Source organism: Platalea leucorodia (genome assembly GCF_965183815.1).
Source record: "Platalea leucorodia genome assembly, contig: HAP1_HAP1_SCAFFOLD_267, whole genome shotgun sequence".
In the NCBI taxonomy this organism is placed as follows: Eukaryota; Metazoa; Chordata; class Aves; order Pelecaniformes; family Threskiornithidae; genus Platalea; species Platalea leucorodia.
In genome coordinates, this window is record NW_028121305.1 from 1 (window position 1) to 109,748 (window position 109,748).

Sequence of the window (109,748 nt, forward strand, 5' to 3'; positions counted from 1 at the left end):
GAAAAGAAAAGAAAAGAAAAGAAAAGAAAAGAAAAGAAAAGAAAAGAAAAGAAAAGAAAAGAAAAGAAAAGAAAGGAAAAGAAGAAAAAGAAAGGAATAGCTCAGTAAAAAATAATAGATGCCGTACAAGTTTCCTCCACCAAAGTCCACTTCCCACTGTCGGTAACCTTAGTGGAACACTTTCAGTGAGATACATGGGAAAACAGGTAGAAACACAAGCGAGGAGATGGCTCAAGAGGCCATCAGGCAGCCTGCTGAAAGACAAGGCAAGCTTCAGACTGCCTGAAGCTCAGGGCAGCACCTGGGGAGCTGAGAGGTGTGGGAATGGGTAGAGACCAATGGGAGGAGGAAAGCTGGATGGACACTGGGAAATGCGTACGCCCAGGCAGCCTGCTCAAAAGATGCCTTTAGAAGTGGTCAGTTCAAGCAGGACGTGCGGAAAGATGTGAAAGAATGCTGAGAGGCAATACACAGTACGCTGGGCAGAGCAGGCTCAGGGGTGTAACAGGGGAGATGAGTATTTCTTCTCCCGAGTGTAGTACATGGGCTGGAAAAGTCCATGTTGGCATCACGAGAATGCATTGTCTATGGATGAAAACTGTTCAGTGCCTTTCAGCTGCTGGAAACTGTGCTCATATTTTCTTCAAATGTTGATGATCATTCCTCACCTGTCCAGGCAGCGGTGCTCAGAAGGTGCTCTGCAATAGAAATATGGGCACCAAATAATATCCACCCCGAGCCTTGCACAAGCCCCTGGACCTCAAGGACAGATGTGCCTCAGGGAGGTCTTCCTCTCAACAAAATGCGCTTTCTCAAGTTGTAGGCAGAGGTCCATGAATGTTGGAGAGTCATGGTCATTTCTGGAAGTGGAAATGGAAAGCCCTGCTGAGAAACCTGGCTGCTGCGTGGTGCAGGTCCAGAGAATCAGCCGCCAGGGAAGCTGTCCGAACTCCATACATTACCCCCAGAGCATGGGGTTGCTTTCACCCAGACCCAGCCTTTTGGCTCTTTCCAGCAAGCTCTTGATTCAGAACATTGGCTTACCTCACTGCTCTCCAATAGCATTTAATTTTCTTCATTGACAGCAACAGCCAGCCTGCCAGATGCCTCATTTAGGTGGCCTCACTCATCCTGTGTCATGTGGATCTATGCCATCCATACCAGCATGTATGTGCCTCCCAACTTCTTGCCCAACCCCAGCCCACTCATTGGAAGGGCAGCGTGAGAAACAGCATGAAAAGGCCTTCCTGTTGTTTAAGCACTGTTCAGCAATAGCTAAAAGAGTTTTCATCAGAAATCCAAAACTTGGATCCCTATGGATTGCTATGAAGACAATGAACTCCATCCCAGCCAGACAATTATTTCCACAGTCAGAGGGAACCTGAGGGCTTTCCCTCATGTTGAGGACACGGAGAGGTGAGGAATGAGAGTGTCATTCAGGCTGGAAGGGACCTGGCTAGATATCTGTAGAAAACATCCTCCTCAAAGCAGGGTCACACCAGGTTGCTCATGGTTTTATCCAGATGAGTCTGAGAAACTTCCAGGGATGGAGAGTGCACACGCTCTGGGAAATGGCTTCCATGTCTGGCTGTCCTCATGTTGCAAAACTTTCTCCCTATATTGAGACTGACCCCCTCGTGTTTCAGCTCATTGCCTCCTGTGCTCCTGCCTTGCACCACGGTGTCTTCTTGGGAGCCTCACCGTAGGCAATGCAAGTCTCTTCCATCCTCCCCACAAAGCCCTCCATTCTCCAGGGTGAACAAGCCCAGCTCCCTCAGCCTCTCCTAACAGGACCAGTGCTCCAACCTTGACCATCTCTGTGGCCCTCCACTGAAATTTGCAGGTCCTCCAGCTTGCCAATGTCTCTCTGGCATTGCGGGCAACCAAAACCTGGGCAAGTATTCTGGATGTGGTGTTACAAGTTCTGAGCAGAGGGAGAGAATCACTTGCCCTGGCTGTGCTCCTGCTCACACAGCCCAGGGTGGTGTTGGCCATCTTTGCCGATGGCTCATCTTTTGCCTAATGGAACCCAAAGACCAGCAGACCCTTTCCTGTGGAGCTGCTACCCGCCTAGACACTCCCTGTCCTATGCCATTTCAGGGCCTACATCCACATCAGGAGCAGGACTTTGGTGGAATCTTTACTGGATATCATGAGGTTTCTATGTCCTTTGGGTTGGCAGCCCTGCCCTCCAGCCCTGCCCTGCTCTCCTCACTGGGATGTCTTCCACAAATGTTATCAAAAAGTACTCCCTCCTATCCTCCAGGTCATTTAAAAGATGTGAAACAGGGCAGGTTGCAAGCTAGACCCCTGCAGGACCCTACTAGCTAGATGCCTCCAGGCAGAGCACCACGCATGTACCACACTCCTCCAAGCCCAACTGCTCTCCAGCAGGGTTTTTACTCAATGACATATCCACCCATGCAGCCCATACTGTCCTAACTTGGACACCAGAAATTTCTGGAGGGATGATGCTGAAACCTTGATGACTTCCAGGTAAAAGACCATCTCTGCTCTCCCCGCATCCAGCAATCCTGTCCTTTCATCACAGAAAGCAAAGAGGATGGTGAGATACAAGCTCCCCTGGGTAAACCCAGTCCCCTTCTCTTTCAGACACCCAGAAATGGGATTCGAGTGGACATGCGCTGGGGCACAGCCTTTCATTTCCCTGCTCATCATTTGGGCATTCTGCAAAGGTGTATGCATTGTAGAGGTGCTGCCAGTGATCAGGGAGTTCCCAGAGTCTTCGTGACCTATCAAAGATGCTGGAGAGTGGCCTGGCTGTGCCATTGGCCTGCTCACTCAGCTCCCTGGGATCCCACTGCTCCAGTCCCATGCACTGGTAAAAGATTGTTTGCTCAAGTGATCCCCGACTTGATCCCCATCCACTGCTAGTTGACCTCCTCCAGAGTCCTGCCCTGAGTCACAGAGGCCTGGGAGACCTTGCTGGGGAAGACTGAGGCAAAGAGGACACACAGAATCTCACATCTATCTACACCTGCTCTTCCTGAATTCAGCAGTGGCCACACAGGATCTTTGTTTTTCCTTCAACTGTTCCTGAAGCAGAAAACACTCCTTATGGTGCCCTTCAACTGACTTTCAAGTTTAGACTGAGTTTTAATTTGGACTATCGCTAGTCTTTTAGGATGCTGTCCTTGAAGAGCAGCTGTCCTGAGCTCTTCCACCATGCCTTGGCTGTTTATTCCATCAGCATAACACCTCCGTCTCCAACGTTAACATTCCGCTTATCCCGTCTGGGCCCCTGGCTGAAAGCACTGCTGCACATTTGGGCTGAAGCAACACAGCTGTGGAACCAGTGGAGCTCACATTTGCCATAAGGAACCCTGGTACCAAGCGTCCAAGACCCCGTGGGTGCAAAGGCTTTGCTTCAGAGCAGAGACAAGGCATTGACAAGAGAGCTGCATGTCTTTCTAGCCCCAGGTCTAAGGACCCAGGATGAAATGCCTCAATTCACTCAACGGAACATATCCTCCCAGCTTGGAGAAATTAGATCCTTCCCTGTGACCTTCCTGGGTGTCCTAAGGATGGGACAAAAAAGTGATTCTCATGCCCAACTATTTTTCTGATAGGAGTAATGACCCTGATGGAAGTAAGTATCTCTCCCCGCAGCTGAGGGAGGGAACATGAGTGATGCCTTCAGCCTGTTTCCCAGCAGGTTCCCCTGGAGCCCCAGGGACCCCTGGAGGGAGCCCAGAGGGGCAGAGAAAGTGGTGCCTTGGGCTGGGCCTCTGCTGCTGAGCTGGGCTGGGCTCCCGGGATGGAGGGAGCTGCTGGCAAGTGGGCAGCACTGCAGAGAGACAGCTCTGCCCAGGAGCAGCTCCTCTGCAAAGGGCAGCAGGGCTGAGGGCACTGCCTGCAGGCACCAAGGGGAGATCTGCAAGGCTCAGAGAGCTTAAAGGCTTCTCCAAAGGATTGCTGCAAGGGTGTGCATCCAAGGGTGGCCAGGGCTGTCCTTCAGAGCAGGGTCCCTGCACCACAGGGGGCTGAGTGCTGACCCTGGCAGGCGGCAGACTCCCTGCCCCAGCACTCAGCCATCTCAGGGAGACCCGCACAGCTCTACGAGAAGAAGCTGTGGGTGGAAGGAGGGACTGCTGACAGGGCAGTGCAGGGTCCTTATGATCCTGAGAGGCTGCTGCATGGGACAATGTGGCTCACAGATTGAGCTTGTGCCCAAGTCATTTCCGAGGGCACTTTTCATGAGTCTGTTCAGGGCAGGGCTTTCCTGCTTCTGTCTGTGCTTTCCTCAATTTGTGCTTCCACTTCTCCCTGGCTCGGCTTGGTGGGAACCTAAGCCATCACACTGAGGTTTACTGGGAACTTCAGCAAGTGCCTTCACCCCCACCAGCCCACAGATAACACCAGCATCACCCTTCCAGGTTCATCAGGGTTTGCGTGACCTGTTCTTTAACACGTGTGCACACAGAGCAGGGCAGTGCAGCGCTGTGCACAGGGGCTGGGCTGGGGTCTGTGAGCACTGGCAGGGAAGAGACGCGGGGCCAGAGAAACAGCTCCCGGCTGGGACAGCTCCAGGCAGTAGAGACAAGGGCAGGGAGGGAGGGAAATGCTAAGGGAAACCCTGTTGCAGGGGAGATATGGGCACCTCCCGGCCACCCCTGCAGTGCCAATGCCTTCCCTGAGCAACACCCCTCTTGTCTCCTCTCCCGCCTAGCAAAGCCCCCAGCCAGCACGTGGGGTCTAGGGTGTTGGTCACTTCCTCGTCCGTCTGCCAGCAGGAGAGACAAAGTGCATCTCTCCTGCCATGTGCCCCTTTCCCGCTGAGCAGGGGCTGAGGGTGGCTGCCCTGCACTGTCACCGTCCGGGAGGTGGTGCGCAGTGCTGGGTAAGCGAAAGGCTTTCCTGAGTGCCCCCTGTCTCTCTCCTTGCCTCCCTCAGCTGCTTTTGGTCTTGATGTCAGGCGCTCTGGGAATGGGAGTTTCAGCTGCAGAGTCAGGCACTGATCTTGTGGGTCCTCCCATTCAGGTGTGTTTATGGCAATGAGGTGTCCCAGCTTTCCTCTAACCTGTGACGTTCTGGGCAATGCAGTCTGTGAGGCTCGGGAATGAGCTGACCCTCCCTTAACCAGATGCCATCATTAGCACAGCTGGCTACCTCCTTGGGGTGTCCTTCCAAGCTGTGAGCTGCCTTCCAGGATGCAAACCTGCCCTATAGCACCTTTATGTTATCTGAAGGCCCTATGGAGAAGTGCAGAGATGCTACAACAGAGAAAATGCTGTTGGGTTTGTGAAATGAGCCATGTGTGTCCTAGGCTAAATGTGGGGTGCTGAGAACTTGAGAAAGGGTGAGACATTTAGTGGTCTGCAGTGGACCCTTCAGCTCTCAGCAGTGTCTGGTGGCTTTTCAGGGTAAAGTGGGAGTGTGATCACCCTCCATCTCAGAAAGCTGCAAGCCCAGGGCAGCTGGGAACAAGATGGATAAAAAGACTGGCTCTCCTCACTCTACACTAAGCCACAGGTAACCCTCTTGCCTTGTAGGACTCCCTCTGTTCTCCCTGAGGGCAGCAGAAATGCTGAGGGTTTCTGACATCCAAACACACTCCCCAGGGGAGATGGAGGGAAGCTGTAAAACTAACCTCTCCAACTGCCTTCTGCCATCCCCGTTGCTTATCACTGGGAGTGCAGATGCTGACAGGCCCTTCTGTGCTGGGAGCAGTTTCATTTGACAAAGTCAAACACCAGCACTGGACCCTGCACCCACCGTTCTCATGAACTGTTTCCTGCAGAGCAGGGCTGACTCCTCGGCAGCCAGCGGGCAGAGCCCCTGCTCCTCATGGCACACTCAGCCAGCACCAACCAGAGCTCCACGAACAGAGCTGAAGGAAGTTCTCTTAGAAAAGGAAGAGGGTGGGTGCATGTGTCAGGGAGAGGGTCCAGGGAAAATGGTTTGATTTTGCTCAGAGAAGTTCATCCTAACTTGTTGCTGCCTTTTCCCCCTTGGACAGTGTCCCATGCCCAGAGGAAAGACATGTCCAACAGCAGCTCCATCACCCAGTTCCTCCTCCTGGCATTCACAGACACACGGGAGCTGCAGCTCTTCCACTTCTGGCTCTTCCTGGCCATCTACCTGGCTGCCCTCCTGGGCAATGGCCTCATCATCACTGCTGTAACCTGCGACCACTGCCTCCACACCCCCATGTACTTCTTCCTCCTCAACCTTTCTGTTCTTGACCTGGGCTCCATCTCCACCACTCTCCCCAAATCCATGGCCAATTCCCTCTGGGACACCAGGGACATCTCCTACGCAGGATGTGCTGTCCAGATCTTGGTGTTTGTATTTTTTTATTTCAGCAGAACTGTGTCTCCTCACCATCATGGCCTATGACCGCTACATTGCCATCTGCAAACCCCTGCACTACGGGACCCTCCTGGGCAGCAGAGCTTGTGTCCACATGGCAGCAGCTGCCTGGGGCGGTTGCTTCTTCTATGCTGTGCTGCACACTGCCAATACATTTTCACTCCCCCTCTGCCAAGGCAATGCTGTGGACCAGTTCTTTTGTGAAATCCCCCACATCCTCAAGCTCTCCTGCTCCGATGACTACCTCAGGGAGGTTGCGCTTATTGTGGTTAGTCTTTTAGTAGTATTCAGCTGTTTTGTTTTCATTGTGCTGTCTTATGTGCAGATCTTCAGGGCCGTGCTGAGGATTCCCTCACAGCAGGGACGCCACAAAGCCTTTTCCACGTGCCTCCCTCACCTGGCCGTGGTCTCCCTGTTAGTCAGCACTGGAATGTTTACCTACCTGAAGCCCCCCTCCATCTCCTCCCCATCCCTGGATCTGGTGGTTTCAGTTCTGTATTCGGTGGTGCCTCCTGCAGTGAACCCCTTCATCTACAGCATGAGGAACCAGGAGCTCAAAGATGCAGTGTGGAAAATGACGACTGGATGTTTTTCTGAAGCAATTAACTGTCCATTTTCTTATGCATATCACTTATAATATATCTCATTACAGGCTCAACCTGTCTTTTGGAGGTTTGGTGGTTGTGAAAGTTGTCTTTTTGCTCAGTTTTGCTTGTGATAATGTTGTGCACAAAGAACTGTCATTATTCATACCATTTCTAATTCACTATCTACCTTTCTAGTGTTACCCAGAGCCTTGAAAGGAGAGACATGTTCTCTGTGCATTTAAAAAAATAAAGGACCCTGCAGTGACTTTTTTGTCTGAGACTTTTGTTTTTCTGAGACTTTCTCTGGAGCTGCACAGCACTGTCTGTGTGGTGACGTGGAGGGGGAAAGAGTCTCAGCACAGCAGCACGGCCAGGCAGCACCAGCGCTTGGTCTTTCCCAAGCTGCATTCTTTTAAATTCTGCACTCTCTTTCTGAGCCCCTCTCTTGGTGTAAGGAAGGATTGCTCTGGCAGCTTGGTCACAGGCCTTTTGTGTGGCAGTCCTGTGACTGCAGGCAGGGACAGGCAATGGGCACTTCTGTGACAGAGCTGACCTCCAGAACAGAGTTTCCATCATACAAGGGGATCTCCTGATGGCAGTGCCTGAAATCTTAGGTCTTCTACTTTTTCGCTCAAGAACAAACCCAAGAAAGGGCCCTCAAGAGGAAAACACAGCCAAACTGTTTGAGTATTCAGTGTGGGAGCACGTGGCAGTGTCCTCGCACAGCCAGGCCTCCTGGGGGAGATAGGAAGGACCAGCAGAGCAGGCTCTGGGCTGAGCCCGTGGTCGCTGGGCACCCCAGGGAAGCTGCCCCAAGGCAACCGTCACAGAGCAGCCCATAACAATCACCCTTTCCAGCACTGGACTGTCACCTCACCTCGTACAGGTTGTTTATCCCTCCACACTGGCTCACCAAATGACTAGGTCAGAAGTCCATGTTTGTGTTGTACAGAGGTGAGATCACGGAGGAGATATTCCTGGAAGACATGTCAAAGAGTATTGAAGAGAGGGAGGTGATTAGAGAAAGCCAACATGGCTTCACAAAGGCCAACTTGTGCCTGACTCCTCTAGTGGCCTTACATGGAGTAACTGCATTAATGGACAACGGAAGAGCTACAGACGTCACCTGTCTAGCCTTCTCTAAGTCCTCTGATATGGTTCCCCACAACATTCTTGCTGCTGCTAAGTTGGAGAGATACAGATGTGACAAATGATCTCTTAGATGGATGAGGAACTGGCTGGATGGGTGCATCCAAAGAGTTATAGGCAATGGCTCTATGTCTGAGTACTAGTACCGAGTGGTGTCTCTCAAGGGTGCATACTGGGACCAGTACTGTTCAATATCTTCATCAGTGACATAGTCAGTGGGATTGAGTGCACCCTCAGAAAGTTTGCAGATGACACCAAGCTGAGTGGGATGGTTGATTCGCTTGAGGGGAGGGACGACATCCCGAGGGACCTTGACAGGCTGAGTTGTAGGTCTGTGCAAACCTCATGAAGTTCAACAAGGCCAAGTGCAAGGTCCTGCACCTGGGTCGGGGCAATCCCCACTGTCAGTAAAGACTGGGAGATGAATGGATTGAGAGCAGCCCTGCAGAGAAATGTTTAGGGATATTGGTGGGTAAAAACTTGGACATGAGCCGGCAATGTGTGCTTGCAGCCCAGAAAGCCAACCATATCCTGGGCTGCCAAAAAAATCATATCCAGCAGGTGGAGGGAGGTGATTCTCCCCTCTAACAAGTAACAAGGGGAGACAATCACTTCAGCTCACTCTTTTGGCAAGGCTCCTCTTTATATGTTCTAGGACACTGCTGGCCACCTTTGCTACCAGGTCTCACTGCTGGGTCCTCTTTTGCCTTCTGTCCCCCACCCCCACCAGGGCCTTTTCCGCAGAGCTGCTCCCCAGCCAGGCAGTCCCCAGCCCCTGCAACTGCAGGCTGTTAGGCTGTCCCAGGTGCAAGACCTGGTGTCCTGGTTTAACCCCAGCTGGCAACTAATCACTACGCAGCCACTCACTCACTCCCTGCCTCCAGTGGGATGGGGGAGGAACTGGAAGGGTAAAAGTGAGAAAGAAACTCATGGGTTGAGATTTAAGCAGTTTAATAACTAAAAAGAAATAATAATAACAACAACAACAACAACAACAACAACAACAAAGAAATGTAAGGAAAACAGGAAAAAAAAAAGGAAAGTGAGAGGAAAATAAAATCCAAGAAAAACAAGTGATTCAAATGAAAACAGTTGGTCAAATACAACTGACTGATGTGTAGCCAGTCCTCAGTCAGAGCACCCCCCCGCCAACCTCCCCTCCCCGCCCTGTTTTATTGTTGAGCATGACATCATACGGTCTGGAAGATCCCTTTGGTCAGTTGGGGTCAGCTGTCCCAACTGTGTCCCCTCCCAACTTCTTGTGCACCTCCACCCTACTCACTGATGGGGTGGAGTGAGAAGCAGAGAAGGCCTTGATGCTGTGTAACCACTGCTCAGCAGTAACCAAAACATGTTTGTTTTCAACACTATTTTCATCACAAATCCAAAACATAGCCGCATACAAGCTACTATGAAGAAGTTAAACTCTATCCCAGCCAAAACCAGTACATCTGGACTTTGTCCTTGTCCTATCTCGTGAAGTTCCTGACAGGACAGTCCTTCTGCCTGCACGTTTGCCCTGAATGGCATCCCTAGGGCACAGCAATGGTCCTCCCAATTTAGTGCCATCCACAGACGTGGTGACAGTTGCCTCCTCTGCATCATGGATACAGGTGTTAAACTGCACAGGGCTCAGGAGAGGCCCCTGTGCTGCCCCACAATGCCCCAGTATGGCCCACTGGCCTCCAGGTAGGCTATGACCTCTTCTCCACTGCTCTCTCAGCCTCATCCTCCAACTGGTGTTTCACCCATCTGTTTGTTGACCCATCCAGACTGTAATGGCCCAGCGTGGGTACCAGGATATAGAGGGAGATGATGCCAAAAGCCTTGCTGAAGTGGAGGTAAAGGACACCCACTGTTCTCCCCTCGTGCATAAAAGCAGTTCCTTCATCAGGAAGGCCATCAGGTTGGTGAGGCAGGATTTACCCTTGGCTAATCCATGCTGACTGCATTTGGACACCTTCTGCTCTTTGAGGTGCCCAGCAATGTCCCCCAAGAGCACTCATGGGAAGGCTCACTCCTCCCCCAAGTGAGCTTGTACAGCCTGGCGTTCCCGGGGCTGCACTTTTGGCCTCTTTCAACAATGACTGAACATTGGCTTGTCCTCACTCCCAAGAGACCTCTACCAATCCCGTGACCTTTCAAAAGGGATATTCCAAAGAAATATCGATCTTCCAGTGTCACTTCATCACCACTATTCTGCTCGTTATATGGTTTATTTAATTTAAACTAAATTTAAATTGAATTTATTAAAAGAAATTAAAATTATTTATATTAATTTAATTTTTATCTTTCATATCTTTTTACCTCTCTTGATAGAAGAACCGTTTCTAATGTCATCTTTTCAGACGCAAACTGCCTAGACAAAAGCCCTTTCCCTTATCCTTCAGTTTTCTCCTCCCCTTACTCTTGGTTCATTCAGATTCCTCTCACCCATCCAGCTGCTGCTTTGACATCAGGGACTTAAAAGTTGCCTGTCTTTCAGCAGTCTAATTGTCTCCTTAGCCAACTCTTTAATTATGTTTTTATATCTCTCTTCTTTGGATCTGCCTACCTGAAATAGTTCTCCTAATATTATCCCCTGTAGAAAGGCAACCTCATTAGAGGCAGCTTGCACTTAGCAGATGCTTGCAGAGTGCGTTTTCTTTATGGAACTTGACCATGCTTGACTTTTCCTTTGCTTGCAAATAGGAAAAACCCTCCTGTGCCTGTGTGCAGCCAGGTCTCTAAGGAGAGCAGGGGGGAGATGGTGCAAAGGAGCTGTACCATCCAGCTGCAGAGTTCAGTGGAGAAGTCTGCTGTAAGGAAAGGTCCCAGGTGGGCACGGAGAGAAATGGTGGGGTTGGGGAGGTGAGGTGGGAGGTTGTCAGAGCTCAAGGGACAGCTTCTCCTACCAGTCCAGACGTCCTGAGGAGACACCCTGCATCGATATCTATTGGAGAATGCTGCCGTCACCTCTTCTCTAAACTGAAAAATAATAAACTACACCCTTGGAAATAAAACCTCATGTTTATTAGAAGCTCTGACAAAGTCTCCCCAGGGACTCATTAGAGCAGAGAATTGGAGGCCATGATTACAGGGAGGCAAAGGGAATGTGCAGGCAGCTCAGATGCTGAGGAAACTTTTTTTGTTTGTTTGTTTTAAATGAAGCAGCAAGGCCAAACCCTCACCTCCAGGCAATGGGAGGGCAGATCCTGTCCCTCATGTGTGGGTCAGGACTCTTCCTGGGGGCAGTGGGATGTGAAGGTGAGCAATGCCAAGTCAGGACATCCCCAAGAAGGGGTGAGGGGCAAACCAAGTCCAGAGCCTCAAAATCAAGTTTTGTCTAGTCCAGATATGGCCGCACCAGTGCAGAGTCGAGGGGGATGATAGCCCCCTTGCCTGGGTGGCCACAGTCCTCCTACTGCAGCCCTGTATGCAGTTGGCCTTACTCACTCTTTCTGGGTAGTGTTTGCTCTGGGAAATGGCATTTGAAATGATACTTCACAGGGCCTGCGTGCCTTTCTTCGCGGGACATAACAAACCAGAACCTCCAGGTACAACAGAACACCCAAGTCAGGTGCCTGCTGCTGGCTATCAGGTTCTCAGGCAGAAGTGATGTCATAGTCAACATCCGAGCCATGTGTCTGCTTGATGGGCAATCACCCAAAGAGACTGGAGACTACAGTGACCTCACACTCACCTTTGTTCTATGTGCTTCCTCATGGTCTATGAGCTTCTCAGACACAATTGATGTCATAATGCCATCCCAACCCATCAGCCCTCTTGTGGCCTATCAACTGACCAGACAAAAGGAACCTCACCATCATCTTCCAAGCCATGTGCCTGCTACTGGCCTTTCAGCTTCTCTGGTAGACACAACCAAGCCATGTAGCTGCTGCTGTCCCATCAGGTCCTCAGGTGGAAGGGTTGCGACAACCCACACCCAAGGCCTCTTCCTGGAGGCGCCTACCAGGTCCTTAGGGAAAGGGATTTCCACAATCAGCGTGCCAACCAGGCGCCTTCTGCTGGCCCATCAGGGTTGCTGGCAGATGTGAACCAAAAAGCACATAACCCAGCCACCAGTCAAGGGCTGACCTACCAGCTACTTCCGAAAGAAGTGACCTCACAGTCCCTTTTCCCAGACACGTTCCTGCTGCTGGCCTATCACCTCCAAAGACAGAAGTGACCTCACAGCCCCCTTCACAGCCTTGTGCCTCCTGCTGGCCCATGAGATCCTGAGGCACAGCTGACCACACCATAACATTCCCACCCATCTCCTCCCTGTGGCCCGTGGGCTGACCAGATCCAGGTCACCTCACATTCCTTCTCAAACACCTTGAGACTGCTTCAGGGCCTCATGATCCCTGGCCTGCCTTCAAGAGGCCAAACAGCTTAAGTTCGGGTTAGGAAGGGGTTGAAGGTGAGGGAGTTAGAGCACAGGAATGAGGGCTTTGGGAGTTAGGTGTTCAGGGTAGGGCTTAGGGCTCAGAGCTCGCCTTTCAGTGCTGGGGATTAGGCAGTCTTAGGGGGAGGGTTTGGTGTCCTTCTGAGGGTGCCTGGTTAGTGTTAAGGCTGTGGGCTAGCTTTGTGGCTGAGGGCGTTGTTTAGGGCTGGGGATAGGGCAAGGATTTAGGCTAGCATTTTAATGCTAAGGATAAAGGCTAGGGGCTGGCGTAAGCAATAGGGTAAGAGTAAGGGTAAGGAGTTAAGGGTCTGGGATTTGTCTTAGATGGAAGGTTTGAGGTGAGGGATAGGCTAAGCTCAATTAGGTCAGTAAGAGTGGATTACTGCCAGGGTGGGGAGTGGCATTTAGGGGTAGGGTTAGGGCTTAAGGTTACTGGTTAGAGATAGTGTAAGGGATAAGCATGAATGTTTTCACAGTCTATGTTTTCACAGCAACGTCATCATAACCCCTTTTACTTCTTCTTTAGTGTTTGTTGGCGAAGCCTCTCTTCCTTCCCCCAAATCTCCCATCTCTCTTGCCCAGGCTCCTCCTGACCTCCCCAAATGTGTCATCTTGTTGGGGGCAGCTTTCTGATGACCTTCGTGGCCTCCGAGTAGCTCTCTCCCTGCAGCTGATCAGTCAGAAGTGACCTCAGAGCCAGGATGCCACGGGACACATTGTGCTGCTGTGCTTGAGAGGCCTCTTCACAGCCTACCCAGCAGCACTGGAGAAAGGTGATGCCCTGCACCATCCCAGAGGCAGCCTGCTTGCAAACCAGCTCAGGCACCAGAAGGGTTGCTGGATTACCTTTCCCACATGGGTGCCTCAGTTACCCCAGAGCACCCTGGATGCAGTGGCAACCTCTGTGCGGACAACTGAATCAAGCCCAGAATGTAAATTTTAGAAAAATTTGAAACCTATGCAGAAAATCTCTCTGTAATAGCTGAAAAAAGTCTTCCTTTCCAGCATTGCTAGACTTTTAATGACTTTTTATGAAATTTTGCTGATCACTGAGGGATGCTGCTAGTATCTGGCTCCTCGGAGGACTTGGTACCAGTGATGGCATTTGGTCCTGAGTCTCCAGCCAACTTCCCGCCCCACCGCATCATCCACTTCTTCAGTCCAGATCAGGACACCCAGGTCAAATGCATAAAATCGACTTTCTCACTATGGTAGGTTGAGAAAGCTGGATTTGTTGACTCTGCAAAAAAAGAAGGCTTTGGGGACACCATTGGAACAACCTTCCCACACCTACCAGGAGGTGATCCGGAAGAGTCAGGCTCTTCACTGTTGTGCATGATGGGATGATGAGGGCCAATGATCAAGGAGGTTTCCCAGAGAGGAGGTGCCATCTCCATCTTTGGTGGGTTTGAAGCCCAACGTGAATAAAGTCCTGTGCAACCTGGTGTGACCCCGTGGGTGACCCTGCTGTCAGCAGGAGGTTGGACTGGAAACCTCCGGAGGTCACTTGCATCCTGAACGATTGTGTGTTTCCAGCCACCACGGCTTTTCTCTTGAGGATTTGAGGGAAAGCACTCAGGTTCCCCATGACCATGGAAGTCAGTCAGGCATAACTATGGTCAGAGCAAGTGCAGCTTTCTTGTCCCACTCCAGCCTGTTGCAGGTGAAGGGCTGCTTGGCAGGTACCCCTGAACAGCCCTGGCCATGTCCTTGCCTTCACCTTGTATTTTCTTTTTCCCTCTTTTGCCCCTCCCAAGTTCTTCCCTTTGATCATGCTCATGTCCTCCCATACAAATAGTCCACCTCTCGCTACCCTTCCCTCATCAGCTATGGTTTGTCTTGTTTTGTGCCCTCATGTGGTGTTTCTGGGATGCTCACTGCAGTAATACCTATTTCGGCCAGCAATTTCATTCAATTAGTATGTTGTCATCAAGGCAGGCTCAGACTGGGCTGGATGAGGAGCAACCTCAAAGAAAAGGGCCTGGGCATTACAAGGGATGCCATAGCAGCCAGTGGTGGTGCTAAACAGTGCAGGCCCTGAGCCCAGCAGGAGGAGGCAAAAATGGCCGTGCAGCAAAACTCACCCATAAACCTGTGGTGAGTGGAGAGTGCTGCAAGTGGCCAAATAGGGAGGCTCACTCCAGTGACTGAAAGCTCCCTCCAGTCCCATTCCCAAACACATCGCCCTGAGCCCTACTGCCCTCAGCCCATGGAGAACAGCACAGCAGCACAGACTCACGGGGGCAATGGTTTATCCTGTTCCTGACCTCAGCTTTGGAAGAAGAGCCCAACCTCCAGACACCAGCACTGAGGAAATCCCCTTTTATTACAGAGATGTGACATGGGAGGCCAGCTGTGCCGTCGGGCCAGACACATGTGCTTTGGGTCAGACAGACTGGGTTCATGCCTCTGGAGAAGCGGACTGCATGCAGATATTCCTGGAGAAACACGGTTATCACAAATAAAATGCCCAAAGCACAGGAGGTTCCCCAGATACATTGGAAATAACTTGGAAAGAGACACGGGCAGCTTATTGCTGCTGAAAGACTACGGATTGAATGAGCTTCTTCAGTGCGTCTTTGAGCTCCTGGTTCCTCATGCTGTAGATGAGGGGGTTCACTGCAGGAGGCACCACCGAATACAGAACTGAAACCACCAGATCCAGGGATGGGGAGGAGATGGAGGGGGGCTTCAGGTAGGTAAACATAGCAGTGCTGACTAACAGGGAGACCACGGCCAGGTGAGGGAGGCACATGGAAAAGGCTTTGTGGCGTCCCTGCTCAGAGGGGATCCTCAGCACGGCCCTGAAGATCTGCACGTAAGACAGCACAATGAAAACAAAACAGCTGAATACTACTAAAAGACTAACCACAATAAGCGCAACCTCCCTAAGGTAGTCATCGGAGCAGGAGAGCTTGAAGATGTGGGGGATTTCACAGAAGAACTGGTCCACAGCATTGCCATGGCAGATGGGTATGGAAAAGGTATTGGCCGTGTGCAGGAGAGCATTGAGAAAAGCACTGCCCCAGGCAGCTGCTGCCATGTGGACACAAGCTCTGCTGCTCAAAAGGGTTCCGTAGTGCAGGGGTTTGCAGATGGCAACATAGGTCATAGGCCATGCTGGTGAGAAGGTAACACTCTGCTACTACCAACAAGGCAAACAGAAAGATCTGGGCAGCACATCCTGTGTAGGAGATGGCCCTGGTGTTCCAGAGGGAATTGGCCATGGCTTTGGGGACAGTGGTGGAGATGGAGCCCAGGTCGACAACAGAAAGGTTGAGGAGGAAGAAGTACATGGGGGTGTGGAGGTGGTGGTCACAGGCTACAGCAGTGATGATGAGGCCATTGCCCAGGAGGGCAGCCAGGTAGATGGCCAGGAAGAGCCAGAAGTGGAAGAGCTGCAGCTCCCGTGTGTCTGTGAATTGCAGGAGGAAGAACTGGGTGATGGAGATGCTGTTGGATGGTTGCTGCCTCTGGGCATGTGGTCCTGTTCGTACAGGAAGAGTCAATGAAGGGGACATTTCTCTGAGCAAAATCAAAGCTTTCTTTTAGACCCTCACTCAGACACACTCTGCCCCATCCCTCACCCACCCCATTCCTTTTCCAGGAGACCTTCCTTCAGCTCTGTGGCTGCAACTCTGGCTGAGTGTGCTGTGAGGAGCAGGGCCTCTGCCCGCTGCCTGCTGAGGAGTCAGCCCTGCTCTGCAGCAGTGAGATCGTGGGAACGGTGGGGCAGGGGGCAGTCCTGGTGTTCAACTTTGTCAGATGAAACTGCTCCTAATGCAGAAGGGCCTGTCAGCATCTGCACTCCCATGCTAAGGAACGGGGATGGCAGGAGGCACTTTGGGAGGTTTGGGGATTTTAATGCTCCACCCCCATCTCACCTGGGCAGTTTTCTTGGATTTCAGAAAACTTCAGCATTTCTGCTGCACTCAGGGAGAGCAGAGCAAGTCCTGGGAAGCAAAAGGACAAGGACAGCCAAGTGTCCTAACGATACCATCTGATTAAGGGAAAAACAGCTTGTTCTCCAGCTCCATAGACCGTATTGCCCACAGCCCCACAGTTGAGATGAAAGCTGGGACACTTGTTCCCATGGACACAGCTGCATGAAAGGACCCACAAGATCAGTGTGTGACTCTGCAGCTGAAACTCCACCTCCCCAGAGAGCCTGGCAGCAAGAACAAGATAACAATAGCAATAACACAGACCAGTGGAGGAACAAGGGAAAACACAGTGAGGGTGTGGCTGAGAGAGGCCAGGGCAGAGGCATTGGGGCACTCAGACAGCGTTCCCCTTCCCCAGCTGTGCACGCCACCTCCCAGACACCACCATTGCCGGGCAGCTGCTCTCAGCCCCTGCGCTCTGCAGAGGGAACTGGGCCCGTGGCTGCAGAGCTGCACCACGGCTCTGCTGGAGCTCTGGCTGCAGAGGAGGTGGTTCACGCCTTGGAGCCCCCAGCCCTGAGGGCAGAGGCTTTGGTGGGTGGGAGAGGAGGCAAGGGGGCTTGCTCAGAGGAAGGCGTCTGCACTGGAGGGGATCATACGGAGGTTTCTGAATTCTCCCTCCCACAGCATTTCTGGTTTTAGTTTTGTCTCATTCCCAGATCATCTCCCTGCTGCCTGGAGATCCTCACCCTGGGAGGTGTTTCCCTGTCCCATGGCTTTTCCCTGCAAGTGGTGACAAACCCCATCCCAACCTCTGTGCACTCACCCTGGCCCCACAGAAACCTGCCTGTTTGCAGGGCACTGGCTGGTTGCATGTTCCTGTTTGCAGGTGGAGAAGGGCAGGTCAGAAGAACCCTGATGGTCCAGCAGAGGTGATGCTGGTGCTGTCCATAGGCAGAGCAGTGGCTGAGGGCACCTTAGGAGGCTCTTATCAAGCTTACTGATAACTCGGTCAGCAGTCTCAGCGGCTTCTTCAAAGTTGACTGCTCCTTTTCCATTTATTCTTTTCCACTACACCACCACCCAAAATAGGAAACTGAAAACAGAAATTCAGGAAATCTTCATTTTCTTTATGGCAATCCCTGCCAGGACCTCCTTCTTGAAACATCCCTTAGGAAATATTCTCCGGCTGAACTGGAGCTGTGAGCAGCCCTGACCCATGCAGCCCTCTCTCAACAGCAGCAGGGCCCTGCCCTCCCAGGGGTCCCTTCTTCCACCCACAGATTCTCCCCACAGCACCGTTGGGAGCTCCCCGGGCAGGCTGAGCACTGACCCTCGCACACAGACCGCTGGGGCACAGGCACCCTGCTCTGAAGGACAGCCCTGGGCATCCCTGGCTGTGCACCCGGCTTAACAGCCTTGCAGTCACCCCCGGAGGAAGGCAGCCATCATGCCCTGTTCCCCTGATGGTGCAGCAGGGAAAACCTGCTCTGGAATGTGCCTTCCTCCTCTGCACTAGAGAAGCTGTGAGAATCCTCCTTAAAGATCCCACAGACTGTGGGATGTAGCAGCTTTTGGAGATCCCTCCAGCAACTGCAGCTTCACTGCCCTGCTTCTAGAGACTTACTGTGTCAAGGGCTGTGAAGATTTCTCCCACAGTGAGCTCTCAGCATCCTCCCACTCCAGGCTGCCTTTAACCTCTCTCTTCCTGGCTTCTCTCCCCTCGGTGCCTGCAGGCAGTGCCCTCAGCCCTGCTGCCCTTTGCAGAGGAGCTGCTCCTGGGCAGAGCTGTCTCTCTGCAGCCCTGCCCACTTGCCAGCAGCTCCCTCCATCCCAGGAGCCCAGCCCAGCTCAGCAGCAGAGGCCCAGCCCAAGGCACCACTTTCTCTGCCCCTCTGGGCTCCCTCCAGGTGTCCCTGGGGCTCCAGGGGAACCTGCTGGGAAACAGGCTGAAGGCATCACTCATGTTCCCTCCCTCAGCTGAGGGGAGACAATTACTCCTAGCACTGTCATTTCTCCTATCAGGAAAAGATTTGGGCATGGGAATCACCTTTCCTTGTCCCATCATTAGACAAGACACACAGACAGTGACATCAAAATTTACACTTTCTGATAGAAGGGATTCACAGAGTCAATCGAGGCATCTCAATCAGGGTCTGTAGTCCTGGTGGTGGAATGGGACTCAGCTCCCACCCATGACTGCCACAAACCCAGAGGAGGTGGGATTCCTCTTGCCTCATTTCAGCTATGCAGAACATAGGCACCTGCATGCGAGTGGCCTGTCTCAGCTCCCATGCTCATCATTGGAGAGGGATGCGAGGAGTGAGATGCAAATGTCTGGTGACATTTGAGGTGCCAGGGGTGGTCCAAGACATGGGCAGGGAACTGTAAACTGAAATGGAGCAGCTCATACAGACAGGGCAGGATCTGGGGGCATCCTCTTGGAGGCTGTTGAGAATTTCCTTTGCCCTTCTGAAATGAGAGCTGACGCCCAAAAGAAGGGCAGTTCAACTTATTATGTTCAGGGCAGCTTACAGAGTTATTCATCTGAACAATTGGAGTGATGTGCCATAGGGAGAGCTCAGTCTCCCTCTTCTCCTTCCGCTGTAGTTACTAGATCTCCACTAACTACATTGCCAGTTGTCTCAGGTTCAGCCCCACCTTGCCTAACAGAATTTAGGGCAGCAACGCAATTTAATGTTCAAATCCAGGCCCACAGAGCTACAGGAGATGCCAGGGCTTGCAGGAAGAGCAGAGGACCTCCAGGAAAGCAATTCCCATTCAGGGCGTGTGTGTGACAGACAGCCCAGATGGCATCACAGGGAGTGTGATTTGCTGCCTGTGTGCCATTGACTGATGCCATCCGTCAGAGGTATCAGCCATCAGATGCCATCAGAGAGGCAAGGTCTGCTCCTCCTCTACCCAGCAGCTGAAGGCATTGTGTGAACACAAAGCACATCGCACCCATGATGATGACAGAGTCAAAGAACAGACTGCTCATTTGCACAGTGTGCCTGGATACAACTTGTCTTCAAGGACAGCATCCTTCAAGCACAGCAATGATCCTTACAAAAACTCAGTTGAACCTGGAAAGGGAATGCAACGGGAAGCAAGATGAGCTGTTGCTACATCAGCAATGCTTAAAGAAGAAACAGAGAGAATGGGGGACCACTGCTGAATTTAGTAAGAGTAGGTGTAGATAGATCTATGTCCTCCTTGCCTCAGTTTCCACCAGCAAGGTCTCCCAGGCCTTTGAGCTTTGAGGCAGGACTCTGGAAAGGAACAGCCAGTGGTAGGTGGGGATCAAGCCAGGGGTTCCTCTGGCAAACCACACCCTTACCAGTCCATGGGACTGGAGAGGTTGGACCCAAGGGTGCTGGTCAGCAAGGTCAGCTCATGTGGATGACTGAGCACAGCCACCCCCAGCAGTGGGCATTCCCCATCTGCCAGCCTGAGGCATGCACACAAGATTGAAGTGTCTGTATCATCCCTGACTGGCACAGGAGGGACCTTCCTTCCTGCTGTATTCCCAGGACAATCCTCTTCTTCCTCCCCCTCTTTCACCTGCAGACATCTGCTGCTTTCCATTTCTGGTTTCAGATACGGTTGTGAGGATTTGCTAACACCATCAGCCATCAGCTTGTTTCTCACAGGCATTCCCTTGACCCCCTGTCCCAGACCTACACATGGCCAATCACTGCTGCTCAGGGCCACTCACTCTTCAGAAGAGGCCTTGAGCTTCCTGGATCTTCCTGGTGAATATTACAATCCTCCTAGCTTGCAAATACTGATCCCATTGGCATTGCCCAGAGGCGCTACCACAGATGCACATTGCTCCCCTGCAGATATTGATATTTAGGTGGATCAATGCTTTTGTCATTGTTGTTGTTGTTGTAGATGCTGATCCTCTCAGGGAAATCACACAAACACTTGAAGGAGAATTGGGGGATTACCACCTCAGTGGTCCTCCAGTGAACTGGTTCCTGTTTGCCATTGTCTCACTACCATTGTGCAGGGTGTGGGGTAAAAGGTGCTGGGCAGAGGGGGAGAATCACTTCTTCTGGCTCTGCTCCTGCTCATACAGCCCAGGACGCTGCTGGCTCCTGTCTTGCCTGATGAAACTCAGGGAGCAGCAGAGCCATTTCCACAGAGCTGCTGCCCAGCCACGCAGCTCCTGGCCTCCGTCACTGCAGCCTATACTTCCCTGCTCAGCCCTTGGGTCTTTTGAGAAGATATATGCAACATTTGCTTTTGGCTTTCTCCAGTCCTGACAACCTTCCAAAATGTATCAGAGTAGCCCTGCTATGACATTGGCCTGGTTTCTCAACAGGCTTGGATTCATCCTGTCTGGTCCAATGGACTACTAAGGGTTGAGGTTACCCAAATAAATCCTGCCTCGGTCTCCATCCACTGCTGGGTTTCTGGGGTTCTGCCTCTTAGGCACACGGAACTGGGAGACCTTGCTGATGAAGACAAAGGCCAAGAGTACCTCACACCTATCCCTTCGGCTGGGGCTGCACGGCTAGAAGGCGCGTCCCCTGGGTGGTGGATAGGGGATCCCTCTCTGGAGGGTGCACCGCATAAAACTGAAGAAGGTGCCGCGAACTAACGCAGCCTAAGGGAAGGCCACCCTGACAGAAAAACCACTGGCCCTCCAAGTCATGGGGGTTGGGCAGGAGGCCAACTACCTCCTCCCGGAAAAAAAATAAAAAGTTGCAGAAACGACGAGCATCCAGAGGGAAGAAGGAAGCGGGGTCGCCTAAAAACGACCTGGCGTCGGATGGTGGAGGTTGAGAGGAATGGTGCAAGCTGGAACTCTTGGGAAGCGGCACGGCACGCAGCCGCAGACCAATCGAAGTGGAAGAACGATGTTCGCGCCTTGTGTGCCTCCTGGCACTGAGAGAATTCAGATTCAGATTCAGACCTCACACCTATCTACACCTACTCTTAGCAAATTCAGCAGTGGCCACACATGAGCTTCATTTCTTCTTTCACTGTTCCTGAAGTAGTAACAGCTCATCGTTGTGCACTTGAACTCCCTTGCAAGTGTCAGCGCTATGAGAGCTCTGGCTTTTCTCAAACCAACCATATTTCTGAATTCCTCCTTTGTTTTCATCCTAGCATCCACCTCTTGTACGCTTCCTTTTTTCTGCGGGGCTTCCCCATGAGTTTCCTGTTTCCCCAAGCTTCTCTCCTGACAGCTCTGCTTGTTTTCCTGACTATTGGTATGCACAGTCTGGTACTTGAAAGGCACTGTCCTTGAAGACCAGCTGTACTGAGCTCTGCTGCCCTTCTGACCAACCTGGCAGCTGTGCTATAAAGCCCTGTGTCGCAAGCTGTGTCCCAAGACCCTCCAGAAACCTCCAGGACTGTTTGTATGCTGGTGTGGTCTCACTCCAGTGAATGCCAGGGTAATTAAAGTCCACAAGGGGACTTTCATGGGTTCTTTGTCTCCCACAACAATGTCACCCTTACCAGCCTCTCCTCTGACCCTCACCCACAAGGGCTCACCCACCTTGTTCATCCCATAGAGGAGCTCCACACATCTAAGCAGCTCCTTCACAACTGAGGGCAACCCCCTCCTGACCTTCCTGGCCTCCTGATCATCCTGTACCCACCCATTACAGCACCCCAGTGGTGTGAGCTGTCCCAACAGGCCTCAGTTGTTAACCCCTTCACGTGGAATGAAGAGATTGCACACACAGCTCCAGCTCCTCCTGTCTGTGCCCCAGACGGAGGGCATTGGTGCATGTCTGGGCTGCAGCAGCTCAGCTTTGGCACATTTAGCTTGAGAGCAGACTTGCAACAGGAAGATCTGCTGCCAAGCACCCAAGACCTTGTATGTGCAACGGGTTTGCTTCAGAGCAGAGACATGCAGGAGGGGATGGGAGATGGCAATGTAAAGAAGATAGGAGGTGCCCACAAAGAAGGCAATCCCTGCTCTCCCCACGGCCAGAGAGAAACAGAGCTGGGCTGTGCAGTGTGAGCAGGAGAGGGGTTTGCTATCTGTTGTGTCTGTGCAGCCCTGAGGGCCTGTGGTGGAGCTGAAGCTGATCTCAGGAAGGAAGAGGTGATGTTGAGAGTGTCCTTGGCTGTAGACATCCTGTGATACCGGCACAATGAAAATCATTGGCCTGATCCATGACTGTGACATCGAGGGGATGGTTAAAGGATGGGGGAGAGAAGAAGCAGCAGAGTTTGGGAGGGAATGCCGATGAGTGGAGCCCCTGGTGTGATGTGCTTGGTATTCATGCACTGCCAGGCATCTCCTGGAAAGAGAAGGGAACAACCTTGCGTCAGAGCAGCAGTGTGATTCAGTCATTGACCCAAAGGCACTGAATCTGCCTGAGATGCCCTGGGGGATGCCTGTCCCACAACTAGTCTGAATGGGGGTGGGGTTCCTGTATAGGACCTGTGCTGTCCATCACAGCTGCAGAGCCCTGGTATCTCCCGTAGCACTACAGGCACGTATTTGTAAATTAAATTAAGATTCAGCTGCCCTGAATTAGCTTAGACAATTGGAGTGCAAGGGAGGCATTTGACAAAACTGACATTGTATTCGAAGGATGTGTAGAAAATGCAGTTGATGGTGAAGAGAAAGAGAAACAGAGCTCTCGCTATGCTCAAATGCATGACTCCATTTGGTCAGCTGAACACCTCTAGAGGCTGCCCTGTATGTAAGAAATATCTACAGGTTGAGTTGTCCTAAATATGGGCACCTGCTGTCATTCCACCTGGCCAAATTAATTTCCCATTGGCCTCCAAGAAGATGCCCCCAGATGCTGCCCTGTCTCTGTGAACTGCTCCCTTGGAGCTTGCAGTCTCCCGCACACATCTTGGACCACCTCCTGAACCCCAGATGTCGCCAGGTGTTTGTGTCTGAACAGCTCACTCCTGGTCTCCATCTCCATTAGCACCATGGGAGCTGAGACAAGGAGCTCACATGCAGGTGCCCATTTTGTGCCCACCGGAACTGAGGCAAGAGGAATCCCAGCTTCTGTGGGTCTGTGATCTGCATGGGAGTGAGCTGCGAGCCTTTCCAGCCCCAGGACTACAGACCCAGGATGAGATGCCTCAGCTGACCCTGCTGAATCCCTTCCCTCAGCAGGGGTAAAGGAAATCCCTCCCTGTGACTGTCTGGGTGTCCTGTCTAATGCTGAGACAAGGCAAAGTGATTATAGGACCTAAACCTGACTCTGGAAAGAGTAGAAAGAAGTTTCTCTCCCCAGCTGAGGGAGGGAACATGAGTGATGCCTTCAGCCTGTTTCACAGCAGGTTCCCCTGGAGCCCCAGGGACACCTGGAGGGAGCCCAGAGGGGCAGAGAAAGTGGTGCCTTGGGCTGGGCCTCTGCTGCTGAGCTGGGCTGGGCTCCTGGGATGGAGGCAGCTCATGCCAAGTGGGCAGCACTGCAGAGAGACAGCTCTGCCCAGGAGCAGCTCCTCTGCAAAGGGCAGCAGGGCTGAGGGAACTCCGTGCAGGCACCAAGGGGAGAGGAGCGAGGCAGAGAGACGTTAAAAACAGCCTGGAGTGGGAGGATGCTGAGAGCTCACTGGGCGAGAGGTCTTCACAGCCCTCTACATGGTAAGTCTCTGGCTACAAGACAATGCAGCTGCTTTTGCTGAGTGCTTTCCTAAAGCTGGCAAAACCCCACAGCTTATGGTATCTGTAAATACAACTCTCAGGGTTTCCCTAGTGCAGAGGAGGAGGACATACTCCAGAGCAGGGACTCCCTGCTGCACCATCAGAGGGACAGAGCAGGACAGCTGCCTTCTCCCAGGGATGGCTGCAGGGGTGTGAAGGTGGGTGTGCAGCCAGGGGTGCCCAGGGCTGTCCTTCCGAGCAGGGTCCCTGCACCCCAGGGGGCTGTGTGCTGGGGCAGGGACTCTGCCGCCTGCCAGGGTCAGCACTCAGCCTGCCCGAGGAATTCACCATGGTGCTGCGGGGAGAAGCTGTGGGTGGAAGCAGCAGCCCCCAGCAAGGCAGGGTCCTGCTGTTGAGAGGGTGCTGTGTGGGTCAGGGCTGCTCAGAGCTTCAGCTCACTTCCAGAATATTTCCAAGAGGAGGCTTCAAGGAGAAGCTCAAGACAAGAATTCCAAAGATAAGGAACTTTCCTGAGTCTGCGTTTTAATTTCCTGCTCTTGGGGAATGGCAGGGGAGAAATGATAAAGGAGTTCTTAATTTTGACAAGTCACTGAGACTGCTGAACTGTAACTTTGAGTGATCAGCAGGTCTTCCAGGTGTCTCCTGATGTGTTTTCAGGCACTCCTCTGCCTATGGACAGCACCAGAATCGCCTCTGCTGGACACATTGGTGTTAGGGACCTGTCCTTTTTTCCACCTGCAAACAGGAACATGCACCCAGCCAGTGCCCTGCAAACAGGCAGGTTTCTGGAGGGCCAAGGTGAGTGCACAGAGGTTGGGATGGGGTCTGTTAGAACTGACAGGGAAACACCTCTCAGGACAAAAAGCTGCACGCAGCAGGGATATGATCAGGAAATGAGAGGAAACTAAAAGCATAAGTGCTATGGAAGAGAGAACGCAGAAAACGCTGTATGATCCCCCCCAATGCAGACCCCTTCCTCTGAGCAAGCCCCCTTGCCTCCTTTCCCACCCACCACAGCCTCTGCCCTCAGGGCTGGGGGCTCCAAGGCGTGAACCACCTCCTCTGCAGCCAGAGCTCCAGCAGAGCCGTGGTGCAGCTCTGCAGCCACGGGCCCAGTTCCCTCTGCAGAGCGCAGGGGCTGAGAGCAGCTGCCCGGCCATGGTGGTGTCTGGGAGGTGGCGTGCACAGCTGGGGAAGGGGAACGCTGTCTGAGTGCCCCAATGCCTCTGCCCTGGCCTCTCTCAGCCACACCCTCACTGTATATTTGCTTGTTTCTCCACTGGTCTGTGTTATTGCTGTGGTTATTCCATTCTTGCTGCCAGGCTCTCTGGGGATGGGAGTTTCAGCTGCAGAGTCACACACTGATCTTGTGGGTGCTTTCATGCAGTTCTGTCCATGGGAACAGATGTCCCAGCTTTGATGCTATGGACATTGAAGCCTGTGGGGCTGGGGAACGAGCTGAACCTCCCTTACTCAAATGCCATCGTCAGCAAATTTGGCTATCTCCTTGAAGATTCCTTCCAAGTTGTGAGCGTCCCTGCAAGATGCAAACCTGCCCTTAACAACTTTCTGTTATCTGAAATCCCCATGGAGAAGTGCACACATGCTATGACAGGGAAAATGGTGATGGGGTTGTGAAATGAGCCATGTGTGTCCTGGGCTAAATGTTGAGCGTTGAGACCTTGAGAAAGGGTGAAACATTTAGTGGTCAAAGATGGATCCCTCTGCTCAGAGCAGTGATTGGTGGCTTTTCAGGGTTATATGACAATGTGATCACCCTCCACCTCAGAAAGCTGCAAGCCCAGAGAAACTGGGAACTTCATGGAGGGACAGACCATCATCCCTCACTTCACTAAGCCACAGGCACTCCGCTTGCCTCGCAGAACTCCCTCTGTTCTCCCTGAGTGCAGCAGAAATGCTGAGGCTTTCTGACATCCAAGAACACTCCCCAGGGTGGGAGGGGAGGAGGAGATGTAAAAAACCCCAACCTCTCAACCTGCCTTCTGCCACCTCAGTTCCTTATCACTGGGAGTGCAGATGCTGACAGGACCTTCTGTGTTAGGAGCAGTTTCATGAGACAAGGTCGAACACCAGGACTGACCCTGCCCCCACTCTTCCCATGAACCCACTGCTGCAGAGCAGGGCTGACCTCTCGGCAGCCAGCGGGCACAGACCCTGATCCTCATGGCACGTTCAGCCAGCACCAACCAGGGCTGCAGCCACAGAGCTGAAAGAAGCTCTCCTAGAAAAGGAAAAAGGTGTCTGTGTGTATGAGAAATGGCTTTGATTTTGCTCAGAGAAATCTCCCTAACTTGTCACTCTTTTTTCCTTCTTGAACAGATCCCCATGCCCAGAGGCAGCAAATGTCCAACAGCAGCTCCATCACCCAGTTCCTCCTCCTGGCATTCACAGACACACGGGAGCTGCAGCTCTTGCACTTCTGGCTCTTCCTGGCCATCTACCTGGCTGCCCTCCTGGGCAATGGCCTCATCATCACAGTCATAGTCTGTGACCACCGCCTCCAAACCCCCATGTACTTCTTCCTCCTCAACCTCTCCGTCCTCGACCTGGGATCCATCTCCACCACTCTCCCCAAATCCATGGCCAATTCCCTCTGGGACACCAGGACCATATCATACACAGCATGCATTGCACAGATGTTTCTCTTTCTGTTCTTGATGTCAGCAGAATATTCTCTCCTCACTATCATGGCCTACGACCGCTACGTTGCCATCTGCAAACCCCTGCACTACAGGACCCTCGTGGGCAGCAGAGCTTGTGTCCACATGGCAGCAGCTGCCTGGGGCACTGGGTTTCTCAATGGTCTCTTTGCACACTGCCAATACATTTTCACTCCCCCTCTGCCAAGGCAATGCTGTGGACCAGTTCTTTTGTGAAATCCCCCACATCCTCAAGCTCTCCTGCTCACACTCCTACCACAGCGAGGCTAGGCTTATTGTGGTTAGTCTTGCTTTAGCTTTTGGGTGTTCTGTTTTCATTGTGCTGTCCTATGTGCAGATCTTCAGGGCCGTGCTGAGGATCCCCTCTGAGCAGGGACGCCACAAAGCCTTTTCCACGTGCCTCTCTCACCTGGCCGTGGTCTCCCTGTTTGTCAGCACTGCCATGTTTGCCTACCTGAAGCCCCCCTCCATCTCCTCCCCATCGCTGGACCTGGTGGTGGCAGTGCTGTACTCAGTGGTTCCTTCAGCATTGAACCCCCTCATCTACAGCATGGGGAACCAGCAGCTCAAGGATGCAGTTTGGAAGCTGATAACTGGCTGTGTTTCTGAAGCAATAAAGTGCCCATCATCTTCTTCATAGCAGGTATAACGTAACTCATTACAGGCCCCGCCTGTCTTCTGTATTTTGTTGTTGGTGGTGGTTTTTTGCTTGTGATAATGTTGTCATCCCCCTCCTAATTTACTGTCTGCCTTTATTTTCTGACTGAGTGGCTGTGTCAATGAGGACCTGTGCGCCCTGTGCGTTTAAACAAAATAAAGGCCTTTCCTTGACTACTTCTTTCCCAATATCCTTCCTCCAAGGGCTTTTGGAGCTGCAGGGACAGTTCCTGTGTGCATGGGTGGAGCAGAAAAGAGTCCCAGCATGGCAGCACTGCCAGGGAGCACCAGCACTTGGTCTTCCAGGGCTGTTCTCTTGCCACTTCCACACTCTCTTCCTGATCCCTTGCCTTGGTGTCAGCCCTTTAAGCTCTGGCAGCTTGGTCACAGTCGTGCTGTGTGGTTGTCCTGTGACCACAGGCAGGGACAGGCAATGGGCACTTCTGTGACAGAGCTGGCCTCCATAACAGCATTTCCATAAAGAAGGGTGATTTCCTCAGACAGTGCCTGAAGGCTTAGGTCTTCTTCCAATTTTTTCTCAAGACCATGCCCAGGAATATGGCCTGTACATGGAAACACCAATATACAGCTAAACAATGTGAGTGTGCAGGGTTGGGGCCCGCAGCAGCGTCCTCGCACAGCTGGGCCCCCTGAGTGAGACCTGAAGGACCAGCAGAGCTGGGTCTGGTCTGTGCCTGTGTTCGCTGTGCACCCTGGGGAAGCTGCCCCAGGGCAATCATCCTGCACTAGCCCCTCACAACCACCATTGCCAGCACTGGCCTCTCACCCCAGCCTGAACAGGTTCTTTGTCCCTCCGTGGAAGGTCACCAAAGGAGTAGGTCAGCAGTCCATGTTTGCTTTGTACAGAGGAAATGTAAGCATGCACATCACATACATGACGTGAAATGAACCTGAGTGAGCAGAAATGCGATCTGCTATTCCTTGGGGTTCCATGAAGGCCTGTGGGACAGACAGCGCCTCCAGGTCACTTCTCATTGGGAGCAACATCCCCTGGGAAACCACCTGAAGGCAGCACTGGGATGTGCTTCCTTGAACTGAGGTCCCTGTGTCCATTCCTCATGACAAGGGGCATCTCAGGTGAGTGCAGAGCAGGGTGATACACCACAGGGCTATGGTGCCTCCCAGTCTCTGGCAGTGGCAGCAGGAGGCCAGAGAGTCCCTATGACTCCTGCCGTGCCCTGCCTCTGTGTGTAAGAGGGAAAGACTGTGTCTCTGAACACCCCTGGGTGCATAAGGAGTCCACGAGGCCAGCTCAGATGTGGATGCCTGACAGAACCCTGCCCTTTCTGTGTGTGACTCCAGGAACAAACCCCACTGGCCCAGGGAGATTCATCTCAGCTGCCTCGGACAGGCTCCTTGCAAGGGCTCCTGTCTGCTAAGTCACCCTTGCCCATGATCCTGGATTGTGCTCTCAAAAGTGCCAGAGCAATCAGAGAGGTTCTGGGGTCCTTGGAAAAGGCAGACATCAAACCTTTCTGCCAGAAGTGCAAGAAGGAGGACTGGGAGAGTTACAGGCTGGTCAACGTCACCTCAGTCCCTGGGAAGGGGATGGGCCAAATACTGCTGCAGCCATTTCCAGGTACTTGAAGGACAAGAAAGGCATTGGTGAACCTGTGTGGGTAGGGGAAAGAAGGGGATGTTTTGATCCTGGGCCTTAGCAAGGGTTTTGACATGGTTTCCCATAGTGTCTTTATAGCCAGATTGGTTCCCAGTCCAGGTATCTGGACTGAAGAAGTGGGTGATGTAGTAGGTGGGAAGGTGGCTGGTGGATCCAGCCCAAATGTCAGCAGTGGTAGAGTCCTGCTGGTGGCCAGTTCCCAGTGGCATCCCTCAGTGCAAGCACTGGGGCCAACGTTGTTGACTGTCTCCATTAACTGCCTGGATAATGTGCCAGAGTGCCTTTTCTCCTCCTTTGTGGATGATGCCAAACTGGGCAGACCCGTTCCACAACCTCATCTGGTTCACCGTGCCTTGAGCAGGATAGCTGGACAAGGTGATGTTCAGGGGTCTCTTCCAAGCTGAGTTATTCTAGGATTCAATGACTCTTTTCCTTGGAGAGCTTTTTGAAGACAGAAGAGAGAGAAGAAGAAGGAAAAACAGAGAGGCAGAAGTAGAGGCATAAAATGAACCAATATAAATATAGCAGTTCCTCTGAGGAACATTTCTCTACTCAAACCATTGGTAGGAACTCTATTAGATAAACATGATGAAACAAGCTTACTTTTATCTGCTCACGTACTGGGCCACAAAGAGAGTGATGGCTGGGTACAGTATCCTGTGGTCACTTGTGTCTCGGGAACTCATAATCCAGTAGGAAGCCAATGGCTGTGAAGGGGGCTGTGAGGTCACTTCTGCCTCTGGAGGTGAGAGGCCAACCGCAGGAATGTGTCTGGGAAAGGCACTGTGAGGTCACTTCTTCCTGAAACAGCCGATAGGTCAGCCCTTGACTCATGGCTGGGATATGTGCTTCTAAACTCACCTCTGCCAGTGTCTCTGACAGGCCAGCAGAAGGCACCTGGTTGGCACATTGGCTGGGAGACCCCCTCTGCCGAAGGACCTAGGCTCAGTGCAGGAAGGGGGCTTGTATTTTGGCTGTCCTGTCTCTTCTGCCTGAGTACATGATGGGACAGCAGCAGGCACACAGCTCTGTCTTGTCTATCCGAGAAGCAGAAAGGCTTGCAGCCTCACAAGGGGTGAGGTTACTTCTGTCTGTTCAGATGAAGGGATCCAAGAAAGCTGATGGGTTGGGGTGCCTGCTTGAAAAGTTGTTTCCCAGATGGTTGTTGGAAAGAGCACGAGAGAGAAACAGTTACACACAGTACAGCTTGGATGGTGGGGATTGGACATGAGGAGGAAGAAATGTCACTCAGAGGGTGGTGCTGTGGTACATGAAGTCCTCCAGAAGGAGTATGAGGTCAGTCCATCTCCTTGTGTTTCAAGGAACAGAGTGTGAAGGGTGGACAGCCGTCGGTGAATGTACGGAAACAGCAGGGTGAGAGCAAGGTGAGGAAGCGAGATGGGTGTCTGCAGCCTGCAGGGCAAAAGAGGCAGCTGTGGGACAGCGTAGGACAAGCTGTGGTGGAGATGGCAAAGAGCACTGGCAAGGCTGGAAGTGGCCAGGAGAACCCAAGGCTTTGTCCCCCTGGCTATAGCAATCGTCCCTGCCACCAAGGCCTATGAGGAGACATGGTGTCCTAAGGCACTGGGGGGGCCTCATTGCCTCCTTGCACACCCCCAGTAAGGCTGGGAGCTGCCATAGCCTTGTCCTGCACTCAGCATCACCCCCCCCCATCCCACTGCCCCAGGAAGAGCCCTGAGCAATGCGTGAGGGACAGGACCTGCCTTCCCCGGGGCTGGGGGTCAGAGCTTGGCCTTGCTGCTTCATAAAACAAAGCCAGGGTTTTCTCAGCAGGTGAGCTGCCTGCACATTCCCTTTGCCTGCTGTCCTGGTTTCAGCTGGGATAGAGTTAATTTTCTTCTTAGTAGCTGGTAGAGTGCTCTGTTTTGGATTTAGGATGAGAATAATGTTGATAAGACACTGATGTTTTGGTTCTTGCTGAGTAGAGTTTACACCAGTCAAGGACTTTTTAGCTTCTTGTGCTCTGCCAGGTGCATAAGAAGCTGGGAGGGAGCATAGCTAGGACAGCTGACCCAGACTGGCCAAAGGGCTATTCCATACCATATGACATCATGCTCAGTATATAAACTGAGGAGAGCTGGCCGGAGAAAAAGGGGCGATTGCTGTTCAGGAACGGGCTGGGCATCGTCGGTGGGTGGTGAGAAATTGTGTCGTATATCACTTGCTTTACATTATTATTATTGTATTATATTATTATTATTACTACCATTCTATTTCATTTTACTTCAATTATTAAACTGTTATTATCTCAACCCACGAGTTTTTCTGACTTTCACCCTACCAATTTTCTCCCCTACCCCACGGGGCGGGGGGGGGAGTGAGCGAGCGGCTGTGTGGTGCATAGTTGCTGGCTGGAGTTAAACCACGACACCTGCCTGCAATCCTGGCCTCCAATTCTCTGCTCTAACGAGTCCCTGGGGAGGCTTTGCCAGTAATGGCCCTCAGTGGGGCTTATTAATACTTCAAGGTACTTTGGGTTTTGCTTGTGATGCTGACTCTTGGAGAGGTTTGTGCAATCTCTTCTCAGTACCTGAAGTTCAAGGACTCAGCACAAATACTCCATGGGGCTCACTGAAATAAAGCAAGCCCTAACGAGCCATGTCTCTTCCTGTCATTTTCATCAAGTCTTCAAGAGTTGTACAGATAATTGGACCTGTTTCCTAGCATAGTTATGGGGAAAGATTTCAAAGAGCTTCTAATTAAAATGAGGGTTTATTTTCAAGGGTGTAATTTATTATTTTTCAGTTTAGAGAAGAGGTGACGGCAGCATTCTCCAATAGATATCGATGCAGGGTGTCTCCTCAGGACGTCTGGACTGGTAGGAGAAGCTGTCCCTTGAGCTCTGACAACCTCCCACCTCACCTCCCCAACCCCACCATTTCTCTCCGTGCCCACCTGGGACTTTTCCTTACAGCAGACTTCTCCACTGAACTCTGCAGCTGGATGGTACAGCTCCTTTGCACCATCTCCCCCCTGCTCTCCTTAAAGACCTGGCTGCACACAGGCACAGGAGGGTTTTTCCTATTTGCAAGCAAAGGAAAAGTCAAGCATGGTCAAGTTCCATAAAGAAAACGCACTCTGCAAGCATCTGCTAAGTCCAAGCTGCCTCTAATGAGGTTGCCTTTCTACAGGGGATAATCTTAGGAGAACTATTTCAGGTAGGTAGAGTGAAAAAGATGATAGATATAAACATAATTAAAGAGTTGGCTAAGGAGACAATTAGACTGCTGAAAGAGAGGCAAACTTTTAAGTCCCTGATGTCAAAGCAGCGGCTGGATGGGTGAGAAGAATCTGAATGAACAAAGAGTAAGGGGAGGAGAAATCTGGAGAATAAGGGAAAGGGCTTTTGTCTAGGCATTGTGCCTGTGAAAAGATGATGTTAGAAATGGCTCTTCTATCAAGAGAGGTGAAAACATATGAAAGATAAATATTAAATTTATATGAATAATATTAATTTATTTTAATAAATTAAATTTAATTTTAATTTCAATTCAATACACTATATAGCAGGTAGAATAGTGGTAATGAAGTGACACTGGAAGATTGATATTTCTTTGGAATATCCCTTTTGAAAGGTCACGGGACTGATAGAGGTCTCTTGGGAGTGAGGACAAAGCAATGTTGCAGTCATCGTTGAAAGAGGCCAAAAGTGCAGCCCCGGGAACGCCAGGCTGTACAAGCTCACTTGGGGGAGGAGTGAGCCTTCCCATGAGTGCTCTTGGGGGACATTGCTGGGCACCTCAAAGAGCAGAAGGTGTCCAAATGCAGTCAGCATGGATTAGCCAAGGGTAAATCCTGCCTCACCAACCTGATGGCCTTCCTGATGAAGGAACTGCTTTTATGCACGAGGGGAGAACAGTGGGTGTCCTTTACCTCCACTCCAGCAAGGCTTTTGGCATGGTCTCCCTCTATATCCTGGTACCCACATTGGGCCATTACAGTCTGGATGGGTCAACAAACAGATGGGTGAAACACCAGTTGGAGGATGAGGCTGAGAGAGCAGTGGAGAAGGGGTCATAGCCTACCTGGAGGCCAGTGGGCCATACTGGGGCATTGTGGGGCAGCACAGGGGCCTCTCCTGAGCCCTGTGCAGTTTAACACCTGTATCCATGACGCAGAGGAGGCAACTGTCACCACGTCTGTGGATGGCACTAAATTGGGAGGACCATTGCTGTGCCCTAGGGATGCCATTCAGGGCAAACCTGACAGGCAGAAGGACTGTCGTGTCAGGAACTTCAGGAGATAGAAGACGGACCACAGCCTAACAGCCTGCAGTTGCAGGGCCTGGGGAGGCCTGGCTGGGGAGCAGCTCTGTGGAAAAGGCCCTGGTGGTGGTGGGGGACAGAAGGCAAAACATGACCCAGCAGTGAGACCTGGTAGCCAAGGCAGCCAGCAGAGTCCTGGAGTCTCACCAAAAGAGCGAGGGCAGTGATTGTCTCCCCCTGCTCATCGCTCCTTAGACCACCTGTACACAACCGTGTCCATTTTTGGGCCCCCACTGGGGAAGGGGAGGAGGGAGGGAGCGCCTGTGGGGCTGCTGGGCTCTTGGCCAGAGATCACCAGCACAGCAAGGGAGGTGTTGGTAAGTGGCAGGGAGTTGAGTGGAGAGTCATCGAGCTGCTGAGGGGCTGGAGCACTTGCCTGGGAGGAGAAAGTGGAGGAAAGGGCCTTGTTCAATGTGCAGAAGGGAAGGCATTGGGAACCTCATCGTGACCTGCCAGTCCCCATGGGGAGGCTTTCAGGAAAGTGAAACCGGTCTTCTCATGGTATTGCTTGGCAGGAGAATAATAGGCAAGAGTCAGATGTTGAAATGAGGAAGTTTCTGGCCAGAGATAAGGCAATGAGATATCTGCAGAGCATGGGGTGCTTTAGGCTGTAAACAGAATGTAAACAAATCCCCTGACTTGGGATCTCATTCAATGGAAATGTTCAATATTTGTCATGACCAAGCCATGAGCAGCTGATCTAGCTGGAGCTGTCCGAGAAGAGGCTTGGCTGAGAGTCCAGCTGTGGCAAGAGCTGTGGGACTTGGTGTGTAATGACTGTCCCGTAGGAAACTAGTTCCCTTTTTATTATTAATGGCCAGAGATGGAAATGGCCGGTGGGTGGGACGGGTCTGGGACAATTTTCTTGGAGTAGCTTCCCCGGGGTGTTCAGGACACATGGCACAGACAAGGACCCTATCTTCCGCACGTTTGATGCCTTGCTTCCTTCACCATGACGCCTGGCTCTGCACTGGGAGTGCTGGCTGCCCCTACCCTGCACACTCACACACCTTAGCTCTACACTGGCATTTTTCTCTCCCGGGCTCTTTCCAGCCCAGCCCAGACCCTCCCCACCTCTCCCCACCTCCCCTGCCCTCTCCCCAGCCCAGCCCAGCCCAGCAGAGCAGCCCAGCCTGGGCTGGCTCCATGGCACTGCCCAGCGCAGGCTGCTGCAGAGCTCTGGGCACTCACCCCACAGCCCCAGCCCCTCTGAAGGTCACAGCAGCTGCTGGGGGGCAGGCAGCGGGGTTCAGGCTCCCCATCAGCCCCAGGGCTGCTGCTCGCCACAAGGGCATGAGGAAACAGAAGCTAGGCACTCTCTGGCTTTCCTGAATTCATCTTGTAGGTGAGCCCCAACCCTGACTGAATTTTCCCCCTCCTCTGCTGCCACCAGCCCCACTCCCCAGGACAGCACCAGAGTCCTGGCCCTGGGGTTCCTCAGGCACCTCCTGTAGCTCTCCACTCTCCCCTCCCTGTGCCTGCTGAGTTCCCACTGACTCCCACAACACTGCAGAGTCCTTGTTTATAGATATGTCAATTTAGAGCTTTACTTTTGTGGGGCTTCACCTCTGAGGGTGTTTTACCTTCTGAGTCTCCATTCATTCCAACCCCAGGGCACATGGGGAGTCCTCATCCTCTCCTGACCCCTCCAGATTCATATCCAGAGGCTCTGGTATATGCCATGAGTCCTGTCATACATGAAGCAACCTGAGGAGATAATGGGGAGCTCATGGACAATCTCCACTGCCACTGGACACCAAGAAGAAAGCCTTGAAAACCAGAACTTCTGATCCAATGGAACCCAAGGTTACCATGAGGTTAAGCCCAAAACCACTGAGAACACAAAGAGAAGAGAAATTTTAAAAGACCGATTCCTTGGACATTGTCTTGGCATCAACGCTGGAGGAAGAGCCCAGCCTTCAGGCACTGCACCCAGGAGATCCCCTTTTACTGAAGATCTGCTATCTGACAGGCCACATCTGACACCCTGTTGTACAAGGGTCAGATACAACAGGATCAAATGTAGGAGTATAAAACCAGAAAATTTTCTCTGAGTAGAATTATCACGAGAGAAAAAAGCAGACCTGTGTCGTAAGATAAACTCTGGGAAACGTGTAGAGGAGGGGAGGCAGGTTATTGTCAGTGAAACAGCATCCATCAGATCAGTTTCCATAAGGCATCCTTGATTTTCTGGTTCCTCCTGCTGTAGGGGGTTCACTGCTCAGGGAACCACTGAGTACAGCACTGCCACCACCAGGTCCAGCGATGGGGAGGAGATGGAGGGGGGCTTCAGGTAAACAAACATGCCAGTGCTGATAAACAGGGAGACCACGGCCAGGTGAGGGAGGCACATGGAAAAGGCTTTGTGCTTCCCCTGCTCAGAGGGGATCTTCATCACAGCCCTGCAGATCTGCACATAGGACAACACAATGAAAACAAAACACCCAAAGTCTACAAAGACACCAACCACAAGAAACCCAACCTTCCTCAGGTGTGAGGCTGAGCAGGAGAGCTTGAGGATCTGAGGAATTTCACAGAAGAACTGGTCCACAACATGGCCTTAGCAGAGCGGTAGTGAAAATGTATTGGCTGTCTGCAGCACAGCATGGAGAAACCCAGTGCCCCAGGCAGCTGCTGCCATGTGGACACAAGCTCTGCTGCCCAGGAGGGTCCCATACTGCAGGGGTTTGCAGATGGCCACGTAGCGGTCGTAGGCCATGATGGTGAGAAGATACAATTCTGCTGAAATCTAAAAGACAAACAGAAAGAGCTGTGCAGTACATTCCGAGTAGGAGGTGGCCCTGGTGTCCCAGAGGGAATTGGCCATGGATTTGGGGACAGTGGTGGAGATGGAGCCAAGGTCAGGACAAGAAAGGTTGAGGAGGAAGAAGTACATGGGGGTGTGGAGGTGGTGGTTGCAGGCTACAGCGGTGATGATGAGGCCATTGCCCAGGAGGGCAGCCAGGTAGATGGCCAGGAAGAGCCAGAAGTGCAAGAGCTGCAGCTCCCGCCTGTCTGTGAATGCCAGGAGAAGAAACTGTGAGATGGAGCTGCCGTTGGACATTTTGTCCCTCTGGGCATGGGGATCTGTTCAAGGAGGTAAAGGAAGTGAAAAGTTAGGGCAGACTGCTTTCTTTGAGAAAAAGCTATTCAGGTTCTTATAGAAACCCCTCAAACCGCCTTTTACTTTTCAGGAAGACCTTTGATGAGCTCTGGTTGGTGCTGGCTGAGGGTGCCCCAGGGAGCAGGAGGCTCTGCTGGGGGCTCTGCAGGGGTCAGTCCTGCCCTACAGCAACAGGTAAATAGGAACTCGGGGTGATCTCAGATTACATCCAACCCTGATATCAAAGAGCTTTTCAGCATTGTTACTCCCAGTTCACCTGACTGCAGAGCAGAGCTGTGGGGAGTTTGGGTTGTGCCTTCTGCTCTAGTTGCCCCAGCACAGCTGAGGAGTGGTTTGAATGCAGCAATGCCTGGCATTTCTGCTGCACTGCAAGGGAAACCTTGTGGGTGCTGAGACTGGGCACAGGGACTGTCCCTTAGTGCAGAGTGAGGACAGCCGCTCTGTCCATCAGCCCTGCTCTCAGCTGCCCTCTGCTGGCAGCTCTTCCACCTATCTATCGCACTCGGGTGTTCCCCCCAAAAGAAAGAGGCCACTGCTGGGAGCAGAGGAATGCAGTTTCCCAGTGCAGATCTCCAAACCCTCACCCCATCTCATGGTACCTGAGGAGGATCTCAGCTCTGTCCTCCCAACCAGGGGCACAGAGGGCTCATGACAGCTGCCCACATGCAGCCACCCAGCAGCATCTCAATGGCCTTAGCACCAAGGTGTCTTCTTCATGGGGCTCCTGCAAAACACAGAGATGCCTTGGAAGAGCTGTGCCCTATGGGAGGGCAGCCTGCAGCCCAGCAGGACCTCCCAAGGACAGAGTCAACTCTCCTGAATTTGTTATGTCCTGAAGGGAGGCTGAGATCCCTGCCAGCTGCACACAGTGCAGTCCCCAGAGCCCCACAGGTGAACAGGGTGCGAGCTGGATGCTTTTCCTCCATGGCCATATGTGCATGACAGCACACGCAGCGTTGGTGTCTGAGCTGCACTTGAATCCTCACTCCCCACACCAGTGAGTGTAACAGTGAGAACAAGGGCGAATGTCCTGGTTTCAGGTGGGATAGAGCTAATTTTCTTCTTAGTAGCTCTTTGCTGTGTTTTGGATTTAGGATGAGAATAATGGTGATAACACGCTGATGTTTTGGTTCTTGCTGAGCAGAGTTTACAGCAGTCAAGGACTTTTCAGTTTCCCATGCTCTGCCAGGTGTACAAGAAGCTGGGAGGGGGCACGGCCAGGACAGCTGACCCAGACTGGCCAAAGGGCTATTCCATACCATATGACATCATGTATAAATATAAAGTGTTTATATTTATATAGTAATAAATAGTATAAATCTGGGGGAAGAAGAAGGAAGGGGGGACGTTTGGTGTGATGGCATTTGTCTTCCCAGGTAACCGTTACGTGTGATAGAGCCCTGCTATCCTGAGGATGGCTGAACACCTGCCTGCCCATGGAAAACTACTGTCATGGTTTAACCCCAGCCAGCAATTAAATACCACACAGCCACTCGCTCGCTCCCCTCCACCCCGGTGGGATGGGGAAGAGAATCAGAAGGGTGAAAGTCAGAAAACTCGTGGGTTGAGATAAGAACAGTTTAATGATTGAAGTAAAATAAAACAGAATAGTAGTAGTAGTAGTAATAGTAGTAGTAGTAGTAGTAGTAGTAGTAGTAGTAGTAGTAATAATAATACAATAATAATATACAAAGCAAGTGATACACTGTACAATTGCTCACCACCCACTGACTGATGCCCAGCCCATCCCTGAGCAGCAATCGCTGCCCACAGCCAGCTCCCCCAGTTTATATACTGGGCATGAGGTCTTCTGTGGGTAATTGGAGAAATTTCAGGAGTGTAGCCAAGGAGAGAAGATTTAAATAAGAAGGAACAATAAATCAATTTTTCCTCTTTTTTCCAGTTTTCTTTATTTTTCTGCTTACAGAACAAGTGAGACCAGCCTTCTCCAATTCAGATTGATCCAGAGCATCTCCTGATGAAGTCTGCAGATGTAGGAAGGGTAAGATCTTTTCTGTCAGACACTCTACAGCCCATCTTTGTCCTGTGTCCCATCGTCATCCTTGGTCCCCCTGTCACCCCCTCCACTGGTCATTTCTCTCAGTGGCCACCTGGGACTTGCATCAGGATTTCTCAACTCTAAGCTCTTTCCACTAAAGACTGTAGCTCAATGCTTCAGCTCATCTACACACATTCTCACCTGCTTTCTTTGGAGAACCAGCTGCACACAGTCACAGAAGAATGTTTCTTACCTCGCAATAAAAAACAAAAACAAAGGAAAGGAAAGGAAAGGAAAGGAAAGGAAAGGAAAGGAAAGGAAAGGAAAGGAAAGGAAAGGAAAGGAAAGGAAAGGAAAGGAAAGGAAAGGAAAGGAAAGGAAAGGAAAGGAAAGGAAAGGAAAGGAAAGGGAAAAGAAAGGAAAGGGAAAAGAAAGGAAAGGGAAAAGAAAAGAAAAGAAAAGAAAAGAAAAGAAAAGAAAAGAAAGAAAAGAAAAGAAAAGAAAAGAAAAGAAAAGAAAAGAAAAGAAAAGAAAAGAAAAGAAAAGAAAAGAAAAGAAAAGAAAAGAAAAGAAAAGAAGAGAAAAGAAAAGAAAAGAAAAGAAAAGAAAAGAAAAGAAAAGAAAAGAAAAAGAAAAGAAAAGAAAAGAAAAGAAAAGAAAAGAAAAGAAAAGAAAAGAAAAGAAAAGAAAAGAAAAGAAAAGAAAAGAAAAGAAAAGAAAAGAAAAGAAAAGAAAAGAAAAGAAAAGAAAAGAAAAGAAAAGAAAGGAATAGCTCAGTAAAAAATATTAGATGCTGTCTAAGTTTCCTCCACCAAAGTCCACTTCCCACTGTCGGTAACCTTAGTGGAACACTTTCAGTGAGATACATGGGAAAACAGGTAGAAACACAAGCGAGGAGATGGCTCAAGAGGCCATCAGGCAGCCTGCTAAAAGACAAGGCGAGCTTCAAACTGCCTGAAGCTCAGGGCAGCACCTGGGGAGCTGAGAGGTGTGGGAATGGGTAGAGACCAATGGGAGGAGGAAAGCTGGATGGACACCGGGAAATGCGTACGCCCAGGCAGCCTGCTCAAAAGATGCCTTTAGAAGTGGTCAGTTCAAGCAGGATGTGTGGAAAGATGTGAAAGAGTGCTGAGAGGCAATACACAGTACGCTGGGCAGAGCAGGCTCAGGGGTGTAACAGGGGAGATGAGTATTTCTTCTCCCGAGTGTAGTACATGGGCTGGAAAAGTCCATGTTGGCATCACGAGAATGCATTGTCTATGGATGAAAACTGTTCAGTGCATTTCAGCTGCTGGAAACTGTGCTCATATTTTCTTCAAATGTTGATGATCATTCCTCACCTGTCCAGGCAGCGATGCTCAGAAGGTGCTCTGCAATAGAAATATGGGCACCAAATAATATCCACCCCGAGCCTTGCACAAGCCCCTGGACCTCAAGGACAGATGTGCCTCAGGGAGGTCTTCCTCTCAACAAAATGCGCTTTCTCAAGTTGTAGGCAGAGGTCCATGAATGTTGGAGAGTCATGGTCATTTCTGGAAGTGGAAATGGAAAGCCCTGCTGAGAAACCTGGCTGCTGCGCGGTGCAGGTCCAGACAATCAGCCGCCAGGGAAGCTGTCTGAACTCCGTACCTTACCCCCAGAGCATGGGGTTGCTTTCACCCAGACCCAGCCTTTTGGCTCTTTCCGGCAAGCTCTTGATTCAGAACATTGGCTTACCTCACTGCTCTCCAATAGCATTTAATTTTCTTCATTGACAGCAACAGCCAGCCTGCCAGATGCCTCATTTAGGTGGCCTCACTCATCCTGTGTCATGCGGATCCATGACATCCATAACAGCATGTGCATGCCTCAGTCTCCTTATGTTAATTTGAGGGTTTGCACTCCTTTGTTAATAATCTTCATGAGTAAAATTCCCCTCTTCTCCACACATGTCTGTAGGACAGCTGTTTATGTTGGATGATGCTTTGCTAGACTCTCTATTCCTTAAAAAGAGAAGCACACAGTATCTGAACACTTTCAAAAAATCCTGCTTGGTAGCAACATTAACCTGAACTAAACCTTTGATAGTAGGACAAAATTCAGCTCTGTGTGTGGACTGCAAAAGCAGTGAGGAACCCTCTCCTTTCTTCCTTTCTCCCCATCACTTGCTCAGGTCTTGGGAGGAGAAGAAATGAATAAAGGTGACATTCCTGGGTGCCAGTGACTGAATTCTGCTCCCATGAGTGCCTGATGTCAAGACCCTCAGCTTCAGCTGAATTTCTTCTCTTTGGGAACACTGCAAGGCAGTGGCTCCAACGTCATGGTATGTGTGCAGATGCCCGACACTCTGAGAAGATAACACTGTGAGCAATTGCAGGACACTACAGGTAAGGTAAGGGGTGACCTGTTTCATGGATTTGCTGCCCAAGGTAGAAAGTACCTCAGCAGCCATCTCAGAAACACCACAGGAGGATGTAAAAGAAGACAAGCATGGTCAATGTGCAAAGGATTAACAAGCGTGGTGGGTTGACCCCAGCCAGTAACTAATCAGCCACCCAGTCACTTGCTCACTCCCCCAACAGCAGCCTGGGGAAGAGAACTGGAAAGGTAAAAGTGAGAAAAGCTCATGGGTTGGAATTAAAAAAGGCCTTCATCACACGTAAGGGTGACTTGGGAAGGCAAATGTCATAACCACAACTGTCCCCCCTTCCTGTTCCTTTCCCTGATCTTATATTGCTGAGTGTGATACCCTATGACATGGAATATCCCTTTGGTCATTTGGGGTCAGCTGTCCTGGCTGCGTCCCCTCACAGCTTCTTGCCCAACCCCAGCCCACTCATTGGAAGGGCAGTGTGAGAAACAGAGAAGGCCTTCTTGTTGTTTAAGCACTGTTCAGCAATAGCTAAAAGAGTTTTGGTCACAAATCCGAAACATGGGAAACATGGAGCCCTATGGGCTGCTGTGAAGACAATGAACTCCACCCCAGCCAGCCAGGGCAGGCTGGCCTTTTTGGAAGGTGTGAGAATGAGAACAGTGAAGAATTTGAGAGGGGGAAAAAGGGAAGCAGTAAATTAAAGATGAGGCCAGGGATGGCCTCGGGACTGTTTGGGGTGCCTGTGCTGCTGCCTTGTACCTGATGTGAATTATTTCCACAGTCAGAGGGAACCTGAGGGCTTTCCCTCATGTTGAGGACATGGAGAGGTGAGGAATGAGAGTATCATTCAGGCTGGTAGGGACCTGGCTAGATAGCTGTAGAAAACATCCTCCTCAAAGCAGGATCACACCAGGTTACTCATGGTTTTATCCAGATGGGTCTGAGAAACTTCCAGGGATGGAGAGTGCACACGCTCTGGGAAATGGCTTCCCATGTCTGGCTGTCCTCATGTTGCAAAAGTTTCTCCCTATATTGAGCCTGACCCTCTCGTGTTCCAGCTCATTGCCTCCTGTGCTCCTGCCTTGCACCACAGCGTCTTCTTGGGAACCTCACCATAGGCAATGCAAGTCTCTTCCTTCCTCCCCGCAAAGCCCTCCATTCTCCAGGGTGAACAAGCCCAGCTCCCTCAGCCTCTCCTAACAGGTCCTGTGCTCCAGCCTTGACCATCTCTGTGGCCCTCCACTGAAATTTGCAGGTCCTCCAGCTTGCCAATGTCTCTCTGGCATTGCAGGGAACTAAAACCTGGGCAACTATTCTGGATGCAGTGTCAGAAGTTCTGAGCAGAGGGAGAGAGTCACTTGCCCTGGCTGTGCTCCTGCTCACACAGCGCCAGGCTGTTGTTGGCCATCCTTGCTGATGGCTCATCTTTTGCCTAATGGAACCCAAAGACCAGCAGACCCTTTCCTGTGGAGCTGCTACCTGCCTAGCCAGTCCCTGTCCTAGGACATTTCAGGGCCTACATCCACTTCAGGAGCAGGGCTTTGGTGGAATGTTTAGTGGCTATTATGAGGTTCCAATTGGCCCATCCCTCTAGACTGTCTCTGTCCTTTGGCATGGCAGCCCTGCCTTGCTCTCCTCAATGGGATGTCTTCTACAAATGTATATGAAAAAGTACTCTCTCATATCCTCCAGGTCATTAAAAAAACGCACCTGCTCTTACTAAATTCCACAGTGGTCACACAGATTGAGTTCTTGTCTGGACCCTTGCTGAGCTTGAGGATGCTCTCCTTCAACACCAGCTGTCCTGAGCTCTGCCACCATGCCTTGGCATGTCACAGCTCTGTCTCCAACATTAACGACTACTGCTCATCCTGTCTGTGCCCCTGGCTGAGGGCATTGCTGCACATCTGGGCTGAAGCACTGCAGCTTCAGAAGAACCAGGCCAAGCTCTGACTTGCTGTAAGGAATCCTAGTACCAAGTGTCCAAGACCCGGTGTGTGCAAAGGCTTTACTTCAGAACGGAGACATGGCATGGACAAGAGAGCTGCATGTCTTTCTAGCCCCAGGTCTAAACACCCAGAATGAAATGTTTAAATGCACTCAACAGAACACATCCTCCCAGCTTGCAGAAGTTAGATCCTTCCCTGTCACCTTCCTGGGTGTCCTGTCTAAGGATGGGACAAAAAAAGTAATTCTCATGCCCAATTATTTTTCTAATAGGAATAATTACACTGCAGGGGCGAAGTTGAGGGAGGGAACATCAGAGATGCCTTCAGCCTGTTTCCCAGCAGGTTCCCCTGGAGCCCCAGGGACACCTGGAGGGAGCCCAGAGGGGCAGAGAAAGTGGTGCCTTGGGCTGGGCCTCTGCTGCTGAGCTGGGCTGGGCTCCTGGGATGCAGGGAGCTGCTGGCAAGTGGGCAGCGCTGCAGAGAGACAGCTCTGCCCAGGAGCAGCTCCTCTGCAAAGGGCAGCAGGGCTGAGGGCACTGCCTGCAGGCACCGAGGGGAGATGGGAGAAGTAAGAGGGATGTTACTGGCTGCATGAGGTGGAATGATGCTGAGAGCTCACTGAAGAAGAAATCTTCACAGCCTTGAACACAGTAAGTCTCTGGCACATGAGTGTCTCGGAGGTGTCTCCTAGACATGGCACATAGTGCTGCAGACAGCAATTGGCAGGATGGCTCTCAGGAACATGCTCCAAAAGAGAGATACCCTGCCACACTCTCAGAGGACAGGACATGATGGGTGCCTTCTCTCAGCTGCAGGGATGTGATGCTGGGTGTGCATCCAGGGGTGCCCAGGGCTGTCCTTCAGAGCAGGTCCCTGCACAGCAGGGCACTGTGTGCTGGGGCAGGGACCCTGCTGCCTGCCAGAGTCAGCACTCAGCCAGACCACGGAGCTCCCCATGGTTCTGCAGGGAGAAGCTGTGAGTGGAAAGAGTGATCCCCAGCAAGGCAGCGTCCTTCTGCTGTCCAGAGGGTGCAGTGTGGGTCAGGGCTGCTCAGACTTCTACATCACCCAGAGGACATTTGCAGAGGGTCATTTTACGATGGATGTCAAGGTAGGGGATTGCCTGAAAGGGAAGGAGTACGTGTTTTGAGTTTTCTCCTCTTGATAGGCTGGGTGGGCAGTGCGAAATGGGAATTTATTTCTCTGCTCTGGAGAAGGCAATGAGACCCCAGTTCTCACTAGGACTTGTCTGAGCTGCTCCTTAGCCCCTGCACACACAGAGACGCCCCTGGGCAGTGCCCTGCTGCCAGGAGGTGTCTGCAGATCAGGGCTGAGCATGCAGCAGGTGGGATGGGTTCTGTGAGCATGGAGAGGGAGCAGACGTGGGGACAGAGAAAGAGGTCATGGCCAAGAAGAGCTCCAGGCAGCAGAGCCATGGGCAGGAAGGAAAAGAGACAGAAGTGGGGGGTGAGGATTCAAGTGCAGCTCAGACACCAACGCTGCGTGTGCTGTCATGCACATATGGCCATGGAGGAAAAGCATCCAGCTCGCACCCTGTTCACCTGTGGGGCTCTGGGGACTGCAGTGTGTGCGGCTGGCAGGGATCTCACCCTCCCTTCAGGACATAACAAATTCAGGAGAGTTGACTCTGTCCTTGGGAGGTCCTGCTGGGCTGCAGGCTGCCCTCCCATAGGGCACAGCTCTCCCAGGGCATCTCTGTGTTTTGCAGGAGCCCCATGGAGAAGACACCTCGGTGCTAAGGCCATTGAGATGCTGCTGGGTGGCTGCATGTGGGCAGCTGTCATGAGCCCTCTGTGCCCCTGGTTGGGAGGACAGAGCTGAGATCCTCCTCAGGTACCATGAGATGGGGTGAGGGTTTGGAGGTCTGCACTGGGAAACTGCATTCCTCTGCTCCCAGCAGTGGCCTCTTTCTTTTGGGGGGAACACCCGAGTGCGATAGTCCTCCCGGTGGAAGAGCTGCCAGCACAGGGCAGCTGAGAGCAGGGCTGATGGACAGAGCGGCTGTCCTCACTCTGCACTAAGGGACAGTCCCTGTGCCCAGTCTCAGCACCCACAAGGTTTCCCTTGCAGTGCAGCAGAAATGCCAGGCATTGCTGCATTCAAACCGCTCCTCAGCTGTGCTGGGGCAACTAGAACAGAAGGCACAACCCAAACTCCCCACAGCTCTGCTCTGCCGTCAGGTGAACTGGGAGTGACAATGCTGAAAACCTCTTTGATATCACGAGTGGATTTAATCTGAGATCACCCTGAATTCCTATTTACCTGTTGCTGTAGGGCAGGACTGACCCTTGCAGAGCCCTCAGCAGAGCCTCCTGCTCCCTGGGGCACCCTCAGCCAGCACCAACCAGAACTTATGAAAGCGAGCTGCCAAAGGTCTTCCTGAATGGAGAGAGAGACATTCGGGCGGGCAGGAGGTGTCTATGAGAAATGACTTTTATTTTGCTCAGAGAAATCTCTCCTAACTTGTCACTGTCTTTTTCCTCTTGGACAGTCCCTCATGCCCCAAGGCAGCACATGTCCAATAGCAGCTCCATCACCCAGTTCCTCCTCCTGACATTCACAGACACACGGGAGCTGCAGCTCTTGCACTTCTGGCTCTTCCTGGCCATCTACCTGGCTGCCCTCCTGGGCAACGGCCTCATCATCACTGCCATAGCCTGTGACCACCACCTCCACACCCCCATGTACTTCTTCCTCCTCAACCTCTCCGTCCTCGACCTGGGATCCATCTCCACCACTCTCCCCAAATCCATGGCCAATTCCCTCTGGAACACCAGGGCCATCTCCTATGCAGGATGTGCTGTCCAGATCTTTCTGTTTGTCTTTTTGATGTCAGCAGAATTCTGTCTCCTCACCATCATGGCCTATGACCGCTACGTTGCCATCTGCAAACCCCTGCACTACAGGACCCTCCTGGGCAGCAGAGCTTGTGTCCACATGGCAGCAGCTGCCTGGGGCACTGGCTTTGTCAATGCTCTCCTGCAAACTGCCAATACATTTTCCCTCCCCCTTTGCCAAGGCAATGCTGTGGACCAGTTCTTCTGTGAAATCCCCAAGATCCTCAAGCTCTCTTGCTCACACTCCTACCTCAAGGAATTTATTGTACTTGTTACTTTCCCATTAGCGTTTGGGTGTTTTGTTTTCATCGTGCTTTCCTATGTGCAGATCTTCAGGGCCGTGCTGAGGATCCCCTCTGAGCAGGGATGCCACAAAGCCTTTTCCACGTGCCTCCCTCACCTGGCCGTGGTCTCCCTGTTTGTCAGCACTGCCACGTTTGCCTACCTGAAGCCCCCCTCCATCTCCTCCCCATCCCTGGATCTGGTGGTGGCAGTGCTGTACTCAGTGGTTCCTTCAGCTTTGAACCCCCTCATCTACAGCGTGAGGAATCAGGAGCTCAAGGAGGCCGTTAGGAAAGTGACTTCAGGAATGTTTTTCAACAGTGATAAGTTTTCCATTACTATTCACAAATGATACCCAGAGTATCCCATTGCAAGTCTGTCTTTTGGGTTTTTGTTTTAGCATTTTTGTTATCATTATCTGTATGGGTATTAGTGATTATTATGTTTGGATTCATCTTACTGCTACTGAGGAATAAACCTGATCCATCTCAGTTGGATCTGATATAAAAGTTTGTCTTTCTGGGACAGAGCTGACACTCTCATAGCATCTCTGTTAGAAAATAAGATCTCCCAGTCTGAAGGCTGGGCCCTTTTCCAAAGCTAATATCCACAACAGGCCCAAGGTATTTCACCCCAAAAAGGGCCTTTTTCTCCTTGGAACTGGGAGAGAAAAGCTCATTGTCACTTTGGTAGCTGTTGGAGACCAAGGGTTGGAATTTGGACTCACCCATTGGTGTGTGGTGACCATGGAGGTGGTGAATGCTCATTGAGGTGCATACTCAGGGTTGTCCCCCATATGACAGGGAAGAAGACACCCTCCAGGAGGGGGTCCGGAGCTTCCTGGAGAGCCTGGGGTTTCTACAGGGAGAGCATGTGCTTGGGGCGGGCAGTGGCTGGAGCCCCACAAAGTGGGAGATCGCACAAGGTGGAGTCACCAAAATGGAAGGTGCAAAGAAGCAAAGATGGACACCCCAACCCTACACAGACCAGCTCCAACAGGGAACAGCACCTTTACAGTCACCACGCCACCAGCAGCAATCACACAACCATGAGTGACACAAACGTCTCTAGCCCATTCCCCCTCTCAGGCAGATCTGCTGTGAAGGTCACAAGTGGTCTGTGCATCCTCTGGGTCTGCTCAGATCCCCTGCCCCAGTCTCGGGGCCGTTACCCACTTGGCAGTTGGAACCCTGGGTGTCTCCAGATCCTCGTGTCCTCTTTCTGCAGCCAGCCCATCTTGGATTTGGCCAGCATAGCACGTCCATAAATTCAGCCCAAACACATATCCAACAGTGAGCACACTCATGCATCAAACAGCCAGGAGCAGAGTTTAAGAAGATGGCCAGACCATGGTGATTAGGCACAGATTTGGCCAGACCAGCCCTAGTCAGCCCCCCGCCCACATGCAGCCAGCCCCTTGCATACCCCTCCTCTCCCCATACACATTCTTCTTCTTCCCAATCTACCCCTTCTCTGCCCCAGTCTGCTCCCCAATTAACAACTGTCGCCATAGAATCATAGAGTCATAGAATCATAGAACAATTTAGGTTGGCAAAGACCCTTAAGATCATCGGGTCCAACCGTTAACCTGTCACTGCCAAGTCCACCACTAAACCATGTCCCTAAGCCTTACATCTACATGTCTTTAAGTACTGCCAAGGATGGGGACTCAACCACTTCCCTGGGCAGCCTGTTCCACTGCCTGACAGCCCTTTCAGAGAATAAATTTTTCCTAATATCCAGTCTAAACCTGCCCTGGTGCAACTTGAGGCCGTTTCCTCTGGTCCTATCACTTGCTACTTAGGAGAAGAGACCGACCCCCACCTCGCTACAACCTCCTTTCAGGCAGTTGTAGAGAGCAATAAGGTCTCCCCTCAGCCTCCTCTTCTCCAGACCAAACAACCCCAGCTCCCTCAGCCGCTCCTCACCAGCCTTGTGCTCCAGACCCCTCCCCAGCCTCGCTGCCCTGCTCTGGCCACGCTCCAGCACCTTGATGTCCTTCTTGGAGTGAGGGGCCCAACACTGAACACAGGATTCGAGGTGTGGCCTCACCAGTGCCCAGTACAGGGGGACGATCACTTCCCTAGTCCTGCTGGCCATGTTGTTCCTGATACAAGCCAGGATGCTAGTGGCCTTCTTGGCCACCTGGGCACACTGCCAGCTCATATTCAGCTGGCTGTTGACCAACACCCCCAGGTCCTTTTCCACTGGGAGCTTCTCAGCCACTCTTCCCCAAGCCTGTAGTGTTGCATGGGGTTGTCGTGACTCAAGTGCAGGACCCTTTCTGCCCTAAAAATGAGGGCTTAGACCCTAAAAATTAAACTGTGGGCCCTACAAAAAGGCTATGGGCAATAAAAGACAGGTTGGGACCCTAGAAATGAGGATTTTGGCCCTAAAAATGAGGATTTGGGTACTAAAACTGATGGGCTGGATGCTAAAAATGATGCTCTGTACCCTGATAAGGAGGGAAACCTCTTGGTTTCTCTATGGCCTGTGATGGGTGTGCTCAACCCCTTGACCAGACTGGCAGTGGGTTGGTGTCCCGATCCAATGTCGGGAGAGGTTTCGATACGATCCCAAGGACGAGATTAAGACGCAAACGAGGTCAAATGCCGTACAACCTTTTACTTTTATTAGAGGGGAGAAGAGGACGGAGGGAGGAGGGAGGGCAAGGGAGGAGAGGAAAAGAATAGGGGAGAGAGAGAGAGAAAGAGAAAGAGAAGGAGAAGGAGGAGTTTGTCACCACCACTTCGAGTCCGGAGATCTTCCGCAGGGTCTTCGGTGGCCTCAGGTTCCGGCGGGGATCGAAGCGGGGGGGTGTGAGCCTGGAGGGTGCAGGAACAGAAGGAGTGGTCTCGCGCGCGCCGCTGCCGCCCCCGCCGAGGGGCACGTGTGCTCCTTATATAGGGGCTCCCACGCATGCGCAGATCACAAATGTGTACGTGCAGTTCGCCACGGCCGTGCTGCCCCCGCCTCTGCTCTTTTCGCGCCTTTTTGTCCCCGCCTCAGCTCTTTTCGCGCCTTTAGTCCCTGCGCAGGCGCACGAGGTTGTTTTTTCTCAAAGCTGTGGAGAAGATGGTCTTCTCGAAGTGCTACGCTGGATGGCGCTACAGCAGCAATGTCGAGACAAAACCACATTTGGTACCGGTTCTCTACACCACCCCGTGGCTCAACATTGCAGCTTGGTGGCATAAGACAGAGAGAGAAAGAGAAAACAAAGGAGAAAGAAAGAAAGCGCAGAGTTGAAAGAGGTGGGGATAAGGGTGGAGGAAAATTGTGGGGAGGAAAAAAGGGAATAACATTGTTTCGGATGAAGGAATGTCTTAACACAGGTTAACTGAGGTTGGTTGTGACTGACAGATGGTACAGATTTTTGTTACACTATCAGGTGGAGCATTAGGAACAAATTGCATATTTGACACAATGTGTCGAATTAATTGAATAAAACCTGGAATTATACAGCATAGGAACAGTAAGGTGGCAGTTGCACATAGCAAATACAATATTAATTGTTTGACCCACGGTGCCCCTGGTAACCAGGACCACAAATCACCATTCCAACCACTCCAGGTTTGAACAGGGACATGGGCTATTTTCCTGGTATCTTGGATCAGTTGGAGAACCACTTCTCCCACATCATCTATTTCTAGGCAGCAGTTAGAGATATTTAATTTTCCACACACCTCTCCCTCCTCAGCCAGTAAATAATCTAGAACCATGCGGTGCTGAAGGATTGCCGTGCGCATTTGTTGAGACTGCCGAGTTAATAGGTCTATGGCGTCAGCGGTTTTGTTGGTGATAATTTCTAGGGCCGCCTGTAGTCTGATTATTCGGTTTAGATCATAGACTGGTTCTCTTGCCCCTGCAATGGGCTCGTTCGGATTCCAGGTTGCTGGTCCATAATGTTCAATTATTCGCTCAGGGGGCCATTCGTCATTCCCCCATTTTTGTGTCCCACCTAAATTTACCTTGGTAGATCGCGTCTTACGGGCAATACTTCTATCCCCGAGGTTATCATACACTTTTACGTCTAATTGGGGTCCACCAGTTTCTGGCAGGAGGAAGAATAGGGGTCTTATGATCCCTATATAACAAACTCCCGACCACCCCGCGGGTAAGAATTTGTATGCCGTGTTTCCACAAATCCAATAATGCCCTTTTCTGGCTTTATTTCCTTGAGAAAATGGCCCATCTTTCCCTGGTGGAAATTGAAAATAAGTTGTGTCTTTGTCACCCAGAGGGCTGAAAAAGGTCGTTGCCCCATCCCTTATTCGGCCGGTACAATACCAAGCCCTGTAAGTACTGAACATTCAATATTTACTTTTTACAAAGAAAACTAGACAATTACATTTTCTAAGCAAGTACAACATTTCATGTTACTTGGCTATTAAGTTTTCCCATATACAGGACTATTTAATGATAAAAATAGAGGAAGATCAAAAAAAGTAAGAATTATATATATAGTAAATCATAGGTTGAAATCCTTGAGATGTCCAACATAAATAGGTATCATTGGAAAGTTATTGGGTATTTTTTCTTAAATAAGCACACACACATATATATGCTTAAACACGCACCAGACAATTAGGTGTCTTTGTACTATTGCCTAAAGACTGTAGTGCACTGAAACATCTAATACTTAGCCTGTTTGACATAGATATTAAATCTCGAATTATTCATAGAGCTGCAATGAAGTACAAACATGTATGCACACATATGTACCACCAATTATAAAAACTGATATACACAGTGGAATATTGTAATGGATTAGTGTCTCTGAGTTAAAATGATCCAAAGTAGCAGGTGCATCGTGGTCATATCACCGCCCTTAAAAAACAAATAGGAACAACACTTGCTCTTTGGGTTAAGAGGAGGAAATAATCCATTTGGTGTGGATTTTGTAGGTTCTCCCACTGGTACCTTTTGCTTTCCATGTATATTTGTTTAGCAGGGGTATCTAATATGAGAGGCACAGCTCCCACGGTGGGAAGCTCGACCAGAACCGGCTGGCTGGGAGAGTAAGATGATGCACCAGGGCAAGTGGGGTTTCGAGAGACGGGTACCATGGTTGGCCCCTGTGGACAAAATGCCGCAATTTTCGGGCACCCATTTGTGTCCCAGTGATTATTGACATTGGCCACTGCCTCCCCCACCTGCTCGGCCCATCCCGGTTGGTGGGGTTTAGTAGATCTCCCTTATTATTACAGGCGAGTTGCCTGATAAACATCCGCCCTCCGCCTCCCTCCTCACCCTGAGGGGGCGGAGGTTTTAGTTTCCCGCCACTCTTTTCATCCTTCTTAAACACTTCCTCCCTGTCCAACACTGGCGCAGAAGGTGGGTTCGGTTTGGGAGGGGGTCCTTGCCTGGACCACCTCCGCACCAAGAGCTTCAACTTTTTGGTGGGGAGCACATCCATTAGGTCTCGGGGCACACCCTTTTGCAGTCCCATTTGCCACAATCCTTGTCGGAATGGGGGTTTCTCCCTTTGTGTTAGGGCGGGGCTTCCCCCCGAAAAAGCCAGCGATTTATTTGCCGGCCTCGCTGCCCGCACGGCCCTAGTTTCCACCTTGTGGTAAGTTCTGCCTACTGGCCCGTATTTCCTTCCATAGTTTATCAGTTCCTGAGCTATCTCCCCCCAAGTCCACACCTTCCTCCCCCGCTGCCGCTGTTCCGGTGTTACTGTTCCCTCCAGGGCAGCTGCAATTCGCGCTTCACGAGGCACATTTTGGATTCTCCCCTGTAATTGGATCCCGATAGGTTTTAGCGAGTCAGGGAGTCCTCTTATTAGCGGTGTCAGCCGCTCGGGGTCTACCGGTAACAACATCGGAGAGCTTAAATTTGGTTTAAGTTCCCGGTCATACATCATTTGCAGGCATGCTGCCTTTTGTACGTTTTCTAGTAGTTGCTCAACCGAACCAGTTATAGCTAGGGGATCCCCCCTTTCTAATGGGTTCAGCCCCCCCGCCCAATATGCTGCCCTCTGGGTCAGAGACCATGGGGCCCGGCGATTGCCTGTTGTGAGGAAGACGCCGGGGCCCCAATACCCCTCTGCTTCTTTTTCTGATAGCATGATCCCGTCCCTCCCCGACAGGGATATCCTCCACACATACTCGGTTTCGGACTCCCTCGCCGTCCTAGCAAAATCCTTTCGGAGTTTAGCCAGTTCGGTGGCAGTAAAAGGGATTTCTTTGGTTACAACTTGGGGACGGTTGTCGCTATCGTCCTCATATATGTACTCCGTTTTTACCAGCGGGCACATATGGGGGGCGTTATCCACCGTCTCCCTTAGTTGCTTTAGGTCTTTTTGGGGGTAGATTTGGCGTACGCCTTTCTCCTCCAACATTACCTCCGCCTCAGCGAGGGTGTCTGCCTCCCTCAGGAGCTGAACCCTCAGCTCCTCCTTCAAAATCCTATTTTGGCGCTTCTCCTCCTCTAGCGCCCGTTTGGTCTCTAGTAGTTGCTCTCGCAGCGGCGCTATCGCCGCTTGCAACGCAGCGGCCACAGCCTCCGATTGGCAGGGCACTCGTTTCTTGTCCTCCACAGCCGCTGCCAGACACGCTCCTAACACTGCACAAACAATAGCCTTCCCTTTTCCCTTCTTCACCCTAGCTTCTTTATGCAAAACCGCTATTCGGTCCATAACACTTTGCAGTTGGAACCAGTGGTCCCGTGCCCAATCTCGTCCCGGGGGCGAGGGGCGAGAGTGGTACGTTTCTAAAAACTCATATAATTTCTCTGTCTCTTCACAAAAATCGCCTGCCTTTTGGGCGGCCATATCCTACAAAGGGGAGTTCGTCCCGGGAGGGTCAAACCTTAGAAAAAAAAAACACGTTTCCCCTATACACTCCCAGGAGGCCAGTCCGCACACTACTACAAGACAAAGATGAGCCTACAAAGGGGATATCGTCCTGAGGGGGTCACACCGTGCAATCCAAACTTCCCCTATACTCCCCCAGGAGGCCAGACCATAAACTACTGTAAGACAGAGCAGAGCCTACACAGGGGATATCCTCCTGAGGGGGTCACACTATAAAATTCAAGTCTCCCCTATACGCCCTCAGGAGCTCAAATCACAAACTGCTACGCGCGTTTCAGTGCAAACATCTCAACACCCACTCCGTCCTTGCGCTTCGTTCGTCTCCGGCTGCTTCCCTCGCGGGAGAGCAGAACCGCGGATCGGAACTCCGCACTCGCTTCGTACTTATTTGTACGTCTCGTTCACACACACTCGCTCAGCACACTGTAAGGTTGTATGACACTCTCGTCTCAAGGGATCCTGTCCGTGACGCCAATTCAAATGTCCCGATCCAATGTCGGGAGAGGTTTCGATACGATCCCAAGGACGAGATTAAGACGCAAACGAGGTCAAATGCCGTACAACCTTTTACTTTTATTAGAGGGGAGAAGAGGACGGAGGGAGGAGGGAGGGCAAGGGAGGAGAGGAAAAGAATAGGGGAGAGAGAGAGAGAAAGAGAAAGAGAAGGAGAAGGAGGAGTTTGTCACCACCACTTCGAGTCCGGAGATCTTCCGCAGGGTCTTCGGTGGCCTCAGGTTCCGGCGGGGATCGAAGCGGGGGGGTGTGAGCCTGGAGGGTGCAGGAACAGAAGGAGTGGTCTCGCGCGCGCCGCTGCCGCCCCCGCCGAGGGGCACGTGCGCTCCTTATATAGGGGCTCCCACGCATGCGCAAATCACAAATGTGTACGTGCAGTTCGCCACGGCCGTGCTGCCCCCGCCTCTGCTCTTTTCGCGCCTTTTTGTCCCCGCCTCAGCTCTTTTCGCGCCTTTAGTCCCTGCGCAGGCGCACGAGGTTGTTTTTTCTCAAAGCTGTGGAGAAGATGGTCTTCTCGAAGCGCTACGCTGGATGGCGCTACAGCAGCAATGTCGAGACAAAACCGCATTTGGTACCGGTTCTCTACAGTTGGTGCAGGCTCCAGGAGAGGCAAAGGCCTGAGCCGTAGCAGGGCCATGAACTCCTCATGTTTCAATCTGTTCTCTGAAAACCCACAAAAGAGCAGAGTGGCACAGTGAGCGTCGATGCATATGAGCTTAGAACAGAGACACATGCGGTTGACACGTGAATAATGGGTGGCTTTTCCAAGACTCATTTATCAAGGGACAAAGAAAGTTGTGGGTACAAGGGAGCCTCATGTATACCTTTCTTATCACATGTAATTTGACCACGAGCCAACCACTTTATCCTATAAATATGACAGCCTAAGTGAGCCTTCTTTGAGCTCTCCCTGCTCGGCAGCGTGGCAGCATGGCGGTGATCTCCCCTGGCGCTGGGACACCTCTCAAGGTTGCTCCTCGAGGCAGAGAGACCTTTACCAATGGCAGATCTTTGGTAAACAACTGATATTGTGCATAACCTTGTAGTGTGGTAACTTTGATTTTGTCTTTGATTGCGTGCTGAATTGATGCTAATGAAACGTTACATAAACTTTTCATGTACAATCCCTTAGACATAAACCGCTCCCCAAGTCTGAGACTGAGACTGGACCTAGCCACACTTAAGCTCCTTCAGGAGTTTAGAAAGCAAGGGGGTCTACTCTGAACCTCATGACTCAATGGGTGGGTCCTCCTTAATCTTTTGTATCCCCGGACTCTCTGTAAATCATTTTAACGCAAGTCTAACTCAGTTTTCCTTTGTACATTTCTTCCATGCAGTCATTAATAGAGTGAACCTTGCCATCGAACTTTGTTAAGTTGCACTTTTACAACACCATATTAAAACCACTTTTGCTAATACCGTTGTTGGTGATTCCTTAAGCGACCTAAATCACCCATTTGCGACAAATTGGCGTAGGCGGCAGGATCCTAAATCAGGATTCACAACAGAGGGTCAGCCTCCCCATCAGTCCCCGGGCTGGGGCCAGCCACGGCATGAGGAGATGGAGGTCAGTGTTTGCCTGTGTCCCCTGCCACTGTCTCCAGGAGATCCCTATTGCGCACTGCCGACAGCCCCTCTGAGCCAGCCCCTCTCCCCAGCACAAGGCTCCTGGCCCGGGGGCTCCCCAGGGTGCTCCTGCTGCCCCAGTGAAAGAGCAGCCTGCCCTGAGCTGGTGTGTGCAGCCATAGGTTTCTTTAGGTCACTTATTCCCCCAGGAAAGCACAGAGTTGCTCCATTCCTCTTCTCCAGGGACATCCCTGACCCTAGAGAGCCTTTCCCCAGGGGACTGTGTCCATGCAGCCACTCCTGCCCCTTCCCTGTGCTTCCCACAGGGCCCGGATCTGGCAACGCTGCTCTGCAGAGCAAGCGGGCTGTGGTGCCCAAAAGCCACAGAGAGACAATCCCAGGCAGATCCCTGTGGATCACTCACCATCTCCAGGGGTGCTGGGCACCCACAGGTGAAGGCTCAGCTCAAGCCCATGCCCTAACACATTGCCACGTGCCCTACTGCCCTCAGCCCATGGAGAACCCAAGCACAGCAGCACGGCCTCGTGGGGGCAATTTCTCCAGCCTGTTCCTGACCTCAGCTTTGGAAGAAGAGCCCAACCTCCAGACACCGGCACGGAGGAAATCCATGTTATTACAGAGACGTGGCACGGGAGGCCAGCTGTACCATCGTGCCAGGCACGTGCAAAGACCTCTGGGTCAGACAGACTGGGTTCATGCCTCTGGAGAAGCGGAGAGCATGCAGACATTCCTGGAGAAACAGAATTATCACAGATAATACGCTAGGGCTAGAAAGACATGCAGCTCTCTTTTGTCCTTGCCATGTCTTCGCTTTGAAGCAAAGCCTTTGCACACATGAAGTCTCGGACACTTGGTACCAGGTTTCCCTCTGGCAAGTTTAAATTTGCCTGGTGCCACCGCTGAGGTGCTTCAGCCCAAATGCGCAGCAATGCCCTCAGCCAGGGGCACAGCCAGGATGAGCTGGAGCCATTACTGTTGGAGATGGAGCTGTGACACTGGTAAAATAAACTGCCAAGGCGTGGTGGCAGAGCTCAGGACAGCTGGTCTTCAAGAACTGCATCCTCTAAGCACAGCAATAGTCCAGACTGAGATTCAGCCTAAACCCGAAAGGCAATTCAAGGACACCATAACAAGCTGTTACTGCTTCAGGAATAGTTAAAGAAAAAGAAAGCTACTGGATGGCCAGTGCTGAATTTAGTTAACAAAGAGATCTCAGATTTTCTATGTCATGTTGTCCTCTGTCTTCCCCAGCTAGGTCTCCCAGGCTGCTGTCACTTGAGGCAGGACTCTGGAGGAGAAGAACTAGCGGTGGATGTGGATCAAGTCAGGGGTCGCTTGGATGAACGCAATCCTTCCCAGTGTACAGGACAGGAGGGTCGGTATCCCAGGGAGCTGAGAGAGCAGGCCAATGGCACAGTGAAGCCACTCTCCATCATTTTTGAGAGGTCATGGAGACTGGGGGAACTCCCTGATGACTGTCAAAATGCAAATGTAGGATGCATTTTTCAAAAATGCCTCATGTGCAGGGGAACGAAAGGCTGTGCCCCAGACCGTGTCCACTCGGCTCCCATTTCTGGGTGTCCAAAAGAGAAGGGGACTGGATTTACCCCGGGGTAGGTTGTGCCTGACCATCCTCTTTGCTTTCTCTGATGAAGGGACAGGATTGCTGGATGTGGGCAGAGCAGTGCTTGTCTTTTACTTGGAAGGCAGAAAGGCTATCAGCATCATTCCCCACAATATTCTTGCATCCAAGTTAGGATATTATGGTCTGCATGGGTGGATGAGGAGATGGGTAAAAATTCAGCTGGACAGTCGGGCTCGGAGGAACGTGGTCAATGCGTAGTATTCTGCCCAGAGGCCTGTAGCTGGTAGGGTCCTGTCATGTTTCAAGGGGTTTTAATTACCCAAGAGAGTTGAGAAAATGCTTTTTCATAACATTTGTAGATGACAGCACATTGAGGAGCGCAGACACTACATTGGACGGCAGGGTTGCCGTCCCAAAGGATTTAGACAGGCTGGAAGGATGGGCCAATAGTAACATCATGTTATCCAACAAGGAAAGATCTAAAGTCCTGTCCTGACGTTGACTAAGGCCCTGCGGTGACAGAGGGCAGGGACTGCCTTGGTTGGTATCAGCTCTGCAGGAATGGCTCTGCTGGTCCTTTGGTTTCGTTAGGCAAAACACAAGCCATCAGCAAAGGCCAGAAGCATCCTGGGCAGTGTGAGCAGGAACACAGCCAGTGGAAGTGATTATTGCCCTCTAGTCAGCACATTTTCGAACAGATCCAGAATACTTCCCTAGGTTTTGACCTCCTGCAATGCCTGAGAGACATTAATAAGCTGGAGCCAGTTCCGTGGAGGGCCACCAAGGTAGTCAGGGTCAGAGCACTTGTTCTGCAAGACGAAGCTTAAAAAGCTGGGCTTGTCCAGCTGGGAGAAGGGAAGATCCTAGGGGAACGTGCAGCAGCATGGCACTGTTCCCAGGAGGACTGAGTCAGGCTTGTGGCCATGGTACAAGGCACAAGGACGAGAGGCAATGGGCTGAAACAAGAGAGGGTCAGCCTAGATAGAGGGAGAAACTTTTCCAGCATAAGGATAGTCAAATGCTGAAAGCTGTTTCCGAGAGAGTGTGCACCAGCTCTGTCCCGGAAAGTGAGCCAGATGTGTTTGGATAAAGCCCTGAGTAATCTGGTCTGAGCCTGCTTTGAGCAGGAGGTTGGTCCAGACACCTCCCGAGGTCCCCTCCAGCCTGAATGATGCTGTCCTTCTTTCCCCTTCATGTTTTCCAATTCGGGAGAGCTCTCAGGTTCTCCCGGACCCCAGGAGTCATTCACGTCAGGTTCAGGGCTGCTTCACAGGTGTCCCCAAACAGCCCTGACCCCATCCTTTCCTTCTGTTTTCATTTCCCCCTGCCCAAGTTGTTCTCTGTTACCCTCCAAAAGAACAGCCTACCACGTTCATCCTTTCCCCATTGGCCCTGCATTTCTTGTTTTGTACCCTCTCATGGTACGTCTGAGGTGGTTGCTGTAGTGTTTCTGACCACGGGTTGCGACTCAGTTGAACACATCACTCTCTTCCATTACCTGTGGTGTCCTGCAATTCCCCATGCTGCTTTCCTGCTGGAGGCGTTGGCCCACAAATCTTAAATGCTGACATGTTGGAGTTTCAGTCCCGAGGGACCTTCACATCCTTGTGACTTTGGCCAACAGAAATCTCTTGAAGTTTTTCAAGATGAAGGGGGCAAGGTCTGCATAGGGAGCGGGATAAAGCCCATGCACGAGGAGCAGCTGTGACGTGACTGGCTGAGGAGTGTCCTGAGGAGAAGGGCATGGGAGTTATGATGGATGCCGTAGGAGCCAGTGTGTTTCCCATTTTGAAAGGGGGATGGAGAAACTGGAGAAAGTCCAGAGGAAGTCTGTCATGGTGGGGTTAGGGACCTAAAGCACATGAGCTGTGTGGAGTGCTGGAAGGAACCGGGTCTCTTTAGTCTGCTGAAGGAGAGGCACAGGGCAGTCTAAAAGCAACTGAATCCTGGCAGAGAAAACAGCCATAAGTTTCTTCCCGGGGGCTTCAGGCTGGGCCTCAGGAAAAATGGACTAGGAGGGTGATGCTACCCTGCAGCAGGACCCCCAGAGCCTCTCTGTGATCTCCATTTTTTGGAGGTTTTCAGGTTTCAGTCAACCTGGGATTGGTGATACCCCACCCTATGCTGGGAAGCTGGACCAGAGATCCCAGCCCTCCCTTTCCCAACAACCCTTCCGTGAGCCTGTGCTGTGCAGTGTGCCCCAGGAGAAAGGATTCAGCTGGAGGTGGGGGTCTCTGCAGCAGAGGGCCATGGGACAATTCAGGGTGGAATGGTCTTGTACTCAGGAGGTCTCTAGTTCTACCTTTGGCTCCAAGCAGGGCCAGCTCTGAGGTCTGAGCAGGTGGCTCCATAAATGTCAGCACCCCTGTACAAAGTCTGCCACCATTACAGAAATGGAGACGAGGCATTTGACCAGCTCCTTGAACCCAGGAATGGGTATGCCATGCCTCCTGAGATTCCCAGGGACACCTAAGCTTTGTGTGCCGAGAAGTGTGAGTCCTCCTTTGGTGTCCTGGCCAGTCTCCTGGCAAATGCGGTGCTTTAGGCTGTGGAGAGAATCAAAAGAATCTTTTTGACCAGGTTAGGTTCATTTTTCATGCTGAAATGCAGGGCAGATGAAGGGAGCTCAGAGCTTCCAGGCTCTCTGCTGCCCAGTTAGGACTTCAGAGACCAGAAATGCAGGTAACGGTGTTGTGTCAGTGTCCAGCACATGGAAATGTTGGCTTCCTTTGTGCCTTTGCACCTTTGCACTAATCTGGGATGTGTCCCTCGGCTGCCTTTGGTTAAAAAAGAAACAGCTGCCATCTTCGACCTCCCTCTCCTCCACAAAACAGGGAGAAAAGATAGGAAGCAGGGATAATTTAAGGGCAATGCTGTCTAAGACGTGTAATATTTAAAAGTAACAGAGAGCTAGCAGTGAGAGAAAAAGCACTGTTCTAAGAACTTCGTGCCAGAAGCTAACTACTGAGCACTTATGGCTATTTTCTCAAGTCAAAATGAATGTTGGAATGAAATTAAAGTGCTTTAATTAATCATAATGATGAATAAGAAGGAACTCCCTTACAGCACTGTGCTGTTCCTGTTATTATAGTGATAGTACCGCTCATTCCTTAAACAGCCTTGAGAGCTGCTTTATTCTTCTCATTTCCAAAGCTCCACCTACTCAGATCATCAAAGGACTACCTCAAATCTCTGCGACCCAAATGTCTCCAGCCTTCTCTCATCAAAGGTCTTTTACCCCAGGACACTTCTCACAATCACTTCAATACACTGCCCGGTCTCTATTTTTCATCTGGGGGAAGTCAGGGTATTCCTTTGCAAAGCCTTCCCCACAAAAGCCTTTTCTACATGCTAATCCCACTGGTATCACCTCCTGCTGGGTACAGCTCCGTCCGCTTTCTGCAGAGCTCCATGGGATGGGCAGTTTTCCTGTTTCTTCTGCCCATTCACCTTCACAACCTTCTTGTATTGTCTGCGTATCAAACACATTTATCCCCCACAGTTTCAGCCGTTCCCAATTGTGCTCACGATTTTAAAAAGTTGCATAAAGAAAAGGAACAGGGGCATGTTTGGAGCGATGGCATTTGTCTTCCCAAGTCACCGTTACGCGTGATGGAGGCCTGCTTTCCTGGAGATGGCTGAACACCTGCCTGCCGATGGGAAGGAGGGAATGAATTCCTTGTTTCGCTTTGCTTGCACACACGGTTTTTGCTTTACCTATTAAACTGTCTTTATCTCAACCCTCAGTTTTCTCTACTTTTACCCTTCTGATTCTCTCTCCCATCCCACCGGGGGAGGTAGTGAGCGAGCGACTGTGTGGTGCTTAGTAGCTGGCTGGGGTTAAACCACGACAAACAGAAACTCCAGAGGTCTCAGGGCCCCTGTTCCAGTGCTGGACTGGCCCCGTGGTGATTTTTTTTTTTCTTTTTATTCTTTGTGTCAAGTTAGTCAAGCATTACACAGCTCAGTGCAAGACATCATAGCAGGGGAAGATGACCTTCATGTCTTTTAACTTTTTTAAGCTGATTCCACACGGGGACACTGTAGATAGTCCGTGGCATCTAGCAAGTGATTTCTCAAGCCTGAGGGCAGTCATCTCTTCATTGGTTGTGTCACCCTCTGGGCCCTACTGACTACTGACCATGCTTTGACTCTTTCCCCTGAACGTTACATTGGTCAGATGCAGCTTGAAGTAGCTATTGGCATCACACTCTTGAGGGGCACTGAAGGTGCTCTAGAGTACAAAGATATCATGGTGGGGCATGGCGTAACAGGAATGCCTCAGGAGACCTCTCCGCTTCTTGAGCAGGATGAAAGCCAGGCTGGACACATGGTTTTGTCTGAGCAAATATGGGATGCTTTGTTCAGGCAACCACATAACCCAGTGGGACTTTTGGTACTGCTTGGGACTATTTTACATCCTCGGTAGCATCACTTTGTCCATAGGAGTCTCCTCAAGGCAATTCTCACTTCCTTACTCCTCAGGCTATAGATGACAGGGTTAAACATGGGGGTCACAATTGTGTAAAACAGGGCAAGGTATTTGTCGGTGTCTACTGAATCCCTTGACCGTCACTTTAAGTAGACGACTGTGGCCGAGCCATAGAAGAGCGTCACCACCCCGAGGTGTGACGAGCAGGTGGAATAGGCTTTGTGTCTGCCCCGACCTGAAGGCATTTTCAGAATTGCCCTAATAATTTGAATGTAAGAAGTAACTATGAAGGAGAAGGGAAGGATTGCGAAGAGCAGGATGATGGTGTACAGCATCCCTTGGTTCCAGCACGTGTCTGCACAGGCCAGTTCCAGCAGAGGGGGGACATCGCAGAAAAAGTGATGGAGGTCATGGGATGCACAGAAGGGCAAAGTGAACACCTGGTAGGTCTGTCCTACTTGCACTGGTATGACAGCCACCCAGGACCCCACCACCAGTCTGATGCAGAGACCCCTGCTCATGACGAGGGTGTAGTGCAGGGGGTCACATATGGCTATGCAGCGGTCGTAGGCCATGGCAGCCAGGAGAAGGCATTCAATGCTGCCCAGCAAAACCAGGCAATACAGCTGGGCAGCACAGCCCAGGAAGGAGATCCTGCCATCCGCCCGCAGGAAACCCACCCGCATTTTTGGCAGAGTGACTGATGTGTAGCAGATCTCCAGGATGGACAAGTTCCTCAGGAAGAAATACATGGGGCTGTGGAGGCTTGAGTCCACCACCGTGATGAGTGCAATCAGGCTGTTCCCTGTGAGGAGCATGAGGTATATGACCAGGAATACTGTGAAGCACAGGCCCTGCAGGCTGGAGTGGTCAGAAAATCCCAGAAGAAAGAATCCGGATCCAACGGTGTGATTCTCCGAGCCTTTTCTTTGGGGCATTTTCCCTAGACAGAGCAATCCAAACAACAGGCTCTCAGAGGATGCTAATGGCTTGTCCACCATCCCACACACTTCAAGCCTAGAGAAAGCCTATGAACATCAGCATACACGTGATTGCAGGATTAGGCGAGCTGGACCAAGATCTGCCTGAATGTTTGGAAATCTAACATGGTTTGCTTGCTGCAGGGGGAGGGTTAAAAAGAGGAAAGAACAGAATCCTTCAGCCTGAATGACTGGGATTTTTAATACGGGTAAAAGAAACTTGACTTTCTTTTTCAGAGTTGATTTTCTTAAACAGAATACCTGGTGAGAGATGAGAAAAAAAGAAAGAAAAAGGATAAATACTCACCCCTTTAAGAACAGTCTTGCTTACGTTCCTTGTCCAGATCTTGTAAGAGCTGCACTGAATGTAAGAACACAAAGAAGAAATAGGGTGAAAAGGAGGAAAGGGATGAAAAGGGGAAGACAAAGCAAGGCAAGGCCAGGCAAGGAGAGGCAATCAAAAGAAAGCGAGGCAAGGCCTGACTTGATTCTTAGATCTCAACGAGAGAGACTCATCCCAGCTCTCCTCACATGTAAGAGCTCATCCCCTGATGCCGTGTCCGCACACAAACATCTGGGAGACTATTTGAGACCTGAATCATTACTTTTTACATGGCAAAGGGTGAATCCCATCAGAAGTACAACAGACTTCTATCTGCCAATGAATCGAGTGACACTGATGCATCCAGGGGCATTTGAACAAGACGGATAAGCAGCAGTTTATACATAAATCTCAAGTTTTCAGGGTCCTAAAAGACATCTTTATGCAAGCAATCAAACTGCTTGATGCACTTTTCAGTTATGCAGAGAAGAAAGTGATTAAAATTTGGTGATCTCCTTATGATATCCAATTTTCCTGAGCAGGTCAGGCTTTTATAACTTCTGAATGAGCCCTGAATAATTCAGCATTCCTGAACTTGCTGCTCTGTCGCTTGGATTTCTGACAGCTTACAAATCCAGCCGAGGGCCCATTTGCTCTGCCCCCAACCCTGCAATGCTTCCCACTCCCCTGCAAGCCCTCACAGAAGCAGAGCGATGCTCTTGCTGCCTGGGGAACTGAGCCTTCCCTTGCCATTTCTCACCTTCCCAGAGCATAAAGACTTCGTGCTGGGCACACTTGAGGGATGGGAGCTACAAGCAAGCAGCGCTGCAAGAGCAGGTTGCTGCTTCTGCAGAAGAGACTCAGCTGAAGGATGTTTTATATTCTCAGCTTGACATGGGGAAAGAATACCCTCTTCCAGGCAGAGGACTGAGGATGCTGGCCATGTCTATCACTACCTCCCTTTGAGGAGTCTTCTTCAACTCGGGTGTACTAAGGATGAGAACAGCAGGTCAGAAAACATGTGATAAAAGCATTCAGACTAGCCAAGTGAAAAACACAGGGTGGTTTTCTCAAGAGAAAAACCCAAATTCACAAAAACACACGGTCCTAAGGGTGTGATCCTTTTCCCAAGGTGTTCCTGCCTTTTTCCTGTTTTTTCCATCTCATAGAGGTGCCATTCAAAATTTCCAAGATAAAATTAGGGTTTGCATGAGTGAAAAGTCACCATGATTGTTTTCTAATCTACCTACTTTTTCGTATAAATGTGCAGAAAAATAAAATACTTCTCTGATACCCACATTTATTTTAAATTAAGGCTTTCACTCAAAGCAACCATTTACCTGCAGGTTACCCACATACCAGCATTTCCTGCTTGTTTCAAAATGTCCTCAAACATACAGCCTGTTCTTTTTAACTCTCTGATGTCTCAGTGCTTCACAAGATCATGGGTGCAGCATGGTTCAGGCCAGCTTTGCTCATGGGAAACTGCCAGAGTACTTCTTAGATGGTGACTATCTCACGGGCGGCACTTTTCAAACCTGAAGGAAGCCCATTTCCATGCCCAGCCAAGCTGGACAGATGCCTGCAGCTGCTTCTGGCGGTGTCTGTGCTGCCACACTATCTCAGCATTTCAGGGCATGCCAAAAGGGATTTACTGTTGCCAGGAGCCAAGAGGCAGGAACACCCTCCTCAGTCCATGGTGCTGCAGGAGGCAGTGGTGGCCTCTTTTTCTCTCCTCCATTCCCCTCAAAACCACCTGGCCATGGCTCTCCGGACACGTCTCTGTCACTCTCACCTGGTTATGAGACAGTTAGTAAGCAGCCTCAGGAGAGAAGGTGGGGATGCTGGTGCTGCCACTGCTCCTCCCTGGACACCCACGGCACCAGGAACTATTTTAGAAAGACTGTCAGAATCACGGGCGCCAGCCTGACAAGCAACTTCCACCATAACTATAGGTCTTTAGAAAGAGAAAAACTGAGACATGAGGTTTAGCTGCTCAAAGGACAAGTGCTAAACTTGTGGGAGGAAAAACAAAAAATACAAAAAAGGCAAGCAGGGAAGCAGAACGTAAGCCTTTTCAGTCTGTGCTTAACTTCACTGTGCAGCAACAGAAAAGGCTTCTCTGTACCTCCACCTCTCTGGGTCCCAGCCTGTGCCTGAGGCCCATGTTATCCTCAAGACGGAGGTGGCCCTGAGAGGTTGAACTCTGACTGCTTGTGGTGTCTGCATGCTGGTTCACATCCAGAAAGAGCCTGGAGAGGAAGCTTGGGTTTGGGACATCTGCATGGGAAGGAAAAAAGGACTGTGTCATGGCACTATGCTGCAGATCTCTGTATCTGTACAGAATAATTTGGCCCCAATGCCTCAGGAATGGTTGACTGAGTCTGACCTAGGTAGACTTGGTGGCTTTATAGCCAATAGCACAAATAACCCCTCCAGAGGAAAGGATCTCCCACCACTGTGTGAGGTAAATGCAGTCCCTGATTCCTTGCTCTGAAACCTGAGATGTGACTCAACAGCCTCCAGTCTGTCCTTTCGGGTTACCCAACAAAGTCAGGATTAAGGCAAGAAAATCATCTCCCACCAGGACCAAAGGACCCAATGGTCAGGAAGGCTATGAAGTGCTGTGGCTTGGACAAATCCAGGCACTGCAGGGTGCTTTCCTCCTGTCAGAGCTGTAGGATTGTAAATATGGAGAGAGACCGGGGTCAGCAGAGCTACTCCAGGAGAAATATCCCACCCAAAGCCTGGTTATCTACATACCTAAGCTCTGATTAGAGCTCAACAGACAAACAATGGATATGGTGTATGAGAAATACAAAATGGTTCGTCTGACTTGAGTCTGATTTGGGTGACACACAGTGGTGCCCACAGCCACGGTGCCTCCAGTTCATGAGGAAGCAGAGGGCAGCTGCTCATGCTGCCAGGCCTTGAACCAGCACTGACAGGATGATACAAGGATGCTCGTCTGTCCATCCCGTCTACCCAAATTATCTTTTCTTTCTAATGCTGTTACCATAGTCATCATTGCCTGAGACGATATTACAGATGTCGTTACACAGGTGCTGTTGGCCTTGAAGATGCTTTAGGATACCTGTTAGGTTAGTCAGGGGTTGGGTTCAGGTTTGAGTTAGAATTAGAGTTAGGGTTAGGGTAAGAGTTATGGTTACACCTGGTTTAGAGTTAGACTTCAGGCTGTGGCTGATGTTCGTTTAGGGTTAGGTAAGGGTTAGAGTTAGAGTTGAGGTTTATGATTGGAGTAGTGGTAGGGCTAGTTTCGGGTAATGGGTAGGGTAAGGTTTAAGGTAAAAGGGTTAGTTCAGGGTTAGGTTAGGAAGCATTTGTCTTCCCAAGTTACCAAGAATGTTCCCCCTTCCTCCTTCTTTCCCCCAGCTTTTTTTTGCTGAACATGACATCACACGGTATGGGATATCCCTTCGGTCAGTTGGGGTCAGCTGTCCCAGCTCTGTGCCCTCCCAGCTTCTTGTGCACCCCCAGCCTATTTGCTGGTGGGGTGGTGTGAGAGGCAGAAAAGGCCTTGACGCTGTGGAGGCTCTGCTCAGCAATAGCTAAAACATCCCTGTGTGATCAACATTGTTTTGGTCACAAATCCAAAGCATGGCCCCATACGGCTGCTATGAAGAATCATAGAATCCTAGAACGCTTTGGGATGGAAGGGACCTTTGAAGGTCATCCAGTCCATCCCCCCTGCAATTGGCAGGGACATCTACAACTAGATCAGGTTGCTCAGAGCCCCATCCAGCCTGGCCTTGAATGTTTCCAAGGATGGGGCATCTCCCACCTCTCTGGGCAACCCCTTCCAGTGTTTCACCACCCACACTGTAAAAAAGTTCTTCCTTATATCTAGTCTGAATCTACCCTCTTTTAGTTTAAAACCATCACCCCTTGTCCTATCGCTACAGGCCCTGCTAAAAAGTCTGTCCCCATCTTTCTTCTAAGCCCCCTTTAAGTTCTGAAAGGCCGCAATAAGGTCTCCCCACAGCCTTCTCTTCTCCAGGCTGAACAACCCCAGCTCTTTCAGCCTTTCCTCATAGCAGAGGTGTTCCAGCCCTTGGATCATTTCTGTGGCCCTCCTCTGGACCCGCTCCAACAGGTCCATGTCCTTCCTGTGCTGAGGACCCCAGAGCAGGACGCAGTGCTCCGGTGGGGTCTCGCCAGAGCAGAGCAGAGGGGCAGAATCCCCTCCCTCGCCCTGCTGGCCACACTTCTTTTGATGCAGCCCGGGATACAGTGGGCTTTCTAGGCTGCGAGAGCACATTGCTGGCTCACATCCAGCTTTTCATCTATCCGTACCCCCAAGGCCTTCTCGGCAGGGCTGCTCTCAATCCCTTCATCCCCCAGCCTATGCTGATACCAGGGATTGCCCTGACTCAGGTGCAGAACCTTGCACTTGTCCTTGTTGAACCTCATGAGGTTCACACAGGCCCATCTCTCCAGCTTGTCCAGGTCCCTCTGGATGGCATCCTGTCCCTCAGGCGTGTTGACTGCACCACTCAGCTTGGTGTCATCTGCAAACTTGCTGATGGTGCACTTGATCTCGCTGTCTGTGTCATTGATGGAGACATTGAACAGCACTGGCCCCAGAACGGACCCCTGAGGGACACCACTCGTTACCGTTCTCCATCTGGACATCGAGCCATTGACCACTACCCTCTGGATGTGACCATCCAGCCAGTTCCTTATCCACTGAACAGTCCACCCATCAAATCCATATCCTTCCAATTTAGAGAGGAGGATATTGTGGGGGACAGTGTCAAAGGCCTTAGAGAAGTCCAGCTAGATGACAGCCGTAGCTCTTCCCTCATCCACTGATGTAGTTACTCCATCATAGAAGGCTAGTAGGTTGGTCAGGCAGGACTTGCCCTTGGTGAAGCTGTGCTGGCTGTCCCGAATCACCTCCCTGTCCTCCATGTGCCTTAGCATAGCGTCTAGGAGGAATCCCACAGCTCTTGCCGCAGTTTCCAAGCCTGTTCTGAGAAAGCTCCAGCTGGATCAGCTGCTCATGGCCTTGTCATGACAAATATTGAACATTTCCATTGAGTGAGATCCCAAGTCAGAGGATTGGTTTACATTCAGTTCACAGCCAAAGCACTCCATGGTCTTCATATATCTCATTTCATTTTCACTGGCCAGAAACTTCCTCATTTCAACATTTGACTCTTGCCTATTATTCTCCTGCCAAGCAATACCATGAGAAGACCGGTTTCACTTTCCTGAAAGCCTCCCCATGGGGACTGGCAGGTCACCATGAGGTTCCCAAGGCCTTCCCTTCTGCACGTTGAACAAGGCCCTTTCCTCCACTTTCTCCTCCCAGGCAAGTGCTCCAGCCCCTCAGCAGCTCGATGACTCTCCACTCAATTCCCTGCCACTTACCAACACCTCCCTTGCTGTGCTGGTGATCTCTGGCCAAGAGCCCAGCAGCCCCACAGGCGCTCCCTCCCTCCTCCCCTTCCCCAGTGGGGGCCCAAAATGGACACGGTTGTGTACAGGTGGTCTAAGGAGGGATGAGCAGGGGGAGACAATCACTGCCCTCGCTCTTTTGGTGAGACTCCAGGACTCTGCTGGCTGCCTTGGCTACCAGGTCCCACTGCTGGGTCATGTTTTGCGTTCTGTCCCCCACCACCACCAGGGCCTTTTCCACAGAGCTGCTCCCCAGCCAGGCCTCCCCAGGCCCTGCAACTGCAGGCTGTTAGGCTGTGGTCCGTCTTCTATCTCCTGAAGTTCCTGACACGACAGTCCTTCTGCCTGTCAGGTTTGCCCTGAATGGCATCCCTAGGACACAGCAATGGTCCTCCCAATTTTGTGCCATCCACAGACGTGGTGACAGTTGCCTCCTCTGCATCATGGATACAGGTGTTAAACTGCACAGGGCTCAGGAGAGGCCCCTGTGCTGCCCCACAATGCCCCAGTATGGCCCACTGGCCTCCAGGTAGGCTATGACCCCTTCTCCACTGCTCTCTCAGCCTCATCCTCCAACTGGTGTTTCACCCATCTGTTTGTTGACCCATCCAGACTGTAATGGCCCAATGTGGGTACCAGGATATCGAGGGAGACCATGCCAAAAGTCTTGCTGGAGTGGAGGTAAAGGACACCCACTGTTCTCCCCTCGTGCATAAAAGCAGTTCCTTCATCAGGAAGGCCATCAGGTTGGTGAGGCAGGATTTACCCTTGGCTAATCCATGCTGACTGCATTTGGACACCTTCTGCTCTTTGAGGTGCCCAGCAATGTCCCCCAAGAGCACTCATGGGAAGGCTCACTCCTCCCCCAAGTGAGCTTGTACAGCCTGGCGTTCCCAGGGTTGCACTTTTGGCCTCTTTCAACGATGGCTGCAACATAGGCTTGTCCTCACTCCCAAGAGACGTCTACCAATCCCGTGACCTTTCAAAAGGGATATTCCAAAGAAATATCGATCTTCCAGTGTCACTTCATTACCAGTATTCTGCCTGTTATATAGTGTATTGAACTAAAATTAAAATTAAATTTAATTTATTAAAATAAATTAATATTATTTATATAAATTTAATTTTTATCTTTCATATGTTTTCACCTCTCTTGATAGAAGAGCCATTTCTAACATCATCTTTTCAGATGCAAACTGCCTAGACAAAAGCCCTTTCCCTTATTCTTCAGTTTTCTCCTCCCCTTACTCTTGGTTCATTCAGATTCTTCTCACCCATCCAGCTGCTGCTTTGACATCAGGGACTTAAAAGTTGCCTGTCTTTCAGCAGTCTAATTGTCTCCTTAGCCAACTCTTTAATTATGTTTTTATATCTCTCTTCTTTGGATCTCCCTACCTGAAATAGTTCTCCTAAGATTATCCCCTGTAGAAAGGCAACCTCATTAGAGGCAGCTTGGACTTAGCAGATGCTTGCAGGGTCTGTTTTCTTTATGGAACTTGACCATGCTTGACTTTTCCTTTGCTTGCAAATAAGAAAAACCCTTCTGTGCCTGTGTGCAGCCAGGTCTCTAAGGAGAGCAGGGGGGAGATGGTGCAAAGGAGCTGTACCATCCAGCTGCAGAGATCAGTGGAGAAGTCTGCTGTAAGGAAAGGTCCCAGGTGGGCACGGAGAGAAATGGTGGGGTTGGGGAGGTGAGGTGGGAGGTTGTCAGAGCTCAAGGGACAGCTTCTCCCTTGAGTGTAATAATCTCTCCTTCAGTGTAATAATAAATTACACCCTTGAAAATAAAACCTCATTTTTATTAGAAGCTCTTTGAAATCTTTCCCCATAACTATGCTAGGAAACAGCTCCAATTATCTGTACAACTCTTGAAGACCTGATGAAAATGACAGGAAGAGACATGGCTCGTTAGGGCTTGCTTTCTTTCAATGAGCCCCATGGAGTATTTGTGCTGAGTCCTTGAACTTCAGGTACTGAGAAGAGATTGCACAAACCTCTCCAAGAGTCAGCATCACAAGCAAAACCCAAAGTACTTTGAAGTATTAATAAGCCCCACTGAGGGCCATTACTGGCAAAGCCTCCCCAGGGACTCGTTAGAGCAGAGAATTGGAGGCCAGGATTGCAGGGAGGCAAAGGGAATGTGCAGGCAGCTCAGCTGCTCAGAAAACCCTGGCTTTGTTTTATGAAGCAGCAAGGCCAAGCTCTGACCCCTAGCCCCGGGGAAGGCAGGTCCTGTCCCTCACGCATTGCTCAGGGCTCTTCCTGGGGCAGTGGGATGTGGGGGGGGGTGATGCTGAGTGCAGGACAAGGCTATGGCAGCTCCCAGCCTTACTGGGGGTGTGCAAGGAGGCAATGAGGCCCCCACTGCCTTAGGACAACATGTCTCCTCATAGGCCTTGGTGGCAGAGACGATTGCTGTACCCAGGGGGACAAAGCCTTGGGTTCTCTTGGCCACTTCCAGCCTTGCCAGTGCTCTTTGCCATCTCCACCAGAGCTTGTCCTACGCTGTCCCACTGCTGCCTCTTTTGCCCTGCAGGCTGCAGACACCCATCTCGCTTCCTCACCTTGCTCTCACCCTGCCGTTTCCGTACATTCACTGACGGCTGTCCACCCTTCACACTCTGTTCCTTGAAACACAAGGAGATGGACTGACCTCATACTCCTTCTGGAGGACTTCATGTACCACAGCACCACCCTCGGAGTGACATTTCTTCCTCCTCATGTCCAATCCCTACCATCCGAGCTGTACTGTGTGTAACTGTTTCTCTCTCCTGCTCTTCCCTACATCCAAGGAAAGCTCCACCATCTGGGAAACCACCCTTCTAAACAGGCATCCAAACCCACCAGCCTTCTTGCAGCCCTTCACCTGAACAGACAGAAGTAACCTCACCATGATCTTCCAAGGCTGCGAGCCTTTCAGCTTCTTGGATAGACAAGACAGAGCTGTGTGCCTGCTGCTGTCCCATCCTGTACTCAGGCAGAAGAGACAGGACAGCCAAAATACAAGCCCCCTTCCTGCACTGAGCCTAGGTCCTTCGGCAGAGGGGGTCTCCCAGCCAATGTGCCAACCAGGTGCCTTCTGCTGGCCTGTCAGAGACACTGGCAGAGGTGAGTTTAGAAGCACATATCCCAGCCATGAGTCAAGGGCTGACCTATCGGCTGTTTCAGGAAGAAGTGACCTCACAGTGCCTTTCCCAGACACATTCCTGCGGTTGGCCTCTCACCTCCAGAGGCAGAAGTGACCTCACAGCCCCCTTCACAGTCATTGGCTTCCTACTGGATTATGAGTTCCCGAGACACATTTGACCACATGATACCATAACCAGCCATCACCCTTCCGCAGCAGATATATATGTACGTGAGCAGGTAAAACTAAGCTTGTTTCGTCATGTTTATCTAATAGAGTTCCTACCAACAGTTTCAGTGGAGAAACGTTCTTCAGAGGAACTGCTGTATTTATATTGGTCCATTTTACACCTTTACTTTTGCCTCTCTGTTTCTCCTTCTTCTTCTCTCTCTTCTGTCTCCAAAAAGCTCTCCAAGGAAAAGAGTCATTGAATCCTGGAATAACTCAGCTTGGAAGAGACCCCTGAACATCACCTTGTCCAGCTATCCTGCTCAAGGCACGGTGAACCAGATGAGGTTGTGGAACGGGTCTGCCCAGTTTGGCATCATCCACAAAGGAGGAGAAAAGGCACTCCGGCACATTATCCAGGCAGTTAATGGAGACAGTCAACAGTGTTGGCCCCAGTGCTTGCACTGAGGGATGCCACTGGGAACTGGCCACCAGCAGGACTCTACCACTGCTGACATTTGGGCTGGATCCACCACCCACCTTCCCACCCACTACATCACCCCCTTCTTCAGTCCAGATATCACCAATCTGGCTATAAAGAGATTATGGGAAACCATGTCAAAACCCTTGCTAAGGTCCAGGATCAAAACATCCCCTTCTTTCCCCTACCCACACAGGTTCGCCAATGCCTTTCTTGTCCTTCAAGTACCTGGAAATGGCTGCAGCAGTATTTGGCCCATCCCCTTCCCAGGGACTGAGGTGATGTTGTCTGCCTATTCCAAGGACCCCAGAACCTCTCTGATGGCTCTGGCACCTTTGAGGGCACAATCCAGAAAGGGTGACGAGACCAGCAGGAGCATTTGCAAGGAGCCTGTCTGAGGCGGGTGAGATGAATCTCCCTGGGCCAGTGGGGTTTGTTCCTGGAGTCACACACAGAAATGGCAGGGCCCTGTGAGGTGCCCATATCTCAGCTGGCCTCATGCACTCCTCCTACACACAGGGGTGTTCAGAGGCACGAGCCCTTCCCTTGCACGTGCGGAGGCAGGGCACTGCAGCAGGCACAATGACTTTCTGGCCTCCTGCTGCCACTGCCAGAGGCTGGGAGGCACCTCAGCTCTGTGGTGTATCGCCCTGCTCTGCACCTGTCTGAGATGCCCCTCGGCATCAGGAATGGACAGAGGGACCTCGGTTCACAGGAGCACATCCCACTGCTGCATCCAGGTGCTTTCCCACGGGACGTTACTCTGAAAGTGAAGTGACCTGGAGGCACTGTCTGTCCCACTGGCCTTCACGGCACCTCTAGGAACAGCTGATGGCATTTGGGCTCCCTCAGGTTCATCTCCCCACACACACACGGTGTGCATGCTTCAGTCTCCTCTGTGCAATGCAAACATGGAAGTCTGACCTACTCCTTTGGTGTCCTTCCATGGAGGGACAAAGAACCTCCCTGAGTTGGAGTGAGAGGCCAGTGCTGGGAATGGTGGTTGCAAGGGGCTGGTCTGTGGCCATTGCCCTGGGGCACCTTGCCCAGGGTGTCAGGCAAACACGGGCACAGACCAGACCCTGCTCTGCTGGTCCTTCCAGTCTGTTCCTGGAGGCCTGGCTGTGCGAGGGACACTGCTGTGTGCCCCAGCCCTGCACACTCACACGCTTCACTTGTTCACTGGTGTTTTCCTCACCACGGCACTGTCTTGAGTTTGTTCTTGACAGCAGCTTTGAAAGAAGACCTAAGCCTCCATGCACTGCCCTGAGGACATCACCTTTCTTTTTCGAAATGCTGTTCTGGAGGCCAGCTCTGTCACAGAAGTGCCCATTGCCTGTCCCTGCCTGCGGTCACAGGACTACCAGAACAATAACAAAAAATACAGAAGACAGGCTGTGCCTGCAGTGAGTTACGTTATAACAGCTGTGAAGACAATGGGCAGTTTATTGCTCCAGAAACACATCTGGTTATCAGTTTCCACACTGCACCCTTGAGCTGCTGGTTCCTCATGCTGTAGATGAGGGGGTTCACTGCAGGAGGCACCACCGAGTACAGCACTGCCACCACCAGATCCAGGGGTGGGGATGAGATGGAGGGGGGCTTCAGGTAGGTAAATATGACAGTACTGAGAAAGAGGGAGACCACAGCCAGGTGAGGGAGGCACGTGGAAAAGGCTTTGTGGCGTCCCTGCTGTGAGGGGATCCTCAGCACGGCCCTGAAGATCTGCACATAAGACAGCACAATGAAAACAAAACACCCAATGCCCACAAAGACACTAACCACAAGAAGCCCAGCCTCCCTGAGGCAGGCATCTGAGCAGGAGAGCTTAACGATGTGGGGGATTTCACAGAAGAACTGGTCCAGGACATTGCCCTGGCAGAGGGGGAGGGAAAATGTATTGGCCGTGTGCAGTGCAGCATAGAAGAAACAACTGCACCAGGCAGCTGCTGCCATGTGGACACAAGCTCTGCTGCCCAGGAGGGTCCCGTAGTGCAGGGGTTTGCAGATGGCAATGTAGCGGTCGTAGGCCATGATGGTGAGAAGACAGTACTCTGCTGAAATGAAAAAGACAAACAGAAAGATTTGGGCAGCACAACCCAAGAAGGAGATTACCCTGGTGTCCCAGAGAGAATTGGCCATGGATTTGGGGACAGTGGTGGAGGTGGAGCCCAGGTCAAGAACAGAAAGGTTGAGGAGGAAGAAGTACATGGGGGTGTGGAGGTGGTGGTTGCAGGCTACAGCAGTGATGATGAGGCTGTTGCCCAGGAGGGCAGCCAGGTACATGCCCAGGAAGAGCCAGAAGTGCAAGAGCTGCAGCTGCCGTGTGTCTGCGAATGCCAGGAGGAGGAACTGGGTGATGGAGCTGTTGTTGGACATCTGCTGCTTCTGGGCATGGGGCACTGTCATAGGAGAAAAAGACAGTGACAAGTTAGGGGAGATGTCTCTGAGCAAAATCAAAGCCATTTCCAATAGACCGTGCCCCTGCACACACAGACACCCATTTCTTTCTCTAGGAGAGCTTCCTTCAGCTCTGTGGCTGGAGCTCAGGTTCGTGCTATCCGAGTGTGCAATGAAGAGCAGAGCCTCTGCCCATGGGCTCTTGATAAGCCAGCGCTACTCTGCAGAAGCGGGGAGGGGCAGGCACCAGTCCTGGTGTTCAACTTTGTCAGGTGAAAACAACGCAGAAGGGCCTGTCAGCATTGCCCACAGACCCACAGGTGAGATGAAAGCTGGGACACTTGTTCCCATGGACACAGCTGCGTGAAAGCACCCACAAAATCAGTGTGTGACTCTGCAGCTGAAACTCCACCTCCCCAGAGAGCCTGGCAGCAAGAACAAGATAACAATAGCAATAACAGACCAGTGGAGGAACAAGGGAAAACACAGTGAGGGTGTGGCTGAGAGAGGCCAGAGCAGAGGCATTGGGGCACTCAGACAGCGTTCCCCTTCCCCAGCTGTGCACGCCACCTCCCAGACACCACCATTGCCGGGCAGCTGCTCTCAGCCCCTGCGCTCTGCAGAGGGAACTGGGCCCGTGGCTGCAGAGCTGCACCAGGGCTCTGCTGGAGCTCTGGCTGCAAAGGAGGTTCAGCCCTGACCCATGCAGCACCCTCTCAACAGCAAAAGGACCCTGCCTTGCTGGGGGTCACTCTATCCACCCACAGCTTCTCCCTGCAGAACCATGAGGAGCTCCCCAGGCAGCCTGAGTGCTGACCCTGGCAGGCGGCAGAGTCCCTGACCCATCACACAGCCCCCTGGGGTGCAGGGACCCTGCTCGGAAGGACAGCCCTGGGCACCCCTGGCTGCACACCCACCTTCACACCCTGCAGCCATCCTTGGGAGAAGGCAGCCATCATGCTCTGTCCCTCTGATGGTGCAGCAGGGAGTCCCTGCTCTGGAGCATGTCCTCCTCCTCTGCACTAGAGAAACTGTGAGAAGCCTCCTGAAAGATCCCATAGGCTGTGGGACGTGCTGCATTTTGGATTTTCCTCCATGAGCAAAAGCTACATTGGCCTGCAGCAAGAGGCTTACCGTGTAGAGGGCTGTGAAGATTTCTCCTCCAGTCAGCTCTCAGATCAAAGCCTTCCCACCCCAGACTGCCTTTAACCTCTCTCTGCCTCACTCCTCTCCCCTCACTGCCTGCAGGCAGTGCCCTCAGCCCTGCTGCCCTTTGCAGAGGAGCTGCTCCTGGGCAGAGCTGTCTCTCTGCAGCGCTGCCCACTTGCCATGAGCTGCCTCCATGCCAGGAGCCCAGCCCAGCTCAGCAGCAGAGGCCCAGCCCAAGGCACCACTTTCTCTGCCCCTCTGGGCTCCCTCCAGGTGTCCCTGGGGCTCCAGGGGAACCTGCTGGGAAACAGGCTGAAGGCATCACTGATGTTCCCTCCATCAACTTCGCCCCTGCAGTGTCATTATTCCTATTAGAAAAATAATTGGGCATGAGAATTACTTTTTCTGTCCCATCCTTAGACAGGACACCCAGGAAGGTGACAGGGAAGGATCTAATTTCTCCAAGCTGGGAGGATGTGTTCTGTTGAGTGAATTTAGGCATTTCATCCTGGGTCCTTAGACCTGGGGCTAGAAAGACATGCAGCTCTCTTTTGCCCATGCCACATCTCTGCTTTTGCACACACGAGGTCTTGGACACTTGGTACCAGGGTTCCTTATGGCAAATATGAGCTGGCCTGGTTCCACAGCTGTGTTGCTTCAGTCCAAATGTGTGTCAGTGCCGTCAGCCAGGGGCACAGACAGGATGAGTGGGAGCCGTTAATGTTAGAGACAGAGCTGTGATACTGATGGAATAAACTGCCAAGGTGTGGTGGCAGAGCTCAGGACAGCTGGTCTTCAAGGACAGCATCCTCCAAGCTCAGCAAGGGTCCAGATCAAAACTCAGTCTAAACTTGAAAGGCAATTGAAGGGCATCATAAGGAGTGTTTACTGCTTCAGGAACAGTTAAAGAAGAAACAAAGATCCTGTGCGGTCAGTGCTGAATTTAATAAGAGCAGGTGTAGATAGATGTGAGATTCTCAGTGTCCTCTTTGCCTCAGTCTTCCCCAGCAAGGTCTCCCAGGCCTTTGTGCCTTGAGGTAGAACTCTGGAGGAGACCAGGCAGCAGTGGATGGGGACCAAATCAGGGGTCCCTTGAACAAACCATCTTTTACCAGTGCATGGGACAGGAGGGGCAGCATCGCAGGCAGCTGAGTGAGCAGGCCAATGGCACAGCAAGGCCACTCTCCAGCATCTTTGATAGGTCACAGAGACTCTGGGAACTCCCTGGTCACTGGCAGCACCTGCACAATGCCTACACCTTTCCAGAATGATGAGTAGGGGAATGAAAGGCTGTGCCCCAGTGCGTGTCCACTCGGATCCCATTTCTGGGTGTCTGAAAGAGAAGGCGACTGGATTTACCCAGGGGAGCTTGTTCCTGGCCATCCTCTTTGCTTTCTGTGATGAAAGGACAGGATTGCTGGATGCGGGGAGAGCAGAGATGGTCTTTTACCTGGAAGTCATCAAGGTTTCAGCATCATCCCTCCAGAAATTTCTTGTATCCATGTTAGGACAGTATGGGCTGCATGGGTGGACAAGTCGTTGAGTAAAAAACCAGATGGAGAACAGTTGGGCTTGGAGGAGTGTGGTACATGCGTGGTGCTCTGCCTGGAGCCATTTAGCTAGTAGGGTCCTGCAGGGGTCTAGCTTGCAACCTGCCCTGTTTCACATCTTTTGAGTGACCTGGAGGATTGGAGAGAGGACTTTTTGATAACATTTGTGGAAGACATCCCAGTGAGGAGAGCAGGGCAGGGCTGGAGGGCAGGGCTGCCATCCCAAAGGACATAGAAACCTCATGATATCCAGTAAAGATTCCACCAAAGTCCTGCTCCTGAAGTGGATGTAGGCCCTGAAATGTCCTAGGACAGGGACTGGCTAGGCAGGTAGCAGCTCCACAGGAAAGGGTCTGCTGGTCTTTGGGTTCCATTAGGCAAAAGATGAGCCATCAGCAAAATGGCCAACAACAGCCTGGGCTGTGTGAGCAGGAGCACAGTCAGGGCACGTGAATCTCTCCCTCTGCTCAGTACTTGTAACACCACATCCAGAATACTTGCCCAGGTTTTAGTTCCCTGCTATACCAGAGGGACACTGGAGAGCTGGAGGGCCACAAAAGTTCAGTGGAGGGCCACAGAGATGGTCAAGGTTGGAGCACTGGTCCTGTTAGGAGAGGCTGAGGGAGCTGGGCTTGTTCACCCTGGAGAATGGAGGGCTTTGTGGGGAGGATGGAGCAGACTTGCATTGCCTACGGTGAGGTTCCCAAGAAGACGCTGTGGTGCAAGGCAGGAGCACAGGAGGCAATGAGCTGGAACGCGAGAGGGTCAGGCTCAATATTGGGAGAAAGTTTTGTAAGGTGAGGACAGCCAGACATGGGAAGCTGTTTCCCAGAGCGTGTGCGCTGCTTCCATCCCTGGAAGTTTCTCAGACTCATCTGGATAAAACCATGAGCAACCTGGTGTGACCCTGCTTTGAGGAGGATGTTTTCTACAGCTATCTAGCCAGGTCCCTACCAGCCTGAATGATACTCTCATTCCTCACCTCTCCATGTCCTCAACATGAGGGAAAGCCCTCAGGTTCACTCTGACTGTGGAAATACTTCACATCAGGTACAAGGCAGCAGCACAGGCACCCCAAACAGTCCCGTTGCCATCCCTGGCCTCACCTTTAAGTTACTGCTTCCCTTTTTCCCCCTCTCAAATTCTTCACTGTTCTCATTCTCACACCTTCCAAAAAGGCCAGCCTGCCCTGGCTGGCTGGGGTGGAGTTCATTGTCTTCATAGCAGCCCGTAGGGTTCCATGTTTTGGATTTGTGACCAAATCTCTTTTAGCTATTGCTGAACAGTGCTTAAACAACAGGAAGGCCTTCTCTGTTTCTCACGCTGCCCTTCTAAGAACTGGGTTGGGGTTTTGGCTAGAAGTTAGGAGGGGAATCAGCCAGGACAGCTGACCCCAGCTGACCAAAGGGATGTCCCACACCATATGACATCATGCTCAGCAATAAAAGCTGGGGGAAGAAGGAGGAAGATGTTTGGAGTTTTGGCATTTCTCTTCCCAGGTAATTGTTACTCATGATGGAGCCCTGCTTTCCTGGAAATGACTAAATACCTGCCTGCCGATGGGAAGGAGCGAATGTCTTCCTGATTTTGCTTTGCTTGTGGGCACGGCTTTTGCTTTACCTGTTCAAGTCTCCTCATCTTGACCCATGAGTTCTTCCTCACTTTGCCATTCCAATTCTCTCCCCATCCCTCAGGAGACGAGAGTGAGTGAGTGACTGGCTGGGGGCTTAGAGGCCACATTACGGACTTATTTCTGTTTTCATTAAAAGCAGTAACAGTACCATGCTCTAAAATTTCCTCTTTTTCATTTTATTTTTGTCATTCATTCTGAATTCACAAGGTAGCTATAACTTAAGAGTATTTAGATTCTGGCATGAAGTGTTTAGAACACTGCTTTTTCTCTCATTGCTAACCCTTTCTTACCATTTCATGGCAATACCTGTCTGACAATGTTGCCCTTAATTCATTTCTGCTGTCTGTCTTTCATCCTCCTTTCAAGTGTGTGTGTGTGTGTGTGAGGAGTTCATTGTTTTACCAAAAAATGTCAAGGGGCAGATCCCAAACTGGTGAAATGGAGAAAGCAAGGCAAATTTTTCTGTGGTGGACACTGACACAACACCGTTATCTTCATTTTGGATATCTGAAGACCTAACCCTTCCACAGAGTGCCTGGAAGGTCTGAAGTCCCTCCATCTGCCCTGTATGTCAGCATCGAAGGTGAAATTACTCCAGTCAGAGGTGTTGTTTGGATTCCCCTCACAGCCTAAACCACCACATGGGTCAGGGGATATTCCAGGACTTCTCAAGGGGCATCATATTCCTCTGGACCAAAAAGTGGAATCTCAGGGGTCATGGCATACCAATACTTGTGTTCAGGGACCTGGTCAACTGACCCATCTCCATTTCTGTAATGGTGCTTGAGTTTACTCAAGGAACCCTTGAGTCGATCCCCATCCACTGCTGGCTGTCCTCCTGCACAGGAGGAGAACACGGGGGCATCCCCTCAACACAGGGAGCATCCCCGAGACTCATCCTCTTTGCCAGTCTCTCCAGCAGAGCCTGTTTTCCTCCACTGCAGAACCCCACGTAAGCAAGCTGTCCCACCACATCTCATTTTATCCCAAACCATCACAGTTGTGTGACAAGCCACGGGGCTCCAGCTCCTCCTGCCTGCGATCCACCTCCTCCTGGCTGTGCACGGTTTGGCCGCAGCAGCTCAGCTGTGGCACCAGGGTGGAGCGCAGACTTCTCACAGGCAAACCTGAGCAGTGATCCTGACCAGAAGACCACGGTACAGCCAGCAGTGCTGCGCTGCACGTACAGCCTGGCCTTCACGCCTGTGCTGTGCTGCACAGATCCCTTGGCCGCAGGACAACCTCAGCAGCTCATTGTCCCAAGGGGCCTGCAGGCAGCTCCCACTCAGTACCAGCCCTTACACCTCCTGCATGGCCTTGCCTGTACCTAACAGTGCAGCAAGGAGTTCTCATGAGAACTTCCTTGCTCTTTGACTGTAGAGATGAGGAAAAGAGGTGGTTTCTTGTAAACAAAGCAAAGAGCAGCTTGAATGACCAAACCAGGAGATTGTCTTCTATGGGCGGGGTCTGCAGGCATGCTGTGTGGGGGTCAGAGGCCTGTTCAGTGCTACACCACTTGGGGTTCCCACCATCTAAAGGCGCCTGAGATGATCTGCATGATTCTGTCCTTACAGGGTTAGTGTTAATGAGCAGCATTTTACAAGATCCCTCACAGCGTCCGAGTGCCTTTCTTACTGGAATTAGAATGGACCAGTGCCTCCTGGTGAAAAACACCCTCTCAGCACCCTTGAGTGCAGCCCCTCTGGTCCCATGGACTGGTAAGGATGTAGTTTGCTCAAGTAACCCCTGCCTTGGTCCTCATCCACTGCTGGTTGCTCTCCAGAGTTCTGCCTCAAAGCACAAAGGTCTGGGAGATCTTGCTGGTGGCAACTGAGGCAAAGAGTGCGTAGAGTATCTCAGCCTACCTACACCTACTCTTACTACATTTAGCAGTGGTCCCACAGTATTTCTGATTCCTCTGTAGCTTCTGTTCCTGAAGTAAAAACAGCTCATCTTGGTGCCCTTGCATGCCCTTTTCAGTTTCAGTGGAGTAGGACGTATTGCTGTGCTTGGGGGATACTTTCTTTGAAGACAAGGTGTATCCAGGCACACGGTGAAAATGGTTCATCTCTTCCTTGGCTGTATCATCGTGGGTGTGAGTAAAGACCCCAGTGTGATGTGCTTTGTGTTCAGACAATGCCTGCAGCTCTTGGGTAGAGAAGGGACAGACCTTGCCTTTCTGATGGCATCTGATGACTGATGCCTCTGACTGATGGCATCAGTCAGCGGCACACAGGCAGCAAATCGCACTGCTTGCAATGCCATCTGGGGTGTCTGTCACACACCCACCCTGAACGGGAATTGCTTTCCTATTGGTCATAAAATCATGATAGATTTACAGAATGGTTTGGGTTGGAAGGGACCTTAAAGATCACCTGGTTCCAACCCGCCTGCCATGGGCAGGGACACCTTCCACTAGACCAGGTTGCTCAAAGCCCCATCCAAGCTGGCCTTGAACATTTCCAGGGAGGGGGCATCCACAACTTCCCTGGGCAGCCTCTTCCAGTGCCTCACCACCCTCATAGAGAAGAATTTCTTCCTTGTATCTAATCTAAATGTACCCTCTTTCAGTTTAAAGCCATTACCCCTTGTCCTAGCAATACATACCCTTATATAAAGTCCCCCTCCAGGTACTGGGAAGTCTCCGCGGAGCCTTCCCTTCTCCAGGCTGAACAACCTCTCTCTACCTGTCTTCATAGGAGACCTGCTTCAGCCCTCTGATCACCTTCATGGCCCTCCTCTGGACTCACTCCAACAGGTCCATGTCCTTCTTCTATTGGGAGCCCCAGACCCGAACACAGAACTCCAGGTGGGGCCTCATGAGAGTGAAGTAGAGGGGCAGAATCACCTCCCTCGCCCTGCTGGTCATGCTTCTTTTGATGCAGCCCAGGATTCGGCTGGCTTTCTGGGCTGTGAGAGCACATTGCTGGGTCATGTTGAGTTTCTGATTAACCAACACCCCCAAGTCCTTCTCCTCAGGGCTGCTCTCAATCCATTCTCGGCACAGCCTGTATTTCTGCTTGGGATTGCCCCGACCCATGTGCAGGACCTTGCACTTGGCCTTGTTGAACTTCATGAGGTTCACACGGGCCCACCTCTCCAGCCTGTCAAGGTCCCTCTGGATGGCATCCCTTCCCACCAGCGTGTCAGCTGCACCCCACAGCTTGGTGTCGTTGGCAAACTTGCTGAGGGTGCACTCAATCCCACTGTCCAAGTCACTGACAAAGATGTTAAGCAGCGCCAGTCCCAAGACTGACCCCTGAGGAACACCACTCGTCACTGGTCCTGTGCTGTCTCTGCAAGCCTTGGCATCCCATGGAGCTCTGTGGGCCTGGGTTTATAAATTAAATTGAGTAGACACCCGGATCTCTGCAAGGCAATGTGGGGATGAACATGAGGCAACTGCCGGTAGAGTGAGTGGAGACCTAGTGAATACAGCTGATGGAGAAGAGAAAGAGAGAGCCTGAGCTCTCCCTGTGGCACATGTCTCCTCTCAAGGCTCCTGAACGTAATGAGTGGGGGCAGGTTCAGGTGCCCTCATTGGGGCATCAGCTGTCATTTCAGTTGGCCAAAGAAAATTCCCAGCAGCCTCTAAGAGGATTCCCCCAGATGTTGGCCTGTCTGTATGAACGGCTCCATTAGAGCTTGCAGTTGCCTGCACAGATCTTTGACCACCCCTGACGCCTTCAGCGTCACCAGGTGTTGTGTCTGAACAGCCCAATCCTGCCCTCCATCCCCATTAACAGGCATGGGAACTGCGATAAGGAGCTCACACACAGGTGCCTCTTTTGTGCCCACCTGAACACCCGATGCGACAGGAATCTCACCTCCTGTTGGTTTGTGTTGTGCGTGGGAGGGAGCTAAGTCCCCTTCTAGCCCCAGGACTGCAAACCCACAAATGAGATGTGTCTATTGACTCATCTGCATCCCTTCCCTCAGCAGGGGTAACGCAGATCCCTCCTTGTCACTGTCTGCTTGTCCTGTGTCATGATGGAACAAGGTAAGCTGATTCTCCTGCCCAAGTCTTTTCCTGATAGAAGAAATGACAGTGCTGGGAATAATTGTGTCTCCCCAGCTGAGAGAGGGAAAAGAAGTGTTTTCTTTCAGCCTGTTTCACAGCAGGTTCTGTTTCACAGCAGGATCTTCACAGCCCTCTACATGGTAAGTCCTTGGTTGCAGGACAATGTAACTGGTGTTCCTGGAGGAATCTCCACAAGCTGCTACATCCCACAGCCTATGGGATCATTCAGGAGGACTCTCGCAGTTCCCCTAGGGGTAAAGGAGGAGGACATACTGCAGAGGAGGACTTCCCTGCTGCACCATCAGAAAGAAAAGGCAATACAGCTGCTGCCTTCTGGGGTTTTGAAGATCAGTGTGCACCTGTGTGTGCCCAGGGCTGTCCTTCAGAGCAGGGTCACTGCACCCCAGGGGGCTGTGCACCAGGGCAGGGACTCTGCCGTCTGACTGGGTCAGCACTCAGCCTGCCCAGGGAGCGCCCTTCAAAGCTGTAGGGAGAAGCTGTGGGTGGAAGCAGGGCAGGATCCCTCTGCTGTCCAGAGGGTGCAGCGTGGGTCAGGGCTGCTCAGACTTCTACATCACCCAGCGGACATTTGCAGAAGGTCATTTTAAAGATGGCTGTCAAGGTAGGGGATTGCCTGAAAGGAAAGAAATCTGTGCTTTGCGTTTATCCACTCTTGATAGGCTGGGTGGGCAGTGGGAGATAGGAATCTATTTCTCTGCGCTGGAATAGGCGATGAGACCTCAGTTCTCATTAGGACTTGTCTGAGCTGCTCCTTAGCCCCTGCACACACAGAGATGCCCCTGGGCAGTGCCCTGCTGCCAGGAGGTGCCTGCAGGGCAGAGCTGAGCACACAGCAGGTGGGATGGGTTCTGTGAGCATGGAGAGGGAGGAGATGTGGGGATTCAGGCATCTCCCTGCCATCCCCTGCACTGCAGATGCTTTCCTGAAGCAATCCCCTGGTCTCCTCACTCACACAGCAGAGCCTCTGCCCTTAATGGCATGGAGACTTGGCCATGGGTTGCCTTCCCATCAGCCTGACGACCAAAGAGAGTTAAAATTCAAGGGTCTGACTGTGTCTTCCTCTCCTGCCTCCCCTGGCAGGGCTCCTTTGGCATGTTCTCCTCCCTGCCACCCTTCTTCTTACTGTTACACTCACTGCTGGTGTGGGGGGGTGAGGATTCAAGTGCAGCTCAGACACCAACGCTGCGTGTACTGTCATGGACATATGGCCATGGGGGAAAAGCATCCAGCTCGCACCCTGTTCACCTGTGGGGCTCTGGGGACTGCAGTGTGTGCGGCTGGCAGGGATCTCAGCCTCCCTTCAGGACATAACAAATTCAGGAGAGTTGACTCTGTCCTTGGGAGGTCCTGCTGGGCTGCAGGCTGCCCTCCCGTAGGGCACAGCTCTCCCAGGGCACCTCTGTGTTTTGCAGGAGCCCCATGGAGAAGACACCTCGGTGCTAAGGCCATTGAAATGCTGCTGGGTGGCTGCATGTGGGCAGCTGTCATGAGCCCTCTGTGTCCCTGGTTGGGAGGGCAGAGCTGAGATCCTCCTCAGGTACCATGAGATGGGGTGAGGGGTTTGGAGATCTGCACTGGGAAACTGCATTCCTCTGCTCCCAGCAGTGGCCTCTTTCTTTTGGGGGGAACACAACCCAAACTCCCCACAGCTCTGCTCTGCAGTCAGGTGAACTGGGAGTAACAATGCTGAAAAGCTCTTTGATATCAGGGTTGGATGTAATCTGAGATCACCCCGAGTTCCTATTTACCTGTTGCTGTAGGGCAGGACTGAGTCCTGCAGAGCCCCCAGCAGAGCCTCCTGCTCCCTGGGGCGCCCTCAGCCAGCACCAACCAGAGCTCACCAAAGGTCTTTTGGAAAAGTGAAGGGCAGTATTGGGGCTTTCTATAAGAAATTGAATAGATTTTTCTGAAAGCGGTCAGCGCTAACTTCTCACTTCTTTTACCTCCTCGAACAGATCCTCATGCCCACAGGGATAAAATGTGCAACAGCAGCTCTGTCACCCAGTTCCTCCTCCTGGCATTCACTGACACACGGGAGCTGCAGCTCTTGCACTTCTGGCTCTTCCTGGCCATCTACCTGGCTGTCCTCCTGGGCAATGGCCTCATCATCACCACCGTAGCCTGCAACCACCACCTCCACACCCCCATGTACTTCTTCCTCCTCAACCTCTCCCTCCTCGACCTGGGATCCATGTCCACCACTCTTCCGAAATCCATGGCCAATTCCCTCTGGAACACCAGGGCCATCTCCTACGCAGGATGTGCTGCCCAGCTCTTTCTGTTTGTCTTTTTGATTTCAGCAGAGTATTTTCTCCTCACCATCATGGCCTATGACGGCTACATTGCCATCTGAAAACCCCTGCACTACGGGACCCTCCTGGGCAGCAGAGCTTGTGTCCACATGGCAGCAGCTGCCTGGGGCACTGGGTTTCTCCATGCTGTGTTGCAGACAGCCAATACATTTTCACTACCGCTCTGCTAAGGCCATGTTGTGGACCAGTTCTTCTGTGAAATTCCTCAGATCCTCAAGCTCTCCTGCTCATCCTCACACCTGAGGAAGGTTGGGTTTCTTGTGGTTGGTGTCTTTGTAGACTTTGGGTGTTTTGTTTTCATTGTGTCCTATGTGCAGATCTTCAGGGCCGTGCTGAGGATCCCCTCTGAGCAGGGACGCCACAAAGCCTTTTCCACATGCCTCCCTCACCTGGCCGTGGTCTCCCTGTTTATCAGCACTGCCTTGTTTGCCTGCCTGAAGCCCCCCTCCATCTCCTCCCCGTCCCTGGACCTGGTGGTGGCAGTGCTGTACTCGGTGGTTCCTCCAGCAGTGAACCCCCTCATCTACAGCATGAGGAACAAGGAAATAAAAAATGTCCTATGGAAACGGGCCCAATAAATGATGTTTCCCTGACAATAACCTGCCTCCTCTTCTCTGCATGTTTCCCAGAGTTTATCTTAGGCCACAAGTCTGCCTTTTTCTCCTGTGATAATTCTACTTAGAGATAATTGTCTGGGTTCATACTCCTTCTGTGGAGGTTTGATCCTGTTGTGCCTGACCCTTGCACAACACTGTGCCACATGTAGCCTGTCAGATAGCAGCTCTTTGATTAAAGGAGATCTCCTGGGTGCAGTGCCAAGAAAATATCCAAGGAATTCGTTTCTGTTCTCCTTGTGTTCTCACTGGTTTTGAGGCTAAGCTCATGATAATGTTGAGTTCCATTGGATCAAAAGTTCTGCTTTTAAAGGCTCTCTTCTTGGTTTCCAATGGCAGGGGAGATGGTCCATGAGCTCCCCATTATCTCCTCAGGTTGCTTCATGTATGACAGGACTCATGGCATACACCAGACTCTCTGGAAATGAATTTGGAGGGGTGAGGAGAGGAGGGGGACTTCCCACGTGCCCTGGGGTTGGAATGAATGGAGACTCAGAAGGTAAAACACCCTCAAATGTGAAGTTCCCCCAAAGTAAAGCAGTAAATCGAGGTATCCATGAAAAAGGACTCTGTAGTGCCATGGGAGTCAGTGCGGACTCAGCAGGCACAGGGAGGGGAGAGTGGAGAGCTACAGGAGGTGCCTGAGGAACCCCAGGGCCAGGACTCTGGTGCTGTCCTGGGGAGTGGGGCTGGTGGCAGCAGAGGAGGGGGAAAATTCAGTCAGGGTTGGGGCTCACCTACAAGATGAATTCAGGAGAGCCAGAGAGTGCCTAGCTTCTGTTTCCTCATGGCCTTGTGGCGAGCAGCAGCCCTGGGGCTGATGGGGAGCCTGAACCCCGCTGCCTGCCCCCCAGCAGCTGCTGTGGCCTTCAGAGGGGCTGGGGCTGTGGGGTGAGTGCCCAGAGCTCTGCAGCAGCCTGCGCTGGGCAGTGCCATGGAGCCAGCCCAGGCTGGGCTGCTCTGCTGGGCTGGGCTGGGCTGGGGAGAGGGCAGGGGAGGTGGGGAGAGGTGGGGAGGGTCTGGGCTGGGCTGGAAAGAGCCCGGGAGAGAAAAACACCAGTGTAGAGCTAAGGTGTGTGAGTGTGCAGGGTAGGGGCAGCCAGCACTCCCAGTGCAGAGCCAGGTGTCATGGTGAAGGAAGCAAGGCACCAACGGTGCAGAAGAGAGGGGCCTGTTCTGCGCCATGGTCCCTGAACACCCCGGGGAAGCTGCCCCAGGAAGATTGTCCCAGACCTGTCCCACCCACTGGCCATTTCCATCTCTGGCCATACACCCCAGCTCTGAGGAAGGACCTTTGCTGCATGGTCACCCCCATCCTCCTCTGGGGCTCAGTCATACCCAGCTCCACTGCCATTATTAATCAAAAGGAAACGAGTTTTCTCCTGACTCTCATCACACACCAAGTCCCACAGCTGATCTCTCAGCCAAGCCTCTTCTCAGACAGCTCCAGCCCAATCAGGTGCTTGTCTCAACCAATTTTTAAAATCTCCATTGACTGAGATCTCCCCAGCTGGCCTGGGTCCTTGTTCTGGTGTTTGGCTCTGAGGGATTTCTGATAAACACAGCTCTCTCAGCCTCTCCTTCTCCATTATGTGCTCCAGGCCCCAGCCATTCTTCCGGCCTCTGCAGGACTTGCTTCAGTCTGTCAGGATCTTCCTTGTGCTGCTGAGCCCCAGGCTGGACACAGCAGTCCTGCTGTGCTGGTCCTGTAGTGGGTTAGCCTTGGCCAGCAGCCAGACACCCACCCAGCTGCTCACTCACAGCCCCAGCTCAAAAGGACAAAGGCAGAAGATAAGGTGGACTAGCTCATGTGTCAAGATAAAGACAGGGAGATCACTTACTCATTACTGTCATGGGCAAAGAAGAGATGACTTGGGGAAGATCAATTGAATTTATTGCCAATTAAAAGAGATTCAGATAGAGAGAAAGCATAGGAAAAATATTCAAGACCATTTCCCCACCCCACTCCTTCTTCCCAGGCTCAAATTACTCCATTGCTCCCAATTCTTCTACCCACCCCAACCCCAAGAGGAGCTGGGGGGATGGTGAATGGGGCTTATGGTCAGCACAGAACATCTCTGCCACTCCTTCCTCCTCACACTTCTCCCCTGCTCCAGCGTGGGCCCTCTCCACAGGATCCCACTGTGTTTGCTGTCAAGGCTATGTGCTGTTCATTTCTTTCCGTCTTACTGTTCTCCCTCACACTCACAGAATGACAGAGATGTTGAGATTGGAAGGGACCTCTGGAGTTCATGAAGTGCAACTCCCCAGCTGAGACACGGTCAGTAGAGCAGGTTGCTCAGGACCTTGTCTAGGTGGGTTTGGAATACCTCCATGGATGGAGGCTCCTCAGTCTCTCTGGGCAACCTGTTCCAGTGTTTGACCACCCTGACAGTGAAAAAGTGTTTTCTTGGGTTCAGAGGGAATGTCATGTGTTTTTATCCATGTCCATCAGCCCTTATCTTGACAGTGGCCCGAGAAGAGTTTGGCTCCCTTGTCTTCATTCCTTCCCATCAGATATTTATGCACATTCATAATACCCCCCAAGCAATTTTTTTCTCCTGGAAAATTAGTGAAAAAAATAAGTTTTTTCTCATTTTTCTCTGGAGCGCTCCATACAGGATAGACATGGACCTGTTGGAGCTGGTCTAGGGAGGGCCACGAAAATGATCAGAGGGATGGAACACCTCTGCTGTGAGGGAAGGCTGAGAGAGTTGGAGTTGTTCAGCCTGGGGAAGAGAAGCCTCAGGGAAGGCCTTCCTGCTGCCTTTCAGTAATTAAAGGGGGCTTAGAAGAAAGGTGCGGACAGACTTTTTAGTAAGGCCTGTAGTGATAGGACAAGGGGTAATGGTTTCAAACCAAAAGAGGGGAGATTGAGACTAGATATAAGGAAGAACTTTTTTTGCAATGAGGGCAGTGAAACACTGGCACAGGTTGCCCAGAGAGGTGGTAGATGTCCCATCCCTGGAACCATTCAAGGTCAGGTTGGACGGGGCTCTGAGCAACCTGATCTAATTGAAGATGGCCCTGCTCGCTGCAGGGAGGGTTGGACTAGATGACCTTTAACGATCCCTTCCAACCCAAACCGTTCTATGATTCTTTCTATGATTCTGTGATAAGTAAGTACAGTGCTGGGATACCTTAGGTGACTGAGGAGCATTAGCTTTGAAAGCAGCCTGATGTGTTGCTTGGGGATTCACAGCTTTGGCAAATCCCCAGAAAACCACCGCTTTGTGTTAGAAGCAAAAGGCAGGGAGCACAAAAAGACATATGTAAAGCCTAGGTACACAGTGAGGTGGGGAATCTGGGGGGTGGCCAAAGTCTGCAGGAGAACTGCTGCAGGCATGGGACAGCATGGAAGAGCCCCTGGTGGGGATGACTGAGGGCCTTGGTGGGGCTGGGACTTGCCCAACACAACCAAGGTCTCTCTCCTCTCAGCTATGAGTATTGTCACTGCCACCAAGAGCCACAAGGGGACACCATTTCCTTACAGCCCCATGGCCTCGATGCTTCCTCATCCCCCCTAGAGTCCAGGCATTCCTAGGGTTGTCCTGCACTCATCATCGCACACCCCCACATCACACTGCTCCATCAAGAGCCCTGAGCAACGCATGAGGAAAAGGATCTCCCTTCCCAGGTGCCAGGGATCAGAGCTTGCCCATCCTTCTGGATGAAACCCATCAAGGGCTGACGTGGCAGCAGAGCCACCTGCACATTGCCTTGGTCACCTGGAACCAGTGCTGACCTCTTGCCAGTTTAAGGCAGCCCCCAGGGAGGGGTACCTCCAGCCATGCTTCCCTTCATGGCTTCACCTGTGATGGCTCTCAGGGGGCCCACTGGCACCCTCAGAGTCCTGGAGATTTGAATCACATTTTAAAGGCTTCTTCCGCGACTTGTTCAATCTCCTTTTGTTAGCTGCAGTTCGGGAACTTGGCACCAGAGGGCTCACGGAAATGCAGCTACCCTAACATGCCATGGCCCTCTGCAGTTTTCTTTAATGCCTCCCTTCTTGGGTGGTTCATTAGGGAGAGTTCAGAAGTATAGTCTAAATGAGAAGATGTCAAAAAGAAATAACATTTTTAAAAGATTTATGCATTTTCATTATTTTTCTGCTTACAGAATAAATGATATAGACAGTCTCCAAGTCATATTGATCCCGAGGGTCTCAAGATGAAGTATGAACATGCGGGAAAAGCAAGACCCTTTCTGTCAGACACTCTAGAGACACTCTTCATCCCCCCCACCCCAACCTGCCATTTCTCTCACCGGTCACCTGAAACTCACATCACTCATGTTCAAATGGAAGCTTTTCCCACTTAGGCTGGACCTGAGTGTCTCAGCCTCCATTTCCTTCTGCTTTCCTTGGAGAAGTGGCTGCACAGAGACACAGCATTTCTCTTAGTTAACAAGAACAAAAACAACAAAAATCAAAAAGAAAAGAATAGTTCAGTAAAAAAATAAATTACATTCCTCAGCTGTCCATGAAGTCCCAGTTGCCTCCACTAAATCCCACTTGTACTTTTGAGGGGAAAATCTTCAGTGAGATTAGTAGGAAAAGCACAGAGAGAAAGGTAATGAAGGAGTTGGCTACAGAGACAGTCAGGAGACAGGAGCAGCAAGCTTTCAACTGCCTGAAGCTCCAAGCAGCACCTGGGTACTTGGGAGGGGTCTGAGGGAATGGAGAGTAATGGGAGGAGGAAAACCAGAGGGACACTCAAAAAGGCATCTGTGCAGACAGTCTGCTGGAGAAGATGACTTGAGAAAGGGTCAGTTGAATCAGGACATGTGGGAATACCTAGAAGATTAGTGAGATTCTGTACACTCCATACTGGACAGAGCAGTGGCCAAGCAAGTGCCGGGAAGATCAAGGTTTCTTCTCCCGAGAGCAGTACACATCCTGGAGAGTTTCATGATGGCAGCACAGGAAAACATTCTCTCTCTATGAACAGTACTCAAACATTTCAGCTGATGAAAATCTTCCCATACTACATAAATGTGGAGAAAATGTCCTCATCTTTGCAGGCCAAGCTCAGTTCCTGACTCTTCATGGTTTGCAAGGACCTGATCCAGGTGAGCATCACCTATGTTGGTCCAGCTGGTGGCTTTGCAAAGAAATTGCTCCAACACCCTCCAGAAACCTATTGGGCTGTTTTCACAGTGCTGTGCTCCCCTTCCAATGAATGTCAGGGTCATTAAAGTCCCCTCAAAGAGCCCCATGTCACTGATCTGGAGACTTCCATAGGTTGCTTAAGTAAGAGCCTGTCCACCTCCTCCCCTTGATCACCAGTTCTTTATCTCCCATCACGATGTCGCCCTAACTGGCCTCTCCTCCGATCCTCACCCACAAGGGCTCACCCAACCTGTTGACTTTCCCAGCAAGGAGCTCCCGACATCCAAGCAACTCCTTCGCACAGAAAGTATTCCTCTTCTGATGCTCCCAGCCTGTGTCTCGTGAAGAACCTTTATCCATCCATCGCAGCACGCCAGCTGTGGGAGGTGTCCCACTGTGCCTCAGAAGTCACAGCTTGTGACAGACCTCGGGGCTCCAGCTCCTCCTGGCTGTTCCCAGTCAGAGGAGAGTGTTGCACATCTGGGCTGCAGCCCCTGAGCCGTGGCTCCAGGCCAAGCTCAGCCTTGTCATGCTGAACAGGGACACCAAGCACCCAAGAGCCCATGTGTCCTGGCTTCAGCTGGGATAGAGTTAATTTTCGTCTTGGTAGCTGGTATGAGGCTGTGTTTTGGGTTTAGGATGAGAAACAATGTCGATGATACACTGATGCTTTGGTTCTTGCTAAGTAGTGCTAAGCTGTCTCTAAATAGGCGCTAAGTGGCGCTCACACTGGTCAAGGACTTTTCAGCTTCCCCTGCTCTGCCGGGGGCACAAGAAGCTGGGAGGGGGCACAGCCAGGGGGAGTGCTGACGCAGACTGGCCCAAGGGCTATTCCATACCATATGACGTCATGCTCAGTATATATAAGCTGGGGGAAAAAGAAGGAAGGAGGGGGACATTGGGCATGATGGCGTTTGTCTTCCCAAGTAACCGTTACGTGTGATGGAGCCCTGCTTTCCTGGGGATGGCTGAACACCTGCCTGCCGATGGGAAGTAGTGAATGAATTCCTTGTTCTGTTTTGTTTGCGTGCACGGTTTTTTGCTTTGCCTATTTAACTGTTCTAATTTATTTTACTTCAATTATTAAACTGTTCTTATCTCAACCCACGAGTTTCCTCCCTTTTACCCTTCCGATTCTCTCCCCATCCCACTGGGGGGGAGTGAACGAGCGGCTGCGTGGTGCTTAGTTGCTGGCTGGGGTTAAACCACGACACCATGTGCGCAAAAGCTTTGCTGCATGGCAGAGACATGCTGGAGCGGATGGCAGATGGCATAGTAAGAAAGACTTGAGGTGCCCCAAAAGAGAGCAATGCCTGCTGTCCCCAAGGTCAGAGAGCAACAGGGCTGGGCTGGGCAGCCCTGGCAGGAGAGGCCATTGCTGTCTGTGGTGTCTTTGCAGCCCTGGAGGGACTCTGGTGGAGAGAGGCACTGATCTCCTGGAAGGACAAGGTGCTGCTGAAAGCGTCCCTGGGTGTGGACATCCTGTGATCTAGGCACACTCCAAATTCACTGGGCTCTTTGAAGACTGTATCGTCCAGAGGGTGAGTAAAGGATGGGGCAGAGGAGAACTAGAAGAAGCTGAGAACATAGGCCCACAAGTGGAGAGCCCAGTGCAATGTGTTTCTTATTCATGCAGTGCCTTGCATCTGCTGGATAGAGATGAGACAGGGCTGGCCTCACTGCAGGGGTGGCAATCAGTCACTTGCACACAAGCACCGAAGGAATCTGAGATGGCGCCTGGGGTGTCTGTCACGCACCCGCTCGGAGGGGACATGGCTTCCCTGCAGGTCCTGTGCTGTCCCTGCCAGCCACAGGCAGGTTTGGTGGAGAGCCTTGGCGTCTCACAGAGCCATACAGGCCTGTGTTTGACCATTCAACGAGCAGCTGCCCTGAATTAGGTTAGGCTCCATGGGGCTGTGGGAGACAACTCTTGTTACAGGGAATGGACAGCTAGTCAATACAGCTAAAGGAGGGGAGAAAGAGAAAGACTTCCCTCTCCCTCTGGCACAGACCTCCATTTGGTCAGCTGGACACCTCTCTAGGCGGCCCTGAACAGCGTGAGTAGGGACGGGTGGTGATGTCCTAAATGTGGGCATCTGCCGTCATTTCACCTGGCATCCTCACCAGGCTGCGGGGTGCTGCCACCAGATGTTTCCCAATCTCTCAGTACTGCTCCTTTATCGTGGACTACACATGGCACCTCAGATGTCACCAGGTGTTTGTGTGTGAACTCCTCGTCTCCATCTCCATCCGTGACCCTGGGACCACAGAAAAGGAGTGCAGGTGCCTATTTTTAGTAGACACCATGACTGAAGCAAGAGGAATCTCACCTCCTGTGGGTTTGTGGCAGGCATGGGAGGCAGCTGAGGTCCCTTCCAGCCGCAGGACTACAAATCCAGGAGGAGATGCCTCCATTGACTCAGCTGATTGCCTTCTCTCAGCATGGGTAAAGGAGATGCCTCCCTGCCAGTGCCCAGGTGTCCTGTCTCATGATGGGCCAAGGAAGGGAGATTCTCAGACCTAACTGTGACTCTGAGAGGAGAAAGGCTACTGCTGCAAAGAAACGTCTCTGCAGAGGTGAGACAGGCAGCATCGGTGATTCCTTCAGTCTCTTCCCAAGGAGGTTCCTGGAGAGCCCCAGGGACACCTGGAGGGAGCACAGAGTGGGGTGGGGGGCAGAGCAAGTGATGTCTTGGGCAGGTCCTCTCCTCCTGGGCTAAGACGGGCTCCTGGGGTGGAGGGAGCTCATGGGAAGCAGGCAGCAGTGCAGAGAGACAGCTCTGCCAAGGAGCAACTCCTCTGCCAAGCGCTGCAGGGCTCTGGGAAAAGGAGTAGGGCAGAGCGAGATTAAAGGCAGCCTGGAGGGGGAGGAGAGAGGAGAGCTGCAAGGGAAGAAATCTTTCCAGCCCTTGTCACGGTAAGTCTCTTGGTGCAGGGCAATGCAGCTGCTTTCCTGGAAGGGTGTCCTAAAGCGTTCATAGCCTCCAGCCTACGGGCTCTGTCAGAAGGCCTCCCAGCCCAGGGGCTCATGTTAGACAAAGGGGAAGGGGTGAGGGCAGGGTGTGCAGCCAGAGCTGCCCAGGGCATTTCAGAGGGGACTTTTCCAGAGGAAGAGCAAGGCAGGGGATCCCTTGAAGGTAAAGAGCTTTCCTGAGTCTATGCTTTCAGTTTCCTGCTGTTTCAGGAAAAAGGGAAAAGGCGCTGCTATGTTTGGAGAGAGAGACTGAGAGTCCTGAGCTGCCACCCTGAGAGATCAGTAGGTCTGGTGGGAGGCAAGTCAACTGCTTCCATCCCCTCCTCTACCTCCAGAGAGCACCAGCATCACCTTTGCTCTCCTCAGCAGGGTTTGTCTGCCCTACTCCTCACTGCCTGCAAACGGGGAGTACCTCTAGAGAGTGCCTGGAGCGGGGAGGTTTCTTCAGGTGAGAGCTGAGCAGACAGGAGTTGCTGATGGGGTCTGTGATCCCTGACAGGGAAAACTTGGAGGGAGAAAACAGTTCCCACCAGGGATAGCTCCAGGCTGCAAACACATGGGCAGAGTGTTGTAGGAAACTCCAACCAGCAATGTCATGGGAGGGAGCCTTTGGGAAGCTCCCTATCATCCCCTCCAATGCAGACACCTTCCTCCGAGCAAGACCCCTGCTCTCGTCTCCCACCCAGCACAGCCTCTGCCCTCAAGGCTGTGTGGTCCAGGGCAGGAGTTGCCTCCTCTGCAGCCAGAGCTCTGGCACAGCAGAGGGGCATCTCCCCTGACACGGGGCCGCTTCCCTCTGCAGGGCAAAGGGGCTGAGAGCGACTGCCCTGGGCTTTTGCTAACCGGGAGGTGCTGTGCTCTGCTGGGTGAGCAGAAGGCTTTCCTGAGTGCCTGGCTGCCTCTCCTCTCCTTGCTTCCCTTAGGAGGAGAGTCACAGGGTTTTCCTTTGTTTCTCCACATGCTTGTGCTGCTCTTCTTCCTGCTCTTGGGGTCTCTGGCAGTAACAGTGGTGGTGTGGGGCAAGGGGTGGGGGTGCTGAGTGCCTGCTCTGGCCCTGACCTGGAGGGCGCTGCCCTGGAGGTGTTTCCATGGGACCAAGGTGCCCAAGCCCTCTCTTCATTTTCTTGGCTGCAATGAGTGGTTGGGCAATGAGACACTGCTTCCCTTAGCAGACAGCACCTTCAGACACCTGATCAGGCTGGAGAGGGAGTCCTGCGGGGCTGTGAGCATCACTCCAGAAGGGCACAGCTCTCCTGTAGGACCTTGGTGATGTCTGAGAGCACCTGATCTGCCAATGCCAATCAGCATCCTTGTCCTGTGCTCTCCGTCATACTCTGCAGAGCTGTGCTGGAAAGGAGAGGTGTTTTGAAATCTGCACCTGGAACAGGACCCCTCTGCTCCCAGGACAGTCCACTGGCTTTTCTGGAGCAACCTCTGTGTGCAGTCGTCCTCCAGCTGTGAGAGGTGCAAGCCCAGAGCAGCTGGGCACCAGGCTGATGGACAGAGCAGCCCTCCTGCATGGGAGCACTGACCCAGGTTTACACTGAGAGCAACAGCACAACGTGGGAATTTGACCCTTTCCAAGAGTATTTCCCAAGTGGGATGGGGGTGTCTGAATACTAAAACACAGCGTAACGAGACACATTTGCTGCACCTCATCTCCCACCTGCCTCTGGGGAAGAAAGCGTCCTTCAGAGCTTTCACCCTGCGCTCTAGTGCAGCACAGGGAACTCCTCCCCAGGAAGCCTCCCTCCAAACACACTGGGCTGTTGCTGCCTCCATGGGTCATTGCTGTAAAGCAGGGCTGACCCTCAAGGAGCCCCTGGGGAGAGGGCACGGCTCTGCACAGCACACTCAGCCAGCACAAACCACAGCTGAAGCCTCGGAGCTGCATAACAGTCCCCCAGGAAAGAAAAGCTGCCTTAGGTATTTCGAATGAATGAATCAAATTTTGCTCAGAGAAGCTTCTCTGAATTTTTCTGGTTTATCTCCTTTGGCAGTTTCCATGCCCAGAGACAGCAGGTGTCCAATGGCAGCTCCATGAATGAGTTCCTTCTCCTGGCATTCACAGACAGGAGGGAGCTGCAGCTCTTGCACTTCTGGCTGTTCCTGGGCATCTACCTGGCTGCCCTCCTGGGCAATGGCCTCATCATCACTGCCATCGCCTGCGACCACCACCTCCACACCCCCATGTACTTCTTCCTCCTCAACCTCTCTGTTCTTGACCTGGGCTGCATCTCCATCACTGTCCCCAAATCCATGGCCAATTCCCTATGGGACACCAGGGACATCTCCTACGAAGGATGTGCTGCCTAGGTCTTCTTTGTATTCTTCCTGTTTGGTGCAGAGTATTCTCTTCTCACCATCATGGCCTATGACCGCTACGTGGCCATCTGCAAACCCCTGCACTACGGGACCCTCCTGGGCAGCAGAGCTTGTGTCCGCATGGCAGCAGCTGCCTGGGGCACTGGGTTCCTCTATGCTCTCCTGCACACTGCCAATACATTTTCACTCCCCCTCTGCCAAGGCAATGCTCTGGACCAGTTCTTTTGTGAAATCCCCCACATCCTCAAGCTCTCCTGCTCACATTCCTACCTCAGGGAGGTTGGGCTCGTTATATTTAGCACCTTCTTCTTTTTTTGCTTGTTTTGTTTTCATTGTGCTGTCTTATGTGCAGATCTTCAGGGCCGTGCTGAGGATCCCCTCTGAGCAGGGACGCCACAAAGGCTTTTCTACGTGCCTCCATCACCTGGCCGTTGTTTCCCTGTTAGTCAGCACTGTCATGCTTGCCTACCTGAACCCCCTTTCCATCTCCTCCCCATCCCTGGATCTCGTGGTGGCAGTGCTGTACTCGGTGGTGCCTCCTGCAGTGAACCCCCTCATCTACAGCATGAGGAACACAGACATCAAAGAGGCCCTGCGGAAACTCTTTGAACACAGACTACTGCAGCATCAGTAAGGTGGCCATCATCCTCAGGAAATGCTCGCATGCTTTTTTGATCATATATTTCTTAGTTTTGTTTATTTTATCTCATATATTACTTCCACTTAAGTAATATTATTACCCCCCTGCCAGAGTTTTCTGACGTAAAAGACCCCACATAGATATGGAGCCAGGCTCCCTGTCTAGGGAAACAAAATAAAGAATCCAGCAGAAAATTCTTTGACTCTGCTCCCATCTCGTACAACTCCTCTGGAGCTCAGGGTGCAGCCCCAGCATACAGGAGGGGTCAAGGAGCCACGAGCCCAGCTGCCACATGGAGGAGCAGGCACTCGTCGGCCTCGGGGCTGCCCCTCACTGCCTCAGTGGGCAGATCCTTTCTGCCACCTTCATGTTGGGGCTGCTGCTTCCCTGGAGCCATGGCTGTTGACAACAGCAGGACCTGGTCTCTTCAGAGCAGCACTGCCAGCTCAGGGGCCTGTGGAGAGCGTTGGGTGGGAACCAAGACAAGTTGGCCAGGGGAAAGGGATGGCCAGGGAAAAGAGCAAGGGAGCATTTCTGTGCCTGCAGGGGGGAATCCATGAGAAAGAGAAACCTCTTTCTGCAGGCATCCACTTGGGGCACGCTGCTCTGTGCCCTGGCCAGGACTCTTGTGCTGGCGTGGGAAGGGGGACTGGCAATGATGGGGCATGGTCAGTCTGTGGCATCTCCTGGACCAGAGACCATGCATCCTGCAGTTTCCCTAACCTCCCTTTCCTCATGCCAGGGTGAGCCTCCAGCCCTGGGGCTGATGGGGAGGCTGACCCTTCTCTGCTCCCTTCAGAGGGGCTGGGGCTGTGGGCTGCGGCGGGCACTGCCGTGGGGCCAGCCCAGGCTGGGCTGCTCTGTGGGGCTGGGCTGGTGAGAGGGCAGGGGAGATGGGAAGAGCCAGGAAAGGTCTGGGCTGGTCTGCAAAGTGCCCAGGAGAGGACACCACCAATGTTAGCTGAGCTGTGTGACCAGTTCGTGGAGAACTGTCTCCCATGGCAGGGACCCGACGCTGGAGCAGGGGAAGAGTGTGAGGAGTCCTCTCCCTGAGGATGAAGGAGCAGCAGAGACAACATGTGATGAACTGACCACAACCCCCATTCCCTGTCCCCCTGCACTGCTCGCAGAGGAGGAGGTAGAGAAAATCGGGAGGGAAGCTGAGCCCGGGGAGAAGGAAGGGGTGGGGGGAAGGTGTTTTAAGATTGTTCTTACTTCTCATTGTCTTACTCTGACTTTTGATTGGCAATAAATGAAATTAATTTCCTCGAGTTGAGTCTGTTTTGCCCATGACAGGAATTGATGGTGATCTCCTTGTCCTTATCTCAACCCATGAGCCTTTTGTCATATTTTTCTCCCCCTGTCCAGCTGAGGAGGGGGAGTGATACAGTGGCTTGGTGGGCACCTGGCATCCAACCAGCGTCAGCCCACCACAGAAGTAGAACATTTCCTTCCCTTTAAATTGTTTCCTTAATTTCTTCGTTGCTTCATTTTATTTTTTGACATTTTCTGAATTGTTCTGTCATAATCAGGCCTATAACATTAAAAACAGTATGTTTGCGTCTCACATGGAGTTCAGTGCCCTCAAACACTCCCTGCCCAGGACTGGCCTTGCCACTGCTCGCCCTTTCACACAGCCGGTCACACTCTGAGGGGCTGAGCTCTCTCAACCGTTCCAGAGAAGAAGGGTGACCGTCTTCAGGGAAACGCTCTGTTTCTGCATGGCCAACATATTTGTGTTACCAGCACTTCTGGAAGGAGTCCCGAAATCAGCAAGACACACTCCCTTCACATTCCCTCCGCGGTGCGTGAATTGTCACTCTATTTTAGGTGCAGAAAGGGACAAGATTGTCCTTACCCAACACCAAACACCTCAACGCAGATGTCTACCTCTAATCGAGTTGCCTAGGCTTCCCTTTGCAGTAAATGGAGAGACAGAAGATGTCTCAATCGAGATGCCTGGTGATTTCCTGGTGACCAACTAATGCTCCAGAAGGGAGCCCTGGGTCACATTTCCAAGCACCTTATGGGTACATCTGTAACCCTGGGGGAGTTACATCTGTAACTCAAGGGCCAGGGAGACTTGGGGGCAGATCTTACCAGGCAAGGGGTGGGGAGGTGAGGCAATGAGATCCTCAGCCTCTTCCATGCCTGTGCAAGGCCTTTTTGACCGCACTGGTGGTCCAAGTAATTGAATCTCGCTGGGATTTATCTGTCCCTCACTGTCAGGAGGGTATCTCGGGCCAAATTAGCCTCAGATCCACACTTGGGACTTCGTCTTGGGAAGAAGAGCCCAGGAGTGAGGAGCTCAGCCTCACACTGAAAAACTTTCCTTATCTCCAGGCTGAATGCTCATTGTTTTTTCCTCCCAACCATCACTAAGAACACAAGAGCCTGGCTCTGTATTCTCCATGACCTCCTGGTAGGTACTAGCAGGCTGGGCTGAGGTCCCCCCTCAGCCTTCCCTTCTCAAGGCTGGACAAGCCCAGCTCCCTCAGCATCTCCTCACCAGCAAAGTGCTCCAGTCCCTGGCTGTCCTCAGGGACCTTTGATAAACCCAATCCAGCTTGCCAAAATCTTTCCTGAATTAGGGATCTGAAATCTGGATGGAATATTCCAGAGAATCCCTTCCCTGCATCTCCTGGCCATGCTCCTGGTTGTACAGCCCAGGATGCTGGTGGCCTCCCTTGCTGCCAGGGCGCACAGCTGCCTCCTGTCCAGCTCGCTGACCACCAAGACCTTTCCCATTCCCTAACACATCGCCCCATGCCCTCCTCCTCTCAGCCCATGGAGATCACCAGCACAGCAGCATGGCCTTGTGGGGGGCAACTTCTTCAGTCTGTTCCTGACCTCAGCTTTGGAAGAAGAGCCTAACCTTCAGACACCAGCACTGAAGAAACCCCTTTTATTACAAAGATGTGACATGGGAGGCCAGCTGTACAATCGGGCCAGACACATGTGCAAAGACCTTTGGGTCAGACACACTGGGTTCATGCCTCTGGAGAAGCAGACTGCATGCAGACATTCCTGGAGAAACACAGTTATCACAAATAAAATGCCCAAAGCACAGGAGATTCCCCAGATACATTGGAAATCACTTGTGAAGAGACACAGGCAGCTTATTGCTGCTGAAAGACTACGGATTGAATGAGCTGCTTCACTGCGTCTTTGAGCTCCTGGTTCCTCATGCTGTAGATGAGGGGGTTCACTGCTGGAGGCACCACTGAGTACAGCACTGCCACCACCAGATCCAGGGATGGGGAGGAGATGGAGGGAGGCTTCATGTAGGCAAACATGACAGTGCTGACTAACAGGGAGACCACGGCGAGGTGAGGGAGGCACGTGGAAAAGGCTTTGTGGCATCCCTGCTGTGAGGGGATCCTCAGCACGGCCCTGAAGATCTGCACATAGAACAGCACAATGATAACGAAACACACAAAGTCCACAAAAAGACTAAACATAATAAGCCCAACCTCCCTGAAGTAGGAGTGTGAGCAGGAGAGCTTGAGGATGTGGGGGATTTCACAGAAGAACTGGTCCACAGCATTGCCTTGGCAGAGGGGGAGGGAAAATGTATTGGCAGTGTGCAGGAGAGCATTGAGAAAAGCACTGCCCCAGGCAGCTGCTGCCACGTGGACACAAGCTCTGCTGCTCAAGAGGGTCCCATAGTGCAGGGGTTTGCAGATGGCAACGTAGCAGTCACAGGCCATGATGGTGAGAAGACAGTACTCTGCTCCTACGAACAAGGCAAACAGAAAGAGCTGGGCAGCACATCCTGCACATCTGTGTCCCAGAGGGACAGATGGTGTCCCACAGGGAATTGGCCATGGCTTTGGGGACAGTGGTGGAGGTGGATCCCAGGTTGAGGAGGGAGAGGTTGAGGAGGAAGAAGTACATGGGGGTGTGGAGGTGGTGGTTGCAGGCTACAGTAGTGATGATGAGTCCGTTGCCCAGGAGGGCAGCCAGGTAGATGCCCAGGAAGAGCCAGAAGTGCAAGAGCTGCAGCTCCCGTGTGTCCACGAAGGCCAGGAGAAGGAAGTGCGTGATGGAGCTGTTGTTGGACATCTGCTGCCTCTGTGCACGGGGTCCTGTTCCTACAGGAAGAGTCAATGAAGCGTTAGGGGAGACTTCTCTGAGCAAAATCTAAGCCTTTCTCCTACACCTTCACCCTGCCACACTACACACCCCCCGCCCCGCCTACTCCTTTTCCAGGAGACCTTCCTTCAGCTCAGTGGCTGCAGCCATGGCTGAGCATAGTGTGGGGAGCAGGGCCTCTGCCCGCTGGCTGCTGAGGAGTCAGTGCTGCTCTGCAGCAGTGAATTCATCGGTCAGGGCAAGGGTTAGTCCTGGTGTTCAACTTTCTCAGATGAAACTGCTCCTAATGCAGAAGGGCCTGTCAGCATCTGTACTCCCAGTGCTAAGGAAAGGGGATAGCGGATGGTAGTTTGAAATGTTTGGGGTTTTTAAAGCTCCCCCCATCTCACCTGGGGAGTGTTCTTGGATGCCAGAAACCCTCAGCATTTCTGCTGCACTCAGGGAGAGCAGAGCGAGTCCTGCACGGCAAAAGGATTGCCTGGGGCTTAGTGGAGACTGAGGGGAGCTGGTCTGTCCCTCCAAGCTGCCGTGGGCTTGTTCTTGAGATGGGGGCTGATCTCACTCTTGTGTTACCCTAAAAAAAAAAAAAAAACAGACACTGCTGTGAGCAGAGGGATCCAGTGCAGACCACTAAATGTCTCATGCTTTCTCAAGGTCTCAGCACCCCACTTCTAGCCAAGGATACGCATGTCTCATTCCACAAACCCAAAAGAACGTTCTCTGTCATAGCATCTCTGCACTTCTCCATGAGGATTTCAGATAACACAAAGGTGCTACAGGACAGGTTTGAATCCTGGAGGGAAGCTGGGAAGGAAACCTCAGGGAGATAGATAGCCAAGTGTCCTAATGACACCATCTGATTAAGGGAAAAGCAGCTTATTCTCCAGTCCCACACACTGCATTGCACACAGCCCCACAGTTGAGATGAAAGCTGGGACACTTGTTCCCATGGACACAGCTGCATGAAAGGACCCACAAGATCAGTGTGTGACTCTGCAGCTGAAACTCCACCTCCCCAGAGAGCCTGGCAGCAAAAATAAAAGAAAAATAACACAGACAAGTTGAAACATAAAGACAAATACAGTGAGGGTGTGGCTGAGAGAGGCCAGGGCAGAGGCATTGGGGCACTCAGACCGCGTTCCCCTTCCCCAGCTGTGCACGCCACCTCCCAGACACCACCATTGCCGGGCAGCTGCTCTCAGCCCCTGCGCTCTGCAGAGGGAACTGGGCCCGTGGCTGCAGAGCTGCACCACGGCTCTGCTGGAGCTCTGGCTGCAGAGGAGGTGGTTCACGCCTTGGAGCCCCCAGCCCTGAGGGCAGAGGCTTTGGTGGGTGGGAGAGGAGGCAAGGGGGCTTGCTCAGAGGAAGGCGTCTGCACTGGAGGGGATCATACGGAGGTTTCTGAATTCTCCCTCTCACAGCATTTCTGGTTTTAGTTTTGTCTCATTCCCAGATCATCTCCCTGCTGCCTGGAGATCCTCACCCTGGGAGGTGTTTCCCTGTCCCATGGCTTTTCCCTGCAAGTGGTGACAAACCCCATCCCAACCTCTGTGCACTCACCCTGGCCCCACAGAAACCTGCCTGTTTGCAGGGCACTGGCTGGTTGCATGTTCCTGTTTGCAGGTGGAGAAGGGCAGGTCAGAAGAACCCTGATGGGTCCAGCAGAGGTGATGCTGGTGCTGTCCATAGGCAGAGCAGTGGCTGAGGGCACTTTAGGAGGCTCTCTCAGGAGTTAATGATCACTCGCTCAGGAGTCCAGTGACTTCTTCAAAGTTGCCAGCTCCTTTTCCATTCATCCATTTTCCACTAGCCCCCACTCCATGTAGGAAACTGAAAACAGAAATTCAGGAAATCTTCATTTTCTTTATGGCAATCCCTGCCAGGACCTCCTTCTTGAAACATGCCTTAGGAAATATTCTGGAGGGGAACTGGAGCTGTGAGCAGCCCTGACCCACGCAGCCCTCTCTCAACAGCAGAAGGACCCTTCTCTACCACAGGTCCCTTCTTCCACCCACAGATTCTCCCCACAGCGCCGTTGGGAGCTCCCCGGGCAGGCTGAGCACTGACCCTGGCACACAGACCGCTGGGGCACAGGCACCCTGCTCTGAAGGACAGCCCTGGGCATCCCTGGCTGTGCACTCGGCTTAACATCCTTGCAGTCATCCCCGGAGGAAGGCAGCCTGCATGCCCTGTTCCTCTGATAGTGCAGCTTCACTGCCCTGGTTCTAGGGACTTACCGTGTCAAGGGCTGTGAAGATTTTGCCCACAATGAGCTCTCAGCGTCCTCGCACCCCAGACTGCCTTTCATTTCTCTCTGCCTCACCCCTCTCCTTCCAGCACTTGCAGGCAGTGCCCTCAGCCCTGCTGCGCTTTGCAGAGGAGCTGCTCCTGGGCAGAGCTGTCTCTCTGCAGGGCTGCCCACTTGCCAACAGCTCCCTCCATCCCAGGAGCCCAGCCCAGCTCAGCAGCAGAGGCCCAGCCCAAGACACCACTTTCTCTGCCCCTCTGGGCTCCCTCCAGGTGTCCCTGGGGCTTCAGGGGAACCTGCTGTGAAACAGGCTGAAAGAAAACACTTCTTTTCCATCCCTCAGCTAGGGAGACACAATTATTCCCAGCACTGTCATTTCTCCTGTGAGGAAGAAATTTGGGCAGGAGAATCACCTTTCCTTGTCCCATCACGAGACAGGACAAGCAGACAGTGACAAGGAGGGATCTGCGTTACCCCTGCTGAGGGAAGGGATGCAGATGAGTCAATAGACACATCTCATTGTGGGTTTGCAGTCCTGGGGCTAGAAGGGGACTTAGCTCCCTCCCATGCACAACACAAACCAACAGGAGGTGAGAGTCCTCTTGCATCAGGTGTTCAAGTGGGCACAGAATAGGCACCTGCATGGGAGCTCCTTATCGCAGTTCCCATGCCTGTTAATGGGGATGGAGGGCAGGATTGGGCTGTTCAGACACAATGCCTGGTGACATTGAAGGTGTCAGGGGTGGTCGAAGATCTGTGCAGGCAACTGCAAGCTCTAATGGAGCCATTCCTAGAGCCAGGCCAACACCTGGGGGAATCCTCTTAGAGGCTGCTGGGAATTTTCTTTGGCCAACTGAAATGACAGCTGACACCCAAATGAGGGTACCTGAACCTGCCCCCACTCATTACGTTCAGGAGCCTTGAGAGTTATTCATCTGAACCACTGGAGCCATGTGCCACAGGGAGAGCTCAGGGTCCCTCTTTCTCTTCTCCATCAGCTGTATTCACTAGGTCTCCACTCACTCTACTGGCAGTTGCCTCATGTTCATCCCCACATTGCCTTACAGAGATCCGGGTGTCTACTCAATTTAATTTATAAATCCAGGCCCACAGAGCTCCATGGGATGCCAAGGCTTGCAGAGACAGCACAGGACCAGTGACGAGTGGTGTTCCTCAGGGGTCAGTCTTGGGACTGGCGCTGCTTAACATCTTTGTCAGTGACTTGGACAGTGGGATTGAGTGCACCCTCAGCAAGTTTGCCAACGACACCAAGCTGTGGGGTGCAGCTGACACGCTGGTGGGAAGGGATGCCATCCAGAGGGACCTTGACAGGCTGGAGAGGTGGGCCCGTGTGAACCTCATGAAGTTCAACAAGGCCAAGTGCAAGGTCCTGCACATGGGTCGGGGCAATCCCAAGCAGAAATACAGGCTGTGCTGAGAATGGATTGAGAGCAGCCCTGAGGAGAAGGACTTGGGGGTATTGGTTAATCAGAAACTCAACATGACCCAGCAATGTGCTCTCACAGCCCAGAAAGCCAGCCGAATCCTGGGCTGCATCAAAAGAAGCATGACCAGCTGTATTCACTAGGTCTCCACTCACTCTACTGGCAGTTGCCTCATGTTCATCCCCACATTGCCTTACAGAGATCCGGGTGTCTACTCAATTTAATTTATAAATCCAGGCCCACAGAGCTCCATGGGATGCCAAGGCGATGCCAAGGCTTGCAGAGACAGCACAGGACCAGTGACGAGTGGTGTTCCTCAGGGGTCAGTCTTGGGACCGGTGATGTTTAACATTTTTGTCGGAGACATGGACAGTGAGATTGAGTGCACCCTCAGCAAGTTTGCACCCAGAGAAGTTGTGGATGCCCCCTCCCTGGAAGTGTTCAAGGCTAGCTTGGATGGGGCCTTCAGCGACCTGCACTAGTAGAAGGTGTCCCTGCCCATGGCAGGGGGGTTGGAACCGGATGATCTTTAAGGTCCCTTCCAACCCAAACCATTCTGTGAATCTATGATGGTTCTATTTACCAACACGAAAGCAATTCCCATTCAGGGTGGGTGTGTGACAGACACCCCAGAAGGCATTGCAAGCAGTGCGATTTGCTGCCTGTGTGCCGCTGACTGATGCCACCAGTCAGAGGCATCAGTCATCAGATGCCATCAGAGAGGCAAGGTCTGTCCCTTCTCTACCCAAGAGCTGCAGGCATTGCCTGAACACAAAGCACATCACACTGGGGTCTTTACTCACACCCACGATGATACAGCCAAGGAACAGATGAACCATTTTCACCGTGTGCCTGGATACACCTTGTCTTCAAAGAAAGTATCCCTCAAGCACAACAACGGGTCCTACCAAAACTCCACTGAAACTGAAAAGGGCATGCAAGGGCACCAAGATGAGCTGTTTCTACTTCAGGAACAGAAGATACAGAAGAATCAGAAATACTGTGGGACCACTGCTAAATGTAGTAAGAGTAGGTGTAGGTAGGCTGAGATACTCTCGCACTCTTTGCCTCAGTTGCCACAAAGCAAGGTCTCCAGACCTTTCTGCTTTGAAGCAGAAGTCTGGAGGAGAGCAACCAGCAGTGGATGAGGATCAAGGCAGGGGTTACTTGAGCAAACTACACGCTTACCAGTCCATGGGACCAGAGGGGCTGCACCCAAGGGTGCTGAGAGAGTGTTTTTCACCAGGAGGCACTGGTTCATTCTAATTCCAGTAAGAAAGGCACTTGGACGCTGTGAGGGATCTTGTAAAATGCTGCTCATTAGCACTAACCCTGTAAGCAGAGAATCATGCAGATCATCTCAGGTGCCTTTAGATGGTGGGAACCCCAAGTGGTGTAGCATTGAACAGGCTTCTGACCCCCACACAGCATGCCCTGCAAACCCCGCCCATAGAAGACAATCTCCTGGTTTGGTCATTCAAGCTGCTCTTTGCTTTGTTTACAAGAAACCACCTCTTTTCCTCATCTCTACAGTCAAAGAGCAAGGAAGTTCTCATGAGAACTCCTTGCTGCACTGTTAGGTACAGGCAAGGCTACGCAGGAGGCGTAAGGGCTGGTCCTGAGTGGGAGCTGCCTGCAGGCCCCTTGGGACAACGAGCTGCTGAGGTTGTCCTTCGGCCAAGGGATCTGTGCAGCACAGCACAGGCGTGAAGGCCAGGCTGTACGTGCAGTGCATCCCAGCTGGCTGTACCGTGGTCTTCTGGTCAGGGTCACTGCTCAGGTTTCCCTGTGAGAAGTCTGCGCTCCACCCTGGTGCCACAGCTGAGCTGCTGCGGCCAAACCATGCACAGCCAGGAGGAGGTGGATCGCAGGCAGGAGGAGCTGGAGCCCTGTGGCTTGTCACACAACTGTGATGGTTTGGGATGAAATGAGATGTGGGTTCTGCAGTGGAGGAAAACAGGCTCTGCTGGAGAGACTGGCAGAGAGGATGAGTCTGGTGGAGGCCCCCTGTATTGAGCAGATGCCCCCTGTGTTCTCCTCCTGTGCAGGAGGACAGCCAGCAGTGGATGGGGATCGACTCAAGGGTTCCTTGAGCAAACTCAAGCACCGTTACAGAAATGGAGATGAGTCATCTGAGCAGATCCCTGACGACAAGTTTTGGTATGCCATGTCCCCTGAGATTCCACTTTTTGGTGCAGAAGAGTATGATGCCCCTTGAGTTGTCCTGGAATATCTCCTGACCCATGTGGTGGTTTAGCCTCTGAGGAGAATCCAAACAGCACCTCTGACTGGAGCAATTTAACCTTCAATGCTGACGCACAGGGCAGATGGTGGGACTTCAGACCTTCCAGGCACTCCGTAGAAGGGTTAGGTCTTCAGAGATGCAAAATTAAGATAATGGTGTTGTGTCAGTGTCCATCACAGAAAAATTTGGCCCGCCTTGTGCTTTTCACCTGTTTAGGATCTGTCCTGTGACAATTTTTTGTAAAACAATGAATTCCTCGCACACACACACACACACTTGAAAGAAGGATGAAAGACAGAGAGCAGAAATGAATTAAGGGCAACATTGTCTGACAGGTGGTACTGTGAAATGGTAAGAAAGGGTTAGCAATGAGAGAAAAAGCAGTGTTCTAAACACTTCATGCCAGTATCTAAATACTCTTAAGTTAGAGCTATCTTGTGAATTCAGAATGAATGACAAAAATAAAATGAAAGGAATTAAATTTATCATCATGAAGAAGAAGAAATTTTAGAGCATGGTACTGTTACTGCTTTTAATTTAAAGAGAAATAAGTCCATAATGCAGCTGCTAAGACCCCACCCAGGCGCTCGTTCACTTTCCTCTCCTGAGGGATGGGGAGACAATCAGAATGGCAAAGTGAGGAAGAACTCATGGGTCAAGAAGACAACACCAGAATAGGTAAAACCAAAGCTGTGCCCACCAGCGAAGCAAAATCAGGAAGACATTCGCTGCTTCCCATCGGCAGGCAGGTGTTTAGTCACTTCCAGGAAAGCAGGGCTCCATCATGAGTAACAATTACCTGGGAAGAGAAATGCCAAAACTCCAAACGTCTTCCTCCTTCTTCCCCCAGCTTTTATTGCTGAGCATGATGTCATATGGTGTGGGACATCCCTTTGATCAGTTGGAGTCAGCTGTCCTGGCTGATTCCCCTCCCAGCTTCTTGCCCACCCCCAGCCTATTCGTTGGCGGTGCAGCAGGAGAAACAGCAAAAGCCTTGGCACGGTGCAGCTACTGTTCACCAATAGCTAAACCATCAGTGTTTTATCAACACTGGTTTGGTCACAAGCCCAAAACATAGCACCGTAGGGGCTGCTATGGAGAAAATTAACTCCACTCCAGCCCCACCCAGGACACCGAGTCTCCCCTCCCACAGCATTCCTGACACCAGTTCTGTCTCATTCCTGGTCCATTGCAGACCAACCATCTGCACTGCAAATGTGGGCAACAGCTAAACTCCTCCCAAGTCCTTGCACAAGCACTTAGACCTCAAAGAATTCCGAGGTGCCTCAGGGAGGCCCTCCCCTCACACATCTTGGTGTGCTTCCTCAACTGGTGTTTCCAGGATCCATGAATGGTGACTGGAGAAGCATGGCCGTCCCCAGAGAATGAGATGGGAAGCCTTGAGAGCTTCTTCACTTTCCAGTTAGCAATTAGGCAGTGAGTGGCAGTGTGTAGGGATGGGAGAGAGGGTGGAGGGAAGTCAGCGAGAAGCAAGGTGATGGTTCAGGGCTTTAGCAAATCCTTCCAACCACGTCTGAGCCCAGAAATGGAAAGCCATTGATGTCTGTGGGTGGAGGAGGAGTAGGTGTGCCCTGGGAGTGTGGCTGAAGGTCCCTGCACAAAGCAGGGCTTATGTGAGGACTTTCCATCATGGGAGCATGCCTCAACCTGGCAGATGGGAAGTGCCTGTTGCTGGGGGTGGCTGAACACTGCTCATCATGCCCCATGAGCCGACCTTTCTGTCTTCCTCTCCTTCACTACCCAAACTTGCCTGGAATTCAGGAAACATCCATGAGCCTGGAGAACGCGTGAACCTCCTGGAGTGAGGTCCCATTACTGCAGGGGAGGTGGGAAGGCTTTGTGAGAGAAATAGGACTGTAGGGAGAGAGTGGTGTGTGTGTAGAAGAAAGTGTGTGACAGGCCAGAAGAAGACGTGAAAGAGCAAGGGGAAGTCATGCTAATGTGGAATCATTCAATGTTTGATTTGAGGGCAGCAGAATAAGGAGGGTGTGCAGTGCAGTGCTGGGATATGGATCCAAATTGAGGAGGCAAGCAAGTCTGGGACAGGGACAGCTTAGGCGATTGAGGGCCATTAGCAGGCCTCTGAAGCCACATGGTTTTTGTGGAACTCACATGCGTTGGCACATCCCCAGAAAACCACACCTTTGTCATTAAAGGAAGAGAATCTGCCACCAACCTGCCTCCTGCCCCCGCCACAACCCCCCATTCACACTGACCCTAGGCAGAGTCCTGAGCAAGGCATGAAGGACCTCCTTTACCAGGTCCTGGGGGTCAGGGCTTGGGCACTCTGATCATAAACAAACACCAAGGGCTTACATGGTATCGGAGCCACCAGCACATGGCCTTTGCCACCTGCAACCAGTGTCTCCCAGTTTTTGCTTTATGAGCCCCCAGGGACCAACACATTGACTGCTCATTGTCTTTATGGCTCTGTCAGTGTTGGCCCTCAGTGGGGACTCCAACGCCCTCAGAAACTTGGTGCTTGCTTGTGCCTTCCACTTCTTTAGAGGCTTGTTCATTCTTTCAGTCTTTGCAGTTCAGGAACTTGGCACCAGAGGGCTCATTAACATGCAAAACACCCTAACAAGCCATGTCTCTCTGCATCTTTTTCCCGAATTCTTCAAGTCTTCTGTGTCTACTTTGAAAACTTTCAGGAGAGTAGCCAAGGAGAGAAGATTTAAATAAGAAGGAACAATAAATCAGTTTTTCTTCTTTTTTCCAGTTTTCTTTATTTTTCTGCTTACAGAACAAGTGAGACCAGCCTTCTCCAATTCAGATTGATCCAGAGCATCTCCTGATGAAGTCTGCAGATGTAGGAAGGGTAAGATCTTTTCTGTCAGACACTCTACAGCCCATCTTTGTCCTGTGTCCCATCGTCATCCTTGGTCCCCCTGTCACCCCCTCCACTGGTCATTTCTCTCAGTGGCCACCTGGGACTTGCATCAGGATTTCTCAACTCTAAGCTCTTTCCACTAAGGACAGTAGCTCAATGCTTCAGCTCATTTGCACACATTCTCACCTGCTTTCTTTGGAGAACCAGCTGCACACAGTCACAGAAGAATGTTTCTTACCTCGCAATAAAAAACAAAAGGAAAGGAAAGGAAAGGAAAGGAAAGGAAAGGAAAGGAAAGGAAAGGAAAGGAAAGGAAAGGAAAGGAAAGGAAAGGAAAGGAAAGGAAAGGAAAGGAAAGGAAAGGAAAGGAAAGGAAAGGAAAGGAAAGGAAAGGAAAGGAAAGGAAAGGAAAGGAAAGGAAAGGGAAGGGAAGGGAAGGGAAAGGGAAGGGAAGGGAAGGGAAGGGAAGGGAAGGGAAGGGAAGGGAAGGGAAGGGAAGGGAAGGGAAGGGAAGGAAAGGAAAGGAAAGGAAAGGAAAGGAAAGGAAAGGAAAGGAAAGGAAAGGAAAGGAAAGGAAAGGAAAGGAAAGGAAAGGAAAGGAAAGGAAAGGAAAGGAAAGGAAAGGAAAGGAAAGGAAAGGAAAGGAAAGGAAAGGGAGGGAAAGGGAGGGAAAGGGAAAGAAAAGAAAAGAAAAGAAAAGAAAAGAAAAGAAAAGAAAAGAAAAGAAAAGAAAAGAAAAGAAAAGAAAAGAAAAGAAAAGAAAAGAAAAGAAAAGAAAAGAAAAGAAAAGAAAAGAAAAGAAAAGAAAAGAAAAGAAAAGAAAAGAGAAAAAAGAAAAGAAAAGAAAGGAAAAGAAAGGAAAAGAAAAGAAAAGAAAAGAAAAGAAAAGAAAAGAAAAGAAAAGAAAA

General features: G+C 51.7%; 2 protein-coding genes and 4 pseudogenes across 6 annotated transcripts; 3 read left to right on the forward strand and 3 right to left on the reverse strand.

Moving 5' to 3' along the window:
- The first annotated feature begins 6,003 nt into the window (after positions 1 to 6,003).
- Positions 6,004 to 6,970, forward strand: LOC309603946 (olfactory receptor 14C36-like; annotated as a pseudogene). Its single transcript has one exon. The product of its transcript is annotated as an olfactory receptor 14C36-like (transcript).
- Positions 6,971 to 14,986: 8,016 nt separating this feature from the next.
- LOC309603945 (olfactory receptor 14C36-like) lies at positions 14,987 to 73,583 on the reverse strand (the record flags this gene model as incomplete). The annotated part of the gene is made up of 2 exons (XM_082338820.1): positions 14,987 to 15,043; positions 72,705 to 73,583. The coding sequence occupies 2 exons, from the start codon at positions 73,581 to 73,583 to the stop codon at positions 14,987 to 14,989; spliced, it is 936 nt and encodes a 311-aa protein (XP_082194946.1).
- LOC309603949 (olfactory receptor 14C36-like) lies at positions 45,167 to 46,123 on the forward strand (the record flags this gene model as incomplete). Its single annotated transcript, XM_082338821.1, has 1 exon — positions 45,167 to 46,123. The coding sequence occupies one exon, from the start codon at positions 45,167 to 45,169 to the stop codon at positions 46,121 to 46,123; it is 957 nt and encodes a 318-aa protein (XP_082194947.1).
- LOC309603944 (olfactory receptor 10AG1-like) lies at positions 60,705 to 61,643 on the reverse strand (annotated as a pseudogene). Its single transcript has one exon. The product of its transcript is annotated as an olfactory receptor 10AG1-like (transcript).
- Positions 73,584 to 83,956: 10,373 nt separating the features above from the next.
- On the forward strand, positions 83,957 to 84,868 carry LOC309603947 (olfactory receptor 14A16-like; annotated as a pseudogene). The gene has a single exon. The product of its transcript is annotated as an olfactory receptor 14A16-like (transcript).
- A 14,204-nt stretch (positions 84,869 to 99,072) lies between these two features.
- Positions 99,073 to 100,018, reverse strand: LOC309603948 (olfactory receptor 14A16-like; annotated as a pseudogene). Its single transcript has one exon. The product of its transcript is annotated as an olfactory receptor 14A16-like (transcript).
- Positions 100,019 to 109,748: the final 9,730 nt, after the last annotated feature.